Source organism: Homo sapiens, chromosome 1 (assembly GCF_000001405.40).
Source record: "Homo sapiens chromosome 1, GRCh38.p14 Primary Assembly".
Lineage (NCBI taxonomy): Eukaryota > Metazoa > Chordata > Mammalia > Primates > Hominidae > Homo > Homo sapiens.
The window spans coordinates 100,185,661-100,312,714 of NC_000001.11; the positions used below are offsets into that span (position 1 = coordinate 100,185,661).

At 39.3% G+C, this 127,054-nt stretch overlaps 2 protein-coding genes, 1 long non-coding RNA gene, 1 other non-coding gene and 2 pseudogenes across 14 annotated transcripts, besides 10 other annotated features; 4 read left to right on the top strand and 2 right to left on the bottom strand.

Moving 5' to 3' along the window:
* Positions 1,259-64,174, bottom strand: DBT (dihydrolipoamide branched chain transacylase E2). 9 transcript variants are annotated; one of them, XM_017000468.3, is made up of 13 exons: positions 64,110-64,174; positions 63,239-63,425; positions 58,883-58,942; positions 55,101-55,224; positions 49,776-49,851; positions 45,073-45,254; positions 32,966-33,087; positions 30,323-30,539; positions 29,157-29,323; positions 25,034-25,111; positions 20,785-20,976; positions 20,570-20,641; positions 1,259-10,762 (listed from the first exon to the last, which is right to left on the bottom strand). In XM_017000468.3, the coding sequence occupies exons 7-13, from the start codon at positions 32,975-32,977 to the stop codon at positions 10,595-10,597; spliced, it is 906 nt and encodes a 301-aa protein (XP_016855957.1). In that variant the 5' UTR covers positions 32,978-33,087; positions 45,073-45,254; positions 49,776-49,851; positions 55,101-55,224; positions 58,883-58,942; positions 63,239-63,425; positions 64,110-64,174; the 3' UTR covers positions 1,259-10,594. The 9 variants fall into 9 exon arrangements, 4 of the variants coding, with proteins under 4 accessions (XP_016855957.1, NP_001386901.1, NP_001386898.1 ...); NR_174364.1 differs by lacking the exons at positions 58,883-58,942; positions 63,239-63,425 and adding an exon at positions 14,983-15,141; NR_174366.1 differs by lacking the exons at positions 58,883-58,942; positions 63,239-63,425 and adding an exon at positions 25,380-25,464.
* Positions 3,005-3,154: an enhancer, noted in NCBI's record as "active region_1376". NCBI's record gives its function as "activates an Ori minimal core promoter by ATAC-STARR-seq in GM12878 lymphoblastoid cells {active_cell/tissue: GM12878}" and the evidence as "EXISTENCE:reporter gene assay evidence [ECO:0000049][PMID:35858748]".
* On the top strand, positions 11,156-11,391 carry RPL23AP90 (ribosomal protein L23a pseudogene 90; annotated as a pseudogene).
* Positions 14,437-15,274: an enhancer, noted in NCBI's record as "H3K27ac-H3K4me1 hESC enhancer chr1:100665653-100666490 (GRCh37/hg19 assembly coordinates)". NCBI's record gives its function as "activates a minimal SCP1, AML or CMV promoter by ChIP-STARR-seq in naive H9 embryonic stem cells {active_cell/tissue: H9 hESC(naive)}" and the evidence as "EXISTENCE:reporter gene assay evidence [ECO:0000049][PMID:30033119]".
* BRI3P1 (brain protein I3 pseudogene 1) lies at positions 27,563-28,290 on the top strand (annotated as a pseudogene).
* Positions 57,600-57,833: a silencer, noted in NCBI's record as "fragment chr1:100708816-100709049 (GRCh37/hg19 assembly coordinates)". NCBI's record gives its function as "represses an EF-1alpha promoter that drives an FKBP-Casp9 reporter gene in an ReSE screen in HepG2 liver carcinoma cells {active_cell/tissue: HepG2}" and the evidence as "EXISTENCE:reporter gene assay evidence [ECO:0000049][PMID:32094911]".
* Positions 63,343-63,902: an enhancer, noted in NCBI's record as "NANOG-H3K27ac-H3K4me1 hESC enhancer chr1:100714559-100715118 (GRCh37/hg19 assembly coordinates)". NCBI's record gives its function as "activates a minimal SCP1, AML or CMV promoter by ChIP-STARR-seq in primed H9 embryonic stem cells {active_cell/tissue: H9 hESC(primed)}" and the evidence as "EXISTENCE:reporter gene assay evidence [ECO:0000049][PMID:30033119]".
* Positions 63,903-64,462: an enhancer, noted in NCBI's record as "NANOG-H3K27ac-H3K4me1 hESC enhancer chr1:100715119-100715678 (GRCh37/hg19 assembly coordinates)". NCBI's record gives its function as "activates a minimal SCP1, AML or CMV promoter by ChIP-STARR-seq in primed H9 embryonic stem cells {active_cell/tissue: H9 hESC(primed)}" and the evidence as "EXISTENCE:reporter gene assay evidence [ECO:0000049][PMID:30033119]".
* Positions 64,064-64,183: an enhancer, noted in NCBI's record as "active region_1377". NCBI's record gives its function as "activates an Ori minimal core promoter by ATAC-STARR-seq in GM12878 lymphoblastoid cells {active_cell/tissue: GM12878}" and the evidence as "EXISTENCE:reporter gene assay evidence [ECO:0000049][PMID:35858748]".
* Positions 64,294-64,393: a silencer, noted in NCBI's record as "silent region_1118". NCBI's record gives its function as "represses an Ori minimal core promoter by ATAC-STARR-seq in GM12878 lymphoblastoid cells {active_cell/tissue: GM12878}" and the evidence as "EXISTENCE:reporter gene assay evidence [ECO:0000049][PMID:35858748]".
* Positions 79,082-80,514, bottom strand: RTCA-AS1 (RTCA antisense RNA 1). Of its 2 annotated transcripts, none has more exons than NR_110435.1 (3): positions 80,344-80,514; positions 80,169-80,257; positions 79,082-79,587 (listed from the first exon to the last, which is right to left on the bottom strand). It is a non-coding gene; the product is annotated as an RTCA antisense RNA 1 (long non-coding RNA). The 2 variants fall into 2 exon arrangements; NR_110434.1 differs by having other exon boundaries at positions 80,155-80,257.
* Positions 80,247-80,796: an enhancer, noted in NCBI's record as "H3K27ac hESC enhancer chr1:100731463-100732012 (GRCh37/hg19 assembly coordinates)". NCBI's record gives its function as "activates a minimal SCP1, AML or CMV promoter by ChIP-STARR-seq in naive H9 embryonic stem cells {active_cell/tissue: H9 hESC(naive)}" and the evidence as "EXISTENCE:reporter gene assay evidence [ECO:0000049][PMID:30033119]".
* Positions 80,365-80,724: an enhancer, noted in NCBI's record as "active region_1378". NCBI's record gives its function as "activates an Ori minimal core promoter by ATAC-STARR-seq in GM12878 lymphoblastoid cells {active_cell/tissue: GM12878}" and the evidence as "EXISTENCE:reporter gene assay evidence [ECO:0000049][PMID:35858748]".
* On the top strand, positions 80,556-107,109 carry RTCA (RNA 3'-terminal phosphate cyclase). Of its 2 annotated transcripts, NM_001130841.2 has the most exons (12): positions 80,556-80,760; positions 80,864-80,964; positions 81,840-81,878; positions 82,492-82,635; positions 84,897-85,020; positions 87,734-87,792; positions 89,164-89,305; positions 89,939-90,063; positions 91,598-91,656; positions 99,568-99,662; positions 101,439-101,543; positions 105,743-107,109. In NM_001130841.2, the coding sequence occupies exons 1-12, from the start codon at positions 80,716-80,718 to the stop codon at positions 105,842-105,844; spliced, it is 1,140 nt and encodes a 379-aa protein (NP_001124313.1). In that variant the 5' UTR covers positions 80,556-80,715; the 3' UTR covers positions 105,845-107,109. The 2 variants fall into 2 exon arrangements, with proteins under 2 accessions (NP_001124313.1, NP_003720.1); NM_003729.4 differs by lacking the exon at positions 81,840-81,878.
* On the top strand, positions 95,581-95,648 carry MIR553 (microRNA 553). Its single transcript, NR_030279.1, has one exon. It is a non-coding gene; the product is annotated as a microRNA 553 (primary transcript).
* Positions 107,013-107,307: a silencer, noted in NCBI's record as "tiled region #14415; HepG2 Repressive non-DNase unmatched - State 16:ElonW". NCBI's record gives its function as "represses a minimal TATA promoter and a strong SV40 promoter by Sharpr-MPRA in HepG2 cells {active_cell/tissue: HepG2}" and the evidence as "EXISTENCE:reporter gene assay evidence [ECO:0000049][PMID:27701403]".

Here is a 127,054-nt window from a genome sequence, read left to right on the forward strand (position 1 = left end):
TTTATGAAGGCAATGTCCTTATGATCTAATTATCTCCCAAAAGCCCCACTTCTTAATACCATCACCTTGGGGATTAGGTTTCAATGTATGAATTAATGGGGGGGACACAACATTCAGACCATAGCAGGGTCCAACTTCATTCTTTTGTATTCTTCATTCTAGTGTTCCCAGCACCACTTGCTGAAAAGACTGTTCTTTCCCCTTTCACAAGAGTGTGAATTGTCTTGGCACCCTTGTCAGAAAAACATTTGACCATATATGTGAGGGTTTATTTCTGGGCCTCTATTCTATTCCATTGGTCTTTATGTCTGTCTTTATGCCAGTACTACACTGTTGTGAACACCGATACTCCTTTATGTGGAAATCTTCCAGGTAAGGTTGGGTGGATGGATGTGTGTGTGTCTGTGTGTCTATGCAAGGAAAACTCTTAAATAACAGACTGTACACTTGCCAAATGTTAATGGGTCATTCTTCTCCATATTTTGAGATTTATATTAGAAAGTTATGGCTACATCCTAACTTGAACCACTTGGTCTCACAAAACAGAGACTGTTTCTAAGGAGAGGTGGGGAATGTTGGTGGACACCAAATGTCTTTCCCCTGGACCTTAAACTCTGATTCCAGTCAGTCTCATATGACTTCTGCTACATTTCCCCACAGTTTCAATCTTTTTTTTTGAGACAGAGTCTTGCTCTGTTGCCCAGGCTGGAGTGCAGTGGTGTGATCTGGGCTCACTGCAACCTTCACCTCCCAGGTTCAAGCAATTCTCCTGCCTCAGCCTCCCAAGTAGCTGGGACTACAGGCACCCACCACCACACCCAGCTAATTTTTGTATTTTTTAGTAGAGATGGGGTTTCACTATGTTGGCCAGGCTGGTCTCAAACTCCTGACCTCGGGTGATCCACCCACCTCAGTCTCCCAAAGTGCTGGGATTACAGGCATGACCCCGGCCCACAGTTTCAATCTTTTAATACCTTAAATATTTAAGTTACTAAAATAGCTAAGAAAAATTGTTCATTTTAAGTGCTAATTATTCCCTTTTCTTTTTTCTATTATTAAATATGTATTTTATGAATAAAAAGTTAATGTTTTTAACTAGGAATTAAAATGTACTTCTGATTTTTAGGTTTGTTTTGTGCCAGTTGTCATTTTTCATACACACACACACACACACACACACACACACACGCACACACCCCACCATCAACACCACCACCACCGTCGTTTCTGTAAACCAATCAACAGTGGAGACACTAGAGACTATTATATGAAAACTGTTTATTCTATAGCCTACTGGGAATTGGCCAGAAGTTAGAAGGACATTGGAAATGACTTTTAAATCTCCATTTGAGAAAAAGCATGCCATGAGTCTAAATAACCAATTTCATTTAGCAAACAAAATACAAGTAAACAAAACACAACTTCTCTGATGAATGAAGTGGTTACCATATTTTTTCCCATTGTGTAAAGATAGTTCTCATATGAAATATATCACCTAAGCAGTAGTAATCAGAATATTCTGCAAACTTATTGGGGGTAATTTAAACCCCAAATCGGAAGAATAGAATAAAAGACATAAAAGTCTTTCTTCAAAAGAAAAACAAAACAAAACAAAAAACAATACCCCTTCGGTGTCAAATGATACAGAAATGGCACTGGTTTCCTATATGTTGACTGAGATACTTTTTACTGCATAGCAAATTAAAAAGATATGCTCATCCCACTTTTATTTTTATGCACTACTTTTAGTTCTGCAGAAATAAAAGCTATACTGAATTTAAAACTTTTTACACACATAATCCTGTGCAAACTATGTAATACTTTGTTTGTAGGATATTAACCCAACTTTCTAATATATTTTGTATATGTCTCTTTTTGTTTATTTGAGACAAAGTCTCACTCTGTCACCCAGGCTGGAGTGCAGTGGTGCAATCACAGCTCACTGCAGCTTCGACCTCCTGGGCACAGGTGATCTCACTTCAGCTTCCCGAGTAGCTGGGACCACAGGCGTGCACCACCAGGCCTGGCTAACTTTTTGTATTTTTTTTTTTTTTTTTGTAGAGACGAGGTTTTACCATGTTGCCCATGTGGGATATTTTGTATACATTTCAAAAGGCAACTACAAAAATTGGTTTTTCATATTTCTACAAATATTTTATGGAATGTTTAATATCTTGTAAATGTGGAAGCTGTGACAAATTTTTGTATTTAGAAAGTATGACAATCTGAAAATCAACATTTTACAGAAGTGACACCATTCTGTTGAAACTGGAGTATACTGCACTTATATATCATTATTTCTAATATACACCTAGTTATTAGAGAAATTAGTGCACTAAAGGACAGTGGTGGTTTTTAAAAATGATTTCTTCACTGTGGCAAGTTTGTCCTCCTCTGTCCAAAGCAACAATTGAACCAACAGGCCCTTCTAATCTTATGCCAGCAACACAATGGGATCGAGGCCAGGTTCTTGTGCAATTTGTGAAACCTTTGGTTTGCAGAGTTGTTAGCGTAGTGGCTCGGCTCATCAGCTCTGAGCATTTGAATATCTAATGTTTCAAACTGTTAGTCCTGTTCTGATTTATATTCATCCCTGCCATTCCTATTAACTTAATTACACCTGCCCACAACTTAATTTACTTGCCTTTGTTACTACAGTTTGAACTCCAGCTACATTTTTCTAAGAAATTAAATTGCTAGGTTTTTATAGCTGACTGCACTCTTAGAACTTCTCTACAGACTTTATGATCTTTTTGGACTTTACTTTTTAGCACATCTTAGGAACTATTATGAAGTTTTCTCGCAGCACACTTGAAGTTAAATAGCTTTTTCCAAGTTTAATACAGTTTGATGGCTCTTCTCGGGGTGTAGATGAGTGGGGGCACTTACATTGCCCGTTGGAGGAGACTCTGCCTTCTGCTCAGCCAAAAATCAGTGTGAATCCCTTTGACTGTTCCATCTTTCCCCATATCAAACCTAAATTATTGATCTTCCACCTGTTCTCATTTCTTCTGTCCTGTCTCTTGTTGAGTCACAACAGCTGTTCCCCATGCTCTGCGTGGTAACATTCCACATGGTACTCCATAAAAGCCTGATATAGATGACCTCTCTATAACAGAACTGCAATTATTCTTGTCATGCTTCAGTTGTTTCTGTGGCTCTCCTCTGGACTCTCTCCAAATTCTCCTGCTCAGTTTTAGCAAGCTGGCCTGGAGTTCTCTCACACGGTCTGGCTAGCACAGTAATTTGCTTGTGGTTAAAAGCCTTTGTGCTCAGTACTGAGACTGCCACATAATGAATTTTCATTTCCATTTTATTCTGAACTTGCAAACATCAGAGATTCGTGCTATCTTCAGTGTTTAAGTGGTAATGCCTTTTGTAAAATAAAGGAGGCTGCAGGCCAGGCACCGTGGCTCATGCCTGTAATCCCAAAGCTTTGTGAGGTGGAGGCGGGCAGATCACTTGAGGTCAGGAGTTCGAGACCAGCCTGGCCAACATGGCGAAACCCCATCTCTGCTAAAAATAGAAAAATTAGCCAGGCGTGATGGTGCATGCCTGTAATCTCAGCTACTTGGGAGTTGAGGAATGAGCACTGTTTGAACCCAGGAGACGGAGGTTGCAGTGAGCAGAGCCGAGATCGCACCACTGCACTCTAGTCGGGGTGACAGAGTGAGACTCCATCTCAAAAATTAAAAAAAAAAAAAAAAAAAGCCTGTGGTTATTTTGATGGGATAGCAAGGATAACATGAACCATGTAAGGTTTGGCATAAATAGTTCATAGTTGACCTGGTCTGTCTGACTGTCTGAGATGTCACTGAGTCATTTGATGACCTTGAAATGCTAAAGCATTGGAATGAATGTCTGTAGATCAGGACAGAGGTGGGTTCAGAGAACTATTTAGGAGACATCTGGGTGGGAGTTGTGGCCAACACTGATTACAGGTGAGCACTGGGGAAAAAAGCCAGGATTGCAAGGAGTTAAAGATCACCCATTCAAGAAGTTTGGCAGAAGGAGCAAGACAGGAAATTTATTCATTTAGTGGCAGTCAGAGGTAACAATATAAGAAAAGCATTCTGAGTCTTCTTTTAGGCAAACTGAAATTTGCCATTAGAGAAGGGAGTTCTTTGTTTTTCGTTTGTTTTAGGGACTATTTAAAAAATAAGAACATTTGTGTCTTATTAGTTAAGGCAGCACTATCCAATAGAATTTTCTGTGATGATGGAAACAGTCTACATCTGTGCTATCTGGTATGGTGCTATAAGCCACATGTAGCTATTTAAATTTAAATTTAATTAGTGTGGCTACTGAGCAATTGAAATGTGGCTAGTATATCTGAGTTGAATTTTGATTAATTAAAATTAAAATTTAAATTTAAATAGCTACATGTGGCTAGAGGCTACTGCATTAGACAGCTCAGAGTTCGAGTTTTACTAACTAGACTTGCAGATTAATCTCAAAATATTAATGTCTTAAAACAATAAAAGTGTATTATTCAACTATCACATCCAAACCAATTGGTGCTAGGGTGTAGGGAGGGGAGCATTCTGCTCTGCCTAGTCATTTGGAACACTGGCTCCTTCTATCTTGTGTGGTGCCATCTTCAACCTTGAAGGGTGCATGTTGGAGGGGAAGAGATAGAATATGAAGAATCTCTTGAGAAGTGTTATGGGCCATGTCTGGAAATGGCCTACATTACTTCAACCCATATACCCATATTCTAATAGTTACAAATAAATGACATGGCTCTACCTAACTGCAGGCTGAAAGAAAAGGAACAAGGTTTATGGACACATAACATTACCCTGCCACAATGAAATTTGTAGAGGTCTGGGATCAGTCTCTAATACCTCCTCCATAAGGAAATGGAAATAAATTTTAATCAGTGTGCTAAGGGAGTAAATCTGGTACAGTTCTGGATGTGAGGAAGAGACTGAAGGATCAAAGTGGGGCAATGGGGGTTCAACATGGGGCAGGGATCAGGAGGAAGAGATGGAATAAATAATAGAGGACAGAAAACAGTTGGTATTTGCTGATGGAGAACCACTTCTCGGAAAGAGAAACAAAAAGAAAGTGTGAGAATAGAAATTTTGAGGTGAAAAGGAGAGAAATTCAAGGTTCTTAGATTGAATCACTTTGTCTGCTCTGAGGTTATTTGCTTATTATGACAAGCCTGGGAAGACGTTTGGGTAGGTGCTTAAAATTAGAAGAAAAGACCCGAACAGGTACTGTAAAGAGTGCCTTGGGCATGCGCTGTAGAATTTGGAAGGCATTTGTTTCAGACTAATCTGGTAATCCAGATATTTCACAGAAAGTGTCATGTAAATTCAAATAGGTATCTTCTTTTTCTCTTGATAAATATTCCTGTGGTAAGCCATGGAGTTCTGTTAATCTTCTGTTTGACCAAATAACTAGGATTGGGAATTTTAACTTAACCTTTTACCTTTTACCATAATTAAGGTGCCAGTATAAGAGTAGAGCATTAAAGCTAGTGAGTATATTAACACGCAAACATTTTAAGAAAAATCAGATGAATAGAGAATACTGAAGTTAGTAATTCACATTTTGACAGCATCAGTTGAACTGTCAGCATAACATGAAGTTTGAGAGTAGAATTATTTCTCAAATTAACATTGAACTTAAACTGGGAAGAAAATACAAATGTTTTTTGTTGGAGAAATTATAAAATCTTGGAATTGTAACAAACAGCTTCACAGTTTAATAGTATCTTATGTATTTGCCTTCCACTCCCTACTCTACTGCCACCTCAGCTTCCTCTCTATCCATGTCATTAAAGAACTCTCTTAGAAAAATTCATAATTTAACACGAACTGAGGTGGGATGGGGTGGGAAGGCAATGCCTTACTTTACATAGTTAACTTCCTTTTTAATCTGCCCATAAAAAAATTCTCCCAGATTCCCATTCTCGATCCATGTAGTTGAATGAGGATGGCTGACTCCTAGGCTCCAAAGGTGACTAAGACTCAAGTGTGGACAGAGTATTCTATTCTCCTGCCCACACTGATGGGCACATGAACCAAGAAAGACAAAAGGTCTCCTGGGGGTGTGTGTATATATATGTGTGTGTGTATACACACACACACACACACACACACACACACACACACACACACACACACACACACACACAGAGTCTTGCTCTGTCGCCCAGGCTGGAGCGCAATGGCACAATCTCAGCTCACGGCAGCCTTTGCCCCCAGATGCAAGTGATCCTGCCACCTCAGCCTCCTGAGTAGGTGGCACACAGGTGCATGTCACTTCATCGGCCTAATTTTTTTTTTTTTTGGTATTTTTTGTTTTTTGGTTTTTTTGGTAGAGCTGGGGTCGCCCAGGCTGGTCTCAAACTCTGGACTCAAGAGGCCCACCCATTTAGGCCTCCCAAAGTGCTGGGATTATAGGCATGAGCCACTGTGTCCGGCCTCTCTTGGTGATTTTGACTGGAAATGATGTGGGTTCACACACATGATCCAATCTCAAGAAAAGACAGTGTAGAGGGAAGGGGGTAAAACCACCATTAAGAACTGATTGGGAATATAGCTCAACTCTAAAAGCACTGCTCTTCTCTAGGTTATTGGCACAGACCCACTTCCAGTGATAGCTTTAATTATTGGCTAAAGCTTTTGCTGTGAGGGCAAAAACTTCATCTATCTAATTCACCTTTATCCATAATCTCTACCCTAGAGCCTGGAACTGAATATACAGTTAATAAATAAGTGCAGAATGAACTAACTAATCACTTACAGCCTGAATTTTACAAATGCCTTTGAAGACTTCATGGAAACATTTGTATTCTTGGTACTGTAGGGCAGTGCTGAGCCCTGTCATTTCTTTCTTAAACCATAGTTTACTTAGAAATCAGCAAGGAAATCCATCAAGTGATTTTGGGGATCCACTTTGAGTGGGAAGCCATGAGAAATGCCCAAACAAGCCAGTGGGCTTTCCAGACTAAGAGCTATCACTTTCACTCTTTCTACATAATCACTTCTTACATAGGTTTCAACATAAGGTACATTTTGATCTCTAAAATATAAATTCATACCAATTTTAGCTTCCATCCTCAGACTTCCTTTCCTGTTGTACTTCCTTTTCAAATATCAGAGGAATGCTCAAAATAATGAAAAGAGCCTTGATTTTCTTGCTGACCACTCGCAGCAATAATTTTGGCTTCTCCCCCATGTACATATACCTTCTAATCTCCAGACATGTTAGTAAAGGACTTGAATTTTCTGGCTTTTCCACTTTAATTCCAACCTCTAGGAGTACAGCAAGAGCCTTTTCCTCCTCCCAAACACCCATCCCTTGCTTTGTAGAGCCTCATGGACCAGCACTGCCACTAAGGCTGCGCTCCTGCCCCTTTGGCCCTCTTCAGGGAATCCTGCTATCCTAAGGGCCGTGCACACTGTAGGGAACAAATCCTTTGCTGAATTCTCAATGCATGAGACCAAAGAGAAGATAGTAATACCCAAGGGTTGGAATAGAACCAGATAACTTAAGGGTTATTTGGGAATAGAGTATCTTGAGCCATTGATGCTGGACCTACATACTTACTTATTTCAGAACTCCCTTCTCCTGGTTTTTCTATTCTTTAAGTGAGGAGGACATTTTTATTGATCATGTCATTATTCATTTAAAACTCAATAAATGCCTATCAATAGATAATTGGTTAAATTATGGGACATCCATCTTCTGATCCTTCCAGATAAGATCGGTAACCTTTACTGGATGGCTCATAGCATCTGGGTTATTACCTACCAAGAACAGTGTTTTATGCAGTTATTTAATATCTGTCTCCTTACTAGACTGTAAGCCCAATCAAGGAAGCATGAAGGTGGCTACTGTATGCTTAGAACCATGATTGGTATGGTAGATGTTTAATGTTTGAATGTATAATAAATGCATACAATGGAATACTATGCAGACATTTATTTATTTATTTATTTATTTAGAGACAGAGTCTCGCTCTATCACCAGGCTGGAGTGCAGTGGCTCAATCTTGGCTCACTGCAACCTCTGCCGCTGGGTTCAAGCAGTTCTCCTGCCTCAGCCTCCCGAGTAGGTGGACTACAGGCGCCTGCCACCGTGCCTGGCTGATTTTTGTATTTTCAATAGAGATGAGGTTTCACCATATTGGCCAGGCTGGTCTCGAACTCCTGACCTTGTGATCTACCTGCCTTGGCCTCCCAAAGTGGTAGGATTACAGGCGTGAGCCACCACACCCAGCCTATGCAGCCATTTAAAGCATGACAATGTGGAATTGTTTATTGACATGTAAGGTTACCCATAATATAATGTTAAATTTTAAAAATCAAATAATAAAATAGTAGATATGCTATGATCATGTTTTAACAAAAAAGAATAGCCATACATACAGATAGATACATCAAAATGTTAATAGTGGTAAGATTATGAATGACTTTTTCTTTTATTGGTTAACTCTTTGTATTATCTGAAATTTTACAACAACAGCATTTATTTGACCTGTTTTTTTTATTTTATTTTATTTTTTAGAGACCAGGTCTCACTCTGTCACCCATACTGGAGGATAGTGGCACAATGACAGCTCACTACAGCTTTGAACTCCTGGGCTCAATTGATCCTCTTGTCTCAGCTTCCTGAGTAGCTGGGACTATAGGTGCACACCACCACACTTGGCTTTTTGGTTTTTTTTTTTTTTTCTGAGACAAAGTGTTGCTCTGCCACCCAGGCTGGAGTGCAGTGGTGTGATCTCTGCTCACTGTAACCTCCACCTCTTGGGCTCAAGCAATTCTCCTGCCTCAGCCTCCCAAGTAGCTGGGACTACAGGCGTGTGCCACCAGGCCCAGGTAATTTTTTGTATTTTTACAAAACTGTAGAGATGGGGTTTCACCATGTTGGCCAGGGTGGTCTCGAACTCCTGACCTCAGGTGATCTGGCCACCTCGGCCTCCCAAAGTGCTGGGATTACAGGCGTGAGCCACCAGGCTAATTTTAAAAATAATGTTTTTTGAGATGGGATCTCACTATGTTGCCCAGGCTGGTCTCAAACTCCTGGCCTCAAGTGATCCTCCTGCTTCAGCCTCCCCTATAACTGGGATTACAGTTACAAGTCATCACACCTGGCTGATTTATTCTTTCCTGATTTTAAAATTATTTCCATTTTGAGAAAAACCAAGTAGATATTAAAACAACCTTTTTTCTGTCACAAAACTTCACTTAAACAACTAATTTTGGCATACAGTTTTCAACTGGACAATATTAGAAACAACATGGATTTCCGAATGCAAATTGAAATGTTGGATACATTCATCTCGTTGCTATTTCTGATTAAAGTAGACCTTTAACAAAATGATCATTATGAAACCTTCATTTCTATACAAAATTTCTTATTTTTTATATCCATAATTACTATTAGACTCTTCCTTCTCCTCTTATTTACATTCTTACCCAGGATATGGAGAATGGAATAGACCTTAATTTCTTATCCTATTTTTTAGCTGAAGACCAAAAAAGTTAAAAGGAAGTAGACTTCTCAAATTTTTTTTAAAAAAAGAAATGTCAGTGGCTGCTACATTTAAAGTACCTTCCTTACATGAGGGAAGTTTGCAAAGGTGAAGGTCTTCCCCAAGAAAATACCAAAGCATTACCACAAATCTAAAACTATATCCATTTTAAACAAACACCTTTAATAGACTGGTTATAAAACTATAATTGGACAATTTTAAGGCCAGTTTATACTTTTCCCTTTTCAAAGACATTAATTAATATAAATAAGACACTATCAGATGATATTCTCTATACAGAGCAAGAATATACTCTTGGATATCTCAAAAGAGAAGTATAATTGCACTTATTTCATACAACAATTAGCATAATAACGGAAATGGAAAATATTTTTGTATATAAATTCCATTTCTTAATTAAGTAAAATTAAAGTTTCATTAAGAGTCAGTTAAAAAAAATAGGGCATATACTGTCTGTATATGGCTACCTGTCTTTTAGTAACATGAATTTTGTTTTTTTGTTTTTGAGATGGCGTCTTGCTCTGTCGCCCAGGCTGGAGTGCAATAGCACGATCTCAGCTCACTGCAACCTCCACCTCCCAGGTTCAAGCGATTCTCCTGCCTCAGCCTCCCAAGTAGCTGGGATTATAGGTACCCACCACCACACCCGGCTAATTTTTGTATTTTTAGTAGAGGCCAGGTTTCACCATGTTGGCCAGGCTGGTCTCAAACTTCTAACCTCAGGTGATCCGCCCACCTGGGCCTCCCAAAGTGCTGGGATTACAGGCGTGAGCCACCATGCCCGGCCTAATTTTGTTAATCTTGCCAGTTTCAAGCCATTGACACAAAAACATCAGCACCATATTAAGAAGTCACACTCTGACCTATAAAATGTGACAGCCCCAGGAGAACCATTACACCATTATTCATTTTCAGTAAAAAGTCTAATAGAACAGTGACAAATATTGTGCCTTAGATCCTTAATCATACGATACAAATCATTTACAATATAAATTGTAAAGATGAACATGTGCTGGCACAGCTAGGGTTTACATACTCTTTGGAAGCTCAAAAAGTTCAAGAATGTCTTATCAGTCTTCATTTCAGATCTAGTAGCATAAAAGCTGGGTTTTCTAAATAGGATTTCCACAAATTGGAGAAGCGTGACATTGTAGCACCATCAATAACTCTGTGATCAGCTGACCAGCTCACATTCATTATCTGTGCCTTATATACTTCTCCTTTCTGGTTAAATCGGGGAATGGCCTAGAAATGAAAAAAAAAAAAAAAAAAAAAAAAAAAAGAACAAAGAGTAAACCTTCACTTGTTCAGAGCTCAAGCTCTAACAATGGTGTAAGATCAGGCAAACCCTTCTTCCTGTACAGTACAGAAAAAAATGGGCATCCCCAATGACTTTTGAAAATGCTGATTCCTACTCTTCCCATCTTTGAGTATATGCCTGGAGCTTACAGAAGTTCTCCAAGGTACTTCCTATCCCTTGTACAATTCCCATACCTACATTCATTAACTTTCATCTCAGATTTCAAATATTTAATAATTATTTACTGTATACCCACTATGTGCCAAGTATTCTTCTAGGCTCTGGGGAGAGACAGACAATTAAATAAGGCTTCCTCACTGAAGGCAGTGAGGAAACAAGCCATTATCAAGTTCCCCTGACCACTGAGTTGGCCAGGAAGAAGACAGGACAACAACATGCTTGTGTTCTTTGTGGATATTAAAGCTAGTAAGCACCACATCAAACAGGCTGGAAGCTCTATGACACTGATGCGGCCAAGGTCAACACCTTGATCAGGCCCGGAGAGAGGAAGGCATATATTCCATTAGCTCCTGATTACAATGCTTTGGATATTGCCAACAAAATTGGGATCATCTAAAATGAACCCAGCTAATTCTAAATATATATCTTTTCACTATCAAAAAAAATGTAGACAAAATATAAGCCCCAACTTATTATTAGATTCAATAGACATAAAATCATGCTGTCAAACTGCTATAAAAGTTTCTAAGCTCTACTCTCTTTTTCTATACTGATCTCCTCATGGCTGGGATACAACAGTCACAGCCAGATGTGGATCCTTGAGCACACTGAGTAGCATCTGTGTAAAGCCATGTAGGCCACTGCAACTACTTGTCTTTGATTCTATGTGAGATGAGAAGCCCTTCAAAGTGTCTGAGCAGATTGGCCATTCACTGAAAGAGGACGACTTTAGGAGGAGCAGGTCTGATGGTGGGGGGCAGTGAGGAAAGGAGCAGGAGCTCAGTTTTAGACATGTTAAAATTCAAGATGCCTTTATACATCCAAGCAAGATATAAGAGTAAGTTCAAAAGTGAGGTCCAGTCTAGAGATATAAACCTGGGAGTCATCAGTGTATAAATGGTATTGAAAGATCAGATAAAGAAAAGCGGTGAGAACTGAATCCTGGGGTGCTTCCATGTGCAGAGATTAGGAACATTAGGAGGTATGGGTAAAGGAGACTTAGAGGGAATAGGCAGTGACATAGGAGGAAAACCAAAATGGCCAGGTATTCTGCAAGTCAATATTAAGAAAGTTTTCCAAAGAGGTTGGATTGATCAGTCATCTCAAGGTCAACTAGTAGGTCAAGGAAAACGAATACTGAGAATTGAGTAACATGGAAGACTTAATGACTTAAACAATTTAGCAAGAAGGAATTAAAATTCTATAATGAAAACAAAATAGCAAAGGAAAGATGACACAAAGGGAGAAAGGAATTAAATACTATTTGTCCCTACCCCACAAATATTATTTTAAGGGAATAAGATTTCTACTCTAAGAACTACACTTCATGGCTTGAAAAAACCATGGATAAAATGATTCTGTAAAATATATCTATTGAACAGATATTTATAAATCAAATATTCATTTGTTCATAACACCATTATGCACAAGAGCCAAAAAATGGAAAAATCCAAATATTCATTGATGGATGAATGTATAAACAAAACATGGCATACATTTATATACAACAGTATACTATTTACCCTTAAAAATTAATGAAATTCTGATACATGCTACATGAATGAACCTTGAGCCAGATACAAAAGGACAAATACTGTATGATTCCACTTACATGAGGTACCTAGAATAGTCCAATTAATTCACAGAGACAGAAAATAGAATGGTGGTTACCAAAGGCTGGGGAAATGGAGAGATTACTCAGTAAGTGCAGAGTTTCAGTTTGGGATAATGAAAAAGTTCTGGAGACAGATGGTGGTGATGGTGGCAAACAATGTAAATGTACTTAATGCCACTGAACAATGTACTTAAAAATGGTTTAAATGGTCAATTTATGTTTATATATTTTACCACAATTATATACATATACACATATAATTCAGAAGAAGATAATCTCTTTAAGGAAAGAGAACACAAAATTTTGTCAAACAGGTATAATGGTTTGGAAACTGCAGGAAGCCAGAATTTTGTGAGAATCAAATGTTGAATTCTTGTTGGAAAAGAGAATGAGTGATAGAGAGAAGTTATAACTCAGAGAACTGATTTGGAAATAGTGACATACTGTGTCTTTTTGTTTTTTCTCCCTATCTCCTCTGCTTGCCAGAAGGGAAAGTGGATGCCAGGAAGGGGGAATGACTTAGATGCTAATTTACTATCTGCTAGAAAGCAAATCAAAGGCTGAAGGAAAGAATTTGTGAGGGTTCCAACACGCAAGGAATAAACTCATGAGGACAAGTCCCAGAGATGTTCAACATGGAAGCATTATAAGTGTAGAAAAGAAAGGCTCTTCTTAAAACACACTCTTCTTAATGTAGTGACAATGACATTTAATAAACATGGTATTGAAGTGGTATCCAGGAGCTTATTTGCCTCAGTGGTCCTCAACCCTGAATTAATAGGGGGTACCCAAGTCCCATCCCCCAAAATTCCAATTCAGCTGGTAGAGGGGGAGCTTGGCCATAATTTTTTTCAAGCTCCCGTATGATTCTAACATGTAGCCAGGGTGAAGAATCACTGCAACCCTTATTCTAAGTCAGTGTCTTCTAAACCATGGTCACCGATCACCTTTTTGCACTCATTTGGGTTCCTGTTCAAAATTTAAGTTCGGAGGGTTCTGCCCCTAAGGTAAAGAAATCTGCGCTTTTAACTAACACTCCCAGTGATTCCTGAGCAAAGAATGCTCTAAATGAGTCTCACTTTGTTTAAAATAACATTTTCAATTGGTTTTCTATTATTCTTTGGTATAATGAAATAAAGATATTTTGATAGAAGTAGATTGGCTATATTTGTGATTATTCATTAAGACTCAATATCTGTGCCTGGCATAATCCACAATGGTTGATCCATACAGAAACAACCCAGATCGCCACCATTTATTACACACAGAGGCAGCCACCAGAAGTGCCGGCCTAGCTCTTAGGAAGAAGTAATAGGTTTTTGGATTCCCAGGCAAGATGGCAGAACAGGAACAGCTCCGGTCTGCAGCTCCCAGTGAGACCAAGGCAGAAGGCAGGTGATTTCTGCATTTCCAACTGAGGTACCCGGTTCATCTCATTGGGACTGGTTAGACAGTGGGTGCAGCCCATGGAGGGCCAGCAGAAGCAGGATGGGGCGTCGCCTCACCTGGGAGGCGCAAGGGGTCAGGGAACTCCCTCCCCTAGCCAAGGGAAGCCATGAGGGACCGTGCTGTGAGGGATGGTGCTATCCAGCCCAGATACTATGCTTTTCCCATGGTCTTTGCATCCGACAGACCAGGATATTCCCTCGGATGCCTACTCCACAAGGGCCCTGAGTTTCAAGCACAAAACTGGGAGGCCGTTTGGGCAGACACCAAGCTAGCTGCAGTTTTGTTTTTTTTTTCATACCCCAGTGATGCCTGGAACACCAGTAAGACAGAACTGTGAGAGACACTCCCCTGGAAAGGAGGCTGAAGCCAAGGAGCCAAGTGGTCTTGCTCAGTGGATTCCAACCCCACGGAGCCCAGCAAGCTAAGATCCACTGGCTTGAAATTCTCGCTGCCAGCACAGCAGTCTGAAGTCGACCTGGGATGCTGGAGGTTGGTGGGGGGAGGGGTGTCAGCCATTACTGAGGCTTGAGTAGGCGGTCTTCCCCTCACAGTGTAAATAAAGCCACAGGGAAGTTCGAACTGGGCAGAGCCCACTGCAGCTCAGCAAAGCCACTGTATCCGGACTGCCTCTCTAGATTCCTCCTCTCTGGGCAGGCATCTCTGAAAGAAAGGCAGCAGCACCAGTCAGGGGCTTATAGATAAAACTCCCATCTCCCTGGGACAGAGCACCTGGGGGAAGGGGTGGCTGTGGGCGCAGCTTCAGCAGAATTAAACCTTCCTGCCTGCCGACTCTGAAAAGAGCAGTGGATCTCCCAGCATAGCGCTTGAGCTCTGCTAAGGGACAGACTGCCTCCTCAAGTGGGTCTCTGACCCCCATGCCTCCTGACGGGGAGACACCTCCCAGCAGGGAATGACAGACACCTCATACAGGAGAGCTCTCGCTGGCATCTGGCAGGTGCCCCTCTGGGATGAAGCTTCCAGAGGAAGAAGCAGGCAGCAATCTTTGCTGTTCTACAGCCTCCACTGGTGATACCCAGGCAAACAGGGTCTGGAATGGACCCCCAGCAAACTCCAGCAGACCTGCAGAAGAGGGGCCTGACTGTTAGAAGAAAAACTAACAAACAGAAAGGAATAGTATCAACATCAACAAAAAGGACGACCATGCAAAAACTCCATCCAAAGGTCACCAACAGCAAAGATCAAAGGTAGATAAATCCATAAAGATGAGGAAAAACCAGCATAAAAAGGCTGAAAATGCCAAAAACCAGGACGCCTCTTCTCCTCCAAAGGATCACAACTCCTCGCCAGCAAGGGAACAAAACTGGACAGAGAATGAGTTTGATGAACTGACACAAGTAGGCTTCAGGTAATAACAAACTCCTCCGAGCTAAAGGAGCATGTTCTAACCCAATGCAAGGAAGCTAGGAACCTTGATAAAAGGTTAGAGGAATTGCTAACTAGAATAACCAGTTTAGAGAAGAACATAAATGACCTGATGGAGGTGAAAAACACAGCATGAGAACTTCGTGAAGCATACACAAGTATCAATAGCTGAATCGATCAAGCGGAAGAAAGGATATCAGAGATTGAAGATCAACTTTATGAAATAAAGCATGAAGACAAGATTAGAGAAAAAAGAATGAGAAGGAAGGAACAAAGCCTCAAGAAATATGAGACTATGTGAAAAAGACCAAAACTACGTTTGATTGGTGTACCTGAAAATGACAGGGAGAATGGAAACAAGTTGGAAAACACACTTCAGGATACTATTCAGGAAAACTTCCCCGAACTAGCAAGATAGGCCAACATTCAAATTCAGGAAATACAGAAAACACCACAAAGATACTCCTCGAGAAGAGCAACCCCAAGATCCATAATTGTCAGATTCACCAAGGTTGAAATGAAGGAAAAAAATGTTAAGGGCAACCAGAGACAAAGGTCGGGTTACCCACAAAGGGAAGCCCATCAGACTAACAGTGGATCTCTCGGCAGAAACTCTACAAGCCAGAAGAGTGTGGGGGCCAATATTGAACACTCTTAAAGAAAAGAATTTTCACCCCAGAATTTCATATCCAGCTAAACTAAGCTTCATAAGTGGAGGAGAAATAAAATCCTTTAGAGACAAGCAAATGCTGACAGATTTTGTCACCACCAGGCCTGCCCTACAAGAGCTCCTGAAGGAAGCACTAAACATGGAAAGGAACAACTGGTAGCAGCCACTGCAAAAGCAACCCAAAATGTAAAGACCATCGACACTATGAAGAAACTGCATCAACTAACAGGCAAAATAACCAGCTGTCATCATAATGACAGGATCAAATTTGCATATAACAATATTAACTTCAAATGTAAATGGGCTAAATGCCTCAATTAAAAGACACAGATTGGCAAACTGGATAAAGAGTCAAGACCCATCAATGTGCTGTATTCAGGAGACCCATCTCATGTGCAAAGACACACATAGGCTCAAAATACAGGGATGGAGGAAGATTTACCAAGCAAGTGGAAAGCAAAAAAAAAGAAAAAGCAGGGGTTGCAATCCTAGTCTCTGATAAAACAGACTTTAAACCAACAAAGATAAAAAAAAGACAAGGGCATTACATAATGGTAAAGGGATCAATGCAACAAGAATAGCTAACTATCCTAAATATATATGCACCCAATACAGGAGCATCCAGATTCATAAAGCAAGTTCTTAGAGACTGGCAAAGAGACTTAGATTTCCACACAATAATAATGGGAGACTTTAACACCCCACTGTCAACATTAGACAGAACATTAGACATTAGACAGAACAATGAGACAGAAGATTAACAAGCATCTTCAGGACTTGAACTCAGCTCTGGACCAAGCGGACCTAATAGACATCGACAGAACTCTCCACCCCAAATCAACAGAATATACATTCTTCTCAGCACCACATAGCACTAATTCTAAAATCGTACACACAATTGGAAGTAAAACTCTCCTCAGCAAATGCAAAAGAATGGAAACAATAACAAGCAGTCTCTCAGACCACAGTGCAATCAAATTAGAACTCAGGGTTAAGAAACTCACTCAAAACCACACAACTACATGGAAACTAAATAACTTGCTCTTGAATGACTGCTGGGTAAATAATGAAATGAAGGCAGAAATAAAGATGTTCTTTGAAACCAATGAGAACAAAGACACAACGTACCAGAATCTCTGGAACACAGCTAAAGTATGTGTAGAGGGAAATTTATAGCACTATAAATTTCCCACAGAAATAAATGCCAACAGAAGAAAGCAGGAAAGATCTAAAATCAACACCCTAACATCACAGTTAAAAGAACTAGAGAAGCAAGAGCAAACACGTTCAAAAGCTAGCAGAAGACAAGAAATAAACAAGATCAGAGCAGAACTGAAGGAGACAGAGACACAAAAAAACCCTTCAAAAAAATCAATGAATCCAGGAGCCGGTTTTTTGAAAAGATTAACAAAATTGATGGACTGCTAGCTGGACTAATAAAGAAGAAAAGAGAGAAGAATCAAATAGACACAATAAAAAATGATAAAGGGGATATCACCACTGATCTCACAGAAATACAAACTACCATCAGAGAATCCTATAAACACCTCTTCACATATAAACTAGAAAATCTAGAAGAAATGGATAAATTGCTGGACGCATACACCCTCCCAAGACTAAATCAGGAAAAAGTCGACTCCCTGAATAGACCAATAACAAGTTCTGAAACTGAGGTAGTAATTAATAGCCTACCAACCAAACAAAGCCCAGGACCAGATAGATTAACAGCCAAATTCTACCAGAGGTACAAAGAGGAGCTGGTACCATTCCTTCTGAAACTATTCCAAACAACAGAAAAAAAGGGAATCCTCCCTAACTCATTTTATGAGGCCAGCATCATCCTGATACCAAAACCTGGCAGAGACACACACACAAAAAGAAAATTTCAGGCCAATATCCCTGATGAACATCAATGCCAAAATCCTCAATAAAACACTGGCAAACCGAATCCAGCAGCATATTACAAAGCTTATCCATCACAATCAAGTCGGCTTCATCCCTAGGATGCAAGGCTGGTTCAACATGTGCAAATCAATAAACATAATCCATCACATGAACAGAACCAATGACAAAAACCACATGATTATCTCAATTGATGCAGAAAAGGCCTTGGATAAAATTTAACACCCCTTCATGCTAAAAACACTCAATAAATTAGGTATTGATGGAACATATCTCAAAATAATAAGAGCTATTTATGATAAACCCACAGCCAATATTATACTGAATGGGCAAAAGCTGGAAGCATTCCCTCTGAAAACTGGCACAAGACAAGGATGCCCTCTCTCTCACCACTCCTATTCAACATAGTATTGGAAGTTCTGGCCAGGGCAATCAGACAAGAGAAAGAAATAAAGCATATTCTATAGGAAGAGAGGAAGTCAAATTATCTCTGTCTGCAGATGACATGATTGTATATTTAGAAAACCCCATCGGCTCAGCCCAAAATCTCCTTAAGCTGATAAGCAACTTCAGCAAAGTCTCAGGATACAAAATCAATGTGCAAAAATCACAAGCATTCCTATACACCAATAACAGACAAACAGAGAGCCAAATCATGAGGAAACTCCCATTCACAATTGCTATAAAGAGAATAAAATACCTAGGAATCCAACTTACAAGGGATGTGAGGGACCTCTTCAAGGAGAATTACAAACCACTGCTCAAGGAAATACAAGGGGACACAAACAAATGGAAAAACATTCCATGCTCATGGATAGGAAGAATCAATATTGTGAAAATGGCCAAACTGCCCAAAGTAATTTATAGATTCAATGCTATTCCCATCAAGCTACCATTGACTTTCTTCACAGAATTAGAAAAAACTACTTTAAATTTTATATGGAACCAAAAAAAAAGCCCACATAGCCAAGATAATCCTAAACAAAAAGAAGGAAGCTGGAGGCATCATGCTACCTGACCTCAAACTATACTACAAGGCTACAGTAACCAAAACAGCATGGTAATGGTACCAAAACAGAGAGATAGACCAATGGAACCGCACAGGGGCCTCAGAAATAACACCACACATCTACAACCCATCTGATCTTTGACAAACCTGACAAAAACAAGCAATGCGGAAAGGATTCCCTATTTAATAAATGGTGTTGGGACAACTGGCTAGCCATATGCAGAAAACTGAAACTGGACCCCTTCCTTACACCTTATACAAAAATTAACTCAAGATGGATTAAAGACTGAAATGTAAGACCTAAAACCATAAAAACCCTAGAAGAAAACCTAGGCAATACCATTTAGGACATAGGCATAGGCAAAGACTTCATGACTAAATCACCAAAAGCAATTGCAACAAAGCCAAAATTGACAAATCAGATGTAATGAAACTAAAGAGCTTCTGCACAGCAAAAGAAACTATCATCAGAGAGAACAGGCAACCTACAGAATGGGAGAACATTTTTGCAATCTATCTATCTGACAAAGGGCTAATATCCAGAATCTACATGGAACTTAAACAAATTTACAAGAAAAAAACAAACAACCCATCATAAAGTGGGCGAAGGATATGAACAGACACTTTTCAAAAGAAGACATTTATATGGCCAACAAACATATGAAAAAAAGCCCATGATCACTGGTCATTAGAGAAATGCAAATCAAAACTACAATGAGATACCATGCCAGTTACAATGGCAATCATTAAAAAGGCAGGAAATAACAGATGCTGGAGAGAATATAGAGAGATAGAAACGCTTTTACACTGTTGGTGGGAGTGTAAATGAGTTCAACCATTGTGGAAGACAGTGTGGCGATTCCTCAAGGATCTAGAACCAGAAATACCATTTGACCCAGCAATCCCATTACTGAGTATATACCCAAAGGATTATAAATCATGCTACTATAAAGACACATGCACATGTATGTTTATTGCAGCACTATTCACAATAGCAAAGACTTGGAACCAACCCAAATGTCCATCAATGTTAGTTAGACTGGATAAAGAAAATGTGGCACATATACACCATGGAATACTATGCAGCCATAAAAAAGAGTGAGTTCATGTCCTTTGCAGGGTCATGGATGAAGCTGGAAACCAGAAAACCAAACACTGCATGTTCTCACTCATAAGTGGGAGTTGAAAAATGAGAACACATGGACAGAGGGTGGGGAACACCATACACTGGGGACCTGTCGTGGGGTCTGGGGCTAGGGGAGGAATATCACTAGAAGAAATACCTAATGTAGATGACGGGTTGATGGGTGCAGCAAACCACCATGGCAGGTGTATACTCATGTAACAAACCTGCACATTCTGCACATGTATCCCAGAACTTAAAGTTAAAAAAAAAAAAAAAAAAGAAATAATAGACTTTCTAAGATAAACTCAGAAACTTAAAACCTACAAAAGGAGGGGAAACCTTAGAAATGGTTACTCTTCATTGTGTTTAGTCCCTGAATTTGCTTAAACTCCATTTTTCAGTTATCTAATACATGTACCTTAATTGATCCAAGGGCCCCAATGGCTACTTCAGGTGGCATTATCACTGGTTTGGCAAAGGTACCACCAATCTATTTTTTAAAAAAAAAAAAAGGAGAGTATTAAAAGTTAAGATTTTTCAGGGAACAAATGCCAAGTGACTTTTCTATTTTTAATTAAGCATATGATCAGAAACCTTAAGTAATGGTTTATGTATTTCAACATTATTACTCACTGATCCAATGTTGGAAAGAGTAAATGTTCCTCCTGTAAGATCAGTGGTGCTGAGCTGACTCACAGAGCCCAATTTCTGGAGGCGGTTCAGTTCAGTGGCGATGTCAAATATAGAGCAGATCTGAACATTTTTCACATTAGGGACAATCAAACCCTGCTCAGTATCCATTGCTATCCCAATGTTATGAGAAGCCTAAAAAATAAAAAATTGTACAGTAGGGCTTTTAATGAATAAGCTAACAGCAAAGAAAGGATCAACCTTCACTGCCATCTAGAAACCACTACCAAAACTCATTTTTACCAGATTGGTAGTGATTTAAAAGAAATAATTTAAAAATAATTTTTAAAAGATTTTTTGGGCTAGGCGCAGTGGCTCATGCCTGTAATCCCAGCACTCTGGGAGGCCAAGGTGGCTGGATTACCTGAGGTCATGAGTTCAAGACCAGCCTGGCCAACATAGTGAAACCCCATCTTTACTAAAAATACAAAAATTAGCATGGTGGCACAGGCCTGTGATCCCAGCTACTCGGGAGGCTGAGGCACGAGAATCGCTTGAACCTGGGAGGTGGAGGTTGCAGTGGGCCGAGATTGTGCCACTGCACTCCAGCCTGGGAGACAGAGTGAGACTCTGTCCAAAAAAAGATGATAATTTTTTATTGATAAGAATGTAGGCAATAGGCTATTTCCCAACATCGTTAGTGGGAATGTAACTGGTACAGGTTGAGCATCCCTAGTCCAAATATCTGAAATCTGAAATGCTCCAACATCTGAAACTTCTGGGGGCTGAAATGACGTCATGTGATGTAGCCAATTTCCTTGAAAACTGATTTATCACCCTGAGTCAAGATCCATCTTCAGAATTCTGTATACTGACAAATATAGAAATGTAAAGATTTTATTTTCAATTTATTGGATGGATTAAGCACCTCAGCATTCCTTACTATGTGATAAAATACATATATAATAAAAAGTATATTCAATATTTTGTCCTTAAACATTATGCTGCATAGTTGTTGAAACAGTTCTCATTTTATAATATTTAATCATATCAGAGCCCATCAATAAAAAAAAAAGAGAAAAATGCAGCCATTGTTCTGGCAGGGCATAGTGGCTCATGCCTATAATCCCAACACTTTGGGAGACTGACACAGAAGGATTGCTTGAGGCCAGGAGTTTGAGACCAGCCTGGGCAACATAGCAAGACTCCATCTCTACAAAAAAATTTTTTTTAATTAGCTACAAAAATTTTTTTTTAAATTATGGCACATGCCTATAGTCTCAGCTACTTGGGAGGCTGAGGTGGGAGGATCATTTGACCTCAAGAGTTTTAGGTTACAATAAGCTATGATTATGCATGGGTGACAGAGCAAAACTCTGTGTCAAAAAAAGAAAAAAAAAAAACTTTGTGGCCGGGCACAGTGGCTCACGCCTGTAATCCCGGCACTTTGGGAGGCCGAGGCGGGCGGATCACGAGGTCAGGAGATGGAGACCATCCTGGCTAACACAGTGAAACCCCATCTGTACGAAAAATACAAAAAGAAATTAGCCAGGCGTAGTGGCAGCCTCCTGCAGTACCACCTACTCAGGAGGCTGAAGCAGGAGAATGGCATGAACCCAGGAGGCAGAGTTTGCAGTGAGCCGAGATCGCAGCACTGCACTCCAGCCTGGGCCACAGAGCAAGACTCTGTCTCCAAAACAAAAACAAAAAAAAACAAATCCAACTTTGTTTCATGCACAAAAATGTTAAAAATATTGTATAAAATTACCTTTAGGCTATGTGTATGAGGGGTAAATGAAACATAAGTGAATTTCATGTTTGCACTTGAGTCCTGTCCTCAAGATATCTCCTTTGTATATGCAAATATTCCATAATCCAAAAAAATCTTAAATCCAAAAACGCTTCTGGTCCCAAGCATTTCAGGTAACGGATACTTAAACTGTAGAGACTTTCTGGAGAACATATGACAACATGAACCAACATTTATAAAAATTCGTGTTAAGGAACTAAGTGCAGAAGTATGTAGGGATACACAGGGATGTTGAGTACACACTGTTTATAAGTTTGAGAAACTGCAAATAATCATGATGTTTATAAATAGGTCACTGGCTAAATAAATAACAAAGCTATACTTGTTGACAATGATGTCTACAATATAGTAAATGAAAATGAAGAGGCTGGGCACAGTGGCTCATGCCTGTAACCCAGCACTTTGGGAGGCTGAGGTGGGTGGATCACTTGAGCCCAGGAGTTAGAGACCAGCCTGGGCAACATGGCAAGACCCCATTTCTACAAAAAAAAAAAAAAAGTACAAAAATTAGCTGGGCATGGTGGCACGTGCCTATAGTCCCAGCTACTCAGAAGGCTGCGGTGGGAGGTGGACACTGCAGTGAGGCGATGATTACACCACAGCATAGATATTCTCTATGGGGAATACTTTAGATAGGCAACAGAGCAAGACTCTGTATCAAAAAAAAAAAAAAAAGAAAAAGAAAAAAGCAAGTTAAAGAAAATATAAATAATTCTATATCTTGTAAAAAGTATGTAAAAATGAAATCCTAGAAAGATGTATATCTCAACATAAACAGTGAGCTATCTTAGGGTCATGGAATTGAGGGTAAACATCTTTGTTTTCTTTTTTCTTTTCTTTTCTTTTCTTTTTTTTTTTTTGACAAAGGCAGGGTTTCACTTTGTCACCTAGGCTGGAGTGCAGTGGCATGATCACAACTCACTGCAACCTCCATCTCCCAGGTATCATATGATTCTCCTGCCTCAGCCTCCCAAGCAGCTAAAACTATAGGCATGCACCACCATGCCTGGCTAATTTTTTTTTTCTGTAGAGATGGGGCCTCCTAACTTTGTTGCCCATGCTGGTCTTGAATTCCTAGGCTCAAGCCATCCTCCTACCTCTGTCCCCCAAAGTGCTGGGATTACAGGCAGGAGCCACCACACCCGGCCAACATCATTTTCTTGCCTGAAATTTTTTTAATAAGTATATACTTAATCAGGAGATATTAAAATTAAAATTAATACAGCTGACTGTATTAACCGTATGGGAGCTGACCTCCCAGAATATCTAAGCTCACTTTCTGGTTGTACATGTCTTTTCTTTTTTTTCTTTTTTTAATTCTCTTTTTGAAATGGAGTTTTGCTCTTGTCGCCCACGCTGGAGTGCAGTGGCACAATCTTGGCTCACTGCAACCTCCGCCTCCTGGGTTCAAGCAATTCTCCCACCTCAGCCTCCTGAGTAGTTGGGACTATAGGCGCTGGCCACCACGGCTGGCTAATTTTTGTATTTTTAGTAGAGACAGGGTTTCACCATGTTGGCCAGGCTGGTCTCAAACTCCTGACCTCACATGATCCACCCGCCTCAGCCTCCCAAAGTGCTGGGATTATAGGCGTGAGCCACCGTGCCCAGCCTCTGGTTGTGCACTTCTAATGATAAGTAAACTTCAGGAAAGGCATCTCAAAAAGAGTTTTCGGTCTTAAGAAACTTTCACTACTCACAGAAGAGTTTACTCAAATTGAATTCAAACTTTTATTATTTTTCTCACTTAAATTATTCTTAATATTAAAATTCCAGGAATTTGCCAGGCACAGTGGTTCATGCCTGTAATCCCAGCACTTTGGGAGGCTGAGGCAGGAGGATTGCTTAGACCAGAAGTTCAAGACCAGCCTGGGCAACATAATGAGACCACGTCTCTACAAAAAATTTAAAAATTAGTTGGGCATAGTGGCGCATGCCTATAGTCCCAGCTACACAGGAGGCTGGGGCAGAAGGATTGCTTGGGCCTGAGAGGTTGAGGCTGCAGTGAGCCACAATCACAACACTGCATTCCAAACTGGTGACAGAGTGAGACTCTGCCAATAATAATAATAATAATAAGAAGAAGAAGAAGAAGAAGAATAAGAATAATAATATTAAAATTCCAGGAATTCAATTTTGAAAGAGCTGCTTCTTTTTGAGAGGGTAAGTAGAGTGGGTAACATAATCTGCCATACAGCTATGTATTTCCATTATTTTAAGCAGGAAAAAAAAAAGCTTAAAAATAGTTTTAAGAATCTCTAAACAGTATTATTAACACAAAAACAACAACAATGAATTAGACTTAAGTTTAATGTTTTACCCCATACCTTTAATTCTAGTCTAAAAAAGATCACTATTTGAGGTACAATAGAAGTCTCTAATCTACAAGCACATTTGCCCCATCTTCTATTAATAATAAGAACATTTTTACTCTGCATAGCCAACCTTATATGTTATATTCTGGCAGTTTTCATCCACAGAAGCGTTAAGGATAGGAAACTGTAGTAATCCCAAGGAAGCAGCCTGTTTAACAGAAAAAGAATGCAATTTTAGTACTTTTAACTTAGAAAGGATAGAGAATTTGAAACAATAAGAGGTATAAAAGGAGGGAGAGAGAGAACTCTTATTTATGCTGAGTTTAATTTCAAGTCTACATGTACCTAGTCACATTACTGCCAATGTTACCTTCAGGCCATGTGGAACTAGGTCACCCTAATCATTAAAGAATAAAAGATAAAGTAGTCAGGTAGCTTGTAAACATCAAGGAGATTTTCAAAATAATGATACAGACCAGCCAAAGTTCCAAAGAAAATGTCTAAATTCTAGGTGATTTCCTCACTGACATGTTGATCTTAAGATTTCCATGAGAAGTAATACTAGGAATCAAAACACAAAAAAAGCAGGTAAGCTATTTCTCTGTGTGGAAAGAACACGTAACGAGGATTTCAAAGCGCACTGACCAGTAGATGCCAGTTTGCTACTTGGTGTCCTTGGCCAGCTGAAGGGCAGAGATGTCCTGAACATTTACTTTACAGCTCAAGTCTCACTGAATAGCATTTATATTTTCCCTCTCTGCTGCCTTCTCCCTTTTGTCACTTAATACCATTTCTCTCCTGTCCATATTCAGATTTCCCTAACTGTACCCAAAATGTTCTTGATAATCTGTTTTTGGGATCTAATAATCAAGTTTCATACCTTACATGTGGTGGCCATGCATTGTATTGAATTTAAAAGATAGCAAAATAAAAATGCTTAAGATCATTCTTAAAAAGAATTCCCTCCCCCACTGCCCTTGTCTGGTCCCTGTTAAAGTTCTTTACATGCATTGTGTTATTCTTCTCAGTGCATCGGGGTCTTGATGGGAAAAAAATCAAATTCTTGAACTAGAGAGTTAAGAAAAAAGTTTAAATATATAGAGACATTTCATTTTCATTAGTTAGGACAGGTTAAGAGAGTAGATCAACTGAAGAAAAATATAATTAAAAGAACTGCTACGAGTTCCTTAATTTTTATGACTTGGAAGTTTTTCTTGTTTGTTTTTGAGACAGGGTCTTTCTTTGTCACCTAGGCTGCAGTGCAGTGGCATGATCTCAGCTCACTGTAGCCTCAACGTCCTTGGCTCGAGTGACCCTCCTGCCTCAGCCTCCCGAGTAGCTGGAACTATAGGCGTGTGCCACCATGCCCAGGTAACTTTTGTATTTTTTGTAGAGATGGGGTTTCACCATGTTGCCCAGGCTGGTCTTGAACTCCTGAGCTCAAGCAATCTGCCTGCCTTGGCCTCCTAAAGTGTTGGGATTACAGTCGTGAGACACTGCGCCCAGCCAACTTGAAAGTTTTAGTAAGCATTTGATTCAATAACTGTAATTTTAATAGTCTTTATCTAAAAACCCCTAAGGTTAGTCTAAACTGTTACATATAAAAATATTTGAGTATAATCCAAATTTTGTCCAAGAAAATACAAGGTATGTGTCAATGGATTAGGTCATTTGTTCCCCCTCTACAATACTGTGTAGTATTTTTTCGAATGTTCTGAAACTTATGTTTTATTTTAAAACAAAATAGCCAGGCATGCTGGCTCATCCCTGTAAGACCAGCCTGGGCAGCACTGCGAGACACATCTCTACTAAGAATAAAAAAAAATTAGCCAGGTGTGGTGGTGCACACCTGTGGTTCCAGCTTCTCGGGAGGCTGAGGCAGAGGATCACTTGAACCCAGGAGTTCAAGGTTGCAGTGAGCTGTGATTGTGCCACTGCACTCCAGCAGCCTGGGCAACAAAGTGAACCCTTTCTAAAAAAAAAAAGAAGAAAGAAAGAAAAAGGGAGATAAAGAAGAATAGTTTCTGCCTCATGAGGCTCAGCGCCCAGTAAGTGAGTAAGTGAAGAGAAAACTGAGTAAGCACTCAATGCACTGAGATAAGTTAACAGTGGGAAACAAAAGTATTTAATTCAAATAGTGACAGCCACAGAAGGAGTCTGTACCTGACCACAGTTTGGGATTTGCAGGTGTTTGATCGAGAAGAACGGGCACTTCAGGTGGAATTGTGTATTCCAGCAATTATGGGTACCTTAATATGAGGGAGTGAGGTAAGAATGGAGAGGCAGGCAGCAGAGACTTATAACACATTTGTATGCCACACTAAGGAGTATGGCATACAAATTATCCTGAAGGTAATGAAAGGGAACCACTGAAAAGAATCAGAGAATATTACAGTAATTTGATTTACGGAAGACCAGTCTTGGTGCAGTGTAGAGAAAGGACTGGACATGTTGGCATTACAGACATCAGTATGTCCTTCTGAGTAAAACAGACCAGAACCTGAAAGAGCTTCTCCACCTGTTAGCTGTAAGTCCTTAACAAGTTTCTCAACCTCTCTGAGCCCCAATTTCCTTAAATGGAAAGTGGAGACAGTAATATTTACATGTCAGGGTTACTCTGAGAATTAAGAGATAATGGGCCCTGCCCCGCGTCTGCCTCAGAGGGGCCCGAGCCACCCGGGGCGTGCGCCGCGTCCCCGCCGGGGCCGACAGAGCCGAGCCGGGCCGCCATGGACCACAAGACTCTGCTGCAGGAGCGGCCGCCCGCCTACAACCTGGAGGCCGGCCAGGGCGACTACGCGTGAGGCCCGCACGGCTACGGCGCCATCCCCGCCGCGCCCCCGCAGCCGCCCTACTCCTACCTCGTCACACGGACACCCACCCACCATCCCAGGGTCTACAACATCCACAGCTGGACCGTCATCCGCTATCCTACCAACTCTATCGTGGTCGTGGGAGGCTGTCCCGTCTGCAGGGTCGGGGGGCTGCAGGACTGCTTCACCTTCCTGGGCATCTTCCTGGCCATCATCCTGTTCCCCTTTGGGTTCATTTGCTGTTTTGCCTTGAGGGAGCGAAGATGCCCCAACTGTGGAGCCACCTTCGCTTAAAGGGAACACCAGGCTCGGCCTTTCCTACACCCAGCTCTCTTTTTCTAATGTAAATGTTGTGTTCAATAGTTTTATTTGATTAAGCTTCAGGACTGTTTTGTAAAGCGAGGTGGGACCGATGTGGCACACGCCAGCTGCGGTTTCCCGGAGCGTGGAGAGGCAGCGCTGCTGCTCCTGCCCCAGGCTCATGACAACTCAATGAAGCACTGCTTTTATTTTTTGCAGTCTTCAATTTGAGAAAGGTGAGAAATAATCTTTTCAATAAATGAGATTCATACCAAAAAAAAAAAAAAAAAAGAGAGAGATAATGTATACAGCATGCTTACTATGGAGGCTGGCACATGGTAGCTGCTGCACAGTCACTAATGTGAGCTAGACTGTATGCTGCTCAAGGTTAGCTGATGGTCTTACTCCATTTTATACTGGTCCCAAGGCTTAGCACTAGAAATGATTCCCAGGATCCTCAATATAAGTTGGTTGAGTAAATGAAAATAAATATTAAATATATGTCAGTGATATTGCAAAATTAATATCAAGTCTCATTTTAGTTCAAACCAAGACTTGGTTGGAGTGATCCTTTTAGGATCAGAGGCTTTACTTAACTGGCAGAATTGTCTCTACCTAGCTCAAAGATAAGCAGCTAAAAATATAGTACAGAAATCTCAATTTTATAATTTCCTATTGAACAAAGAAATGGCACATTTTCTAACTATCTGATGTTGCGAAAAGTAATATTTTTATTCAAGGCCACAGTCAACATATTGCATGTTGGCAAAGCAAAATTTAAATGTCCTACTTGGGGCCAGGTATGGTGGCTCACGCCTGGAATTCCAGCACTTTGGGAGGCTGGGGCGGGGGTGGATCACCTGAGGTCAGGAGTTCAAGACCAGCCTGACCAACATGGCGAAACCACGTGTCTACTAAAAATACAAAATTAGCCAGGCGTGGTGGCAGGTGCCTGTATTCCCAGCTACTCAGGAGGCTAAGGCAAGAGAATTGTTTAAACCCGGAAGGTGGAGGTTGCAGTGAGCCGAGATTGTGCCATTGCACTCCAGCCTGGGTGACAAGAGCAAAACTCTGTCTCAAAAAGACAAACAAACAAATAAATGTCCTACTCAAGCCTTGTTTGAAATGAATGAATCTCACCTTTAAGAAGAAAGGCATAAAGGAGAGTTTAATTCCACGAGCAAATGCAATGGGTTTTAATTCTTCTCGGAGCTTAACCAGTTCAGTAAGGTCAATCTCATCACAATAACCAAAATGAGGTATCTTCAGGGCTGCAGACATAGTCTTGACCATTGCTTTTTGAAAGCCTGAAAAGCATTAAATTGTTATTCATTTATTTAAATTCTCAAATCTCTTCATCCTTTTTTTTTTTTTTAAAGAAACTAAAATGGAAGGTTCTCTAATGTCTTTTACTCTCTCAGTTAAACCCTTCCTCTTACTACTCTCTTCATTACATTACACTGAAAGTCACTAATTTCAAAGCTGGAACACTGACTGCATCATGACACTCAGTGGCAAATGCAATAACATAGCAGGTAACTGCTTTAAATGCTGTGTTATATAAAAAATTCAAAAGAATGCAAGCCATGTATTTCCCTAACAGCTTTCCTGCAAAGCCACTCTTCTGGAAGTTAATCATTCCAGGAGTTTATAAATAACAAATCAGAACTAGTTATTTTGAAAGCTAACTACAAATAGTGAATGTTTAAAATGTCCTGTGTGTCTTCAAACAGAGCAATTATCAATATACAAGTTTATATTTCAAGAAACCTGCTAACGTATTACTCTTCAGAAGATAATGATACACATAAATTGTAAGTGTTTCCTGGAAAAGCTATGCTATTTCACCATTTAAAAATTATGGCCAGGCGCAGTGGCTCACGCCTGTAATCCCTGCACTGTGGGAGGCTGAGGAGGGTGGATCACCTGAGGTCAGGAGTTCGAGACCAGCCTGGCCAACATGATGAAACCCTGTCTCTACTAAAAATACAAAAAATTAGCTGAGCATGGTGGCGTGCACCTGTAATCCCAGATACTCAGGAGGCTGAGGCAGGAGAATTGCTTGAACCTGGGAGGCGGAGGCTGCAGTGAGCCAAGATCGTGCCACTGCACTACAGTCTGGACAACAAGAACAAAACTCCATCTCAAAAAAAAAGAAAAGAAAAGAAAAATTATATGCTGACTGAAGTTGAACTTTCCCTTCAGTAAGACTTGAAAACACCATATTATATACATTTATCTACTGAGGTAGCTTCCCCCAAAATAAATGAACTATTGCCTTATAGTATTGTTATTATTATCATTACCTTTTATGGGTTCTGTTTTGTCTTTGCCTGTGAATACCGGAGGTTTTGATACTAGTATAGGAACAGTCATGTCTTTTGGCTTTGGTGGAGGTGGCATAATTTCAACTTTGGGTGAAGGAGGCAATATAGCTCCTGTCTGCTTTTCCAAATAGTTGAGGATATCTTCTTTAAGTATTCTGCCATCTTTTCCTGAGCCAACAACTTCACTCAGCTTAATCTAAAAAATGATATATTTTAATGCCAAAAATACAACTATTTAAAAACATCATTAAAGTTTCAAAATGGAATTTGATCAACTGACAGTAAAATATATCTGTCCAATAAATTAGTAAAAGGAAATAACCTTTTCATTTTCTACTTAAGTAATCATTACTTTTGTATATACTGTTCACATATGCATGTGGTAACCATCAGGTATCTATATTATATATAATCTAGAGCTATTTATGAAAACTTACTTTTTAAAAAAATTTTTTGTAGAGACAGGGTCTCACTCTGTTGCCCTGGCTGGTCTTGAACTCCTAGCCTCAAGCTATCCTCTCACCTCAGCCTCCCAAAAGTGCTGGAATTACAGGCGTGAGCCACTATGCCCAGCTGAAAACTTACATTTTTATACTCAAGTATTTTAAAATCTCTTGCATAATTCTTACTCGACCTTTTCTATTCTTGGGGACTACATAAGAAGAGGGAGAGCTGAGAATTTAAGAGAAACTAAATGCTATACCAAATTTAGACCAATGTTTCTGACACTGGCTACCAGTTAAAAACGTAACAACTTAAATAATCATAATACAAAAGCTCTCTCAAATTAGTTATTTTTCTGGTAGTTGCTTTGGAAAGATCAGTACAAAACATTTAATTCTATTTAAATAAAAATAAACATAAAAGCTTGGAATGATCTCCTCATATATAGTATGTATTAATTTCTTAGGGATAGGCCCCATTTCATTTGTATTAGTGCATCTCTAAGGATGACTAAAATAATAAAGGACTTTACTAAGGCAAACACTAAGTTTGTAACAAATGGACTATGAAAATTTAAACAAATAATTTTTAGGCAGTTACAAACAACTGTAAATGCCACTGGTTCTTAATTTTAAACAAACTCAATTCATAAATATGCAAATTCAAAGAAAAAAGATGATTTCTGATAACTAAATCCAATATTTAATTTTTAGTAATCATACAAGCACTCTACCCAAGTATTCTATACCCATCTTTAGGGAGTGTTTTAGGAAAGCCAAATCATACATTTCTTCTATATATTTCTTTCTATATTATTAAGAAAAAAATTATTAAAATGCTTTATAGATTTCAAAGCAAAATGTTAAATCATTATTTCATCTGATGCCCTTAATAACCTAATGTTCCACGTTACTATATCTATTTTCTGTTATGCTAAATGGTCTTCATACTTAAACACATTTAAGGGTTACATAACATTTTATCAAGGATACATAACATAATTTGAATGTGTATGCATCTTCTAATTTTTGGCTATATAAAATACAAGGAAGAATGATTCCTAGATTATTTTCTTGGGATAGTTCCCCAGTGGCAGGATAACTGGCTGAAAGAATATGAACATTTTAATGACTCTATTACATATTTCACAAAATATAAACTTTTATTTTTTTCCCACAGCAACCTTACTTTTCTCAAAAAGAGACAAACAAAAAGTCTCATTGTGGGGCACAGTGGAAAGTATTCAGGTTTCAGAACCAGACAGATTTGTGTTCAAATCCCTAGTTCAGCTTACTTGGTTTTAGATAAGTTAATCAACCTGCCTGCAGGGTCCTTGTGAGGATTACAGATGTGTCTATAGTGTCTGGCACATATGTGCTCAAATAATGGAGGCAATGATTGTTGAGGTTTATATAACATCTAACAGCACAGGTTTTGGAGTGATATAGACTCACTTTTGAATTCTGGCTCTTGCTATGTTAGCTGTGTGACTTTAGACTAGTTACTTAAACCCTCCAAGTCTTAAAATAGCTCCTTATCTTACAGGGTTAAATGAGAATACGTAAATACCTATCCCAGTGCCAGGGAGCCACCCTGCCTGGCATTCCACCTTCCATTCAGTCAATGACTGGCAGAGGAAATACAAAAGGCCGGCCTCCTTGCCTCAAAGCAGTAATTCTGTGGTTCTCCCTTGCACCCTCAGATCAGGCCAGAGTCTTTCTTTTTTTACTTAGGACCATGGCAAGCTTTGGGACAGGCCAGATGCTTGATACCATAACCATGTCTGGCCAATTTCCCTTCTCTTCTCTTTTTTATCTTGCTTCCTTCAGTCCCTTTACAGGTTTTCCCTCCTTCAAATTCCTATCTCATGCTGTGCCTCTAGAGCACCTGACATAAGACCTGGTATTTACAAGTGCTCAGTAAATGGTAGCTCTTACTGTTATTAGGCTCTAAGAAAGAATAATAAAATCATACTGCTCAATTGATAGTAAGTAATAAGTTTACAACTTCTCATTTCTCCCATGTATTTTTATGCAACTATTGCTTTTCAGTAGCAAATATCTTCATGTTTCCTTAATTTCATTGAGCTATTTCATCATGGGATAGTTGGCTAATTTTTCAGAGATACAAATGTACACTTCCTATACAATCTCAGACTTAAATATTAAGAGAACTTACATTGTTTTCCATTGCCAGACGGCGAACTGCAGGAGTTGCCAGTGTTTTTCGGCCCTTTATCTCTTGGTGTGTATGTTCATCATGAGACACTGCAGGAGTTTCAACAACATCTTCTTCTGAATCTGGTAACAAGGTAAAACTTAACTTCAGTTGAAAAAAAATTTTTTTTTTTTACTAAGATGTAAAGTAAGGCCACTAAGATGTGGCCTATAATATCTAAATAAATTAAAGTTTATAGTCTAAATGTATAAAAGTTGAACTACTTCAGAATAGGAAAACACAACTATCCTAATGGTATGGGTAGAGTGGGGGGGGGGGTGTGTGCCGGTACCTGGTACTTTTTAATTATTAGTACCTGGTGGATATGTCACTCCTGTTGAAATAATATAGCAGCTACAAGTTTAAACATGAGAGTTTTCCTCAAGAAATTTTAAAATGTGTTGTGGCTAGGTACAGTGGCTCACGCCTGCAATCCCAGCAATTTGGGAGGTCAAGGCAGAAGGATCACCTGAGCCCAGGCATTCAAGACTAGCTGAGGCAACATAGGGAGACCCCACCTGTACAAAAAATTTAAAAATTAGCTGAGTTTGGTGGCACACACCTGTGGTCCCAGCTACTTGGGAGACCGAGGTGGGAGGATTGCTTGAGCCCAGGAGGTCGAGGCTGCAGTGAGCTGTAATTGCATCACTGCACTCCAGCCTGGATGACAGTGAGACCCTGTCTCAAAAAAAAAAAATTTGTATTTTAAACATTTTTCTAATAAAATTCTCATTTATATTTATAAACAGCACGGAATAAGGATCAAATGTAAGATAAATTATATGAAAGAATGGGCTGGGCACAATGGCTCATGCCTGTAATCCTAACACTCTAGCAGGCCAAGGTGGGTGGATCACTTACTTGAGCCTAGGAGTTTAAGACCAGCCTGGGCAATAAAGTGAGACTCCCTATCTCTACAAGTGAATTTTAAAAATTAGCTAGGTACGATAGCACACATCTGTGGTCCAAGCTACACAGGAAGCTGAGGCGGGGAGAATCACTTAAACCCAGGAAGTCAAGCCTGCAGTGAGACATGTTGGCGCCACGGCACTCTAGGTTGGGTGAAAAAGTGAGACCCAGTCTCAAAAAAAACCGCACAAGAATCATATAAAATCTATGAAAATCTTAAACACTTTCCTGAGATGATATAGTACGTAAAAGTTTGCTCTGCTTTGAATAGTTTAAGAAATGCTGTGGTGGCTGGGCATGGTTGCTCACACCTGTAATCCCAACACTTTGGGAGGTAAAGGCGGGAGAATTGCTTGAGGCCAGGAGTTCGAGATCAGCCAGGGCAACATAGGGAGACCCTCTCTCTATAAAAAATTTTAAAATTAGCCAGGTGTGGTGGTGTGTGCCTGTAGTTCCAGCTACTCAGGAGGCTGAAGTGGGAGGATCACTTGGGCCCAAGAAGTCAAGGCTGCAATGAGTCATGGTTGCACAACTGCACTCCAGCCTGGGTGACAGAGCAAGGCTGCCTCAAAAAGAAAAAAGGAAAAGAAAAAAGAACTGCTGTGGCTAATGCTAATTTGGTTGTTTTATTCTCTAGTTCTGGATTCCTGTTATTAGAAAAACTATCTCAGGCTACTAGCATATATTTCTGCAAGCAAAAAAAAAAAATGTTTTTGAGAGCACTTAATTGTCAAATTCTGCTGTTAGGAAATCAGTGATGTATACATATAGCAGAATCTGTCTGAATTGGTAAATTAAAGACTGACAGAACTTCTGAAAATGAACAGACAACTGAATCTGCTTTGACAGTTTTGACATTCATTTCTAGGTAAATAAAAATCTTCTACTACTGCAACCGTGATAAGATAGTCTATTCATTCCTCTTTACTAGTCTATGAATTGGCCCAGTGGAGCTACAAAGAAATTCTCCTAAAGGTAAGGAAGGGAAGAGAAAAAAACCCAAAACTTGTATTGAGCATCTATTATGTGTCAAATACTGTCCTGCATATGCAGTATCTTACTTTTCATTACAACTGTTTAAGATAGGTATTATTATCCCCATTTTATAGACAGTTTAAAAAGTGAGGTTTGACTGAACAGATTGGCTCAAGGTGAGACACCTAATAAATCTAAGAGCTGAATTCAGTCCTAGGGCTGACTCAATCTGTGCTGTTTCCATTAGTTCATAGCCCTAGTAAATTTTCCTTCTGGTCAAAGTAGCTAGAATACAACTCCTATAGTTCAAGGCATAATTTTTGTTGAATTTTCAGAATCTCTGTATATTCTCTACATCTGTTAAAGTCATTGGAGAAATGAGTAAGAAAGATTAGCATGTGGAACCAAGATCCAAACGAAAATCAGGGGATTCAATGGTAGGAACCCCAATATGGTAGGAACTCCAATGCTAACTTGGATAATGCATATTTGCTGAAGAGAATGTATAAATATCCAAATATATAACATACAAAAATTATTACATTATTCCAAAAGACCAAGTAATTTATTGCTACCTACCTTTCTGGAAAACATTTTGTGATATATTACCTACATAGTACTACCCTTTTAGAGTAACTTGAGTGTAAATATGAATGACAAACTTACTTGTGAGAAGTCACTCATATATTATTTCTAATAGTCATGTAGTTGTTGGAAGAAAGCTGTCACTTAACCAAGTAATAAAATACCACCTTACTACACAGCAGAAGATTTTAAATAATCTTCAAAATGTTTATTTTTTGCTTTTCTTTTTTTAATACAGACAGTGTTTCACTACGTTGCCCAGGCTGGTCTTGAACTCCTAACTTCAAGTGATCTCCTGCCTTGGCCTCCTTCAGTGTTTTTACACATATTTTCTCCTCTGATTACAAAAATGTTATGAGTATGTAGGACAGATTTCTCAATGTTACCAATGTAGAAACGGACTCTAAGGGGGATGAAGTTGACCAAATTTGAATTTCACAAGTCTCCCCAGTTGATATGACTTTAGTGTTTCTAGCATCACAGTCTAATATGTGAGATTTTAGCCTTTGATGATTGATCTTCAGTTAGGGAATTAGAGTACAGTTTTAAAAGCTTTAACTAATTTTAAGAAAAAGCAAACAAACACTGGTAAGTAAACACTTTTTCTTATGAAGCCTGTCAATCTCGTGTTAAGGTAATTCCTCGTAGAAAGCAAATTTATAATAAAACCACATTATTTCAGGTTAACTAAATAAAAGAATAATATGAATTGATAAAACTGTGAAACTGCAATATTCTTAGGTATTTCTAAGAATAACATTAAGTAATCCCCTTAATTCACTCAGCTAGGAGAAATTCTTTTAAGAAAAATGCTTTGAAATACTAAAGTATTCAAGTGTGTTTGGAAGACCTTTCTTCATAGCACAAAAATAAACTTTAGTTCCTGTCCGAATGTTCATAAATTGAAAATTAAGGACATCCAAACTGAAAAGATTTCATTGCATTTTCTTTTTCACTTCAAATTATTAAAACAGCGAATTCAATCAATTTAATCTACAATAGGCTATACAAAATGAACAGTTATAGCTACCAAGAGCACCTACTATGCCTAGCATTGAACCATGCAATTTATGTTACTGAATGTAATTTAGTTAGATGGTACACTACATTATTGGAATGGTTTTATGTCAAAGAGCTTTTCTTTAAAACATTTTATACTAATCCTGGTAAACATTTCAATATTATAAAATCTATATATTTGTAAACTAAACTGTGTTGTTGTAGCAGAATTTTGTAAATAATGCATATGTAAAGTGTTAGAAAGTAAGTCCCATTACTCTAGATGCAAAATGAAGCTGATATCCATCCTCTCTGAACTAAATTATCAGTGTAACAAAGTGGTTAGGAGCATGGGCTTTCACATTAAACAGAGCTGAGGTCAAATCCTAACTCCACCACTTAGTAGCTATGTAATCATAGGCAGGTTATTTAACCTCTCAGAGTCTCAATGGTCCATGTGTCAAAAGCAGATATTACATTTGTTAAATGAGATGTATATATAGTATTAGCACAGAGAAACCAATCAACAATACAAGTTGATGTTAAGGGGTAAATGCAATATAATGGCAGAATAATATTAGTTTTATAAAGTATTCTGCTAAAGCTCATGTCCCTCTTTCTCCTCCTTTCACTGCCCCATGGTACCTCTCAGTTAGGTTCAGTAACTCTCCACTTATCTGGTGGTGGAGCATCCTGGCAACTTCATCTTAACATAGCTTCATGGCCCAGTGTACCTAAAATAGGTGCCACACAGCCTCAGCATTAAAACTGTCCACTTGACCCAGAGGAAAGGTATTTACACTCTCAATCAGCTCCTATTTGCCTTTGTTAGCAAATACTTCTTAATCAACTTGGTTATATGTCTTCTCAGAAAGTTAGGAAGGTGGGTGATGACCTGGCACAAGGACAATCTAAACGGGCTGAAAAACTAAAAATCAAACGCAGAATTGTATTGTTTCTAGTACAGTGGTGAATGTTCATAACATGTCTTTGCATAATCAAAAAAGCTTACTCAATATCCTCACTTTAAGAATTAACATGTATGAAATTTTTAAAACAAAATTAATGATTTCTCTCAAAAAAAAGTTTTTGAAAAGTTTTGGAACAAAGAGGCTTAGTTGTTTAGAAAAGTGAGGAATCATTTTACTGCATTAAATAAATAGAGGCTAGAGAAAGCATCTGTCACCACATCAGCTGTAAAGACAACTCGAGGTAACACAATTTAAACTGAGTTGGTTTTAGTTTTGTTTTGGTTTTGAGACAGGGTTTCCTCTGTCTGAGTAGCCAGGACTACAGGGGTGTACTACCACCCGTCTAACTTTTTTGTTTGTTTTGTGTGTGCGTGTTTTTAAGAAACTGGGTCTTGCTCTGTCACCTGGGCTGGAATGCAGTGGCACAAGCATAACTCAATGCAGCCTCAAACTCCTGGGCTCAAGCGATCCTCCCACCTCAGCCTCCTGCATAGCTGGGACTACAGGTGTGCTCCACCACACTTGGCTAATTTTTAAAATTTTTTGTAGAGATGAGGTCTCACTGTGTTGCCCAGGCTAGTCTCAAACTCCTGGCTTCAAATGATCCTCCTACTTGGGCCTCCCAAAGTGCTGGGACTATAGGCATGAGTGACTGCACATGGTCTAAACCACATTTACAGTAGACAAGGCACTGAAACATGGAATAGCTTTGATATAATGGTGATAATGTTAAGTAAAAAAAAAAATTAAGTAACTGGATTTCAACTTGTCATTTTTTTTAATAGTATATGCCTTTTTATATGTCACAGATACAAGTTGGCATACCTGAGTCCAATAAACTGTTTTGAAGTAGAGGTCTGTTACAGTCAAAGGACTCATAGATAGGACTTGGAGGTCACAAATACAGTTTCCCTCACCAAAATTATCATGACCCTCTAGCTTTGAAAAGCAGACTACTACTATGTTACAAAAGACAGTACTATAGAATATAATTAGCATTACAAGATAGGACTTAATTTCCAATACTACTATTAAGATGTCTAGTCTTGATCTCTTCTACCCTTCATGGCTCTATGCTATAATAATTTTCCACCTGTAAAATGTTAATAATATAATTTATACTTCTAGAAGACTTTGTGTTCGTCTTTTATATAATTGGTTTTACTAGCATTAAGACAGGAAAAACATAAATTCAGTATTACTACAAATTCTTGCTTAAGAAAAGATACATAAAATATTTAGAAATCTTTCTTATTTCCACAATTAAAATGAAGCATATATAAATTTCTCTCATTAAGCTGAATTTAATTTCTATAGGCCTGCTTATTTGATACATGGGCTTATGCTTCATAGTTTATTCTTACAATAAAAATATAAAAAACAAGTCCAAATATAAAAGCAAAAAGGTACAGATGTGAAATAAAACTAGCATGCAAGATAATTGTTTAAAGCATATTATGAATGGCAAATGAAACAGAATGGCTAGCAAATTATCAGTTCTCTATGAAGAATACTGTCAGATAATTTTTACTGTAAATATAACCTATCCAATGCCATTAATTTTGTTCTAAGCTTTACTGAGATAGAGCTGACACACAATAAACTGCACATACATAAAATATAAAATCTGAGGCTGGGCATGGTAGCTCACGCCTGTAATCCCAGCACTTTGGGAGGCCGAGGTGGGCAGATCATAAGGTCAGGAGATCAAGACCATCCTGGCCAACATGGTGAAACCCCGTCTCTACTAAAAATATGAAAATTAGCTGGGTGTGGTGGTGCACGCCTGCCTGTAATCCCAGCTACTCAGGAGGCTGAGGCAGGAGATTCGCTTAAACCAGGGAGTTGGAGGTCGCAGTGAGCCGACATCATGCCACTGCACTCCAGCCTGGCGACAGAGTGAGACTCCGTCTCCCCCCAAAAAAAAAAAAAAAAAAAAATATATATATACACACACACACACACACACACACACACACACACACACACACATATAATCTGATAGGCTTTGAAATATGTATATACTCATAAACCATCACCATAATCAAGATAATGAACATGTCTATCACTTCCAGAAGTTTCCTCGTATTCCTTGGTAATGCCTCCTTTCCAACCCTTCCTACCCTCCATACTCTGTCACCAGGCAACCACTCGTTGGTTTTCTGTTATTAGAGATTAGTTTGGATTTTCTAAAATTGTATGTAATGAAATCATATAGCATGTTTTCTTTTGAGTGGTGGGATCTGGCTTCTTTCACTCAGCATAATTTCTTTAAGATTTATCATGTTATAGAGAATATTAATTTTTGTGAAAAAAAATTCTCCAGAAAAAACACAGGCCCCCCACAAAATGTACTGTGATTTTATAATTTGCTATACCCAGACTTATTAAGTTGGATCTTACTTGAGATGTCAAAACAAACTCTAAAAACAAAACCAGCACCAGGTGTGGTGGCTCACACCTATAATCCCAGCACTTTGGGAGGCGGAGGCAGGCAGATCACTTGAGGCCAGAAGTTCAAGACCAGCCTGGCCAACATGGTGAAACCTCACCTCTACTAAAAATACAAAAATTAGCCAGGTGTGGTGGCACATGCCTGGAATCCCAGCTTCTAGGGTGACTGAGGCAAGAGAATTGCTTGAACCCAGGAGGCGGAGGTTGCAGTGAGCTAGGATTGTGCCACTGCACTCCAGCCTGGGAGACAGAGCAAGACTCCATCTCACAAAAAAAAAAAAAAAAAAAAAATCAGAAGGCCAATTAGCTGGGCATGATGGAGTCCTAACTACTTGGGAAGCTAAGGCAGAAGGACTGCTTGTGCCCAGGAATTCAAGGCTATAATGAGCTATGATCGTGCCACTCTAGCTTGTACAACAGAGCAAGACCCCATGTCAAAAAACAAAACAAAACAAAACAAATAACAAACTCCAATTGTTTACTTGTTCATATAAATAACTTGCTTTTTTAGATAACTTAAATTGGTATCTAATCTGGTTTCCAGCTTGGACATTCTAATTTAATGACATCCATAGTACTGTTCAGAATCCTTACTTGTCAGTTTATGCCAAGAATGAAACACTCTTTCCTTTCTAAATCTGAATCCAAAAAAAACTGTGTTTATTTCATTTAATTCTAAAGGTGAATTTTTGTTTTGTTTTTCTTTAAATTTTTCTAAATTATGCCTTTTTTTTTTTTTTTTTTTTGAGACAGGGTCCTGTTGTTACCCAGGCTAGAGTGCAGTGGCATTAACACAGCTCACTGCAGCCTCTACCTCCTGGGCTCAAGTGATCCTCTCACCTCAGCCTCCTAAGTAGCTGGGACCACAGGTGCACGCCACCACACCTGGCTATTTTTTTTTATTTTTTGTAGAGATGGGGTCTCGTTATGTTGCCCAGGCTAGTCTCAAGCTCCCAGGCTCAAGTGATTCTCCCACCTTAGCCTCCCAAAATGTTAGGATTACTGGCGTGAGCCACTGTGCCTAGCCAATAATGTCTTTCAAAAGAAATTTAGAATCAAAGTAATAGGAAGCACCCCTAACGCCCAGATTATAGCCTCTTATTCATTCTACACTAATACTTAAAGGAACAAGAGCCCCTGAAGAAATGAATGATTCCAGGTATGGGGTGGGAAAAGTATGAGGTGAATCCCAGAACATCTTTTGTGCCAAAAGCAAGGAAGCTTTTAAAAGTTAACAGGACAATGTTAATAGAACACATAGGAGCCAGGTTGAAGGGGTCACCACTACAATGATTTGAGCATTGAGAAGAATAATGATTGTAATTAATTAAACACATGAAATCAGTTGAAATACTGTCATGCATTGCTTAATGATGGGAGTATGTTCTGAGAAATGCATTGCTAGGTGATTTCACAATTATCCAAACTTGAGTGTGCACTTACACAAATCTAGATGGTATAGCCTACTACGCACCTAGGCTATATGAAATAGCCTATTGCTCCTAGGTCACAAACCTGTGGAGCATGTTATTGTCCTGAATATTGTAGGTGACTGTAACACAATGGTAAATATTTGTGTATTTAAACATATATAAACATAAAAGAAGTATAGTAAAGATGTGTTATAATCTTATGGGACCACTGTTGTATATGCAGTCTGTTGTTGACCATAACGTCGTTATGCGACATATGACCATACACTCACACATACACTGAGAATGCTGGAAAAATTACTATCAGCATTTGAAGTGACTACTAAAGGAACTCCTTACTTCGAGAACTGGCAAAGGGAAAGAATTAAGCATTTATTTTCTTTCCAGTAAGAACTGTATTTCATACAGGTAGCATACAGATAGCCCCAATACAGATAGCCCCAACTGATGAGAGGAGAAAGGTCCACTTTACAGAAGAATGCCAGCTAATAATGTTAAAGGAATGACAAAATCCAAAAATCATCATTCCACAACCACTAAAGCAATTATTGATTTAGGAAGGATCTCAAATTATATTAGAACCTACTTATTTAGTGTCAAAGCTAACACTACATACATAATTTTCTGGTTACAAAAGGGGAAAACACAACTCCACAATAGAGGGGTAAGGGTATCATTATCCTAGTTCAGTGTTTAAACTTAGCATCACTATGGCAGTCATCAGATGTTAAGTGTATCCTGATGTGAGGCAACATGAAGTACAAACATGATCTATGATGTATTCCACCCAAAATATTTAACTTGAATTCAGCCTTTATTTTTTAATTTTTAATTTTAATTTTAATTTTTTGTTTGTTTTTTCTTTTGTTTGTTTTTAAGATAGAGTCTCACTCTGTCTCCCAGGCTGGAGTGCAGGGGCGCAATCTTGGCTCACCACAACCTCTGCCTCTGGGGTTCAAGCAATTCTGTCTCAGCCTCCCGAGTAGGTGAGATTACAGGCATGTGCCACCACACCCGGCTAATTTTTGTATTTTTAGTAAACATGGGGTTTCACCATGTTGGCCAGCCAGGCTGGTCTCAAACTCCTGACCTCAAGTGATTCACCCACCCTGGCCTCCCAAAGTGCTGGAATTACAGGTGTGAGCCACTGAGCCCAGCCTGAATTCAGCCTTTAAAACTTACTTCCAGCTTACAGGAAATATAACGACTAGAGGAACAAGTTAAATAACACCACAATGCAACAAGACAAATCCAAAAAGTTTGACATTCTGCAAAACAAAGGCAATCTCTTCAAATGAGTGTCATGAAACAAAAGTAGAGGAGGATAAACTAGACTAAAAGAGACTTAAGAGATATAACAACTAGGTGCAATGTATGGTCCTATATTGGATCCTAGTTAAAAAAAAATCAATTGAAATATCAAGGACATTTTGGGGATAATTCAGGAAATCTAAATATGGTCTGTCGATCATATAAAATGGAAATAGGCCAGGCATGGTGGCTCATGCCTGTAATTCCACCACTTCAGGAGGATGCGGCCAGCAGATCACTTGAGGTCAGGAGTTCAAGACCAGCCTGGCCAATGTGGTGAAATCCCATCTCTATAAAAAAATACAAATATTAGCCAGGCACAGTGGTGCACACCTGTAGTCCCAGCTACTCAGGAGGCTGAGATGGGAGAGTCGCTTGAACCTAGGAAGTGGAGGTTGCAGTGAGCTGAGATCGCACCACTGCACTCCAGCCTGGGTGACAGAGCAAGACTCTGTCTCAAACAAACAAAAAAATAAAATTGAAATGTACTGTCATGAAAACATAGATGAACAAAGCAAACAGATTGGACTACAGCATATACAATATATTATTTTGGTTAAAAAAATACCTACATGTACACATATGACCTAGAAAAATATCTGGAATGATATACACGAATGCATTGAGTGTGATTTGTGAACATTAGGGTTTTTGTTGTTGTTTTGGCTTTCTGTATTTTAGAACTTTCTGCAATGCACCCCTCCTGCTTTTATAATAATAAAAAGTAGTAGGAAGCCTTCAATAAATCACCTTCTAGCTTTTAGAAGCAACATGTCATAGAAAATATTCTGGACAAAGACTCAGGTCATCTAAGTTCTAACTTTGGTCCTGTCACCAACCATTGAGCAAATTGTCCAACCTTTCTTTTTTTTCCTTTTTTTTAAGAGATGGAGTCTTGCTCTGTCACCTAGGCTGAAGTGCAGTGGCACGATCTCGGCTCACTGCAACCTCCACCTCCCGGGTTCAAGCGATTCTCCTGCCTCAGCCTCCCGAGTAGCTGGGACTACAGGCACGCACCACCATGGCTGGCTAATTTTTGTATTTTTAGTAGAGATGGGGTTTCACCATGTTGGCCAGGATGGTCTCGATCTCTTGACCTCGTGATCCACCCACCTCGGCCTCCCAAAGTGCTGAGATTACAGGCGTGAGCCACTGCGCCCAGCCTGTCCAACCTTTCTAGTTGGGTTTAGTTTCTTCATCTGCTAAACTGGAATATTTCACAGAATAATAAGTGTAAAAAGTTTTATAAATTATACCATGTGATTCTGGAAAAAAAAGATTGTAATATTAGTTATTGTTCCACCGACTGTAGAACTAAGTGTCAGCCAGACACTGTAATTCAATTAGACTTCTGAATTACAGTGAGATATCTTTATCTCAGCACTTCCAAGGAGGGAATGCTGGCTTAGGAGTTCTGTCACAGAACCTATTGCTCTTGCAGCCCCTAGTATCAAAACTGATTCCTAGATGACAAAACTTTGGTATACCACAACAGTGCTGTAAGGAACTTGTGAGTTAGCCAGCCAGCTGCCTGCCACCACTGGGACTGCCAACTGTTTTAGTTTTCCTCTGTAACATTCTCATGATGAATTCCCTTTTGACAGGACATCTATCACTTGTAAGTCCCATGGTTGCTGCTGCTTCTAAATGCTGGTATCTTTGCTTTCATTTTAATTTTCCTTCTTTTCTCTTCAACTTCTCTTGAAAAAGTTTATAACCATCTCCAACAAGAGTGCTTTTTTTTTTGTATCAGTGGCAAACAGAGCAATCCATTATATTAGATTTCATCTTTAGATACTCCAATTTTTGTTCTTTGTGGCCAGTATTTATAGTCTGAATCTTTAATTACTGAGAGAGCTTGTTGCCTCTTTGAACACTAACATCTCGAGAAGGCAGGACTTCAGGTAAATGAAGTGTTACTGTACACATTTTTAACATGGCAACTGGCCAAAAGATAATCATGACTCACAGAGAACCTTTTCAATTTTCCTGATTTCGGCTTCTAAAACTCCAACTCAAATCCTGTAAGTTATTAAAAGCCCATCCCCACCCGTTCTTACCCCTCCAAAAGGAATAACGTCACTGACTTATGTGGAACAATGTATAATGCCACCTGAATGTTTGAGTCATTACCCAGAGGAGAAAGGATGGGACATCCTCCATCTTTTTTGCAACATTTCATCTCTTCCTTTTGCTATTGCCTTTTCCCCCCCACCTTTGGTTTTGTCTTATCCTACAATTCAGATTTCTATTTTGTGTTGAACTTGCTACCTTTTTTCACGTTGAAAAGATTACATTTCCTCAAGAGCTAAAAATAAATAGGAATAGAAAAAAAAAAAACAAAAAAACAAAGATCACTTTTAATTGGGACCCAATGACAAAAAGAGACCAATAATCAATTTGGTAAAATAGATTAACAGACTTACAATACCTTTTAAAGCTTCCGTTTCTATGTCTACTAATGGCTTCCCCACATAGGCAATATCGTCTAGATTATAATAGAGTTTTTTAATGACTCCATCATAACGACTAGTGATGGTAACAGAAGCTTTATCACTTTGAACTTCACAGATGCTATCAAACTGAGACACTGTATCTCCTTCTTTTACATACCTAAAAGAAAAAGAAATGAGACACTTTTATGGAAACAGTCATAAGTACAGATCATATTAAGGATGTAAATGCCATGCTGAGTTAGATCAGTATTCATCTAGCCCAGCATTTACTTTCAGATGGTGTACTAAGCAATGTTTCAGAGATGACTATAATGACTTTCAGAGTCTCTTCAATGTATCTGCAAGAAACACTCAAAAAAATTTTAAGCAATTCACAGTCTATAATCCAAAAATTTAATTAAACTCTCAGGTTTTCTGTCTGACCCATTTATCAGAAAAACAAGTTCTAAAAACACATTTTTAAAGTGGTATTTCCTTCTATTGTCTTATATTACCCTTTTCCAAACTTTAAGGGATGCCCAATACTTCCAGAAATAAGTTTAAAAAGTGATGTCCTCAATACATATCCTTTGTAATTTCATGAATTTTAGATGGGAGTTCTCCCAGTCTTTCTTCCTAAAATTATTTTAGCCTGTTCTTATATAAAGTCCTTCTAATCCCATAATCATTTTAGGTATACTTTACAGGCTTTTCTAGATCGTTTTGGCAAACAAAACAGGAGGAATGGGACCAAACCTGAAATAATACATCTAATTTTCATTCTAATGGCATTCTTAATGTCTCTAGTTCTTATTTCTGACTTATTGCCAGCAACAGATAATTGTTGTCATTCTTGCTTCTTGTCCTCCTGTCCTAACCAGTCCTCAGCCTATGATAAAACAGCACCCATGACATAGAAACCAGCTTTAAAAGCACATACTTTCACTTCCAGAATGATGGATTAAAGACATCTGAAAATCTGCTCTTCCATATGAGCAACAAGTACAGTGCCAAAAGTTGTTAAAAATCAATTTTTTCAGAATTTTGGAAATCAAAAAAAGGCTTGCAACAACTGAGAAGGATGTATTCAGGAAAAATGGTTGAGTTTTGTAGTATTTTAACTTGCCCAATTTCCATCCTCCTTTCCCTAGCGCAGCAGGAGCCAAATCAGCAGCCTTGCAGCCACTGTAAGGGGAATACTAGGTTTGGATCACCACAAAAAGCAAAATCCCCGGAGAAACTGGCACTACAGATGGTCTCTGACTTTTATATCTTTTCAACTTTATGATGGTGTAAAAGCAACAACTCTTCTGTTTTAAACTTTCAGTATTCAATAAATTGCATAAGATATTCAACAGTTCTTTATAAAATGGACTTTGTATTAGATGACTTTGCCCAAATGTGGGCTAAGGTAAGCGTTTCGAGCATGTTTAAGGTAGGCTAGGCTAAACTATGATGTTTGATAGACTGGGTATATTAAATGCATTTTCAACTTAAGACACTTTAGTTTTGATGGGTTTATGACTTATCCCCATCATAAGTCAAGGAGCATCTGGGTTGTTGTTGTTGTTGTTGTTGTTGTTGGTAGAGACAGGGTCTTGCTATGTTGCCCAGGCTAGTCTGGAACTCCTGGCCTCAAGCAGTCCTCCCATCTTGGCCTCCCAAAGTGTTGGGATAACAGGCATGAGCCACCACACCTGGCCACATCTGTATTTTGTTTTATTTGTAACTTTTTGTTTGTAACTTTAAAAAAAAATCCTATCTGATTTACAAGACAACCACATTAAGGCAATACTTATAAAACTGTGTTGATGTGCTTTATGATGTTTAAAAATGGAATACTTTCAATGTGGAATGATAATTATTTGTTTTGTTTTGTTTTTTGAGACAGGGTCTTGCTCTGGTTGCCCAGACTGGAGTGCAGTGGTACAATCTCGGCTCACTGCAACCTCTGCATCCTGGGTTCAAGCCATCCTCTCACCTCAGCCTCCCAAGTAGCTGACACTACAGGCCTGTGCCACCATGCCAGGCTAATGGAATGATAATTCTAAAAAAGAAAAACAGGAATACGTATGACAGAAATAGCAAAAGGAAGGAAGAGACAATAGAGCTATATTGGAGCAGAGTCTTTGTATTCTATTAAGTTTCTACTAATCCAAATTATAGTGTTTTAAATTAACATGTTAATTGTAATCCTCAGGGCAACCACAAAGAAAATAACTTTAAAATACACAGTAAAAAGTTTACATACTCCAATAAAAAGGCAAAGATTGGCAGAATAGATTCTAAAAAAATGTTCCAACTATATGCTAAGAAATATAATTTAAATTCAACAACACAAATGGTAAAAAGTAAAAGGATTGAAAAAGATATGTCACACAAGGCCAGGTGTGATGGCTCGCCTGTAATCTCAGGAGTTTGAGACCAGCCTGGGCTACAAAGCAAGACCCTGTCCCTCAAAAAAAGGAAAAAAAAAGAAAGCAAGCAAGCTAGAGTGGCTATACTATCAGACAAAATAGACTTTAAGACAAAAGCACACATAACATCTAAACTTGTTTTAGAAGTTTGTCAAAGGATTTGTGAAATTTAAGTATTTTTTTTCTTTTTCCATACATATGCACCCACAAATTCTAAGAATGAGGTTTTATTTACCCTTACCCAAAACCACACTAACTTCTGTTAAATTATGCTTCCTTACATATTCAAATTTCTATTCCCAGGCTTCATTTTATAGAACACAATTCTGCCCTTTAGCATTTTACCAAGTGCAACGCAATACATATTTTTTCCTTAAGTTATTTATGGATAGTTTGAAATGGTTGTTCCTCAGTGCCGTAAAGAAATAGCAGTTGAACATAAATTTAATTTACTCAGCAAGGCCATTTTTACTTCCTGCAGAAAAAGTACACTCACCAGCAGTTTTGCCACAAGAGTACACGGAACAAAGGAGACAGGGTCATTTATAACCTGACGCATCCAACCTACTGCTGTGTCCAATTTCCATTGGCTGGAATGGGAACTCACATTCTGTATTTGTCCTGATTGGCTAGCAACTTAGCACTTTTTAAAAGAGGCAAAGGTAGAGGAGAACAAAGGAAGGAGGAAGTAACTTGTGGAATGCTGAGAAAGGTAAAAACACCTTCAGATAAGGAAGAGGAACAGCCTACGACCTAATGCTTGCTTGGACCAGTATAAGCCTGCCAGGGCAAATTTTTAGGCTAAATTGTAGGAGCTAAGAACATAAAGTACATTGATTTATCACGGCTAGCAGATATTTAAGAATGTTAGCACAGGTCTTTGAATAAATTTTGCTTCTAAGAGAAGTTACTATTTATTCCTAATTAAATGAGGAAGAAAGTCTTTGAAGAGGAACCTCTACTTTACTTTTTACAATATGAAGTTAGGAAAAAAAACAGAATTCAAGAAAGCTCTTAATATTTCGCAAAGAACTTCTGAAAACTAATCAAATGATTAGTTTCTCATTAAAAGAGCTTTTAGAATTTTATTAGGAATAAAATGATTTCCCCTTCCAAGAGCTGTAAGCCCTATACTAAGCATATGGGTCTAGAGAATAAGAGGTAGAAATTAACAAATGGTTTTTTAAAACAATCAAAAAAAGCTGGGTGCAGTGGCTCATGCCTGTAATCCCAACACTTCGGAAGGCCCAGGTGGGAAGATCACTTGAGGCCAAGAGTTCAAGACCAGTATGGTCAACATAGTAAGATCTCATCTCTACCAAAAAAAAAAAAAAAGTCGAAAATCTTTAAAGATTTTTTACTACTGTCTTGGTCTTGAAAAGAAGGTATTATCAAATGCATTTCTTATACATGACATTATTTTGATCCTTTCAACACTCCAGAGGTTGGCAGAGCAAGTACTATTATCCTCATATGACACATTAAGAGACCAAGTGAGTCACAGGTAGGACAGCTAATAAGTTTCCAGGTCAGACTTTTCTGATTTGAAGTCCATTGCTCTTTCCATAATCCCACAGTGCCACCAGAGACATAACCATAAGGTATGTTTATGTTATTACAGTTCTCTTCTAACTTACAAAGCAATAATAATAAGTACAAGAAAAGAATGTTCAGGTGGTTGAACCAGATTCTTAAAAGGATCTTTAATGGTATAAATCTAAGGTGGGAAGTAATCTATTTACTCATCTTAACTGCCACTTCTAAAAACCTCTAAAACTGAGTTCGGTACCCAGAGGTGTTTCTATTTTTCCAGAAGGTGAAAGAAAAAAATGGGGTAGAGGATGAAAGGCTTTTGTCTGTTTCAGGCCCTTTTTTGGACAATTTTTTAATGTTTCAAAATTTATTTTTTGATTCATGACTTTTGGTAAAATATTTTCATCTCTTCTAAACATACAAGTAAACTGTATCAGGTAATGGTAAGTCAAACATACTTACATTCTTACTAAAGTCATTTTCGTAACAGTGAAGAGAGCTTAGACTACCTGACAGTTTTAAATCACACTAAATAAAGTACCTTGATGTATGACAAAGTCCTTCACCACTATATCATCAACACAAGGTAATTCTACCTTATTGCTTTTAAAAATGCATTATGTGTTTATAAAGACGTTTCTCAATTTAAATGGATTCCCACTATCCATTAAATAAATAAAAATAAAAATAGTTATTTTTACTCAAATTATTTTTAAATTTACTTAAGAGCTTTTTTCAGATTCACTTACCATTCTTTAACAGTTACTTCTCTAATCCCTTCTCCAATGTCTGAGAGCTTGAACTGAACAACCTGTCCACGGAGAGCTTCAAAGACAAATGAGAAATGATCTCATTAAGTATATAACATATTACTAATATATACTTTCACATCTAAAATTAGAGAATGTTCTCAGGCAGAGGCAGAAATTCTTCCATCTTACAGACAGAAAAACAGCATTTTATAATTTTTAAGAGCATAACCATTATTCATAACCATTAGAGATTTAAATAAATTATTTTACAACACAGACTTACTGGCACTGCCACAGAACTTACATTTTCTAACTTCCAAAATGGTCTGTTATAAGGCTATAAAAGGCCCTACTAACAAATTAATTAAATTTTGAAACAATGTAATGAATAGAAAATAGAACAAAGATATACAAAGAGAGACCCAGCTAGATATCCTTGTTTTAAGTTATGAAACTATAATAACATGAACAGATTTCTTTTGAATTTATATAACTATTCTTTCTCATTCTTAATGGCTAAAAATCAGGCAGTTCTATATCTAGCAAACTTGATGGAAACTTGTTTGTCCAAACTTATGTTCTGCCACCTTATCCCTAAGTCGTCTCTTTCCTCTTTCCATTTTCTACCCCTTTTCAAATTTCTACCCATCCCTCCTTTTTTTTTTTGGAGACAGAGTCTCACTATGTTCCCCAGGCTGGAATACAGTAGACATTCACAGGTGCATAAATGCATACTACAGCCTCAAACTCCTGGGCTCAAGCAATCCTCCTCCCTCCATCTCCTGAGGAAGCTGGGACCACCCACCACACCCAGCTTCTATACCCTCTTTGTAATACTTAGATGCCAATGATACTGTATGGTAATTATTCTCAAAAGAGAAAAGTATTTCTGATCATTTGAAAGCACGTATGGACCCTCCCACTTTTCCAGGTTAACAAATGGCTCTGAACCTATTCAGGAATGCTCCTGTATCTTTAGACTGCTGTTAACCATATTTGCTTATAAAACATATAACAAATTAATTAGGGTTGTAAAATTTTCTTAAATATGAGGAGTTAAATTAGTAATAAAAAATACAAAATACATTTTGGTTATGGAGGTATTAGGTACCTCTTACTTCCTCTCTAGCAAGTTGGGTCCTCTCACAGCTTGCTGATTGGAGTATAACCTGGCAACTTTCTGAATGGTTTAGCATTAACAATCAAAAGCATTTAAAAAAATTTTTTTTAAATCAACATTCTTGATTCCATAAGTAATTCCACTTGCTAAAAAATGGTTACTATAGGGTCATAATGAAGAACTGGAAATCAATCTAAGTAACACAAAAACAAGAAAATATACTATGGCACCTCTATACAAAGCAATATGCAAGGAACAGCAAGAGCATGAAAATGTGATGGTTCATGGCAAGGTTAAAGAACAGTTCTCTATAGCCGAAGATGCGGTATGTGGCAAGAAATCAGCCCAGACTTAAAAGACTTTGTGTACCATGCTAAAATATTTGAACTTCATCCTAAAGGTGATCAGGACCCAGTGGTAAATTAACATGGTCATAAATTCTTTGCAGCTGTTCCCATCAGGAGGCCGAGTCTATTTCACCAGTTCTTAAATCTGTGCTGGGCTGTGACTTGCTTTGACAAATAGAATATAACAGAAGTGAAGTGTGAAGGTTCATGAAGCTAGGCCTCAAAAGTCCGCACAGCTTCTCCCTTCTCCCTTTTGGAATGCTGCCCTAAAATCCTCATGCAAGGAAGTTGATCTAGTCTACTGGAGGATGAGACATCAGGAAAAGGAGAAATGAGTTGCCCCATCGGAAACCCAGCATGAATGGTCAGACACATGAGTGAGACCATCTTGGACTTTCCAGCCCATATGATCCTCTAGCTGAATACAGCCATATTAGGGAGCCTGGGCGTAACCAGCAAGGAAATCACCCAGCCAACCTGCAGAATCCTGAGAAATGATCAGTCCTTGTTGCTTTAAGCCACTAAGTTGTGGGATTGTTTGTTACTCAGCAGTAATTAACTGATATGGAATCCTATTTATAATATCAGATCTGCAACTTTAGGTCTACAAGTTTAGAAAAAATTTCTCTGGCAGGAGTGTGGTAGATGGGGTCGGGGAGTGGGTGGCAGAGGCAAAACAAGGCAGGGGAAGCAGGAGGCTACTTCAGGTAAGAAGCAGAAGTATAGAATTTATTAATTTATTATTTTTTTAGAGACAGGGTCTCACTCTGTTGCCCAGGCTGGAGTGCAGTGGCACAATCAGCTCATGATAACTTCAAGTTCCTGGGCTCAAGTGATCCTCCCACCTCAGCTAGGACTAGCAGCTGACTACAAGTCCATACCACCACACCCAAGTAATTAAAAAAAATTTTTTATAGAGGTGAGGTCTCACTTTTCTGTGGCCCAGGCTGGTCTTGAACTCCTGGCCTCAAGCAAGCCTCCTGCCTCAGCTTCCCAAAGTGCTGGGATTACAGGTGTGAGCCACTCTGCCCAGCACAGAAGTATGTGATTTATATATTTATATACTTTTCAAAGCCATTTGAAAAGAAGGCAGATTTAAGAAAAATGTAAGATGTAAAATTAATAGGTTTTGATAATCAGTTTGATGTGAGACTAGAGTCAGGATGACTCCAGGTTTCTAGCTTTCCTTCCTCCCTCCCTCCCTCAAGATGACTCTAGGTTTCCTTCCTTCCTTCCCTCCTTCCTTCTTTCCCTCCTTCCTCCCTCGCTTCCTTCCTTCCCTCCTTCCTTCCTTCCCTCCTTCCTCCCTCGCTTCCTTTCCTCCCTTCCTTCCCTCACTTCCTTTCCTCCCTTCCTTTCCTCCCTTCCTTTCCTTGATTCTTCCCTCCCTCCTGATGGCTCTAGGTTTCTAGCTTCCCTCCCCTCCCCTCCCCATCCCTTCCCTTCCCGTCCTGTCTCATCACGTCCCTTCCAGTCCCGTCCCTTCCTCCTCTTCCTCCTCCTCCTTCTCTTCTTCTTTCTTTTATTTCCCCTCCCCTCCCCTTCCTTCCTTCTCCTTCTCCTCCTCCTTCTTCTCTTTTCTTCTCTTCTCTTCTTTTCTTTTCTTCTTAGACATGGCCTAACTCTGTTGCCCAGGCTGGAGGGCAGTGGCATGATCACAGCTCACTGCAGCCTCAAACTCTGGGGCTCAGGTGATCCTCCTACCTCAGACTCCTGAGTGGCTGGGACTACAGGTGTGGACCACCATGCTCAGCTGACTTTTTAAAATTTTTTGTAGAGGCAGGGTCTCATATCAATGGTTAAGCTAGGCTAGTCTAGCTTAATGACTTACTGAGTTAGGAAATATCAGAAGGAAAAGAGATTTGTAGAAGACTGAGTTTTGGGGACATTGGAATGGAGTTGGTGAGAGATGTGAGCTACAGCTACAGATTCACAAGTCTTCAATGAGGTGAGAGTTGAAGGCATGTGTGTAGATGTAGTACAAGAAGAGAGGGCAAAGGATGGGATCCTATGAAAAACTGAAGTTTAAAAGAGAAGCAGAAGAAGAGAAACCTTAATAAGTATCCAGAGAAAGCAGTATTAGTATATGTAAGCAGTATTAGTATATCTAAGCAGTATTAGAGTATGTAAGTACTTTATATATTCTAATTTATTTAATCCACCCAAGTATAAGGATCTTTGTTTTGTGTACTGATATATCCCAAGCACCTAGAGCAGTGCCTTGGAACACAGGTGATCAATAAATATTAATTGTTGAATGAATGAATTCTCACAAGAATACAATTAGCTAAATACTATGATTACTCCCATTTCCCAGATGGTGAAACTTGCTTAAAGTTACACTGCTAGTAATTTGTAGACCAGGAATCCAAGTAGCCTGGAACTGGTGTATCCAGCAACCCAAAGTTCCTAAGTGTTTACAGACTGGACCAGGAAGTTGAAGTATTTACTTGAATGACCTCTATTTTCTCTGGGAAGTAACAAAAAAAGATCAACTTTAAAAAATGGAAATTTTTGTAAAAGTAGTGAAGGTAAAGTTTACATGTCTTAGGCTATAGTGGAGGATGACATAGAAAAAACATGGAAGATGGCTGGGAACAGTGGCTCACACCTGTAATCCCATCACTTTGAGAGGTGAGACCCTGTCTCAAAAAAAAAAAAGAAAGCAAAAGAAAAGGCATGGAAGGCCGGTGCAGGGCTCATGCCTGTAATCCCAGCCCTTCGGGAGGCAGAGGCAGGAGGATCTCTTGAATCCAGGAGTTTTAGACCAGCCTGGGCACTGTGACAACATCCTGATAAATAAATAAATTAGCCAGGTGTAGTGATGCACACCTGTAGTCCCAGCTACTCAGGAGGTTGAGGCAGGAGGATCATTTGAGCCCATGAGTTTGAGGTTACAGTGAGCTATGATTGTGCCACTGCACTCCAGCCTGAGCAACAGAGCTCAAAAAAAAAAAAAAAAAAAAAAAAAAAAAAAAAAGAGCATGGAAAGGCTGACTTGGGGTCTGCCTGGAATTCCCCCATTTTTCATTCCCAGCACAAACTAAGCTCCCATGTATCTGTCAAAAACTTAATAGTGTAACAAAAGTCTAGGGTTCTTTATCAGGGTTCTAAATAGAACATCAGGAAAAAAAACAGTTCTTGTGCCCTTGCCAAATCTAATACTTAATCCTTCAAGTTCTTTACAGAGGGTAGAAAAAGCTGGGGAAAAAGTAAGTAAATGGTGAAAGTCAGGGAACTTTCTATTTAGTACTAAATCAGGCTGGTTTCATCACACCATGTTCACTTGACAGATTAAGTGCTTCTTTCAACAAACAATACCACAATGTGTATGCCAACACAAAGACACCTCTATTAAGTCAACAATTTACCTTGACTGAGAAAGTCATATCAATGCTGACTATTGCACTTAGATGAGCCAGATGATAAATAGATGGCCCAACACAACCCATTCCCAATATTATAAAGACACAAGTGCTGGGCGAGATAAGTTAATGCCTGTAATCCCAGCTCTTTGAGAAGCTGAGGCAGAAGGATCACTTGAGCCCAGGAGTTCAGGTTATAGTGAGCTGTGATTACACCACTGCACTCCAATCTGGGCAACTGAGTGAGATCCTGTCTCTAAAAAAAAATTTTTTTTAAAAAGGGGTGCCAGTGTTAAGGAAAGTATGTAAAAGAGAGGGATGAGAAAAAAGAAAGTGAGAACTGGAAAAATGTGGGGAGATGGGAAGGGCCCGGCTAGAAATACAGAGTCAACTTTTTTTTGTTTAAAAAGTCTCAATCAACTACTAAAAAATATTACTGAATGAGGTACAAAACATTATTTTATACACGTTATTTTGAAATCATACTTACCAGCAGTTGTTTTCAGGAAGTGATGTGGATGACTATACTTGAATGAAGGATAACCAAAGAAACACACATAATTTGGCTTCAAAACATGAACATTACCACATGTTTGAAAATAGCGAACACAAATCTACAGATGAGAAAACAAAAAGTAAAAGCATTTATAAACAACCATACCGGCTTATCTCTAAGTATAAATTGAATTTCAATTCCATTCTAAAAGTAGAACCATTGTCACAATAGAAATATTATATCCTTAGATTTAGATTTGTTACATTTATGATCCTTACCCAAAATTCCTTCTGAAAGTAAAGACATTTTAACAGTGTATTCTGTATAAATACATCAGCTTATAGGTATGCTTAAGTCATTGGACTTCCTGAACTAAAACTACTAAAGAATTCTAAAGTAATAGTTAGCATCTAAAAACAATGAAAAACTTGTATAGTATGATACCCCAAAGTTTACTTATAGTAACTTATAGATGACTCTTTAGAATTAACTATTTTACATAGTACCTTAGTATAATATTATTTTAAAATCTCTTATAGAAATAAGTAGGCCCAAATGTATTCAACTCTATATATCAAAACCTAAGTGTCTGAAAGGTATTGTGTGTGTGTGTGTGTGTGTGTGTGTGTGTGTGTGTGTGTGTATTTGAGACATGGTCTCACTCTGTTGCCCAGGCTGGAGTGCAGTGGTGCGATCACAGTTCACTGAAGCCTTGACCTTCTAGGCTCAAGGGGTCCTCCTGCCTCAGCCTTCCAAGTATCTGGGACCACAGGCGCATGCTACCCCACCCAATTAATTTTGTTTATTATTTGTAGAGACAAGGTCTCAGTATGTTGCCCAGGCTGGACTTGAAGTCCTGAGCTCAAGCAATCCTCCCACCTCAGCCTCCCAAAGTGCTAGAATTACAGGTGCGAGCCACCATGCCAGGCCATAATATCTTATTTGGAAAGTTAATATTTCAATGCCATTAGGCCAGGCGCGGTGGCTCACGCCTGTAATCCCAGCACTTTGGGAGGCCAAGGTGGGCAGATCACGAGGTAGGGAGTTAAAGAGACCAGCCTGGCCGATATGGTGAAACCCTGTCTCTACTAACAATACAAAAGAATTAGCTGGGCTTGGTGGCATGCGCCTGTAGTCCCAGCTACTTGGGAGGCTGAGGCAGGAGAATCGCTTGAATGCGGGAGGCAGAGGTTGCAGTGAGCCGGGATCGAGCCACTGCACTCCAGCCTGGTGACAGAGCAAGACTCCATCTCAAAAAAAAAAAAATTTCAATGCTATTAATACTTAACTACATCATACTGTAAACATAAACTACAGAATTTATTTACTTATTTAATTTTAAAGCCCTGAGCTTACTTCTCTGCAGAAATTTCTAACCTTCTTAGTATAAGAATACTGATAAGTGAAACTTTTTCATGTATGTAACAGAGTCACTTTTACTTAAAAAAAAAAATCATGTACATTAGTGGTGATTAGCTCTTAACTTTTAAAGGCTATGTTATAATAAACATCATATAGTACAGTCATGTTTTAATACATATTTATAAACTAGAATTTTTGTTTTTTTCTGATAGCAAATATAAAAGTAAAAGTTTGGTTTACTGACAAGAACAATACATTTAAATTCTTATTTTTTTACTTTAAATTTCAAACTATTACTGATTTCTGAAGGCAAAGAAAAACTGAAGATCCCTTTCCTAAAACATAAATAATCTTAAATCATTCATCTTAACTTTAGAGATCACCCTAAATCGACTAGTCTTTATAATATCAACATTTTATTTTTACTAACATTAATATTCAGGAAATATAAAGCCTAACTAAAATAATTAAAATTGATAACTTAAAACCAGAAGACAATAAAAGAATTCTCTTTCCCAAACATTTCCATTTTGTTTGTCCTTGCTTTCTCCTTCAGCTCCCATAATCCTGACTCTTGGTCAACAATAAAATCAAAGGAGTGAATCAACCTCTGTTTCATCAGACATAAAACTTAGGGACAATAAAGGAAAGTTTTGAAGTATATAGATTCACCTTAATTTAAATAAAATTGTTCATATTTGTAAAACATTTGAAAGAAAATTAAACTACTAGAAGGTCTTACCTTCAACAACAACACAACTCGTATTGAACTATTCATGGGTCGGGGCAGCATAAACCACCACGCTTAACATTTATTGAGTGCCTCCCATGTGCTGAGTACTTTCTTTTCAGACAGGCCAGGCATGGTGGCTCTGGCCTGTAATCCCATCACTTTGGGAGGCTGAGGTGAGTGGATTGCTTGAGGTCAAGAGTTTGAGACCAGCCTGGTCAACATGACGAGACCCCCTCTCTACTAAAAATACAAAAATCAGCTGGACATGGTGGCACACGTAGTCCCAGCTACTTGGGAGGCTGAGGCACAAGAATCACTTGAACCTGGGAGGCGGAGGTTGCAATGAGCCAAGATCACACCACTGCACTTCAGCCTAGGTGACAGAGAGACCTTGTCTCCAAAAAAAAAAAAAAAAGAAAGAAAAAAAGAAAAATAGCCTTTTTAGACATCATCTTTTTTTCTTTTTTTTTTGAGATGGAGTTTCACTCTGTCACCCAGGCTGGAGTGCAGTGGCACGATCTCAGCTTACTGCAACCTCCGCCTCCCAGGTTCATGCGATTCTCGTGCCTCAGCCTCCCAAGTAGCTGGGACTACAGGCATGTGCCATCATGTCCAGCTAAACTTTTTTTGTGTGTATTTTAGTAGAGACGGGGTTTCATTATGTTGCCCAGGGTGCTCTCGACCTCCTCAGCTCAGGCAATCCGCCCACCTTGGCCTCTCAAAGTACTAGGATTACAGGCCATGAGCCATGGTGCCCGGCCCAGACATCATCTTTACATTTACAATTTCCCTGTGGAACATACACGTTAGCCCTCTTCAACACACGGGAAACTGATGGGAAAGGTGAAGTAATTTGTCCAAGGTCACACAGCAAATAAGTGGAACAATCGAGCTCTGAAGCTAAATAAATTTGATGTCAAAGACCCTAGAAATAGGAGAAATAATCCCTAATTTCAAAGAGTTTACAACGTATGTGAGAAAATAAACACACATACAAACACACTCAAGCATGGACATGCATGCTCTAACTTTTTGTAATAAGAGGCATAGGCTTCTTTAATATAGTCCATAGGTTTACGAAAAAAAAAAAAAAGAGACATAGGCAGTACGTGATAAAGGAGTTTAAGCAGGCCGGGCACAGTGGTTCATAGCTGTAATCTCATTGCACTCCAGCCTAGGCAACAAGAGCAAAATTCTATCTCAAAAAAAAAAAAAAAAAAAAAGGAGTTTAAGTAGAGGGGTCTGGTGGGCTTTTTTTTCACGTTAGTGTGACCTGGGAAGGCTTCTTGGAGGAAGATTTAAGCTGCACTGTGCATAATAAGCATACATAATAAAAGAGCAGAAGGGCACTTTTAAGGCAGAGGAAACAGCATAAATAAACTACAGCAGAAATTGACTTAGCATATCTGCTGGGACATTGAGCGGCTTGATTTGGCTTGACCAAAGGTATAAAAGAGAGCAATGGAAACAGCTCAAGGAGGAAATGGTTGATGACTATAATGTCAGTATAAGGAGTTTGAACTCATACATTATGGGTTATTGAAGAAAAAGGATTAGGAAATTAGTAGTGGTTTATTGAATAGATTATAACAGATAAAATCTGGAGAGAAAGGGAGAAGTCAAGAAACTATTACATACCAAAATTATCAAAAAAGGATTTTTTTAAAAAAATAACTATTACCGTATTCCTCTCTTATCTCCTTATGTGCAGTGGACACGTTCAAGATCCCCCGGTGGGTGCCTAAAACCATGGACAGTACTGAATCCTACATATTCTACATATACCGTGTTTTTCCTATATATACATACCTATGATAAAGTTTAATTTATAAATCAGACACAGTAAGACAGTAATAATAATAACTGATAATAAAATAGAAAAATTATAATAATATACTGTAATAAAGGTTTTGTGAATGTGGTCTCTCTCTCAAAATATCTTACTGTACTGTGCTCACCTATTTTCAGACTACAGTAGATCATGGCTAACTGAGACCACAGATAAGAAGGGGAGAGTACTGTATAGTATTTGAGACACAAAGCAACAGGCTCCTGACTGAGGTAATTAATAGTAGAAAAAGAAAAAAAGCAACAAAAGTACCATAGGCAGTATATGATTAATATAATAGTAATTGAATGGCTCTGAGGAGAAGGCTAAAAACACTGTGAAGTTGCTGAATAGATGGATTAACAGGCAACAGGAAAGAGGAGAAGAAATAATTTTTCAAGCTAGAATTCTAAATTTTTTTTCTAGAAACAGACTATTAGACTAGTAAATTATATTTTTTAATTTTCTTCAAAGACAGGGTTGGCTGGGTGCAGTGGCTCACACCTGTAATCCCATCTCAAATAATAATAATAATAATAAAATAAAGACAGGGTCTCACTTTTTTGCCCAGGATGGTCTTAAACTCCTGGGCTGAAGCAATCCTCCTGTCTCAGTCTCCCAGAATGCTAGGATTACAGGTGTGAGCCACCACACCCAGCTAGACTAGTAAATTAAGCATAAGGCTTTAAACCTCCAATTTTAAAAAGGCATGCTTATGGAATTATCAGTTTTATATATTTTATATTTGAAGCAATTCTAAATTCATCTATGAACAATACTAAAGACACCTAGTTCTATGGGGACCATCTGTACCAATTTGCCTGAGGTGACACCCAATTCACCTCTAGTGATTCAAGGCAATTATTAATAACACCATTTTCATTCTCAAATACATCCTGGTTGAACAACTATACGTGTAGTCTAAGTCTTAATGCAATTATTTGACTAAAATAGGTCTTTCCTTGATTTTAAAAATAATTCAGCCAGGTGCAGTGACTCATGCCTGTAATCCCAACATTTTGGGAGTCCAAAGCAGAAGGATCACTGGAGCCCAGGAGTTCAAGACCATACTGGGCAATGCATTGAGACTTTGTCTACTAAAAATCAAAATAATTAGTTGGCTGTGGTGGTGAATGCCTGTAGTCCCAGCTACTTGGGAGGCTGAGGAAGGAGGACCACTTGAGCCCAGGAGGTCAAGACTGCAGTGAGCCAAGATCATGCCACCACACTCCAGCCTGGGCAACAGAGCAAGAACTTGTCTCAAAAATAATAATAAATAAAATAAAAAATTAGGCCAGGTGCAGTGGCTCATGCCTGTAATCCCAGCACTTTGGGAGACTGAGGCAGGTGGATCACGAGGTCAAGAGATCAAGACCATCCTGGCCAACACAGCGAAACCCCGTCTCTATTAAAAATACAAAAATTAGCTGGGCATGGTGGCGCGTGCCTGCCCAGTTACTTGGGAGGCTGAGGCAGGAGAATCGCTTGAACCCGGGAGGCGGAGGTTGCAGTGAGCTGAGATTGCACCACTGCACTCCAGCCTGGTGACAGAGTGAGACGCCGTCTCAAAAAAAATAAAAATAAAAAATTAATAATTCAATATCACAACCAGGACAGAAGAACATAAAGGGAAATGAAACTGTTCACCAAAGTAGCGTATTAAGGAAATATTTAATAATAATTCAATAGGCAGCTGTTGAGCACTCCTAAAGTCAGACATTGTACTGGACTTGGAAATGCAAAGCTAAATAAGATGCAATATATAGTTCCTGAATTCAAATTGCTTACACTTTACTACAGGAAGACAGACACAACAGAAAAATTCCAAATGGCATGATTAATCAAGAGTCAAATGCATTATGTCCTAGGGAAATGTAAAACACAACATTATAAGGCTATTTTAATAATTTACTACGGGGGTAAGAACTGTTTTTGCTTACAACTTTTTAGAAGAGTTTACAAACCTGACTTTTTTTTTTACTGAGTCATTTAAAAAATATTTATGCACACCTACAATGTGCCAGGCACTTGGGATTATACAGAGAACAAAACAGATGCAATTTCTTCCCTTATAGAATGCACAGTACAGTGAAAGGTAAAGACAAGTAAACCGGTGATTATAACACGTGCTATAATGAAGGAAATAGAGTGTGTTAAGGGAACCTAGCTGGAGAAAGTTATGTTGAAGTAAGACCTGACGGATGAGTAGGTGTAACCCCGGGGATGAGGTATGTTGCAGATAAGGCCACAGTGGAGTAAGGCAAGAGTCTTTAAAGCAGAGGAAATACATGTGCAAAGGTCTGGAGTTGAGACAGAAAGCACAGTGTGTGTGCAAATAACTCAAGTTGTTCAACAGACTTCTAGTGTAGTTTAGTGTGGAATAAGGGTGGGGAAGTGTCAGAGTTGGGGTTGGGATGGGTAGGTTTTGGTAAGGAATGAGATCTAAGAGACTGGAAAGGTCCAGATCATAAATTGCCTCATAGTCATTTGAATTTTGGACATTTTGCTGAAGGCAGTTTTAAACAAGAAAATGATATTATCAAATGTCTCTTACTTTATAAGATCACTCTGGCTACACTATGGAGAATGGGTTGGAAAAACTACAAGACCACTGGAGGCATATAATCCAGTTAAGAAGGGCCAAGACACCTCCAGTTGAGGGCAGGGTGGAAAAATCATGACTAGATTTCTTCAGAGAGAATTACAGGCTCAAATCAAGAGAAACTGGGCCAGGGGCAGTGGCTTACGCCTGTAATCCCAGCACTTTGGGAGGCCAAGGCAGGAGGATCACCTGAGGTCAGGAATTCAAGACCAGCCTGGCCAACATGGCAAAACCCCGTCTCTACTAAAAATACAAAAATTAGCCAGGCATGGTGGTTCGCGCCTGTAGTGCCAGCTACTTGGGAGGCTGAGGCAGGAAAATCACTTGAACCCAGGAGGTGGAGGTTGCAGTAAGCCGAGATTGCACCACTGCACTCCAGCCTGGGCAACAGATCAAGACTCTTCTCAAAAAAAAAAAAAAAAAAAATTAAGAGAAACTGGTTTGAGGGTTCAGTTCTAGAGGCTGGAGAGTCTGACCTGCTTTGAAGCTTTACGGCAGACACTGTGAGAAGACTAAAGACAAGCTTTTCTGCTGGGCATGGTGGCTCATCCTGTAATCCCAGCACTTTGGGAGGCCAAGGCAGGCGGATCACTTGAGGTCAGGAGTTTGAGACCAGCCTGGCCATCATGGTGAAACCTCGTCTCTACTAAAAATACAAAAATTAGCTGGGCATGGTGGCGTGTGCCTGTAGTCCCAGATATTTGGGAGGCTGAGGCAAAAGAATCGCTTGAAACTGGGAGGCAGGGGTTGCAGTGAGCCAAGATCGCACCACTGTACTCCAGCCTGGGTGACAGAGAGAGACTCCATTTCAAAAAAAAAAAAAAAAAAGACAAGTTTTTCTAAGCTCCCTTGTGCTAGCCGGGGCCATGTAACACAGTTCTGGCCAGTGAGACTGGAACCTCCTCCTCTTCCACCTTCCTGCCTTCAACATAAAAGAAGAAGTCGTAGCAGCCCTCTTGTATACAGTAGGAAAAGGACAAATGAACTACTAGGGAAATGACGACATTGATAATCATAAGCCACTTAATGTGAGCTGACATCTAATTGGGGATGCTCTGTATGCATGGATACTTAATTTCCTATTTATTGGTTGGGTTTTTAATTGCAGCTGGAAAACATCACGTACATATGAAACTGGAGATTTCCAGGACAGTAGGATATATGGGTTTGGAGTAGACCTGGTTGGAAGACTGGGGAACTTTAGGACTCATCAGCATAGATGGTAACTAAAGCCAAAGAGTGGATGGGATAACCCAGAAAGTGGGAAAAGTGCAGAGGGCCAAAGTCAGAGCCCTTTAGAAAAAGCAATATTTAAAAGGCGGGAAGGGAAACAGGATATTGGGATGAAGTGGCCAAAGATGAAGAAAGAATAATATTGGGAAACTGGTGTCACAGAAAACAAGAATGGAAAGCTCTAGAAAGAAGAGAGACCAATATGTGTTAAGTGTTGCTGAGAAGAGCTCTCTTCTCCTGGTTATCTCTTACTTATCCTTCTTACATCTCAAGTCATACAGTATCCTCTGGGAACTCCTCTGACCCCCAAGTCCACCATAGGTGTCCACTCCTGTGTGTTCCTGTAGTTCTAGGCACTTGTCCCATCACAGTACCTCTCATGCTGGGTTGTAATTTCTATCTGTCTCCCTCTCCTTTGTCCTCCACCACAAGGTTGTAATCTCTTGAGAAGGAAGATATGATGTCTATTTCATATTTGTATCTCCAGTGCCTAACACAGCACTGGTACATAGCAGGCTCTTGAAAGTTTTTGTAAGATCGGGGTCACCAAGGCAGGAGCATCTAGGGAAAGGGAGAAGAGGCAGGAAGAAGAAACACTAAGCAAATAGGGGTAACAAGTATCATTACCGGTATGTGTCAGTGCTTGGTGCTAAGACTGGGAGAAAGAGAAGGAAGTGCAGGGGAGATGGTGATGGGTCACAGCCTTGGTGACAAAAGGGTAGGAATGATATGTGGTGCGGACATAGAAGTACAAGGCAAAAGAGTGACGCCGAGCTGCTCAGTTCTTCGGAAGCAGGGACCCCTGCTGATATTCTATAACTTGAACGGCCTCTTCCTCTACACACTGTAGATTCCTTGAGGGTAGGGGTCGTGTTACCAGTGTTTGGCATACTGTGGGTACGCAATAAATGCTAAACGAATATATCTCTGGATCCACAGCGCCTATCACAATGCCTGGGCACCTGGAAGGCGCTCAATAAAACGCTAGCTGGGCCTCGGGGTACAGATGGAGCAGGACGGCTGAGTCGCTGCAGAAGCGCTTCCAGGTAAGGGGAGGGAGTGGGTTTCCACTCCAGACTGGTCGACTCGCTCCGTTCTCTGCCCTTTATTTTGCATGCATCCCTTCACCTCTCCATCACGCGTGCCCTGGACGCCTGGCACCGGAGGAGAAAGTAAAACACCACTCCTGGATGACTCCGGACAAATCACTCCTTCCCGGCCTCAGATCTGCCCAAACGTGCTTACCAGCTTCCCCGCATTCCTGCTCCAGGTTCTCAGCATACGGACTGCAGCCATCTTACCCCGGAAATGACAACAGTGCCGCAAACTGGAGAGACTCTCCTCGGCGCGGCCTATCAGGAGATGGGAAACGCGCCTCCCCCTGGGCGACCAATAGGGAGGGAAGAAACGAGCCTCCCACCCAACAGCCAACCAAGGAGTAGGGCGGAGCCTGAGCTAAACCCTAGGATCTGGGACCCAGCGGGGAGTGAAAAGAGCCTGGGGGACGGAGGCGGGGCAGAGGGCAGCCCAAATTTAACACTGCTGTGTAAATACAGATGCACCAAAGATAATCTTTTTAGTGTATGTGATGGGGAAAATAGAGAGTGTTAAGGAAACACAAAGAAAGGTACTTACCTCAAGAAAGTTATGTTGCAGTAGGACCTGAGCGATGAGTTGGAAAACATTTCCCCGTCTTCATCTTGTAGTGTAGCCGCCCCAAATACAGAAAATAGAATATTTCTATACGTTGTAGCAAGGCTCTGGACAACTAGTTGTTTCACAAGTCCATACAGCAGTACTTCCCAATGACTGCCTTTTTTACTCCCATTTATGTTTTTGATTACCAAAATTGGCTAATCAATTTTTTTCATGAAAGATGAACATTACCTAATGTCTAAAATAAACATGTTATCATCTTTCTTTTTACAGACTGCTATCAGATGCAGCTAACTAGCATATGCAATACATGTCACAGACACATGATCTTGATTTAGTTGTCTCTTAAAGAAATGTCAAATTCAGGTCAAGTGGAACTGGTAAAGAACAGATCAGAGCTTTCTTTTAAAAGGCAATCTTCCTCAGAGCAACTAGGAAACCAATTCCTGGAAATGTCCAGGATGACATTAGTCTGTTATTGCTTCTTACGTGGGAATGAAAATCTGCACAGATGTCTAAGGAATTACAGAGAAAAAAAACTGGAACAAATACATTTTAAATGCTCAACATTGAAGATTAGTGGTTATGAAACAAAATCTCAGGTATTTCACAACTTCATTGTTTAATATGACCCAAACACTTTTCCCCCTCATTTGCCATTTTATGTATTACACATCTACACACAAAAAATCAATGCAAACAATAAATCTTATTATCTTTTTTGTTTGTTTGTTTGTTTGGTAGAGATAGGGTCTCTTGGGCCAGGCGTGGTGGCTCCTGCCCATAATTCCAGCACTTTGGGAGGCTGAGGCAGGCAAATGGCTTGAGCTCAGAAGTTCAAGATGGGATCTCTCTATGTTGCCCAGGCTGGTCTCAAAGTCCTGGTCTCAAACTGCGATCTTCCCATTTCAGCCTCCCAAAGTCCTAGGATTACAGGCATGAGCCACTGGGTCCGGCCTAAATAGCTATCTTTCTCAGAAAATCTAGAGTAGTCAAAAGAATTTCAAGTTTTTACATTTCCTTAAAAATGTTTATAGACATTATTAATATATTTGATAATCCCACAAGCATGTGTTTGTATAAAAAGCAGTGGCAGTTGTACCTTTGAAGTGAATCATCTCCCTTCCAAGCTGCTGCTATACAACTTTCTTTGTCCTAATTTCGTTTTTAACTGTACCTGCTCCTCAGAAGATAACTAGTTTATTTTCCTTTACCGTCTTCTTATGTCAATGGATTCTTGCTTCTATATTCAGTATAATATGTGTCCTTATCTTTCATTCCAGCATCTGGAAAGAAATACACCATCTATTCCCTAGTTAATTCTTTTATTCGAGTTTGAAAGAAACAAAGACCCCATTTCTTCTCTTTTTTTAGATTTAAAAATGGCCAGTTATGACCCACCAATTCCACTCCTGGATAGCTACATAAGAGAAATGACAACAGTGTTCACACAAAGACTTGAATAGGAATAATCATAACAGCATAACAGCCAAAATCTAGAAACAGCCCAGATGTCCATTAACAGGTGAATAAACAAAATGTGGTACATCCATATTCTGAAATATTATTCATCCTTAAAAATGACTGAATTAGCGATAATTGCTATGACATGGATGAATGTCAAAAAAATATTATGCTAAGTAAAAGAATACAAGCACAAAAGATCACATATTACATTATTCCATTTAAATTAAATGTCCAGAAAATGTTGATTTATAGAGATGAAAAACAGATTAGTTTTAGTTATATTAGTTATATAATAAGATTATATTAGTATTATTAATTAATAAGGTTAGCATTAGAAAACAAATTCGCCTGGGGCTAGAGGTGGAAGGGGCAGTGATTGCAGAGGCAAGAGAGATTTTTTTTGTGGTGATGAAAATTTTCTGTTGCCACTTTGTGGCAATGATTGCATAATTCTGTACATTTACTAAAAATCTTTGAATTATACACTTAAGACAGGTGAATTTTATGGTATGTAAAGTACACCATAATAAAGCTGTTAAAACTGTGTTATATGAGACAATAATGAACATATGAATAAAAACAAATACATAAGTCTGGACGTGGTGGCTCATGCCTGTAATCCCAGCACATTGGGAGGCGAAGGCGGGTAGATCACGAGGTCAGCAGTTCGAGACCAGCCTGGCCAACATAGTGAAACCCCATCTCTACTAAAAATACAAAAATTAGCCAGGCATGGTGGCATGCGCCTGTAGTCCCAGATACTCGGGAGGCTGAGGCAGGAGAATTGCTTAAATCTGGGAGGCGAAGGTTGTGGTGAGCCAAGATTGTGCCATTGCACTCCAGCCTGGGCAATAGAGCAAGATTCCATCTCAAAACAATACAAAACAAATACATATGTCACATGATAATATAACAAAAACCCTTGAACCTATCACTCAACTTTAAGAAATAGAACCTATGGAAAAACACATTATGTAGGTTGTCTAAAAATAAAATACATTTTAAACTAAAAAAAAAAGAAATAGAATCTTTCCCGTTAGTGAAGATCACTGTCTGCTCCTTCCTTTACCTCTCCCCTTCATAAGCGTTATCTTGAATTGTGTTTTTCATTCCTTTGTTTATTTTAGAATTGACCACATATACATATATGGATGGATGCCTAGTAACATATTATTTACTTTTGCTTGTTTTTGAGTCTCATAAAAATGGTATTAAACTGTATGTATCTTTCTGCAACTAGTTTTTCTGACATGATTTATTTATCCATTCTCTACTGAGTGGATATTTGTGCTATTTCTAGTTATTTGCTATTACCGTCAGTGCTGTTATGAACATTCTTGATCATTTCTCCTGGTGCATGTTCTAGGGTTTCTTTAGCACAGCGCTTCTCAGACATTAATGAGCATTCATAGCAACCGGGGATCTTGTTAACAAGCAGATTCTAATTCAGTAAATGTGGGTAAACCTGCCATTCTGCATTTCTAACAAGCTCCAGGTGATACAAATGCTATTGGTTAGCCAACTACACTTTGATTAGTAGGCTTAGGATAAATACCTAAAAGTTGAATTGTTGAAACAGGGGTTATGTTTATCTTCAAGTTTACTCTAGATAATACGAGATTGTTTTCCAATGTGATTGTACAAACTACATGCCTAGCTGCTGTATGTTTATTGTTTCTCATTTGATATTGTCAGATTTAAAATTTTCCCCCAATTTAGTAATTATAAAATGATGTTATAATCTTAATTTGAATTTCCCTGATTATTAATAAAGTTGAGCATGTTTCTACATGTTTATTAGCCATTCTTAGAGTGCTTGCTCAATTGTTGATATTTCTAAGATGGTTGTCTATGTTACTTTCTATAAATGTGGGACAAAGTAAGATGAAACAATTTATCCTTAAGAAAATGACTGTGGGACAGGTACGGCGGCTCTGTAATCCCAGCACTTTGGAAGGCCAAGGCGGGAGGATCGCGTGAGCTCAGGAGTTTGTGACCAGCTTGGGCAACATGGCAAAACCCCATCTCTACAAAAAATTAGCTGGGGGTAGTGGCGTGTGCCTGTAGTCCTACAGACTGAGGCGAGAGGATCACTTGAGCTCTGGAGCTCGAGGCTGCAGTAAGTTGTGATTGCATCACTGCACTCCAGCCTAGACAACAGGGCAAGACCCTGCCTAAAAGAAAAAAAAAATAGAACATGACTGTGGCTTCGTTAAATTGACACTCTGCTCTATTCAATGGAATTCTCAGAAAGAGTGACGTTTACCAAAATGCAAGATGCTAATTAATGAAGGTCTTAAATTACTTGTTTGGCTCCTTGGTGTGCCTGACTGGTGTAGAAAAATCTGAGGATGACCTTCTGAATTCTGCTCTGAATTCTAAGTGGTCAGGAGATAAATGTAGCCTAGAGTCAGCCCCTGCATTGACCATTACCCCAAAATATACCAACACATGCTTGCCAGAGCTACTGTAGTTTAACTATTTATGAATTTTGAGGACTTTTAATAGCCTAAGTATTTAAATATCATTACTTATTTAGAAACTGTTCCAATATATGCTTAGTCAACTATGTTAATATAGAGTTGTATGTATTGTATATAATACAGATATATATTTTGTTTAATATGGATAGTTTGTAGTGATTCATTAAGAGTTTGAATTATATATAGATCTGCCTCTTTTTTGCCTATCATGGGCAAGTTTCAATTTTCTTGTGTACAAGATGAGATTGACATTGATAATACCTTCCCTACCATCTTCAATATACCTTCAGGGATATTTTGAAGATCAAAGGAATTCTAGTATCTTGATACTACTTTATATGATGAAAGAGTCTATATAAATGTAGTATTAATATATTGGATGACTTATCAAGAAGACAAATAACAAATGTTGGCAAGGGTATAGGGAAAATGAAACCCTTGTAAACTGTTGGTGGCAATATTTGTAAATTGGTACAGTTTCATGGCTGAACAATACTTCGTTGTATGGATATACTTTATTTTTGTGAAAATAGAAGTTCCTCAAGAAATTAAAAGTAGAACTACCATATGATTCAGCAATTTCTCTGTGAGCATAAACCCAAGGGAAATGAAATCAATATCTTGTAAAGATATCTGTAGCATTATTCACAATAGCTAAGATATGCAAACAACCCGTGTCTATTGATGAATACATCAACAAAAAAAGTGTTGTTTATGTAAAAACAAAAAAAATTTAAAATAAAATAAAATGCCTATCCATGCTTTTTGCCCATTTTCCCTCTATAGTGTATCTTTTTCTAGTTGATTACTTTAGGAGTTCCTTATATATTCTGGATTCTTCTAATCCTTTTAATTTACATGTGTTGCTAATACTTTCTTCCAGTTTGTGACATGTCTTTGCTTGCTTTTTTGAAGGAGTCCTTTGATGCACAGAGTTCTTAATTTTAGTGTAGTTAAAACATATTAATCTTTTCTTTTTTTGAGGCAAGGCTTCACTTTGTCACCTAGACTGGAATGCAGAGTCGCAATTACAGCTCACTGCAGCCTTGAACTCGTGGGCTCCAACAGTCCTCTCACCTCTGCCTTCCTAGTAGCTGAGACTACAGGTGCACACCACTACATGCAGCTAAGTTTTTTTTTTAATCGTTTTGTAGAGACGCGGTCTCACCATGTTGCCCAGGCTGGTCTCAAACTTGAGGGCTCAAGCGATCCTCTCACCTTGGCCTCCCAAAATCCTGGAATTTCAGGCTTGAGCCACCGTTCACAGGCCAACAGTATTTATCTTTTGTTTATAATTAGTGATTTTTGTGTCTTGAGAAGTACATCCCACCTGGCGCAGTAGCTGATGCCTGTAATCCCAACACTCTGGGAGGCCGAAGCAGGGGGATTGCTTGAGCCCAGGAGTTCAAGACCAGCCTGGGCAGCATGGCAAGACCCCATCTCTACAAAAAGTACAAAAATTAGCTAGGTGTGGTGGCACATGACTGTAGTCTCAGCTGCTCTGGAGGCTGAGGTGGGAGGATCGCTTGAGCTTGGGTGGTTGAAGCTACACTGAGCCATGATTGCGCTACTGCACTCCAGCCTATGTGACAGAGCAAGACCTTGTCTCCAAAAATAAAAAAAGAAAAAAGAAATACTTTACAATCCAAAGGTCCTAAAGGTAGTCTGCTATATTTCCTTCACATGTCTTGTCTTTTGCAATTTTAAAAATTGAGATAGCAATCACATACGTTAAATTCACCCTTTTAAAGTGTAAAATTTAGTGATTTTTGGTATATTCAAAGTTCTGCAACTATTACCACTAATTCCAGAACATTTACATCACCCCTTGCCAAAATAACCCTCACACCCATTAGCAATCACTCCGCATTCTGAATGTACCCCCACAGCCCTTGACAACCACTAATCTAAACTATCTCCATAAATCTGTCTATTATAGACATTCATATACCTGGAATGATACAATATGTGGTCTCTTGTGACTGGCTTCTTCAGTTAGCTTCTTTCACTTATGTTCTCAAGGTTCATCTATATTACAGCGTGTATGGTATCAGTACTTCATTCTTTTTCATGGCTGAACAATACTTCATTGTATGGATATACTTTACGTTTTGTTTATATACACATCAGTTGATAGACATTGTTAAAATAAAAATAAAAATGGGCGAGGTGTGGTGGCTCACACCTGTAATCTCAGCAGTTTGGGAGGCTGAGGCAGGAGAATCACTTGATCCCAGGAGTTGGAGACCAGCCTGAGCAACATGGCGAAACCCTGTCTCTACCAAAAATTTAAAAATTAGCAAGGCATGGTGGCATGTGCCTGTAGTCCCAGCTACTCGGGAGGCAGAGGTGGGAGGATTGCGTGAGCCCCAGGAGGTCAAGGTTGCAGTGAGCCGTGATCACATCACTGCACTCCAGCCTGGGTAACACAGTGAGACCCTGTCTCAATAAATAAATAAAAATAGAGCCACAGTTTAGATTTCTCAAGGCCAAACTGCCCATAGCAATGTAACTAAGACTTAATCCATCCTGATTTCCCCTAACCCTAAAGATAAACAAAACATAAAAGTAAGCTTTTTGTCTTTATCAATATGATTTCATGAAATTAAACGAATCAGCTATTGATAAATCAGCTTAAATAGCTCAACATGTCTTTAAAAAAATGACAGCCAGTCATGAAAAAAGTTACAATGTTGCTTCCTGTATGCTCTATAAACTGCTGTAATTGCTATAAAATGAGACCTGGCTGGGCTAGGTGGTTCATGCTTGTAATCTCAGCAATTTTGGAGGCCAAAACAAGAATATTACTTGAGGCCAGGAGTTCAAGACTAGCCTGGGCCACATAGCAAGACCCTGTTTCTATTTATATAAATTAAAAAACATAATTTTTTTAAATTGAGACTTCATGCTGTTTTCCAATTTGAGGTCTTTCCAGTTTGCAAACTGTTTCGTATGCACAATGAACTCTTAAAGTTATAACTTGATTTAATTTTGACATTTGTGTTGTTTCCACTTTTTGGATCATGAATAATGCTGCCATGAACATTCATGTACAAGCTTGAGTGTGGACATGTTTTCATTTCTCTTCTGTGAATATCTAGGAGTAGAATTGCTATTTATAGGTTACATGGTAATACTATGTTTAACTTTTTGAGGAACTGCCAGAATATTTTCAAAAGGGGCTCCAACAACATTACATTTGTACTAGCGCAGCGTATGAAGTTTCTGGTTTCTTCACATCCTTACCAACAGTGGTTACTGCCTGTCTTTTTGTACAGCCATCCTAGTGGGTGAGAAGTAGTATTTCATGGTGGTTTTGATTTGCATTCCCTTAATAATTAATGACACCGAGCAACTTTTCATGTGCTTATTGGCCATTTGTATATCTTTGCAGAAATGCCTATTCAAATCCTTTGCTTGTGTCTTTTTGTTTATAACTTTTTTTTTTTTGAGACAGGGTGGTGGTCTTGCTCTGTCATCCAGGCTGGAGTGCAGTGTTGGAATCATAGCTCACTGCAGCTTCCAGCTTGTGGGCTCATGCTCAAGCAATCCTCCTGCCTCAGCCTCTCAAGTAGCTGGGACGATAGGCACATGCTAACATGCCTGGCTAATTTATTATTTTTTGTAGAGGCAGGGTCTCACTATGTTGCCCAGGCTGGTCTTGAACTTCTGGGCCCAAATGACCGGCGCACCCAGGCTTTTGCTTAACTTCAAAGAGTTCTTTATATATTCTGGATCCTAGACTCTTACCAAATAAATGATTTATTTATTTATTTATTGTTTAAAATTTTTTGTAGAGACGGGGTCTCTCTGTGGTGCTCAGGCTGGTCTCAAACTCTTGACCCCAAGAGATTCTCCTGCCCTCGCCTCCCAAAGTGCCAGGAATACAGGGATGCATTACCACACCTGGCCCACATACATGATTTTTAAATATTTTCTCCCATTCTGTGGTTTGTCCTCCCACTTTCTTCATAGTGGTGTATGAATTTGGTGTAAACAAAAATAAAATAAATTTGGTGTAAACAAAAATAAAATAAAATAGTCTCCAAAGCACAAAAGTTTTTAATTTTAATTAAATTGAAGTTCAATTTATCTAATTTTCTCTTTAGCTGCTTGGGCTTTTGGTATCATAATACAGAAAAAATGGGCTAATCCAAAGTCATGACAAAATACATCTAAGTTTTATTCTGAGAGTTTTTTTTTTTTTTTATTATTGTTATACTTTAAGCTTTAGGGTACATGTGCACACCGTGCAGGTTTGTTACATATGTATACATGTGTCATGTTGGTGTGCTGCACCCATTAACTAGTCATTTAGCATTAGGTATATCTCCTAATGCTATCCCTCCCCACTCCCCGCACCCCACAACAGTCCCCAGTATGTGATGTTCCCCTTCCTGTGTCCATGTGTTCTCATTGTTCAATTCCCACCTATGAGTGAGAACATGCAGTGTTTGGTTTTTTGTCCTTGCGATAGTTTGCTGAGAATGACGGTTTCCAGCTTCATCCACGTCCTTACAAAGGACATGAACTCATCATTTTTTATGGCTGCATAGTATTCCATGGTGCACATGTGCCACATTTTCTTAATCCAGTCTATCATTGTCGGACATTTCGGTTGGTTCCAAGTCTTTGCTATTGTGAATAGTGCTGCAATAAACACACATGTACATATGTCTTTATAGCAGCATGATTTATAATCCTTTGGGTATATACCCAGTAATGGGATGGCTGGGTCAAATGGTATTTCTAGTTCTAGATCCCTGAGGAATCGCCACACTGACTTCCACAATGGTTGAACTAGTTTACACTCCCACCAACAGTGTAAAAGTGTTCCTATATCTCCACATCCTCTCCAGCACCTGTTGTTTCCTGACTTTTTAATGATTGCCATTTTAACTGGTGTGAGATGGTATCTCATTGTGGTTTTGATCTGCATTTCTCTGATGGCCAGTGATGATGAGCATTTTTCCATGTGTTTTTTGGCTGCATAAATATCTTCTTTTGAGAAGTGTCTGTTCATATCCTTCACCCACTTTTTGATGGGGTTGTTTGTTTTTTTCTTAAAATTTGTTTGAGTTCATTGTAGATTCTGGATATTAGCCCTTTGTCAGATGAGTAGGTTGCAAAAATTTTCTCCCATTCTGTAGGTTGCCTGTTCACTCTGATGGTGGTTTCTTTTGCTGTGCAGAAGCTCTTTAGTTTAATTAGATCCCACTTGTCAATTTTAGCTTTTGTTGCCATTGCTTTTGGTGTTTTAGACATGAAGTCCTTGCCCATGCCTATGTCCTGAATGGTATTGCCTAGGTTTTCTTCTAGGTTTTTATGGTTTTAGGTCTAACATGTAAGTCTTTAATCCATTTGAATTAATTTTTGTATAAGGTGTAAGGAAGGGATCCAGTTTCAGCTTTCTCCATATGGCTAGCCAGTTTTCCCAGCACCATTTATTAAATAGGGAATCCTTTCCCCATTGCTTGTTTTACTCAGGTTTGTCAAAGATTGGATAGTTGTAGATATGCGGCATTATTTCTGAGGGCTCTGTTCTGTTCCATTGGTCTATATCTCTGTTTTGGTACCAGTACCATGCTGTTTTGGTTACTGTAGCCTTGTAATATAGTTTGAAGTCAGGTAGCGTGATGCCTCCAGCTTTGTTCTTTTGGTTTAGGATTGACTTGGCAATGTGGGCTCTTTTTTGGTTCCATATGAACTTTAAAGTAGTTTTTTTCCAATTCTGTGAAGAAAGGCATTGGTAGTTTGATGGGGATGGCATTGAATCTATAAATTACCTTGGGCAGTGTGGCCATTTTCACGATATTGATTCTTCCTACCCATGAGCTTGGAATGTTCTTCCATTTGTTTGTATCCTCTTTTATTTCATTGAGCAGTGGTTTGTAGTTCTTGAAAAGGTCCTTCACATCCCTTGTAAGTTGGATTCCTAGGTATTTTATTCTTTTTGAAGCAATTGTGAATGGGAGTTCCCTCATGATTTGGCTCTCTGTTTGTCTGTTATTGGTGTGTAAGAATGCTTGTGATGTTTGCACATTGATTTTGTATCCTGAGACTTTGCTGAAGTTGCTTATCAGCTTAAGGAGATTTTGGGTTGAGACTATAGGGTTTTCTAGATATACAATCATGTCATCTGCAAACAGGGACAATTTGACTTCCTCTTTTCCTAATTGAATGCCCTTTATTTCCTTCTGCTGCCTGATTGCCCTGGCCAGAACTTCCAACACTATGTTGAATAGGAGTGATGAGAGAGGGCATCCCTGTCTTGTGCCAGTTTTCAAAGGGAATGCTTCCAGTTTTTGCCCATTCAGTATGATATTGGCTGTGGGTTTGTCATAGATAGCTCTTATTATTTTGAAATACGTCCCATCAATACCTAATTTATTGAGAGTTTTTAGCATGAAGAGTTGTTGAATTTTGTCAAAGGCCTTTTCTGCATCTATTGAGATAATCATGTGGTTTTTGTCTTTGGTTCTGTTTATATGCTGGATTACGTTTATTGATTTTCGTATGTTGAACCAGCCTTGTATCCCAGGGATGAAGCTCACTTGATCATGGTGGATAAGCTTTTTGATGTGCCGCTGGATTCGGTTTGCCGGTATTTTATTGAGGATTTTTGCGTCAATGTTCATCAAGGATATTGGTCTAAAGTTCTCTTTTTTTGTTGTGTCTCTGCCAGGCTTTGGTATCAGGATGATGCTGGCCTCATAAAATGAGTTAGGGAGGATTCCCTCTTTTTCTATTGATTGGAATAGTTTCAGAAGGAATGGTACCAGGTCCTCCTTGTACCTCTGGTAGAATTCGGCTGTGAATCCATCTGGTCCTGGACTCTTTTTGGTTGGTAAGCTATTAATTATTGCCTCAATTTCAGAGCCTGTTATTGGTCTATTCAGAGATTCAACTTCTTCCTGGTTTAGTCTTGGGAGAGTGTATGTGTCGAGGAATTTATCCATTTCTTCTAGATTCCTTTTGGGTTTTCTATGTAGACAGTCTCATCATTAAGATGATATCAAAATTAAGGTGTTGTTTTTGCCTGTCCTATCTTATGTCTTTTTTCTTTCTTGTAAAATCTGTCTAGGACTTCTACCATCTGTTTAAAAAAAGCCATAATAGTGGGCATTCTTATCTTGTTAATAATATTAAAAGGAAGGAGCCTAATATTTTACTACTAAACATGATGTTTGCTTGACTCCCAGTAGGGCCGAAAAAGAAAATGAAGTTTGCTGTTGAATTTTTTAGATGCCATTTGTTATGGTTTGGCTCTGTGTCCCCACCCAAATCTCATGTCAAGTTGTAATCCCCAAGTGTCAGGGGAGGGACCTGGTAGGAGGTGATTGGATCATGGAGAAATCCCTTGCTGTTCTTGTGATAGTGTGTTCTCACAAGATCTGGTTGTTGAAAAGTGTGTGGCACTTAAAAGTGTGTACCTCGCCCCCATCTCCTCTCTCTTTCTCTCCTGCCACCATGTAAGTACATGCCTTGCTTCCCCTTTGCCTTCTGCTATGATTATAAGTTTTCTGAGGCCTCCCCAGCCATGCAGAACTGTGAGTGAATGAAATCTCTTTTCTTTATAAATTACCCAGTTTCAGGTAGTTCTTTATAGCCATGTGAAATGGACTAATATACCATTAATAACACTAAGAGAGTTTTATCCCTAGCTTTGCTTGATTTTGTTTCATCATAAATGGATCTTTTTTTTTTTCCAATCCTTTTCCTGCATCTATTGGTGTGATCTTAGGTTTTTGATACATCAGCATATTTTTCCAATTTTAAATTGATCTTCAATCCCAACTTGGTTATAATGTGTTGTATTTTACAAACATTGTTGAATTTGATTGTAAATATTTTGACTGAGACTGGTGCATCTAAATTATAAATAAAGTTGACCTATAATTTTTCTTCCCCAAGTTGTCTTTGGTTTTGGCATCAAGATCATACTAGCCTTATAAAATGTACTGGGGAGGTCTATTTCATGAGTTCTGGAGGGAAACATGTATAATAACTGAAGGTTTTATATATATATATATCTGTGTATATATATCTGTATATATATCTTATGTATATATATATCTGTATATATATGTACATGGCCAATTATGTATGTATATAATTGCCCTTAGATCAAGTTTATTAGTTGTTTTATTAGTTGTCTTGTCTTTCCTAAATTTTCATTTGCTTGATCTATAAATAAGTGAGCTAAAACTTCACAATATGGTAGTGGATTCACCAGTTTCTTCAATTTCTGACTTACATACTTTGAAGCTATTTATTACACACAAAGGTTTGAATAACTATTTTCCTGGGGAACACAATTTTTTATTATTTTGTAGTGACTCTTTTTGGTCAATGATAATGCTTTTTGTATTAAAGTCTAATTTAATACAAAATACAGGTATACCACGAATATAGGTATACCACCTTTCTTTTTGTTGGCATTTATACGGCATCTCTTTTCCATCTTTTTATTTTCAACTCCTCACGATCCTTAATGTTTTTGGTGCATCTCTTGTAAATGGCACTTTTTTTTTTCAACCAATCTCTGGCTTTTTTATTTTTTAAACTTGTGGGTATGTGTCATCCAACAATCTCTGGCTTTTCATCAGAAAGTTTATTTACTTTCATTGTTACTATTGATATATATGAATTTATTTCTATTTTGTTACTTTAGTGCTTTCTTTTCATCCTCTTTTTTTTTAATGCTCATTATGATATTAGGTTTTTGTTCATTTAATCTGTGTTTTCCTGTTAGTCCATTTTTTCCTTTGGCTGGATTAGAAGTTATACACTTTCATGGTTATCCTTGAAACTTTACCTTGCGTACTTAAAGACTTGAATTATGTCAACTCTATTAATTGATATCTTAACTACAAAGAGAGACCTTAGAATTCTTTAACTTTGTCATCCACCTCTCGTCTTACATACTTTTGTTGTCTGGTGTTATTTCATGTAATGTTTGCTCAGATTCAACTATGTGTTTACAATTTCTTTGCCCATCACTTCTATCTCAGACTCTCCTTCTGAAGTAATTTTTCTTTCTGAAGTACATCTTTTAGAACTTCCTTTAAAAAGTGTAGGTAGATGTTAAATTCAGTTTCCATGTACCTGGAAATTATTTTATTTCTATACTTTAATTCTTGAAAGATAATTTTGCTGAGTGCCCAATTCTAGGTTGATGGTTATTTTCTGCCAGCATTCTGAATGTACAATTCTACTCTTTCTGACTTCCACTGTTTTATTGAGGAATCAATTATTGGTCTGTCATTTGTCATTAAAATAACCAAGGATTTAACCCAACTCTGCCACTTTATTGTTCTGTCATCTTGGCAGGTCACTTCCAATTCCCTAGGCCTCAGTCCTTCATTAACCAAAGAGAGATAAGAGCACCAACCTCACAGCTTTGTTATGAACATTAAGAGAGATCATGTATATGAAAGCACTACACAAGTGCTTATTATTACCACAATTAGCTCATCTCTACATTATATTACTGTCTTGTTCTTTTCCCCCTACCACTGGAAATAGTTAGAATGGGGCAAATGGGTCATAGCTAGGAATTCATAGCCAAAATTAGAAATAAAAAGGCGAGGCTTCTTCTGGGAATGTTAAGTTTCTGTAATAAGAATCTAAGATGTGTTGCGGGAAGTCAGGGACCCCGAACGGAGGGACCGGCTGGAGCCACGGCAGAGGAACATAAATTGTGAAGATTTCATGGACATTTATCAGTTCCCAAATAATACTTTTATAATTTCTTATGCCTGTCTTTACTTTAATCTCTTAATCCTGTTATCTTCGTAAGCTGAGGATGTACATCACCTCAGGACCACTGTGATAATTGTGTTAACTGTACAAGTTGATTGTAAAACATCTGTGTTTGAACAATATGAAATCAGTGCACCTTGAATAAGAACAGAATAACAGCAATTTTTAGGGAACAAAGGAAGACAACCATAAGGTCTGACTGCCTGTGGGGTTGGGCAAAAACAGCCATATTTTTCTTCTTGCAGAGAGCCTATAAATGGATGTGCAAGTAGGAGAGATATTGCTAAATTCTTTTACTAGCAAGGAATATAAATATTAATACCCTGGGAAAGGAATGCATTCCTGTGGGGAGGTCTATAAACAGCCGCTCTGGGAATGTCTGTCTTACGCGGTTGAGATAAGGACTGAGATACGCCCTGGTCTCCTGCAGTACCCTCAGGCTTACTAGGGTGGGGAAAAACTCCGCCCTGGTAAATTTGTGGTCACACCAGTTCTCTGCTCTTGAACCCTGTTTTCTGTTATTTAAGATGTTTATTAAGACAATATGTGCACTGCTGAACATAGACCCTTATCAGTAGCTCTGCTTTTGCCCTTTGCCTTGTGATCTTTGTTGGACTCTTATAAGTAGTTCTGCTTTTGCCCTTTGTCCTGTTCCCTCAGAAGCATGTGATCTTTGTTAGACCCTTACTAGTAGTAAGGTCTTTTTGCCTTTTGAAGCATGTGATCTTTGTACTTTTGTACCTACTCCCTGTTCTTACACCCCCTCCCCTTTTGAAACCCTTAATAAAAACTTGCTGGTCTGAGACTCAGGCGGGCATCATGGTCCTACCGATATGTGATGTCACCCCCGGTGGCTCAGCTGTAAAATTCCTCTCTTTATACTGTCTCTCTTTATTTCTCAGCTGGCCAACACTTATGGAAAATAGAAAGAACCTACGTTGAAATATTGGGGGCGGGTTCCCCCAATAAAGATGTCAGATAGGGGTACAGCTTTTTTATATTCCATCCCTACCATCATTGCCTTACTTCAACTTCTGATTATTTCTTGCTGGATAATTGTATCATTGGCATTTCTCCCTTCAGGCTCTTAAGCCTCTTATTCACCCTTCTCCTACTGCCAAAGCCTTCATTTTAAAATGCAAGTATCATTACTTCTCTGATTAATATCTTACGGCAAATTCCAGATTTGGTTAAGTACATAGTCTGTGTGTTCCCTAAAACATTCTCTGTCGCAAAGCAGCAGAGCGTTGGGATTACCAGACAGTGGTGTTCACATCAGACCACCCAGGTTCACATCTCAGTCTTCTAGTTAAAATTGTGTGACCTTGTAGCAAATTGTTTAACACAGGAAGCTGTAAAACAGTAAAAACAGTAAGTACTTTATCATGTTATGAATGCATGCAGTGCACAACACCTAAGTGCTCAATAAGTGTTGCCTGTTATTGTTACAGTATATTATTAATATATTGTAATTGTCCCCATAATAAACTCTAAATACAGTACATGTTAATTATTATTGAGGATGACATTGTAATTGATTACGTCTCAGTCTCTCCATTATACCTCCAATAACTTCGGGGGTAGAAGCTGAATTACTCTTTTTTGCTTCCCTAGAGGTTTACATATTATTTGGTACTCAATTATGTAGGAACTGAGCCACAGGCAGAACCAAGAAGCTGGCTATTGCTTCTGCCCTCGCCTGAGGTGAATTGTTAGCTGCACTGTTCCTGGGAGTCAAGAGCTTGCACTCACTCTCAAGCAAAATGGCATAACTTTGGCTTTTCAGAATATTAAACTAGTGATTCTGCCTTTCCCGCCTCTCAAATAAATGGTGTGTCACCCTAGAAAGAAAGATAACACACTCCGCATACACAAACACGCACACCGCAAGGAACCAAAGGCCAAGAGTATCAATGTACCAGGGCGCACACACTTCGAGAGACAGGTTCGGTGCATCGCAGGATCCCAATCTTTCTTGCATCTTCAGCTCTAAAAGTCGGCACCTCGGGGTATGCCAGGATCCTCGAGAAAACAGATATAAACACATATTTACCCACAAAACAGAGATAAAGCACAAGCCTGCGGGATAACTGGAGGAGTTATCTTACAGTTGAGACTTTCTGCAACCTGCAGATTTTGCCGTGCCCAGGGCACAAGTTTTTCAGGGCTCCTGGGCACCCCCGCGACCGTCATCTCACTTCCCCGGCAGCTTCCTCGCCCCGACCGCAGTGTTCCCAGCGCGGCTCCTTTAAGCCGAGCTACGCGCATGCGCACTGACTGCGGAACTGGGCGAACCCGGGGGTTCGTTTCTGCTGACTCCAGTGTCCCGAGAGGCGCCGCTTCTTCCGCTTTCTCGTCAGGCTCCTGCGCCCCAGGCATGAACCAAGGTTTCTGAACTACTGGGCGGGAGCCAACGTCTCTTCTTTCTCCCGCTCTGGCGGAGGCTTTGTCGCTGCGGGCTGGGCCCCAGGGTGTCCCCCATGGCGGGGCCGCGGGTGGAGGTCGATGGCAGCATCATGGAAGGGGTGAGTACAGAGCGAAGCGGCCGGGGCTGCAGCCTAACTAAGGAGGGGAGCTCTCACCACCGGTGTGCTTACTTCTCTTCTCCCTGTACCCCAACCTTTGCAGGGCGGCCAGATCCTGAGAGTCTCTACGGCCTTGAGCTGTCTCCTAGGCCTCCCCTTGCGGGTGCAGAAGATCCGAGCCGGCCGGAGCACGCCAGGCCTGAGGTAAATCTGGCTGGAGGGGGAGTTGGGCCGTGAAGCTGGGGGATCGGGGGGTCGGGCTGCCGGGCTGGGGCATCGGGAGTCCGAGTGGTGGAACCCAGAAGGTCCCAGACGCAGGTATGGGCGATCCAGGGCGGGGCACTCTGCCTGGGCGGTGGCCTGGGTTGTAAAGTCTTGAAAGCCTGGAGGGGTGAGTTTAGAAATGGTCTCGAGTTTTCTCTGTTTGACTAAATAGTGTCATTTGCTGAAGAGCTAGCTTTTAAAATGTTTTCTCACCTCACCGGGCATTCCAAATATCCGAACAGCACGTATGAGCTGGCAAGATAGATAGGGCAGAAATGCTTGTGACGCCAGAGGAAACCCTGTTTTATAACCAGTGCATTCTGGTTCTGCTGTCAGTTTTAGAATCATAAAACAGGAAAGAATCCTGAGATGTGTTATCCCAGCCTTCATTCATACCTCCAGAGAGCTGTTATGACCAGAATTATCTGTTGTGGAGAGGGAAACACCTTGACATTTGACCTTATTTCTTCTGTCTGGGTAGCTGGGCATGCCACTAGTTGAGCTTCAGGTACATGCACCTGCTAGAAGAGGACCCAGGTTTGAAGCCACACTGATTGCTTTGTATGTATTCTGTATTTATTACATTTTAATAAATCAGCGGTCTCAGTCTTTTGTCTACAGTTTTGAAATTACCAAAAGGCAATTACTGATATGTTAATGTTAATTGCCTTTGTCATAGTTTGCAGCCCTCCAGTTCACCAACAGGGGAATCCAATTCATTAGGCTGTAGGTGTTGTATTAGTTTGCTAGGGCTGCCATAACAAAATGCCACACACAGAGTGGAGCTTAAACAACAGAAATTTATTTCCTCACAGTTCTGGAGGCTGGAAGTCCAAGATCAAGGTCCTGACAAGGTTGGTTTCCTCTGAGAGCCATGAGAAAAGGATCTGCTCCAGGCCTGTCTTTTTGCCTCTTCACATGGTGGTTCCTCTGTGTACCTTGCCCCTAGCGTCTCTGTATGTTCTAGTTTTTTTTTTTTTTATAAGGACACCAGTAAGATTGTATGGTGGCCTTATTTTAACTTAATTATCTCTTTAAAGGCTCTATCTCCAAATATAGTCACATTCTGAGATACGGAGGGTTACAGTCTCAGCATATTAATTTAGGGGGAACATAGTTCAGCCCATACAGGCACCATAGATTGTTCAGTCAAGTGCAAGCGAGACTGGTGGCACTGAAATAACTATTAGTTTTCTTCTTTAGCACACTTCTAATTTGCAGCAATATATCAGGGTATGTATTTATAGTCAGAAATAACTGGTCTGCAAGGAAGTGTTAAAATGATACATACTAGCAGGTAGTCTAGGTGCATAAAAACCCAAAAGGAAGCTGACACTGAAGATGTGGCACTTACTGTGGTTAGACCTTGCTGTTTTCTTGCCATTGCAGTTTTATAAATTTGTCATAAAATGTGGGGATGTAGGCAGTCTGAATGCACACGTTTTGATGCAGTATTATGACCTGAAGGCCTCAACATTTATCTGGACTGGAAATGATTCGAGATTTGTGTGATGGGCAACTGGAGGGGGCAGAAATTGGCTCAACAGAAATAACCTTTACACCAGAGAAGATCAAAGGTGGAATCCACACAGCAGATACCAAGACAGCAGGGTATGTATCACTTAACATTCCATTTAAGTAACCTGGGTTTAAGTCCAGGTTTTGCCACTTTCTGGGCAAGTTGCTTAATGTCTATGAGCTTGTTTCCCTACTTTTATGTTTTTTTTTTTTGAGACAAGGTATCCCTCTTGCCCAGGCGGGGGTGCAGTGGTGCAATCACTGCTCACTGTAAGCTGTAACTCCTGGGCCCAACAGGTCCTCCCACCTCAGCCTCCTGCGTGGCTGGGACCATAGGCACACAGCACCATGCCCCGCTAATTTTTGTATTTTTTAAAGAGACAAGGTTTCGCCATGTTTTTCAGCTGGTCTCGAATTCCTAAGCTCAAGCAATCCACCCACGTTGGCCTCCCAAAGTTTTGGGATTATAAGTGTGAGCCACCACACCTGTCCAATAAATATTCATTGAATTAATGAAATTCATTATTACTGATAGAGACTTCCCAGTTCAATACTTAAGCATCATTGTGTAAGTGAGTTAAATAAAGATCTGTCTTTTGATAGCTAAGAGGCTATGTCGAATTCCCTTTCAAACTACTTATGAATATGATTGCTTTCACTTAACTTTGGAGAAGGGAGATAATGGCTCATTTAGAAAACAACCAGGCCAGGTGCGGTGGCTCACGCCTGTAGTCCCAGCACTTTGGGAGGCCGAGGTGGGTGGATCGCTTGAGCTCACAAATTTGAGACCAGCCTGGGCAACATGGCAAAACCCCGTCATATATATATATTTATATATTTATATATATAAATAAAAATTAGCTGGGCATGGTGGTACATGCCGGTAGTCCCATCTACTTGAGAAGCTGAGGCTTGAGCCTTGGAGGTGGAAGGTGCAGTGAACTGAGATTGTGCCGCTGCACTCCAGCCTGGGTGATGGAAGGAGCCCCTGTCTCAAAAAAAGAAAAGATAATGACCAAGTGTTTCACTTTATGAAATTCATCATGTTACATAACTATTTCTTGTGATTTCTCACATTATTTGACTATAAGGACCAAACAGGCAAGTAAAGCAAGGATTACTTCACTAAAACTTCCCATGTGAAATATTTAGCTATCAGTCTTTTTTTTTTTTTTTTTTGGTCTCCCAGGCTGGAGTGCAGTGGCATGATCATGGCTCACTGTAGCCTTGACCTCTTGGGCTCAGGCGATTCTCCTAAAGTGCTGAGACTACAGGCGTGCACCACAATGCCTGGTTAATTTTTAAATTTTTTGTAAAGATGGAGTCTCACTATGTTGCCCAGATTGGTTTTGAACTCCTGGGCTCGAGTGATCATCCCACCTCTGTCTCCCAAAGTGCTGGGATACAGGCATGAGCCACCACGCCCGGCCAAGCTGTGAGTGTTTGTTATTATTAAAATTAATAATTATTAAAATATTTTATTATACTTTAAGTTCTGGATACATGTGCAGAATGTGCAGGTTTGTCACATATGTACACATGTGCCATAGTGGTTTGCTGCACCCATCAACTGGTCATCTAGGTTTTAAGCCCTGCATGCATTAGGTATTTGTCCTAGTGCTCTCCCTCCCCTTGCCACCTGCCCCCCGACAAGCCCTGGTGTGTGATGTTCCCCTCCCTGTGCCCATGTGTTCTCATTGTTCAACTGCCACTTATGAGTGAGAACATGCAGCGTTTGCTTTTCTGTTCCTATGTTAGTTTACTGAGAATGATGGTTTCCAGCTTCATCCATGTCCCTGCAAAGGACATGAACTCATTCTCTTTTATGGCTGCGTAAAATATTATTCTATCATATCATGAACTCCACAATGACAGGAACTATATCTTTATACCTGGAACAGTACCTTGTTATATAGTAACTAATCATATCCAGACCTTGTCTATTTTGAAAGCATTTTCATAAACTGCTAGTTTCAAGAATTCTTTTGTAAAACTTTTGAAGAAGGTTTTATTTTTAATTTTTTTTCTTTTTTACTTTTTTGTAATATAAAGAAAAGTATCAGAACTTAGCCAAGGTCACACAGCTAATGTGTTTAGTTGAAGATTCAGACCCAGGTTTGGTTATCATTTAAAGCTATTTTTCTATGGTGAAATACTGTTTTTCTTTAAAATTCAGGATTTTACTATTCAGACACTAAAATGTTTTTTAACTAGAAACTCAATGGCATATACCTGCCTTCACAGTTGTCTGTGCTTTAGTTGGTAGTGATGAACAAGAATATAGCTTATTTAAGAGTTTGAAAAGAAAATGCAGAAAAGAAAATGAAAATAAGCCCCTTCTGCCTTCTCCTTAGGAGTGTGTGCCTCTTGATGCAGGTCTCAATGCCGTGTGTTCTCTTTGCTGCTTCTCCATCAGAACTTCATTTGAAAGGTGGAACTAATGCTGAAATGGCACCACAGATCGATTATACAGTGATGGTAAGGGCTTTTGTTGTTGACAAACTAAGATGATCTCATACATGCTTCTGAGTCTCCATTCTCTAAATATATCCTGAGTGTTTTTTTGTGACTTTCTTGTTTATCTCTTCATGGTGTCTTTTCTTTCTTTCTTTCTTTTTTTTTTTGAGACAGTGCTGTTGCCAAGGCTGGAGTACAGTTGCATATCACAGCTCACTGCATACTCAACCTCCTGAGCTCAAGCAATCCTCCTGTCTTGGCCTCCTGAGTAGCTGGGACTACAGGCACACACCCAGCCAATTTTTTTAAATTTTTTGTAGAGTCGATGCCTCACTATGTTGCCTAGGCTGGTCTTGAACTCCTGAGCTCTAAGGATCCTCCCACCTCAGCCTCCCAAATGTGTCTATTGCAGTAGGGGGTGGGGAATTATGTTTACTTTAAGTTTGTTGTTATATCTTGGAATAGTGTTTATAGTGAATTAAAAAAAAAAACTCAAGTGTAGGGCCCGGTGTGGTGGCTCACACCTGTAATCCTAGCACTCTGGGAGGCTGAGGTAGGCAGATCACTTGAGCTTAGAAGTTCAAGACCAGCCTGGGCAACATGGTGAAATCCCATCTCTACAAAAAAATAATATAAATAAAAAACAAAAAACACTACACACAGAAAAATTAGCCAGGCATGGTGGTGCACACCTGTCCAAGCTACTCAGGAGGCTGAGGTGGGAGGATCACTTGAGCCTGGGAGGTTGAGTTTGCAGTGAGCTATGTTGGCACTCCATCCTGGGTGATAAAGCAAGATGCTGTCTTTAAAAAAACAAAAAACACCTCGAGTGTGATATAAATTATATCAGTTGTGATGTGTTATTTTATAAATACAAGGATTATGATTTGGAGGGAAACTCAAACTTTTTTTTTCTATTAAGCCCCTTCCATTCTAGGATCAAACATTTAAAAAATGATTTAAAAAATACTGGCATGCTCATATAACTAGTGGGAGAGAAAAGTGGTATAATCTTTTTTCTTCTAGATTTATTAAAGTGTAATTTTTTCAATTGAATCCACCCTTTTTAACATGCAGTTCTGTGATTTTTGACAGTGACATGATTCACAGTTATGAACCATCTACCACAATCAAGACATAGAATAGTTCCGTTACTCTAAAAAATTCCCTTATACGTTTTTGTAATCAGTCCTGAGCCTCAGCCCCTGGCAACTGCTGATCTGTTTTCTGTCATAGTTTTGCCTTTTGTTCAGAATGTCATATAAGGGATAATACTGTACGTAGGCTTTGAGTCTGGGTTTTTTGCTCTCCATAATACATTTGAGATTCATCCATGTTGCTTGTATCTGCAATGAAAACTTGAGTTGTGTTCTCGTATATGGATGTACCAGTTTGCATATCCATTCATCTATTGAAGGGCATTTGGGTGTTTCCAGATTTTGGCAATTATAAATTAAGTTACTGTTAACATTCATATACAAGTTTTTGTGTGATTGTACATTTTCATTTCTCTTGGGAAAATACTTGCTGGGTTGTTATAATAAGCAAATGTCTAACTTTATAATACATAGCCAGGTTATTTTAGCTTCCAAAGTGGCTACATTTTGCATTATTACCAGTACTATATGAGAGTTCCAGCTGAAGTGGGCACAGTGGTGTGTGCCTATAGTCCCAGCTATTTAATACTTGGTAGGGTGAGGTGGGAGGATCTCTTGAGCTTAAGCTGGAGTCTAGCCTGGGTAACATAGCGAGACCCCATCTCTAAAATAAAAATAAATATCAAATAGAGGGTTCCAGCTGTTCTGTATCCATCCTAGCACTTGATATTTTCAGGTTTTTATTTGTTAAGCTTTTTCTGCCTTTAAAAAAAAACACAAAACAAGGTTAATAACCTGTATACCTCCTGGATACATAGGAGACAACCCAGAGAAATAAGTAAATCTCTAGAGTAGATCTCAAAGAGTTGCCTTAGACATCAGGCTTAAACACCATCTTTCTCTGAAATATTGCCATTCTAATAGATGGTATAATCTTTTCAAAGTCAGTTCGATGGGATGTATAATAAAAATTAATCTCTCCTCACCTAATAATTTGACTTCAAGGAAACTCCTCTAATTCAATATTGCAAAGTTCAGCTAAAGATAAATGTTAAAGGTATTTGAACAGAGCATTATATACTGTAATTATCATTATATAAGATATATCATTATCTAATAATGAAAACTTGGAGAACCGTTAAGTCAATTAGGCTAGGATGCCATGGAGTCATTCAGATTTTGTTTAGGAATAATTTTATGATGTCAGGAAAATGCTTATGTTTATAATGTTAAAGCATTGTCTGTGGAATGAGATTTCAACTGTACAAAAAATTGAGATGACAGAATGGAATGCTCTTCACCAATACCCCCTCATTTCTTAAATGTACTATATTGAGATGCGTGAGGAAGTATTGGCCTTCGGAGTAGAATAACCACTGATATCAAATATCCTAAGTTCCAATTTTTTTCGTTAGATAGACTTGCACAGCTCTGATTAAATAAATGTCAAACTTTTAAATTTAGCTACATATCAGTTTTTTTATTTGAAAAAAATGGAACCAGCCTACATATTCTTATAACACTGTTTACCTATAGCACCCAGTTACTAGCCAGCAAAGCGCTTTTGTTTAATAAATACACTTGTTAAATTAGTGAATATTGCTGATTAACCTAATGATAAAAACTGATTTTTTCAGGTCTTCAAGCCAATTGTTGAAAAATTTGGTTTCATATTTAATTGTGACATTAAAACAAGGTAAGTTGCTTGTTTCTTAAATGTTAGGATCTATTACTTACGCTAGAAGTAGTGGAAAAGTTAGACCCTTAGAGAACTGTCTTTCTGGTACCCACTTAATACATTGCATCTCTTGTAAGAAGTAATTGTACTTTGTGGCTTAAAAATAATGAATAGCAGGAGCATGGGGACTCGAGAGCAGCTACACATCATGGTTATTTATTTCTAGGGAAAATATTTTCAAGGGAATTTTCACAGTGAGGTACCCTCATATCTAGTGATATTTCATGCCCCAGCACAGCTTAAGTGCTCACTGTGTGTAGACAACTGGACTAGACACTAAGGGGTCATAAAAGGAATTCTCTTCCACAATGTGATCAGAATTGTTTTCCTAAGAAACACATTGGGCATTCAGGTTATTTCTCTTTAAGGCTTCCCTTCTGCCACACAATCACTAGGCCATATTTCTTGGTGTGGCATTTAAGTGCTTTGAAGTCTTGCCCTAACTTTTCTAACTTCTTCGTCCCTCTCCTCCTTTCAACGTGTTATGTATTCTAACAATATGTTTGCTTGTTATTCCTTAAATATGCTTTGTGCCTTTGGACTTTTGTGTCTTTGTTCATGTTATTCTTCCCCTGCTCTCCCAAAAGTTAGAAATCCTATGTTTTTTTCAACGTGAAACTTATAATTCTTTATGAACTGTGATTGTGCCTCAATCAGAATTCATATTTGCACCTATGTTGTAGCCTTTCTTATAGCCTGACCTGTATTCTAGTAGACAGTGTGTGGAGCCATCTCCCTACCAGATGGTGAGCTCTTTGAGGGGAGGAGTACTGTCTTCTCACCGTCTGCTGTAAAATAAATGACACCAATTAATTGAATTAAAACTTTTTAAGTGTTTTGCTACTTAAATATTCATCATATATTTATTTGAGGACCTACCATGTGCCAGACATTGTTTTAGGCACAGGAAAATAGCAGGAACAATATAGGTAAGTCTAGCCCTCAAGGCGCTTATATTCTACAATAGCCCTGTCAAATAGAACTTTCTGCATTGGGGTATATGTTCCATATCTATGCTGTCCAATATGGTAGTCACTAGCCAAATGTGACTATTGAGCACTTAAAATGTGGCTAGTGCAGCTGGGGAGCTGATTTTTAAATTTTATTTAATTTTAATAGTTTCACATATCTCAAGGCTACCACATTGTATAGTACAGACAAAATTTTGTTTTTTAATGTATAAAATTTTACAAAATACAGACCTAAAATATTTAGACCTTTCCATGGATTACATGTTTGGATATCATTGACATGTCATTTTATTGTAATATAGAGCTTTGTTTTTGTCATGCAATCAGTTTATGTGGGCATTTGTTATACTTTTCATAGGGGATATTACCCAAAAGGGGGTGGTGAAGTGATTGTTCGAATGTCACCAGTTAAACAATTGAACCCTATAAATTTAACTGAGCGTGGCTGTGTGACTAAGATATATGGAAGAGCTTTCGTTGCTGGTGTTTTGCCATTTAAAGTAAGTTGTTTAGATGTTCTTAGAAATAAAATATATGTGTGTCTTGATAAATATTATGTCAACTAAATTTTGAAATTATTGAGAGAACTTAACATTTTTTTAAGGAAAGAAATAATGTCCTTTGTGGCAATATGGCTGCAGCTGGAGGCCATTATCCTAAGCAAATTAATGTGGGAACAGAAAACCAAATACCACATGTTCTCATAAGTGGAAGCTACGCATTGAATACACATGGACATAAAGATGGGAACACTGGGGACTGCTAATGGGAGGAGGGTGGAAGGGGGCTGAGGGTTGAAACACTATCAGGTACTGTGTTCACTACCTAGGTGATGGGATCATTCATATACCAGATCTCAGCGACATGTAATTTACCCATGTAACAAACCTGCACATGTACCTCCTGAACCTAAAATAAAAGATGAAATATATGTATTAATGGATACATTAATTAACAAAAATAAAATTAATTTGCATAAGCATATTTAAAAATTCAGTGCTCTCTTGAAAATCAAGTTATTAAATAATGCATGTAAAAGCTACCAATTATTTTATGTGTCTTTGAAGTCTTGAAAACAATTTTCCAAATAATCAGTAATTGTTTTATTCTATTTTTCTGTCTTGCTAAAATAGGTAGCAAAAGATATGGCAGCGGCAGCAGTTAGATGCATCAGAAAGGAGATCCGGGATTTGTATGTTAACATCCAGCCTGTTCAAGAACCTAAAGACCAAGCATTTGGCAATGGAAATGGAATAATGTGAGACAATACTTTTTCCTACACATTAGTTGAGAACCCTAAAATAGTTATCTAATTAAATTAAAGATTTTTAGGGTTTCTTGCTTAAGTTTATAGTTTTAAGAAGTATTTATTTATTTATTTATTTATTGAGGTGGAGTCTCGCTCTGTTGTCCAGGCTGGAGTGCCGTGGTGTGATCTTGGCTCACTGCAAGCTCCGCCTCCTGGGTTCATGCCATTCTTCTGCCTGAGCCTCCTGAGTAGCTGGGACTACAGGCGCCCACCACCACGCCCAGCTAATTTTTTGTATTTTTAGTAGAGACAGGGTTTCACCGTGTTAGCCAGGGTGGTCTTGATCTCCTGACCTCATGATCCACCTGCCTTGGCCTCCCAAAGTGCTGGGATTACAGGCATGAGCCACTGTGCCCAGCCTCAGTTTATATTTTTAAGGACATTCCTACCTAAAACACCAGTATGATAAATTAAGACAATTATTCTGAATTTTTTCTGAGGATGGCTTGCCTTTTGTTACCTTGTAAGATCCCTTTCCCTTATATAGTGAACTTAAACGTTTAATCAGAAGTTAGGCTTTAAAGCTAGTCCTATGAGAATATTTCCAGTTGCATAAAATACGTCAAATGTGAAATCAGTTCACAAATAAATATAGCAAAGAGCTTTTTAAAACCAGACTAGAGGCCAGGCGCGGTGGCTTACACCTGTAATCCCAGCACTTTGGGAGGCTGAGGCGGGCAGATCACAAGGTCAAGAGATCAAGATCATCCTGGCCAACATGGTGAAACCCTGTCTCTACTAAAAATACAAAAATTAGCTGGGCGTGGTGGTGCACACCTGTAGTCCCAGCTACTTGGGAGGCTGAGGCAGGAGAATCACTTGAACCTGGGAGGCGGATGTTGCAGTGAGCTGAGATCACACCACTGCACTCCAGCCTGGCGACAAAGCGAGACTCCATCTCAAAAAAAACCAGACTAGAACTATTATGTTAATTCAGTTAGGAGTTATAGATTTAAGTATTAGTACAAATTCTTTAACTGATGTTTTTGAAGTATAAAAGTACCATTTTTGGATATTTAAGTTCCAAATCCTCTCATTCAGAATTTCCATTAAAAGGTTTAAAGTAAACGCTTGCTCTACTTATGATAACACTATCTAAAAACCGTAGAACAATACCAAAGTCTCTGCATAACGACCTTTTTATTTAAGATAATTCTGAAACACTTTATAGTACTGTGTGCCTGTGAAATGGTACCACTTAGTGCTAATGACATGTTAACTTGTTGGGGGGCATGGTAGACATTTCTTAACCTGTGAATTAGAATCTGGTGTGACTTCTCCTGGTCAAGTGGTAAAGGATACTACTGGTCTGATTAAGATAGACAATGTTAATCATACCACTCTATATGAAGAATTTTTACTTTTGCAATTTGTTGCCCAGATTTAGTTCTGCCTATTTAATAGTCATTGTTCTCTTTTGTTGTATTTGCATAAATTTGGAACATTTATAGCAAAGGTAGTAATAACTTTTTTTCTTGCATAGAATTATTGCTGAGACCTCCACTGGCTGTTTGTTTGCTGGATCATCGCTTGGTAAACGAGGTAAGATAAATGAAGGGGGTCCATAGTTCCCAATGCTACTGCAGAATTCTTTAATCCATCAGGATTGGAATGTTATAGAATGATGGATGAAAGTTTAAAAGGATGTAGTTAATTGATTCTCTTTTAGAGTCAATTACACTTTCAGACTTTCAGTCTTTCTCCCACCTTTATACTTTGGAAAATTTCAAACCTATGGAAAAGTTGAATGACTAGTTCAACTAGTCATCCATACAACCTTCTCTTAGATTCACTAGTTATGAACATTTAGTTTGTTGTGTATATTTCTGAGCCATTTCAATATAAGTTGCAGGTGCCATGTCTCACCCCTGAATACTGCAGCATATATGTCCAAAGAGCAATAACTACATAATTATAATACCATTTTTACACCTGAAGAATTTGTTTTATTCTGACACACCAGATAGCTTCATACATAATGAATTGTTTCCAAAATATTATTTAGAGCGATGTGGAATTTTTTTTTTTGGGGGGGGGCACATAGCATTTGTTTCTCAAGTCTCTTTAGTCCCTCTTTTAATACACAATCCTCCCATTACCTTTTTTGTTGTTGTTCATTTCATGATACTGACATTTTTAAGAGTCCAGGCCATTTTCTCACAGAGTTTCCCACAATTTAAATTTGTCTGATTGTCTCATGATATATTCAGATTAAACATTTTTATTAAGAATACTACATAGGTGATTTTGTGTACATTCCACTGTATCACGGCAGGGGGCACATGATGTTAGTTTCTCCTTTATTGGTGAGGTTGAGTGTGATCACTTGGTTAAGGAGGTGTGTCCTGCAGATCTGTCTGCCATGAAAGTTCCTTTTACCTTTGTAATTAACTAGTGATCCAAGAAAATATTTTGAGGCCATCTGGTTATCCTGCACCCATAACAGCTTTCATCCAGTGGTTTTAACATCTATTGATGATTCTTCTCTGCATCAGTTATTACATTGGTGATTTCAGAATTTTGAATGTTTTTGTGAAAGGGAAATTTGTTTAAGGTTTGGTATATTAGAGAGAGAAGATACATACATGCATGTGTTTGTTAATATTTAAAGTTACTTTTACCAATCAGGCAACTTTTAGGTGAACTTCTAGTTGTTTGCGTGGTCATTGATTGCTTTATTCCTACTTTGTAGCATCTTTAAAAATGCTTACCAAGCTGGGCACAGTGGTACACAACTGTAATCCTAGCACTTTGGGAGGCTGAGGTGGGAGGATTACTGAGACCAGAAGTTCAAGACTATCCTGGGCAATGTAGTGAGACTTTGTCTTTGCAAAATAAATAAACAAATAAAAATGTTTACCCTAGCTATGCTGTTAAGCCACACTATTACTACTGAATACAAAAAAAATTAGGAATTCTTCAGTTTGCTCAGTTGGTAAATCTAGAACTAGTTGGGCATCAAATCTGATCAAGAGAATAAATAAAATCACCATTTCCAGTTGAACTCACATAAATGAATTCTGTCTAAAACTGTGCTATTCAAAATGTGGTTGGCAGACAGGCAAACTTGTCAGCATCAACTGGGAGTTCGTTAGAAATACAGATTTTGGGACCTACCTCAGACGTATTGAATTAGAATCTGTGGGAGTGGGGCCCAGGAATCCATTTTAACAAACTTTCCAGGTACTTTTAATGTATACTGAAGTTTGAGAAATAGTGATCTAAAATATGTATTTGGCATATACTAATTACATATTAGGTGCAGTGAGGAATCAGTGTGGATATTGAGCCACTGCATGCACTATCTACAACAGTCTTTAGAAGCAAAGAGAATACAAATATAAAACGGAGACTAGGAGCAGACATATTACAAGTAATAAGTACTTAGCAGGCATTGGGAGAAGTGTGAGTTTGTTTGTATTACTGGTTACCAAATGTGCCAGGTACTGTGTACTAGGGATTCAAAAGTGACAGCTATGATTCCTGCCTCCTGGGTTATTCTGGCAGAGGAAACAGACCAGTTCTATGATAGTGGTATCCCCAGGGTACCATAGGAATACAGGGGAAGCAAAGGGAATCCTTCTGGGGACTGATTGACACCAAATCTGCCTTCTGCCATTTAATGGTCCTCCAGTGGGTTCTGTGGGTAAATAGAAGTTAGCTGGATAGAAAAGTGAGAGCTAAGGAGGAAGGACAAAGAAATTTGACATACAAAAGTATTCTGGGTGAGGTGGCATGCAGCTTTAGTCCAAGCTACTCGGGAGGCTGAAGCAGGATGATTGCTTGAGCCAGGAGTTTGACAACAGCCTGGCCAACATGGCAAGATTCCATCTCTTAAAATTTTTTTTTTTTTAAGTAGCCCCATATGGTGGCTCACACCTATAGTCCCAGCTGCTCAGGAGGCTGAAGCGGGAGGATTGCTTGATCCTAAGATGTTCAAGGCTGCAATGAGCTATGATTGCACCACTGCATTCCAGTCTGGGTGACACAGTGAGACCCTGTCACCAAAAAAATAGTGTTCTGTGTTTGAGCAAGCAACTGCAAGTGGATAATAGATCTGGGTAAGGGAATGGAGAGAGATGACAACAGAAATATCGACAGGCCAGATTCTGAAAGGCTATAGGTTATATCTAGGAATTTACATTTCATCCTGAAATATAGAGCATTTAATGAGGGATGTGATATGAGAGTTTTTGAAAGATAATTCAGAGAAGTAGAAGAAAGCCATATTAGAGGCAGGAAGATAAGAGTTCATTACAATTCAGGTCAGAATGGTAAGGGCCTGTGCCAAGGAATGCTGGGCTAGAGAGGTGAATACTGATAAAAGGGTATTTGCAAAGGTGAATGGACAATATTTGCTGGCCAGTTGGGTATGGGAAGTGAGGAAGGCAGTGTAAAGTATGACCTTCTAGATGTCTGGCTTAGGTAACTGGATATATTTACCTCTTGTGAATATACGGGGTAGAGTTAGTTTGCCAGGGTAGATGATAATTTTAGATATGCTGCGTTGAGATTGATTGTAAAGGGATCATTACTTTATCAGTAATACATGGAATTTTTTTACCAGGCCTGAAAAAAATTTTCTAATGTTCTGTCAGCATTTTTTTCTCACTTTGTCACATGAAGCAACTTGTACTTTAAAGTAGTTTTTGGATAAAACACTTGTAGAGTACACAGTACTTATTTTTAGACTTAGGGTGTTAGGAGAGAATAGAGGAGAGAGCAACATGCCTGCTGAGATTGACTGACTCCTCCTGGTATCCTTCCTTGGTTCCTATCATGCACATCAGTCAAATGAGATGTTAGCAAATGCAAAAGTAACTTGTGGTCTTCTCAATCCAGCTTGTCTATATATTAAGGATCTCAGAGAGAATGTCATGACCTCTATTATCCAGATCCCCTTTCATTTCTGATTTAAATTAACTAGAAAATTACTGGATTTAGGGGCTGGGTGTGGTGGCGTATGCCTGTAATCCCAGCACTTTGGGAGGCCAAGGTGAGCAGATCACTTGAACCCAAGTGTTCAAGACCAATCTGGGCAACATGGCGAAACCCTGTCTCTACAAAAAATACAAAAATTACTTGAGCATGGTGGCATGTGCTTGTAGTCCCAGCTACTCTAAATGCTGAGGCAGGAGGCGGGAGGATCACTTGAGCCCAGGAGGTGTAGGTTGCAGTGAGCTGAGATCACACCACTGCACTCCAGCCTAGGTGATAGAGCAAGACCCTGTCTCAAAAAAATAAAACAAAACTACCAGACCTTGAATCCTAATTTCTTAGGGTTATCACCAGAAGGAACATTGGCTGCTTGTCAATACCACCATAGGTGGTAGAGGCAGGAAGTTGTAACTAGAGATGTCTTTATCATTGTCTCAGTTACTATAACCATTTTGATCTTAGTTTCCTTATATGTTGAGCAAGAAGATTAGCCTGGAGAATCTCCAAAATCCTTCTAACTATAACATTCTTCAATTTTATTTTAAAACGGTGAGATTTTGTTTTGTCTGAGAAAATCTCGCTGTTTTAGACTGAGGCAGTGTGTTATGATAGAGAGCACTAAACAGAGAGTGAGAAGACCTAAATTTTAGTCCCATGTCCTGTCATTATCATGCATAGTGACTCTGGGCTTTCCTTATCTGAAAAATGATATTGGACCGTGATTGTGATCTATGTTTAAGGATCCCTTCCAACTTTAAGTGATTGCATTATAGACAGAATGTGTTTTGTCTTTCCATTGTTGCGTATCTGTGTGATCTTTCATTACTCTTATCTTACAGTTAGTTATATTCTTTACTATGGGAGCAAAATAATCTGCTGAAATGAATTGTGCCTCTGGTTAATCAATCTTTATTTCCTTTGTATAGTAATTGCCTCACTTATAGCAAGCACCTTCCTTCCCTCCCTCAGTGTATGTGGTAATTCAGGGCATCTCTCTGTTTTTGTTTTTGTTTTTTTTTTTCGAGACGGAATCTTGCTTTGTCGCCCAGGCTAGAGTGCAATGGAGCAATCTCGGCTCACTGCAACCTCCGCCTCCTGTGTTCAAGCAATCCTCCCACCGCAGCCTCCCAAGTAGCTGGGATTACAAGTGTGTGCCACCATGCCGGCTAATTTTTGTATTTTTGGTAGAGACGGGGTTTCACAGTGTTGGCCAGGCTGGTTTCGAACTCCTGACCTCAAGTAATCTGCCTCCCAAAGTGCTGGGATTACAGGCGTGAGCCACCGTGCCGGCCTCATGGCATCTCTCTGATGTCCTAAAACAAGTCCTTGAGACCTTTGTTTAAAAACATCCAAAATGTGAGAAGATTGGCAATTAGTTAGAAAAGCATTAAGATTTCAGAAGAAATTGAGATTTTGCTTTTGGTGTGTATAATACTAATAAGCAAGATTCTCATATTTTGCTTATTATGTTCAGTTGCTACAGACTGCTAGTAATGGCAGTTAGTAATGTAGAACCATTCATGCCATTACTATCAAGGTGGCTGGGTGGAAAGGAATGTGAATGGCTCTGAGGAATTCTTTGCTACATGGCAGAAAACTTTAGTGTACCTGCTGTTTTCTAGTACTACAAAGCCGGAAGTTCTTTCCTTTTCCTTTACATCCTCCATCCCTATTTTAGCTGTTTTTCAAGGACTCACTTAAGTCCTTCATGCTTTATGAAACCTCAAATTATTCTAGAACCTATATAATCTCTTACTTTTCTGAACTCCTGTCGGGTATATAGTTTATATCACAGAGTTAGCACTTAATTATCCTCTAATTTTCTAATATATGTGTATTTTAAATGCCTCCTTAGCAAAGGATCTGGTTTCTATTACTTAGCATGGTAGATAAATAGTGGGTATGCAATACTCCTACAGGTTGAGCATTCCTAATCCAAAAATCTAAAATCTGAAATATTCCAAAATCAGAAGCTTTTCAAGTGGCAGTATGCCACAAAACTTTGTTTTATGCACAAAATCATTTAAAACATTGTATAAGGTTGCCTTCAAGCTATGTGTGTAAGGTATGTATGAACATTAATGAATTTCAGGTTTGTTTATTTATTTATTGAGATGGGAGTCTTACTCTCTTGCCCAGTCTAGAGTGGAGTGGTGCAATCTTGGCTTACTGCAACCTCTGCCTCCTGAGCTCTAGAGAGCTTCCCACCACAGACTCCCGAGTAGCTGGAATTATTAGTGTGCGCCACCATGCCTGGCTATTTTAGTAGAGACAGAGTTTCACCATGTTGGCCAGGCTAGTCTTGAACTCCTGTACTCAAGCTATCTGCCTGCCTCCACCTCCCAAAATGCTGGGATTACAGGCGTGAGCCACTGTGCTTAGCTGAATTTCATGTGTAGACTTGGGTCGCATCCCCAAGCTATCTCATTATGTATATCCAAATATTCCTTTTTTTTTTTTTTTTTTTTTTTAATTTTGAGACAGAATCTCATGTGTCACCCAGGCTGGAGTGCAGTGGCACGATCTCAGCTCACCATAACCTCCGCCTCCCGAGTTCAAGAGATTGTTGTCCCTCAGCCTCCTGAGTAGCTAAAACTACAATCGCACACAACCATGCCTGGCTAATTTTTGTATTTTTAGTATTTCACCATGTTGGCCAGTCTGGTCTCGAATTCCTCATCTCAAGTGATCTGCCCGCCTTGGCCTCCCAAAGTGCTGGGATTATAGGCATGAGCCACCATGCCTGGCTCAAATATTCCAAAATTTTTTAAAAATCCAAAATCTGAAACCTTCTAGTCCCAAGCATTTCAGATAAGGGTTACTCAACCTGTGTTATTATTAATAGCTTTTTATGTACTAGTCTGGGTAATAGATGCTTTATAAATATTATCTCTAATTTCTATAACAACTTTGCAGCATAATTATTATCATCTCCATCTTCTAGAAGAGGAAATGGCAGTGGCTAACAAGAAGTCAAGATTCACAAAACATGTTTCAAACCATTTCATTCAGTCACGTAAATACTTGGCCAATTGATAATATAAAGAGGGTAATTTATTATATTATTATGACTACTATAAAGAAAAATAGAGTTTCTGGGCATGATGGCTCATGCCTGGAATTCTAACACTTTGGGAGGCTGAAGCGGGAGGATCACTTGAGTTCAGGAGTTTGAGACCAGTCCAGGCAACGTAGTGAGACCTAGTCGCTAAAAAAAAAAAAGAAAAAAAAAAAAAAGAAAAAACAAGAAAAAACAAGAAAAACAAAGAAAAATAGAGTTAAAATTCTACAATTTCCACTTTGGGGAAAATTTTATCATATATAATCAAGTAAATTTGCAAATATAAAATAGAAACAAAACTAACCACATTTTCATTTTTCATAAGACGTTTTCATTTGCAGCCAAGAATTTTTTAGTTGAGAGTAAATACCTTAAAATAATAATGTGGCATTCTACTACTTGTGACAGACTTACTTTGTATTCAGTGTTGTACCAAAGATTTGGAATATGTATGGAGAGATAGGGAATAGGGCAAGAGGGTAAATATTCTGACTTATATTTAAAATAAGCGAATACCTGTTCAAATCTTAGAGGAAATAAAACTCTAAAATATTTTATCTGATAATGTTATATGCTCTTTTTTTACATAAAATGTAATTTCCTGACTTTAAAAAAATTCTTTAATTTTTTTTTTTTTTTTGGCAGAGTCCTGCTCTGTCACCCAGGATGGAGTACAGTGGCACAATCTCAGCTCACTGCAACCTCCACCTCCCAGGTTCAAGTGATTCTCTTGCCTCAGCCTCCTGAGCAGCTGGGATTACAGGCATGCACCACCATGCCCAGCTAAATTTTGTATTTTTAGTAGAGATGGGGTTTTGCCATTTTGGCCAGGCTGGCCTCAAACTCCTGACCTCAAGTGATCCATCCGCCTCAGCCTCCCAAAGCATTGGGATTACAGGCGTGAGCCACCGCACTGAGCCAAATTCTTTAATTCTGATGGAATTACCTGCAGACTAATTGTAACACGCATGCTTTTCTAGGATTTGGGAGGGGAATTTGTTTGTTTGGTAGATGGCGTCTAGCTATGTTGCCCAGGCCAGCCTTGAATTCCTGGCCTCAAGCAATTCTTACACCTTAGCTTCTCAAAGTCCTGGGATTACAGGCATGAGCCACCATGCCTGGCTGCAAGTTTTAATTTTTGAAATTGAGGCATAGCATTATAGGGTCATAACTTAACTTATAAACTGGCTTTATAAATTAGTACATTTTAAATAGGACTAATGAAGCCTATATTTTCCTCCACTAGTATATTTAAAGGTATAAGACTTGTGTATCCCAAACACTCAGAATATTAAATAACTAAAGATCTTATTCTAAAAGGTGCATTGAGTGGGTTTTTGAGGCCTAAAAATTGTATACCAGTGCTAATTGGGATATACCAAACTTTTTGTCTCTTAGTAATTAGTTTTGTTTTGTTTTGTTTTGTTTTGTTTTAATGTTGTGCTTATCTTAAGGTGTAAATGCAGACAAAGTTGGAATTGAAGCTGCCGAAATGCTATTAGCAAATCTTAGACATGGTGGTACTGTGGATGAGTATCTGCAAGACCAGGTAATGACACATTTAGGTTAAAAACCCTCTAACCTGTTAGATTTGAATATGTGGTAGATTGAATATCAATTTAAATAATTGACTTTCAGACACTAATTAGCAAGTCCTACTTCAATAATTTAAAAAAATATTCTGGGATTTGCATTCCTCAAATTTCAGCCCTCATTTTACTTTACGTGTCTACAGTGTTTTGCGCAATTGACCACTCCTTCCTTTTTGAAGTATTTTCTTTCCTTGGTTTCTGAAATACTGTTATCTTCCTATCTCACTGGCCATACATTCTAGTCTCCTTTGCTAGTTTATTATGGTTTTCATCTTCTCAACAACAATTTTTTTTTTTTTGGTGGAGACAGAGTCTTGCTATGTTGCCCAGGCTGGTCTCGAACTCCTGGTTTCAAGTGATCCTCCTGCTTCAGCTTCCTGAGTAGCTAGGCCTACAGGCACATGCTGTCATGCCTACCTAATTTAAAACTTTTTTTTGTTTTAATTTTTATAGAGACGAGGTCTCAGTATGTTGACCAGGCTAATCCTAAACTCTGGCACCCAAGTGATCCTCCCACTTTGGCCTCCCAGAGTTTTGAGATTAAGGGCCATGAGCCACTGTGCCTGGCCAACTTCTAAATTTTGATGAGCCCCTGGACTTTGGCTTATACTTGTTTTCTTTTTCTGTAGTTGCTCCCTCTCTTAGTTTGTCCAGTCTCATGGCTTAAGTACCGTCTTTATGCTGACAACTCCCAAATTTATATCCGAAGCCCAGGCCTTTCTCTTTAACTCCTTGCTCATAATATCCCCTATGCCTGTCAACACCTCCACTTGGACGTGTCACAGACCTCTCAAACTTAGCACGTTGCATGGCGCGGTGGCTCAAGCCTGTAATCCCAGCACTTTGGGAGGCCGAGGTGGGCGGATCACGAGGTCAAGAGATCGAGACCATCCTGGCTAACACGGTGAAACCCCGTCTCTACTGAAAAAATACAAAAAATTAGCCGGGCGTGGTGGCGGGTGCCTGTAGTCGTAGCTACTCGGGAGGCTGAGGCAGGAGAAAGGCGTGAACCTGGGAGGCGGAGTTTTGCAGTGAGCCGAGAATGCGCCACTGCACTCCAGCCTGGGTGGCAGAGCAAGACTCCGTCTCAAAAAAAAAAAAAAAAAAAAAACGAAAAACAAAAAAAACTTAGCACGTTCACTCACAGTGAGAAGTGATACTGAATATTTCCAAATATTGTTTTTATGGTCTGTTATCTTTATAGATTTTCCTTTCTACCATACTTTTGTCTCCTTAGTCCCAAATCAGTAGTGTCCACATTTAGAAATATAGTCCTCGAGATTTCTTGACCTGTTTCTTAAGACAGTTTCTGTTATTTCTAGTCTCCTCCTCCTTGCCCAGGTCTACTTTAAACTCCCAGTAAAGTCCCAGTATTAGTCTGTCTATTCAGCTGTTAAAATGTAATTTAAGAGAGTAGAATAAACATCATATTATATATACCAACTTGTAGAGATAGTTGGTCTAAGTATATTACTGTTCTGTATTTTACTTGTAAATATTAATTTAAAAAATTATATGTTGAGAGCTGCTACCAAGCCTTTTTGTACTACTCACAGACTTAGGGTAACATAGGTTTTCTGTCATCTTCTGAGTATGTCTGGAAACCTAAAGAAATAGAAATTCTGTTTTAGCAATTTTTATTTCTAGTAGTATTTTTATTATGGGCAGCAGTGGAATTATAATGCCAAATATTAATAAATGTGTGAGGTTTTTCTTTGTTCTTTTTTAAATAGCTGATTGTTTTCATGGCATTAGCCAATGGAGTTTCCAGAATAAAAACAGGACCAGTTACACTCCATACGCAAACCGCGATACATTTTGCTGAACAAATAGCAAAGGTGAGTATTCTATCAGAAAGGGAAATTGATATTTTGATTTTTATTTTAGCCAATTTTGGGTTAAATTTTAATAGGAAACTTAATAGTAATCATAATTGCTATCACTGTTTCCTGTGTGACAGGCACTGAGCTAATTTAGCAATTTATCTAAACTGTCTACTCAGCATAACTATTGTAGGTGGCTATTTATTATTATTCCCATTATAAATATGAGTAAAGTGAGGCAGAGAGATTCATTAAATTGTTCAAGGCCACATGGATTTTTAGTGGCAGAGCTGAGCTTTGAGCAAACCTGGGAAAGCATACTTCAAAACCCATGTTATAATCACTGTGTGGTACTGCCTTACAGAGTAAGTAAAGATGTTTTGTTGTGAACTATGATATCAAATCACAAGGGATTCATAGTTGGCTATAAAAAAATTTATATAAAATTTTAGACATTTTATTTTCTTGATTCTATTGGTAAAATAGAATATTTGTTGAAACTAATATTCACTGTCCTCTGAAATTTAGTAGAGTTGACGTACAGTTTTTAATGAAGAAGGATTTATCATTATATGAGCTCATATTCATACCTTTCCTACAGGATTCTTTTTTTTTTTTTTTTTGAGACAGGGTCTCACACTGTTGCCCAGGCTGGAGTGCAATGGCATGATCTCGGCTCACTGCAACTTCTGCCTCCCAGGCTCAAGTGATTCTCCTGCCTTAGCCTCCCAAGTAGCTAGGATTACAGGCACATGCCACCACACCTGGCTAATTTTTCTAATTTTTGTAGAGATGGGGTTTTGCCATGTTGCTTAGGCTGGTCTCAAACTTCATAGCTCAGGTGATCTGTCCACCTTGGCCTCCCAAAGTGTTGTGATTATAGGTGTGAGCCACTGTGCCTGGCCTGGATTGTTAATTTAAAGAAACAATAGGTATATTTCATCATGAAACTAATGTAATTTCTTTATAGGAAATAGAGGGGAAAAGCCTTCTCATAATTTCCCCTTGCCGGTAAAACCACTGTTGACATTTAGGTGTTTTCCTCTTCTCCTAAATCGTTTCTCTTTGCATTTTTTGCAGTTAATGCATACAACTTCATTTCTTGCTTATTTCAGTAACATGTAGCATATTTCCCATTTTGCTTATTCTTTATAAAGTAATTTTATAAAGAAATATAAAATTTGTAACAATTTTATAAGGGAAGTTGCTAATCTTAAGCATTTTTATTATTATTGTTTTTGAGACAGGGTCTCACACTGTTGCCCAGGCTGGATTGCAGTGGCACAAACCTCCTGGGCTCTCAAATGATCCTCCCACCGCAGCCTCCCAAGTAGCTGGGGCTACGGGAGTGTGCCACCACACCTGGCTAATTTTTTGATGTTTTGTAGAGATGGAGTCTTGCCACATTCCCAGGCTGGTCTTGAACTCCTGGGCTCAAGCAGTCCTCTGACCTCAATCTCCCAAAGCGCTAGGATTACAGGTGTAAGCCAGCATGCCCAGCCCTAGTCTTAAGCATTTTTTAAAGTGACAAAAGTAACATATATTAATTTAAAAAATTAATCATTACAGAAGTGTCCCATACACAAAACCACTGTTGCTGCCCTACTCCTATTTGTATGATGATCCTTTTTCTTTTCTTTTTTTTTTTCTTAAGATAGAGTCTTGCTCTGTTAGCCCAGGTTGGAGTGCAGTGGCACAGTCTTGGCTCACAGCAACCTCTGCCTCCCAGGTTCAAGCAATTCTCATGCCTCAGCCTCCAGAGTAGCTGGGATTACAGGCGTGTGCCACCATGTCCAGCTAATTTTTGTACTTTTTAGCAGAGACAGGGTTTCACTGTGTTAGCTAGGCTGGTCTCAAACTCCTGGCCTTACGCGATCTGCCTGCCTTGGCCTCCCAAAGTGCAGGGATTACAGGCATGAGCCACCGCGCCTGGCCTTTCTTTTTTTTTTTTCTTTTAAGAGACAGGGGCTTGCTCTGTTGCCCAGGCTAGATTACAATGGCAGTATCATAGCTCACAGTAGCCCCGAACTCCTGGGCTCAAGTGATCCTTTCACCTCAGCCTATCAAGTAGCTAGGACTGCAGCTGTGCACCACCACACCCTGCTAATTTTTTTTTTGTTTTTGTTTTTGTTTTTTGAGAGACGGGATCTCCCTGTGTTGCCCAGGCTGGTCCTGAACTCCTGGGCTCAAGTGATCCTCCCACCTCAGCTTCCCAAATGCCGTGATTACAGCTGTGAGCTACTGTGCCCAGTTTGATTCTTAATTATGTATACTTTTAATTGTTATTAAGAAACATAGATAAGTTTTTGTTAAATTGTAGGAAAGACTGATGGGAATTAAAGGCAAATTGTATTTGATGTCAAGAGTGTTAACTCTATTTTTTTTGTTACTCTACTTATGCTGTATTTATAACTATTACTTGTCTGTCTCTCCTTATAGATTGATCTCCTTAATAGCAGAGATCAGGTTTTATTCATTATATTCTTTACTTTTCACAGTACTTTACATATAGTAGATGCTTACTTGTTATTTGAAATGTATACATAACGGAAAGTGCTATGAACCTGTGTATAGCTTGTATCTTGGTCAGCTTTGTTGTGTATAACTGGGTGACTTGGGGCAAGTTTCTTATCTTTCTTTGTCTCAATGCAAATAGTTATCTGTAAAATCAGACTTAAGCTAGATAGGCCTGCTATGCTCCTTTCAGGTCTACATATTTGTAGTTTTAAGTAGGTTTATGTATAGGCTAGAAATGATTTTCATAGCTGCTACGTGTGTTTCATATTTACATAATGCTTGTAATTTGAAAAATATATAAACGCATGCATATATTACTAATTAATTAATATGGTTACCTAGCTCAGAATTCAGCATTTATTCATTCAACAGTAATTTCAAGTGTCCACTCTGTGTCAGTACATTACCATGTAATGCTGAAAGTGAAAGAATTTTTAAACATTACTATTCATTCAGTAAGGCCCCCAAGTGATGGTTTTCAAATTGTGCTTCCAAGAATCCTAAGATTTTAGGCATATTTGAAATCCTTTTGCCACAAACTTAACCTATTTAATTGTTTTGATTTTTTTTTTTAAGACGTTGATGGGAGTTGTGAGGAGTCTTCCTGTGTTGCCCAGGCCAGCCTCCTGAACTGAACTCAAATGATCCTTCCACCTCAGAATAGCTGGGATTATAGGTGTGCACCACTGCACCTGGCTAGTTGTTTTGATTCTAAATTTAGTTTTGTTAAAATGAATCACATTTGCTTTAAAAATAATGATGTTTTCAAAATACAGTGATATAGGCCAGGCACAATGACTCATGCCTGTAATCCCAGCGCTTTAGGAAGCTGACGCAGGAGGATCACTTCAGCCTAGGAGTTTGAGCCTGGGCAACAAAGTGAGACCCTGCCTATACAACAGAATTAAAAATTAGCCAGGCATGGTGGCATGTGCCTGTGGTCCCAGCTACACTGGAGGCTGAGGCAGGAGGATCCCTTGAACCCAGGAAGTTGAGGCTGCAGTGAGCCGTGTTCATGCCACTGCACTGCAGCCTGGGTGACAGAGCAAGACTCTGTCTCAAAAACAGAACAAAAACAAAAGCAAAATACAATGATACAGGTAAAATATTTCAAAGCCAACTTTAGTTACTAAGTGAAAAATGTGATGTTAAGCCCAGTACATTAAAGATGAAGGAAGATGTTAATCACCACCACCACCCCTCCTCCCCACATACCTTCTCTGAACTGGATCTTTTGAACGATATATATAGGGAACTAAATTAGCAAGAAAAAATGTAAAGAAATTAAAGGGTAATTTGTGACTTGACAAGATAAAAGTAGAAATGTTTCAGAAAAATTTTAGGGCATAGGGAATACAGTTGCATTAAAATTACCATTTGAGGTTTCAAAATTGTTATTTGCCTAAGCTGTACATCTGAGCTTTCTGATTCAGTGTGCGTGGAAGGGGCCCAGGCATATATATTTGGACAAAACTCACAGGTATGTATACCTCTGAAGAAGAACCATGGTTGTACAATGAAATGTGTTATCTTGAGGCTATTAAGTTTCTTTCTCATCAATCATTTGATCTTTGTGTCTCTGTAGGTTTTTCAATAAAATGGGCTTGACATTAACTCTCTGCCTACATAAGTTGGAGTTGTGGGCTCTTTCCTCCATCTCTCTTCGTATTACTTATATACTCCTCTTCTGATTTCAGGCTAAATTTATTGTGAAGAAATCAGAAGATGAAGAAGACGCCGCTAAAGATACTTATATTATTGAATGCCAAGGAATTGGGATGACAAATCCAAATCTATAGAGTATTTGCCTCTTAAATGATACCTCATTGATATATTGCACTATTTCATAAATACTATAAAATAATGACTAGGAAGTAACTTATTAAAGGCTATGACTTAAATTTGAAGATGAAGTACAGTGTTCTAGGTTTGCTGAGAAGGCTTCATTAAATTAATCTCACTTTGAATATCTCCTGAGAGATGGACAATGAAATATCAGTTGGTGGATATGTGTGATAGCTGATTTCAATATTGAAGTATTGAAATAAAATATTCTTTACACCTGAAGTAAATACATTTTTCTTTTTTATGTAATTAATTAAATCAGGGATATAGATTTGATCTGTAATTTGGGTATAATTCTAATCTTTGCTGAAATCACATCTCAAGTATAATGAGGCAACTTTATGCAAATGTACTTGTTGTGACAACAATAACATTTTCCTTTTTTTTTTTTTTTTTTGAGACAGTCTCGTTCTGTCACCCAGGCTGGGGTGCTGTGGTGTGATCTTGGCTCACTGCAACCTCTGCCTCCCGGGTTCAAGCAATTCTACTGCCTCAGCTTCCTGAGTAGTTGGTATTACACCACCATGCCCAGCTAATTTTTGTATTTTTAGTAGAGACAGGGTTTCACCATATTGGTCAGGCTGGTTTCGAACTCCTGACCTCGTGATCTGCCCGCCTCGGCCTCCCAAAGTGGTGGGATTACAGGCGTGAGCCAGTGCACCCGGCAACAATAACATTTAATAGGCATTGTCTCATTCTAATGATATATACCTTCTACCTAGTGGGCACTTTGTACATATTTATTTTTTATTTTATTTATTCATTTTTTTTGAGACAGAGTCTCACTCTGTCACCAAGTTGGAGTGCAGTGGCACAATCTCAGCTCACTGCAACCTCCGCCTTCCAGGTTGAAGTGATTCTCCAGCCTCAGCCTCCCGAGTAGCTGGGACTCCAGGCACGTACCACCATACCCAGATAATTTTTGCATTTTTAGTAGAGACGGGGTTTCACCATGTTGGCTAGGATGGTCTCCATCTCCTGACCTCGTGATCCGCCCACCTTGGCCTCCCAAAGTGCTGGGATTACAGGCATGAGCCACCACAGCTGGTCGTAAATATTTTTTGAATTTGAATCTGTTTTGGAAGCCAAATATGTTTTGGAAGCCAAACAATTAAGAGAAGTAAAATTTTAACCCTAGTAGGTTTCGCAGATTCATCCCCAGATATGTTTTTGTTTGGCTTGTGTTATTAACAAATAAATGAGTGTCTTTCAAATGGAATGTGCTTTCATTATTCTCTGTTATCTTACACCCAACATGCTTCCACATTTAGATGTTTTCCTGTTCCCGGTAGCAGTTGAGGTTGTGACTCAAAGGAAATCAGTTTGGTATGTCAGCTTAATGTGTTGTACTACAATAGAGTGTGTAATTCATTAAAACTTGGGTCTATCTTGGACCTTTTCTCATGATGATTAAAACATAGTCCAAAATGTAGATCCAGAGGATGCTCTATGATACATTTAGAAAGTCCTGAATTAGTCTGTATGGAACAGTAAAATGAAAAAAGTTGCCATGTACATAGTCATTATTCTTATCCTTGTCTGTGATATCTATGACCTTGGACAGTTGGGTTCAATTTGCTTTAAAGTTGATAATAGTGTTACTTGCTGTTTATGTTTTCACATAGTGGGTAAGTTTTGTAAGTTATTCATTTCTGTAATAGTTGAGATATATCTTTCTATTTTAGAGTAAAACTTTTTTAGAGTAATACTACACTTGTTGTTCGAGGGATTGTGATAAATTTGGGGGTCTTCAGACTGAAATGATTTCTGTACTTCTGATGAGGTGTGCCAGCAGTGTTAAAGGTGTAGGCTGGAGTGCAGAGATTTTGCCTCTGGGAGTGAGAGATTTAAATTCAACAGTATACACGGGGAGTTTACGATTAATCTTGGCTTAGATGTGTCACTGTTATTGAGTCTCAGCGGTAAGTCCTACAAGTGACTTGAATTTCTATTTTCCAAAAAACTTCTATTCTTATGTCTGTTCTTTATCTAAAATTCCATTTCAGTATGTTTGTTTGTTTGTTTTAAACTACCAAATGCAAGTAGTTCTGTTGATTTGACACTGTAGAACAGTCTTTTAAGAATATTCTTTAAACCAGTGGCCTTCAAACAGGGGTATTCCTACCACTTGAGTTTTACAACGCTTTTCCATGAGATTCAGGTTTTGCAGATGTCAGTGGTTTTTAGAGAATTAGTTTCCAAGTTTTGCTACTTAAATGTGTACTTTCTCCTAAAATTGAGTTGCTTAAAGTCAAGGTAGGTGTTTGAAGGTTCTTTTTAGCATCTTTTTCACAATTGCCATTCTTCCTTTTTACATAAGAAGTTTATTTTTTACCAGTCTTAGTGCATTTTCCCAGAGTTGTAAGAAAATCTCCAGGGTACCACATAAAGGGGCATTTTGAAATACTAGTCTCTGAAAAGCCCACTCAAACTAAGATATGAACCTGCATCTTATTTGTGTATTTTGCATGATTTTAAATAAGGAGGAGAAAGCTTCATTAATATGTTTATCTATTCAGTGTTTCAATAGATAAACATTACATCTTTAAACAGAATTTTCTTTTCTGATTACTAGGAGAACCATTTTTTTTTTAATTGCCAAAACGCTATTAGAATGTTTAAATCCTTTTAAACTTTGGGAGTTTACTGCTTAGTAAAAATTTCACTTCATTGCTCTCTATTCATCCCTACCATGTGCAGTGTGCTCTAGCTTCTATAATCTATCTTATATTATTGTGTAGTTTACATATTATTAATAGATATATAGATGGTGTTTTGTTTTGAGACAGTCTCAAAAGTGCTCAACAGCTGCCTATTGAATTATTAAATATGTCCTCAATAATGCTAATTTGGTGAACAATTTCATTTCCCTTTATGTTCTTCTGTCCTGGTTGTGATACTGAATTATTAATTATTAATTTTTATTTTTTTTGAGACGGAGTCTCACTCTGTTGCCAGGCTGGAGTGCAGTGGCGTAATCTTGGCTCACTGCAACCTCCGCCTCCCGGGTTCAAGTGATTCTCCTGCCTCAGCCTCCTGAGTAGCTGGCACTACAGGCGCGCACCACCACGCCCGGCTAATTTTTTTGTATTTTTAGTAGAGATGGGATTTCACCATGTTGTCCAAGATAGTCTGTATCTCTTTGCTTCGTGATCTGCCTGCCTCTGCCTCCCAATGTGCTGGGATTACAGGTGTGAGCCACCTTACCTGGCCTTAATACATCTTTTTTTTTTTTTTTTTTGAGAGGGAGTCTCGCTCTGTCACCCAGGCTGGAGTGCAGTGGCACCATCTCGGCTCACTGCAAGCTCCGCCTCCTGGATTCACGCCATTCTCCTGCCTCAGCCTCCGGAGTAGCTGGGACTACAGGCGCCCGCCCCCACGCCCGGCTAATTTTTTGTATTTTGTTTAGTAGAGATAGGGTTTCACCGTATTAGCCAGGATGGTCTGGATCTCCTGACCTCGTGATCCGCCCGTCTCGGCCTCCCAAAGTGCTGGGATTACAGGCGTGAGCCACCGTGCCCAGCCAATACATATTTTTAAGTCCCACACTTGCTTGATAAACTTTTTGCTATATGTTTCCATTGAACTCTGTGTCATTCCAGCAGTTAACAATATTTATACATGACATCTAATTTTTAAAAGCGTTAATCTCATTAAGATATTTTCAATAAGTTTTTATTTTTAGTGTTTAATATTTCAAAATGTATATTTGTTTTACTCAATTGTATAATGATATTGTAACTAAGTGTCAGAAGAAATTTTTTCATTTTTAAAAATCTTCGTTTGGGCATGGTGGCTCAAGCCTGTAATCTCAGCACTTTGGGAGGTCGAGGCAGGCAGATCACCTGAGGTCAGGAGTTCGAGACCAGTCTGGCCAACATGGCGAAACCCTGTCTCTACTAAAACTACAAAAATTAGCTGGACGTGGAACGTGCCTGTAATCCCAACTACTCGGGAGATTGAGGTAGGGAGAATTGCTTGAAGCCAGGATGCAGAGGTTGCAGTGAGCGGAGATCATGCCACTGCAGTCCAGCCTGGGTGACAGAGCAAGACTCCATCTTGGAAAAAAGAAAAAAAGGCCAGGCAGGGTGGTTTACGCATGTAATCCCAGCACTTTGGAGGGCCGAGGTGGGTGGATCACCTGAGGTCAGGAGTTTGAGACCAGCCTGGCCAACATGATGAAACCCCGTCTCTACTAAAAATACAAAAAATAGCCGGGCATGGTGGCTGGTGCCTGTAATCCCAGCTACTCAGGAGGCTGAGGCAGGAGGATAGCTTGAACCCAGGAGGCAGAGGTTGCAGTGAGCCGAGATCATGCCACTGCACTTCATCTGGGAGGCAGAGCAAGACTCCATCTCACAAAAACAAAAAACAAACAAAAAAAAACTTCACTGAACATTTTTACATAATGCAGATTAATACATAAAGATATACTAAGATAACTTTGTGGGTGAAAAAATTAGCTAGGTGACTACAATTTTAAAAAAAGATACCTTTGTGGGAGAAGTGGAAATTTTTTTTTTAATTTGAGATAATATCAAACAGCCACTCCAGTAAATACATTTGAGAGTGGTGTCATTATTTATTTAATTTTTTTGAGATAGTATTTCGCTTTATTACCCAGAGTGAGTGCATGGCATGAGTTCAAGATTCACTAGCAGCCTCGACCTCTGGGGCTCAGGTGATTTCTCCCGCCTCAGTCTCCTGAGTAGCTAGGACTACAGGCACATGCCACCACGCCCAGCTAACTTTTTGTATTTTTTTGTAGAGACGGGGTTTCGCAATGTTGGCCAGGCTGGTTTTGAACTCCTGTGTTCAAGCTGCCCGTCTTGGCCTCTCAGAGTGCTGGGATTACAGGCGTGAGCCACTGTGCCCTGCCTGATTTTATTTTAAAATGGAAATATAACATGGAAATTAGATCATTTGCTATAGCTGTTGAAACTTATGATGAAAAATTTATGTCAACTTAAAAATTTATAAGAATAATAGTGTTTTGAAATTCTTTTTAGGAGGTTTGTGACCATAATATTTGATGACAACTGCATTCAGTTATGAGAAAAGTAGAGTTGTTAATTCAGTATCCTGTTTTCCTACATTTAACACAGTGCTGTTCAATAGAATCTCTACAGTGATGGAAATGTGCTGTATCTTCACTGTCCAATAAAGAACCCACTAGCCACATGTGGCTCTCGAGCCTTGAAAAGTGTCTAGTGTAACTGAGAGAATGAATTCTAATTTTATTTAATTTTAATTTAAATAGCCACATGTATTTAGTGGCTATTGTACTCGACAGTGCAGATCTAGAAATTATTATAGATCTTTGTCTTTATTATTTTTTAATTTTACTTTTATTTTTTAAACTTTTAGGTTCAAGGGTACATGTGCAGGTTTGTTATATAGGTAAACTTGGGGCATGGGGATTTGTTGTACAGGTTATTTCACTGGCCAGGTACTAAACCTAGTAGTACCCAATAGCTATTTTTTCTGATCCTCTCCCTCCTCCCAATCTCCACCTTCAAGTAGGCCCCAGTGTGTGTTGTTCCCCTCTTTGTGTCCCAGTGTTCTCATCATTTAGCTCTCACTTATAAGTGAGAACATGCAGTATTTGGTTTTCTCTTCTTGTATTAGTTTGCTAAGGATAATGGCCTCCAGGTCCTGCAAAGAACATGATTCATTCTTTTTTATGGCTGCATAGTATTCCATGGTATATATGTACCACATTTTCTTTATCCAATCTGCCACTGATGGGCATTTAGGTTGATTCCATGTCTTTGCTATTGTGAATAGTGCTGCAATGAACTATTTTTGAATTTTGTATTATACCATCATCTCTCTGTAATAGCTACTGAGAAGAAATCTTTCAGGAAAATAATTTGGAGTAGATGTTTGGCGTTTAGTCATTTCCACATTGATGAGGCTTATGCCCCACTCCACAGGAGAAAGCAGAATTGTAGTGAACTTTTCCAGTATCTCTTTTGGGCTACTTGTTCTTCAAAGCAGGGAGAGGAGTCAGTAATCTGGTTGGTGAAAGCCTGACTTCCATCAGGAGACAGTCCCCTCCACTCCCCGTAACTGGTGCACTGCCTGCAGCAAGGACAGTAAGAAGGCTGGGTCTCCCGCCCACCTTCCCCCCATGCTCCTTCGTGAAAAGACACTTGTACAGTGGAATTTTTTAGACAGACCTGTGATCCTTTAGGTGGTGGCAGGGCAGGTTTGCTCAGGATCTGCCTTGAAAATCTTCCCCACTGGCTGGGGCTAAGCCTAAATTTAAGGGGAGGCAGTAGGTGGCTCTACTTTGACTTCAGGTCCTAGATCTCTTGCTTCCCAATCCAGCTTTACCAGAGAGCCTCTATTTTCAAAGTTATTAGTGCCCTGTATCTGTCCTTTTTTTTGTTTTGTTTTTTTAATGGAGTCTTGCTCTGTCACCCAGGCTGGACTGTAGTGGCATGATCTCAGCTCACTGCAACCTCTGCCTCCCGGATTCAAGCAATTCCCCTGCCTCAGCCTCCTGAGTAACTGGGATTACAGGCATGCACCACCATGCCCAGCTAATTTTTGTATTTTTAGTAGACACAGGTTTTCACCATGTTGTCCAGGCCGGTCACGAACTCCTTACCTCAGTGATCCGTCTGCCTCGGCCTCCCAAAGTGCTGGGATTACAGGCATGAGCCACCATGCCTGGCCCTCCTTGTATCTGTTCTTTATTGATTAGAACCTGTAAGAAAGGAGGCAATTTTACTGCTAGTATGAAACATAAAGTGTCTTTTTAGGAAGAACAATTGTGAAAACATTGTTTTGGTGATCATTAAAATAATCAGACTCTTGTAATGGTGGTGTTGATGGGGTGGTGATGGTTGGTGGTTTCTTTTGGTTAGCTCTTTCCTTCACAGTAGAAAATTAGTGTGACATTTGGTTTTTGTCTGGGTTTTAATGTGTGCTGCTTCCACAGCTCTGAGATGGAGCTGATTGATAGGTGTGCATGATATGTTTTTTCAGTGATTTCTCTGGGCACACAGGCATTTCCTAAAGGAGAAGGGGAGGGGGGAAAACACTCAGGGACTCCTTACTACAAAGTTAACAAAAACTCCAAGTAAAGCCAGATTAAAATGCACATTAAAAGCAGTAGTGAAAGGGAAAGACTTGGTCTTTGTAGATGTTAATGGGGTAGGGCCGGGCAGATATCCCATCACCTGGTGGAGATTTCAAATGACCGTTTTCTCTTTTAGCAGTAGTACCACCTTTTTCTTTCCTATCCTGACCCTAGCCAATGTCTTTTGTGGGCAGCAATGTGCTACCCTTCATTTAATACAGATGCTCCTCAACTTAGATGGGGTTATCTCCCAATAAACGCATCGTAAGTTGAAAATAAGTCAAAAATGCATTTAATACACCTAACCTACTGAACATCATAGCTTAGCCTTGCCTACCTTAAACATGCTCAGAACACTTACATCAGCTTACAGTTTGGCAAAATCAGCTACTTTATAATAGTGTTGAATAGCCTCGTGATTTATTGAATACCGTAATAAAAGTGAAAAACAGAATGGTATGTTGGTTGTTTGCCCTTGTGATTGTGTAACTGACAGAGCTGTGGCTTGCTGCTGCTGCCCAGCATCATGAGAGATATTGGACCGTATATCGCTAGCTGGAGGAAAAGGTAAAAATTCAAAATCTGAAGTGTGCTTGCATATCGCTTTTGCACCACTGTAAAGTGAAAAATTATAAGTTAGACCATTGTAAGTTAGGGACTGCGTGTATATCCAAAGGTCAAGCACTATACAACAGCTATGCAGGATATCCCTAGGAGGACAGAACCTTCTGGACCACCTTGTAAAGCTCAGTGACTTAAAGCCATTGGTGGCCAAATAAATGCAAAACACACACACTGGCCTGTAAGAGTTTAGAGAAATTGGAGTTCAGCAAGTGGAACCACTGAGGCAACAATTTCTGAGGCATAGGTGGATCTGTCCTACCAAATAATTCACGGGGCTTATTTTGAGTTTTCTGCTATGTGTTTCATTGGTCCCCAAAGTCAGTCATAACCAAAATACTGATTTTGATATTTCACTGGTTATACGCCCATGAATCAGTCATAGCTCAATCAAGAAAACAGAAACCACATTTGTTATTGCAAACAAAGGTGGGATCTTACGTAGGAAATTGTTATGTAGTTGTTGGAAGGCTGAAAGAGGAATGAGAGGACACTGAGATAACCAAAGATTAGTAAGTGCAAGCAGTTAACAGCCTTAGGACTGGGGAAATAAAAGGTAAGAGTAGTGTTATCAGAGTGCAACCTGGCAGGCGCGCGTGTGGTTTAGGTGGCATGGCCTAGTTGGTGAGGGAGCACAGTGGGGCTGGTATTTCTACTGTCAAGGGAGCACAGCAAGGGTGTTGCCAGGGCTGCAATGGTGCTAGAAGAAGCTCAGTGCCACAGTTTGCTGCTGCTGCTATGAAAGCAATCCTGACAGGAACTGGAAGCAGGGAAAGTCCTTTCTCCCTTTCTTCCTCTCTCTTTCAAAGCTCCACTCAGGGTTTTCTTTTTGCAGAACCTAACCAGAAACCAAGTGGCAAGGGAGTCTGGAAATTATATTTTGCACACCCAAACATGAACCAGAGTTTTGAAAGGTGTGCTTGAAGCTGAGAGACAGTAAATAGCCAGCAGAATCTATCCTTTTGGTCAGTCAGCATCAATTTGTGTTTCTATCTTCTGATAACGATAGTATCTTACTGCTTTTGCTTAGCAAGATACAACTGTCTTTTTTAGACATTTCCATCCTCTTCCTAAAAAAGAGGGCCCAAAGTTCCAGTAGTCACTACATCCATATCTGGGTGATGTCTGTTTTATGTAATCTCACCTAAATATTCTAAAAGACTAAATTGTAAAGTTAACCACTGATAACAGTCCTGGTGTAAAATAAAGGGGGACAATGAAGAGGAGGGGGAAAGTAAGTAAATATGTGTCAATAATTACATAATAAGCAAGGAAGAAAATTACATAGTTATTACAGTCCTGTGTAGTCATATCTGCTGTATAGTCTGTTTCCTTTGCCATCAGCTGGCCCTGCAACCAGTCAGAATTCTTTTCTGGTGGAGCTGATCCAGAACTTCACTTCCAAAGGGTCTGAATCTTAGTGTCTGTTTATGTGTTGCTGTGGTTTTGCCTTAACTTTTGTTACTGGATTTGATAGTACCCAGAAGCACCTTAGAGAATGTTTTGGGCTCTAAACATAGTCTCCTGTATCTCCGTTAGTGTAGCAGCGACTCAATTTATCCTTAGTAATTGGGAGCAATTGTCCTGGCAAAAACAGTGATCCCACCTTTGTTTGTTATTTCAATAGCATGGAAGTCCCATCTTCCAATTCAGTGGAGCCATTGTTGTGACCTCTGATGAAAGCATTCCTCCTTTGAGAGCTAAAACTTCTAAACCAGCAGCAATCAAAGTTGCAGAATGGAAAAGAAAATTTTGCTGGTTGGTAGTTAACGGTCATCGTGGAGGAGCCAGTCCCAGTTCCACCCCTTGATCCATGTATTCTGGCGAAGAAAGAGTACCCTATATTATTTAATCTCTGTTTCGAAGAATTCCCTACATCCTATAGGATAGCGCCCTAACCTTTCAGAGTGTTGTCTCTCAACTGGCACTGTAACAGAAACTTCAGTAAGCTGTTTTATTAGCCCTGCTGCTTCTGAGAGATGTCACACATGGCAAGACCAATAAACTACGGGCATGAGCTCATTGGTAAACTTCTTTAGCTGAGAAACGAGTTCCTTAATCACAAACAGTATTGTGTAGAACACCCATAAGCCCATAGATCATCATTGTATTCAACTGTTGATACATAACAAATTACCCCTAAATTTAGCAGCTTAAAACAATAATGAGGCCGGGCACGGTGGCTCACACCTGTAATCCCAGCACTTCAGGAGGCCGAGGTGGTGGATCACCTGAGGTCAGGAGTTTGAAACTAACCTGGCTAACATGGTGAAACCCTGTCTCTACTAAAAATACAAAAAAAAATTAGCTGGTTGTGCTGGCAGACCCCTGTAATCCCAGCTGCTTGAGAGGCTGAGGCAGGAGAATTGCTTGAACCTGGGAGGCAGAGGTTGCAGTGTGCCAAGACCGCACTGGTGCACTCCAGCCTGGGCAACAAGAACAAAACTTTGTCTCAAAATAAAATTATTATTTCACAATTTCTGTTGATCAATCCAGGAGCAACACAGCTAGGTGGTTTTAGCTCATGGTATCTCATGAAGTTGCAACTAAGCCACTGGGCAGAGTTGCAGTCATCTCAATTACTTGAGTATTAATTGAGAATGGCGTTGAAGGATCAGCTTCCAACCTCACTCACATGGTCATTGGCAGGCTTCAGTTCCTCGAAGGTTGATGAATTGAGAGCTTCAGTTTCTTGAATGCCACATGGGTCTTTCCATAGGCCTTCTCACAACAAGGTAGCTTGCTTCCTCTAGTATAAGTGATGAGAGAGAGAGAGAGACCAAAATGGAAACCAAAGTCTTTTTTTTTTTTTTTTTGAGATGGAGTCTCGCTCTGTCGCCAGGCTGGAGTGTAGTGGCATGATCTTGGCTCACTGCAACCTCCACCTCCTGGGTTCACGTGATTCTCCTGCCTCAGCCTCCCGAGTAGCTGGGATTACAGGAGCGTGCCACCACGCCCAGCTAATTTTTGTGTTTTTAGTAGAGATGGAGTTTCACCATGTTGGCAGGATGGTCTCAATCTCTTGACCTTGTGATCTGCCTGCCTTGGCCTCCGAAAGTGCTGGTATTACAAGGTGTGAGCCACCACACCCGGCCCCAAAGTCTTTTTAAACCTAATCTCAGAAGTGATATTCCATCACATCCAAAATATTCTAATAATTAGAAGCAAACCACTAGTCCAACTCATACCTAAGGGGATGGGATTACTTAAAGGCATGAATAGCAGAAGGTGGAGATCACTGGGGGCCATTTTAGAGCCTGCCTACAACAGTTATACTGGAAGAAGCACAGACCACTAGGGTTTTGGAATAGATAATTCTTTTCAGAAACAGATCTTGGTTTTCTACGGGGCCCTGGTAGAAACTAAACTTCTGATCATGGGACATCTGGAGACCACATGTCCTGAACTACCCATGATGAACTGGACGTTTTCTGAACCACCAAGATAGAACATTGGTTGAAGGCATCAGCAATCCAACATCAAGTGAAGATGGTATGAATGAGATTCGGTGCAAGCAGATCCTGAAGTCCTGAAGACGTAAGTATGTTGCATGAGAGGTGGCTTGGTTTCCTATAGCACCTATTCCTGCTACAGTGCCATCTCTCTACTAACTCATTGTGGGGAGTTCCCAGTCACCAGCTGACTGAGGAAGAAAAAGCTAAGGCCTGGTTTACAGATGGTTTTGCACAATATATCTGGCATTAACTGGATGCAGATGGCTGCAGCATTATAACCCCATTCAGGGATGGCCTAGTAAGACAGTGGTGATGAAAAATTCTCCCAGTGGGCAGAACTCTGAGCAATACATTTAGTTGTCCACTCTGTGTAGATTAAGAGATGGTCAGAAGTACACATATTCTGATTCATGGACAGTGACTGTTAGTTTGAAATGTTGGGGACTCAGAAAAAAGGTTTTGGTAGATTGGTGACAAAGGTCACCAAAGGTTAGGGGAAGAGACAGGTGGATGACACTTTCAGGATAGAGTGAAAAAAAAATGTCCCACATGAATACTCAGCAAAGGGGATCCACTATAGAAGAGAATTTCAGTAATCAGATGGACAGAATGACCTGCCCTGTGGAGGTGTCAGTCTCTTTCTGCAGTTACCTTAATGCTTGCTCAGTGGCTCCAGTGGAAGGGATCAAGATTATGCATAGGCTCAACATGTACTTCCCTCACCAAGCTTGGTGTGGCTATGCCCATTGCTGAGTGTCTACCTTGTCAACAGCAGAGACTGAGATGGAGCCCTTTACACAGGATTTTTCCCTGGGAAAGAGGAGAAGACTACCTCTTGGCAGGTTGACCACAGTGGAGGAGGTAGCCATTTGTCCTCTGTGAATAGCTTTAATTAGGATATAGATTTGTCTTCCCTGACCGCAATGCTTCTGCCAATGTGACTATCCAGGTACTAATGGGTGTTTTTACACAATATTGCTTCTGACCAAGGAGCTCATTTTTAAGTCGTCCTTATGTAAGGACAAAGCAGATCTCTAAAAGAAAAAAAAAGCCAGGAAGATATTATATCAAAATGTTAAAAATAGTTGTCAAATGGGCATTAGTGTAATATAAGTATTTTACTTTTTTATTTTTTTATTTTCCAAATTATTGTGTGCCTGGAAAAATAAAATACAAAGGCAATTCAAGATAGTTTTAAAACTTCACCCCTGGGAAACTTAGTTCAGTTTCCCTAAGAAAAGATTGCTTGGGCTGGGCGTGGTGGCTCACACCTGTAATTTCAGCACTTTGGGAGGCTGAGGCAGGCAGATCATTTGAGGTCAGGAGTTCAAGACTAGCCTGGCCAACATTGCCAGGCCAACCCTGTCTCTACTAAAAATACAAAAATTAGCTGGGCATGGTGGCATCCCAGCTATTTGGGAGGCTGAGGTGGGAGGATTGCTTGAACCCAGGAGGCGGAGGTTGTAGTGAGCTGAGATTACACCGTTGCACTCCAACCTGGGTGAAAGAGCACTCCATATCAAAAAGAAAAGAAAAGAAAAAAGATTGCTTGAGGCTACTTTGATATTTACTTAATTTTTTCAGAGATGGGGTCTTGCTGTGTTGCTCAGGCTGGAGTAGTTGCATAATCATAGCTCACTGCAGCCTCAAACTCCTAGGCTCAAGTGAACCTTGCATCTCAGCCTCCCAAGTATCTGGTATTACAGGTGCATGCCACCACCACGCTAATTTAAAAAAAATTTTTTTTGTAGGGATGGGGTCTTGCTATGTTGCCCAGGTTAGTCTTGAACTCCAGGCCTCAAACTGTCCTGCTGCCTCGGCCTCCCAAAGGGCTGGGATTACAGGCATGCCTCACAACACCCAGCTGATTTTAATTATGATTTCAATTCTATTATTTTCAAACCACTCAGGCAAAGGCTATTGCAGCCTCATCCACAGGGATAGGGATATTGCTCTATAATCTCAGTGATCCTCAAACTTCAGTGTAATAAGCATCTTCAGAGAGATATAAAAATCTCTGTTTACTCCTCTCCCCCAAGAAATTCTGAGTGGGAAATTGTGGGTGGGACCTAGGTAGGAATCTGTATATTTATCAAAAGACCTCCAAGTGAGTGCCTCTGGTTTAGGTGGTCCACACAGACCCTTTAAGGAACACTGCTCTAGATTTACAGGTGGCTCCACGGCTGGGAAAAATTGAAGAATTCAAGTAAGTCTTGGAAAGAAACAGGTGCTAGTTATTCTGTTGTCAATAGAATCAGATTCCGGAAACACAAGTAGAAGGACAACCCCAAATCCTTTTTGCCTTTGATTAGCATTGATTCAAATTGTAGCACGTCACTGCACTCACATTACCAATCTAGGTATTCAGAGCAGTTCTCTATCTGCATGAGAAAAGCCACACAACATAATGGGTGCTGGTATCAGATGACTCTTTCACTACCATATCACTGCTGCCTCCAAAGCCAGTGGAGACAAATAGATCTGAGTTTGAATACCAGCTTCACCACTTTTTAGGTTTTGACTTTAGGTGGGTTTTTCATGGGAATAATATTTAGGTGTTACAGAAGTATGACTTGAGTCGAATTAGTTAATCATTTTATTTTATCTTTTTTTTTTTTTACTGAGATAATCTGAGCCTACAGTATACTTAATTATTTTAGACTTCAGTTTCTTCTTAAAGAGGACTGTAGTCCTTTCTTGCTCTGAAATTTTTCATATATAATATGAGAATCCTATTTCTCAAGAAAAAACACTCAGATATTTTCAGAAAACATACAATCACAATGTTGAGAAAAAAGCCATTAAAATAACTGCTTTATCAGGGAAAAAAATCTAATACTTAGTATATTCCTAAATTAAATAATGTCTGATAAGGCAGTGATTACTTCAGGCAAAATGAGTCTACACAGGAAGCTGTAGGGTCTCCCAAACTAAGGGCAATCTTTGGACCTGCCCCCTAAGAGCTCCCTTATCAGGCAGGTTAGTGATGTCCTCAGTGGACTTTCTGTCTTGGAAAAAGAATGTCCAGTGATGAGAAACTGGAGTTCTGTCACACTATGACCCTGAAGTTAGCGGCCCAAAGTGGGGCGTATGAAGAGTGTGAATGATGCTAAATTCCTAAGGAGCCTTTGAGCTGAAATAGGGCATGACATCTCGTCTCACATCTGATGTGTCTCAGATTTCCCTATTCTCTGTCACCATGAGAGAATATAAAAAGATTTTCCTATCAAAGACCAGGAGCCTGGATTCCTGCCTTTTCCCACCTTCTCTCACTCTTTCTGCCACTCACTTTGTCCACTCCAACGCATTGTTTAGGTTTATGTAGAAAACTGACCTTTATCGCAGAGTGGGGATTCTGAGGTATGAACACTTGAACTCAAGTGAACTTCAGATTATTCAGTTGGCTTTACATAGTTATTAAAACCCCAAGTTATGCACACTCACTGAAAGAACTTGTAGGTTTAAAGTACTACACAGACTCTTCTTGGCATTCCATTTAGCTCTTAGGTCTCTGATAGGGTTTGGATTTGTGTCCCCACCCAAATCTCATGTGGAATCGTAATCCCCAATGTTGGAGGTGGGGCCTGGTGGGAGGTGATTGGATCATGAGGGTGGATCCTTCATGATTGGTTTTGCACCCTCACCGTGGCGCCGTCCTCATGATAGTGAGTTCTCATAAGATCTGGTTGTTGAAAAGTGTGTACCACCTCCCCCCCCATTCCTCCTGCTCTGGCCATGTCAAGTGCTATCTACCCCTTTGCCTTCTGCTATGATTCTAACTTTCCTGAGGCCTCCCCAGAAGCCTAGCAGATGCCAGCATCATGCTTATTGTACAGCCTGTGGAACTGTGAGCCAATTAAACCTCTCTGTAAATTACCCAGTATCAGATATTTCTTTATAGCAGTGCAAGAACAGACTAATGCAGTCCTATAATAAGGACCTTGCCCTTGGGGTTATAGTTACTCCAAATAGCCCTTTCCCCGATTCTATACTGGGGAACTTTCTGTTCCTTGGAGGACTGTTTTTCTTACCCTGATAAGTGACAGACAGCATCACTGAATAGAGAAGAAACAGAGTAAGTAAACCTGATCCAAAAAAAGTCAATGAAAAGGCTGAGAATGAACCCAAAAGAAAATGGAAGATCTGCCCTCAAGTCACATGGTAGGAAAAAGTTCATGAAGGTCAGAGCTCATGGAGCAGTTACAGGATAAACTAGGAGAGCACTCAGGAAGCCAGAGGCAGACACAGAGCACCACAGACGGAAGACCTTGAAACCAAGGCCAGGTCTAACGTAGAAAGGCAGTACCACATAGTGTTCTCTTTTCTCTGTCTTGCTGAATTCTTCTTGTGTGAGGGACTCCAATGACTTACTTTCCCACACAGTCTGGTCCAATGCAAGGCCTAAAAACTCACTTTGCCTTCTGTAAGAGAACATGATTATATCCTGTTATGATTCAGATCTATACTCTGACTACTGGTAAAAGCTGCACTGATATTTCCTCTTTAGTTTGGCTGATGTACCTTCTCTTTTCCTTTCCTAGAGATACTGCCTTTTCTTTCACTTCTGCATTATCCATAAAGACCCTGGATAGTCTCTTTTCCCCTGTCTCCTTATTTTTGTTTTTTCTGTCAGGCAATGTCTTCCTAGTTAACCTTTGTAACTGAGCTGTTGTCATGCTTACATTTTTACACAGTGCAGTTATTTTGGCTATTCTCTCTTTTTTCTTGAGACAGGATCTCACTGCATCACCCAGGTTGGAGTGCAGAGGTGCACCCATGGTTCACTGTAGCCTCCACCTCTCAAGCGCAAGCAATACTTCCCCTTCAGCCTGTTTTGCAGAGACAAAATATTTTTTGTAGAGACAGGGTCTCACTACATTGCCTAGGCTGGTCTTGAACTGCTGGGCTCAAGCAATCCTCCTGCCTCAGGCTCCCAAAGTGCTGGGATTACAGGCATGAGCCACCACACTCGGTCTTATTTTGGTTATTCTCTTAAAGTTTCCCCCTATTTTCTCTTGCAGGCATTTTTCTGTAGCTCTTCACAACTTCATTCCTTGTTTCTCTCCCATTATCAGTCCTTTTGACAAAGTAGAGATCCTCAGCAATTCTCTTGGCTCAAATACGTCTATAGCTTTATCAACATGACGACCATCCAACTTGAGAAACATTTTATTGTCTTGCATTGGAACAGTATATTTCAAACTGCATGTTCTCTACAATAATTTTTTTTTTTTTGAGACAGAGTCTTGCTGTCACCCAGGCTGGAGTGCAGTGACATGAACATGGCTCATTGCAGCCTTGACCTCTTGGGCTCAAACAATCCTTCTACCTCAGCCTCCTGAGTAGCTAATACTACAGGTGTACACCACCGTATTAGTCAGGGTTCTCTAGAGGGACAGACCTAATAGGATATATGTATATATGAAAGGGAGTTTATTAAGGAGAATTGACTCACGTGGTCATAAGGTAAAGTCCTGTGATAGGCCATCTGCAAGTTGAGGAGCAAGGAAGCCAGTGGTGGATCAGTCTGAGTCCCAAAACCTCACAGGTAGGGAAGCCAACAGGGCCACCTTCAGTCTGTGGGTGAAGGCCTGAGAGCCCCTGGCAAACCACTAGTGTAAGCCCAAGAGTACAAAAGCCGGGAACTTGGAGTCTGATGTTTGAGGACAGGAAGTGTCCAGCGCAGGAGAAAGATGAAGACCAGAAGACTCAGCAAGTCGGCTCCTTCCAACTTCCTCTGCCTGCTTTATTCTAGATGCACTGGCAGCTGATTAGATGGTTGTCCACCCAGATTGAGGGTGGGTCTATCTCTCCCAGCCCACTGACTCAAATGTTACTCTCCTTTGGCAACACCCTCACAGACACACCCAGGAACAATACTTTGCATCCTTCAATCCAATCGGGTTGACACTCAATACTAACCACCACAACCACCATGCCAGCTAATTTTAAAAAATCCTTTTTTGTAGAGATAGAGTCTCACTGTGTTGCCAGGCTGTAAAAGAATTTTTTAAATTTCATTTTTTCTAACTCAATGATTATTTTGAAAATTAATAAAATTAATATAAATATATTTAGGATCATCTGAGTGCCTATTTTATAGCCAAGTACTGCCACAAAATTTCAATATTCCAAGTTGCACATTAATTGTAGAAACATCAACGAAAACAGGGGGTAGACTTGATATGTAAGTGATGAATTTGAACTAACTGGAGGCTGAATTACATCATAGTGTATTGTACAGATGAATGTTTCTCAGTGATTCAAATATAGAGAACTAATGGGGGAAGTGAGTCAACACAGCACAAATAGTAAAAATCTGCCAAACTAAAATGAATGTACCAGACCAATCAGTATCGTTTAGTTTAAACCAAATCACAGAATCAGTGATGTTAAATTAATTAATTTGAATTTTATTTTATGGATTTATTATAATTAATTTATTTTAAAAATGCTTTTTTGTTGTATGAGTTACATACATCAGGAATTTAACTGTTTTCTATTTGTAGATATTTCTATAACATTATAATGAAAACAATTTGTCAAGCTTCTGCTTCCGGCCAAGATGGATTAACAGGATTTAGAGGTACCCTCCTATTTGGGACGACTTAAAAAGTGAACAAAATATATGGAACAACACTTTTCAAGATATTAGACATCAGGCAATGAGGGGTAGTGTTCCCTGAGATATGGGAAGCAAACACATATCCCCCTCTGACTGTGAGGATAAACTTGAGTGTCCCCTCCCATGGCACAGGGAGGGGACACTCAAGTAGAGCCTGGTAAATTCCTTGAGTTAAGGATGTTGACTGGAAGCTTGAGGAGACCTGGGTGGCTAGAATTCTGAAGAGAGGAGAGTTACACAGAGAAGTCCAGAGACCTGCAGAGGGTTCCCCTCAAATATTTAGCAGATTAGCGAAGACTGCATGCACATGAGGAAACTACCTGAGGTTCTGAAAGAATCACTCAAGAGGATTTCTTTTTTAAACCTCCCTAGTGCTGGAGCACCCAAGAGGATTAGAGGGAATAATGGTGCTTGCACAGGGCTAGAAATGTGCCTGTCCACTGACCACTCTCATCCCCCAGCCAAATAAGAAAACCCCATAATTCATGGGGAATTGTGTAGAGTACTTAGTATAGCCATGCCCCAGAAATGGGGAATAATTAGCTCTATAATAAATGCTGATCTGGCTTAGCTAACAAATTCAACAGACAGATTTAAAAAGGCCAAACTATTTCCTAGTAACTTAACTGTGGCCCAGAATCAACTTCAATGATATTTATAAGAACAAAAAAAAATCCATCCCCCAACAAGGTAAAAAACACAATGTCTGGCATCCAATCAAAAATTACCAGGCAATCAAATGATGTGGGAAAATAAGACCCATAATTATAAGAAAAATAATAGAAACTCATCCAGAATTGACAAAGATGCAAAAATTATCAAATGGCATTAAAATAGTTATTATGGCTATAGTCCATATGTTCAAAAAGCTAATGGAAAGATTGAACATGTTAATTAGAGACATAGAAGATATGAAAAGGATCCAAATAGACTTTAGAGATGAAAACTATAATACTTGAGATGAAAAATACACTGATGGGATTAAAGACAAATTAGACATTATGGAAGAGAACATTAGTAAACTTGTAGACATAGCAATAGAATTAATCCAAAATGAAAAACACAGAAAAAAATAAATTTTAAAAAGTACACAGAGTATCATAAACTGTGGGGCAACTTTAACTGGTTTACTATATAGACAGTTCCTGACTTACGATTTTTCAACTTAACGATGGTGGGAAAGTGATGCTTATTCAGTAGAAACTGTACTTTGAGTACCCACACAACCATTCTGTTTTTTACTTTCAGTAGAGTACCTAACAAATTGCATGAGATATTCAACACTTTATTATAGAAAAATAATAAAATGTTAGATGATTTTGCTGAACTGTAGGCTAATGTAACTGTTCTGAGCCTGTCTAAGACAGGCTAGGCCAAGCCATGATGTTTGGTAGATTAGGTGTATTAAATACATTTTTGACATGATATTTTCAACTTATGATGGGTTTATTGGGACATAATCCCATCTTGAGTTGAGGAGAGCTTGTATATGTGATTGGGGACCCTAAAGGAGGGGGGATAGAAAAGTATTTGAAGAAATAATGATAACGTATTTCTAAATTTGATACAAAACACAAACCCAAAATTCTGTGAAATTTCAACAAATCCCATGTGCAGGAAGCAGAAAGAAAACTACACCAGTTTGGGCAACTATAAATTGCCCAAAACCAGTGACAAAAAGAAAATCTTAAAAGCAGCCAGAAAAAAGTACATACAGAAGAACAAAGATAAGGAGGACAGCATATTTCTCTCAGAAAAATGCAAGCAAGAAGACTGGAGAAAACATCTTTGAAGTACTGAAATAAAAAAATTATAAATAGGAATATTTTCTAAAAATGGAGGGAAAACACTTTTTTAGACCTACAAAAGCTGAAAGAATTAACCGCCAATAGACCTGCACCACAAGAAATGTTAAAGGAAGTCCCTCATGTGGAAGGAAAATGGTAACAAGGAAACCTGGAACTACACAAGGGAAGGAACAACAGAAATGCTAACTCCGTGGGTAAATACATACTTTTTTTCTTATTACTTAGAGCCTTTTGAAAGAGAATGAAGTTTTGAGGTTGGGCACGGTGGCTTACGCCTGTATTCCCAACTCTTTGGGAGGCTGAGGCAGGCGGATCACCTGTGGTCAGGAATTCAAGACCAGCCTGGCCAACATGGCAAATAAAAAAATTAGCTGGATGTGTTGGCACACATCTGTAATCCCAGTTACTCAGGAGGCTGAGGCATGAGAATTGCTTGAACTTAGGAGGCGGAGGTTGCAGTGAACCAAGATCACACCACCGCATTCCAGCCTGGGTGACAGAGCGAGACTCTGTCTCAGAAACAAACAAACAAATTAAAAACAACTAAATAAAACAGAATGGACTGTTGAAACAAAAATAAAATGTAGTGTAGATTTTATATAGATGTGAAATGCATGACAACAGTAGCACAAAGGCTGGGAAGAGAGAAATGATAGTATACTATAGTAAGTTTCTTATGCTATATGTGAAGTAGCATAATTGGTTCTGCTTCTGTAACTGTGCTTTGACTGATAGAGGTTCTATGAAAAACTTGTTGGGATTTTGAACGGGATTGTGTTAAATCTATAGCTCCATTTGGAATCTTCCTATTCATAAACATGGTATGTCTCTCTGTTTACTTATGTCTTCTTTAAAGTCTTCTAATAAAGTATTATTATTTTTTCCATAAAGGACTACTTCTTTTGCTATTCCTAGTTACTTTATATTTTTGTTACTATGAAAAATGTCTTTTTATTTATTTTTGAGACAGGGTCTCACTCTGTCACCCAGGCTGGATTGCAATGTGACCATGGCTCACTGCAGCCTCAACCTCCTGGGCTCAAGTGATCCTCCCACTTCAGCCTCCTAAGTAACTGGGACCACAGGCACATGCCACCATGCCTGGCTAATTTTAAAATGTTTTATAGAGACAGGGTCTTGCTATGTTGCCAGGGCTGATCTCAGACTCCTAGGCTCAAGTGATCCTCCTACCTTGACCTCCCGCAGTGCTGGGATTTCAAGCAAAAAAAAATCTTTAAAAAAAAATAGATTTTATTTCAGTTTTAATCTTAGGTTCCCAGCAAAATTTCATGGAAGGTGCAGAGATTTTCTGTATATTCCTCACTCCCACATATACATAGTCATTTCTGTGTGATGGCTAATTTTATATGTCAACTTGACTAGGCTAAGGGATGCTCAGTTAGCTGGTAAAATATAATTTCCGGGTGTATCAGTGAGGGAGTTTCTGGAAGAGCTTAACATTTGAATCAGTAGACTGAGCAAAGAATATCAGATTGACTAATGTGGGTGGGCATGAGCCAACTCATTGAGGGCCCAAATAGAACAAAAGGGCAAAGGAATGGCAA

Coding starts and splice junctions, on each gene's coding strand:
- RTCA (NM_001130841.2), top strand. CDS start 80,716: ATGGCGGGGCCGCGGGTGGAGGTCGATGGCAGCATCATGGAAGGG. Junction 82,636..84,896: donor GCAGATACCAAGACAGCAGG/GTATGTATCACT, acceptor CCTTCTCCTTAG/GAGTGTGTGCCTCTTGATGC. Junction 90,064..91,597: donor GGCAATGGAAATGGAATAAT/GTGAGACAATAC, acceptor TTTCTTGCATAG/AATTATTGCTGAGACCTCCA.
- DBT (NM_001918.5), bottom strand. CDS start 64,160: ATGGCTGCAGTCCGTATGCTGAGAACCTGGAGCAGGAATGCGGGGAAG. Junction 29,324..30,322: donor CAAAACAGAACCCATAAAAG/GTAATGATAATA, acceptor AATGCTTTTCAG/GCTTTCAAAAAGCAATGGTC. Junction 25,112..29,156: donor TTATGCCTTTCTTCTTAAAG/GTGAGATTCATT, acceptor TCTGTTAAACAG/GCTGCTTCCTTGGGATTACT.